At 42.1% G+C, this 144,179-nt stretch overlaps 3 protein-coding genes across 5 annotated transcripts in view; 2 read left to right on the top strand and 1 right to left on the bottom strand.

Moving 5' to 3' along the window:
• The window catches only part of ALG14 (ALG14 UDP-N-acetylglucosaminyltransferase subunit), a 23,714-nt gene extending 13,346 nt beyond the window's left edge, over positions 1–10,368 (top strand). For both annotated transcript variants that reach the window (XM_076337786.1, XM_076337787.1), the window contains exon 4: positions 9,988–10,368. In XM_076337786.1, the coding sequence (XP_076193901.1) occupies positions 9,988–10,218 (231 nt within the window). In that variant the 3' untranslated portion in view covers positions 10,219–10,368. The remainder of the gene's footprint in view (positions 1–9,987) is intronic.
• A 16,810-nt stretch (positions 10,369–27,178) lies between these two features.
• On the top strand, positions 27,179–53,279 carry CNN3 (calponin 3). The gene is made up of 7 exons (XM_076337785.1): positions 27,179–27,354; positions 47,914–48,035; positions 48,486–48,552; positions 49,955–50,092; positions 50,605–50,721; positions 51,472–51,618; positions 52,176–53,279. Exons 1-7 carry the CDS (start codon positions 27,298–27,300, stop codon positions 52,521–52,523), a joined length of 996 nt encoding a protein of 331 aa, XP_076193900.1. The 5' UTR covers positions 27,179–27,297; the 3' UTR covers positions 52,524–53,279.
• Positions 53,280–57,139: 3,860 nt separating this feature from the next.
• Positions 57,140–100,702, bottom strand: SLC44A3 (solute carrier family 44 member 3). Of its 2 annotated transcripts, XM_076337783.1 has the most exons (17): positions 100,643–100,702; positions 100,187–100,294; positions 97,538–97,680; positions 96,815–96,951; positions 95,304–95,397; positions 93,622–93,791; positions 92,985–93,074; positions 92,182–92,306; positions 90,405–90,591; positions 89,218–89,313; positions 82,114–82,279; positions 75,682–75,838; positions 72,470–72,553; positions 62,295–62,432; positions 60,475–60,711; positions 58,544–58,642; positions 57,140–57,403 (listed from the first exon to the last, which is right to left on the bottom strand). In XM_076337783.1, the coding sequence occupies exons 1-17, from the start codon at positions 100,667–100,669 to the stop codon at positions 57,398–57,400; spliced, it is 2,064 nt and encodes a 687-aa protein (XP_076193898.1). In that variant the 5' UTR covers positions 100,670–100,702; the 3' UTR covers positions 57,140–57,397. The 2 variants fall into 2 exon arrangements, with proteins under 2 accessions (XP_076193898.1, XP_076193899.1); XM_076337784.1 differs by lacking the exon at positions 89,218–89,313.
• Between the last annotated feature and the right edge of the window lie 43,477 nt (positions 100,703–144,179).

Genomic DNA, 144,179 nt, shown 5'->3' with positions numbered 1-144,179 from the left:
TGTATGATTATATTTAACAGTCTTTGGATTTAATTTCTCCTTTCCTTTTGAGTAGAGGCAGGCTACTATAATAAGCAGTACTTTTTGATATCAGGAGATGAGATAAGCCCTTATTTTTAAATAGGCTCTAAACGGTTAGATGGTATTTCTCATGGTGCTCTGACCAAGAGACTTTAGTCAGGTTCAGGCTCAACCAAGATGCCACTTAGAACAACAGCAGCTTGCTGAAAGACAGCTAGTACCTAGTGTTTGTAGCTTCAGATGTAGTTCGTTAACTACCATTTCATTTACTTGGCAAAAGCCTTTTACTGAATTGTTTTACGACCAACTTACTCATCCACATGAAGTCAAATTTCCTTTACTTCCTACTAATTTATCAGCAGCAATAAACCACAGACCCACTCCATGGTAATGTAGGTAGGGAGTTAGTTTATTCTCCAGCCTGCATCTGTCTTGGTAATCTTGTTCTTTTTTAACCAACCTTCTATCCATCTCCCACAGTTTCTCACAAGACTCACTGGTGCCACTATTTCTTGACACAAACTTCTGGCAGAGATCACAATGCTTGGTTGGTCCCACTGACAGTCTGGGTGTTAATTTAATGTTTTCATAACCAACACTAACATTCCAACAGACTTGAGTATTAGTACCACTTTCACACCTGCCATTTATTATTATTTTCAATTGATTGGTTCTATGTTTCTCATCTTACACTTGTCAGCTAGGCTGGGGAGTATGCTGAGCTCACATGTCCCATTCTGCTTCCACATACCTGCAGAAGCATCATATGTATGGATGCATCCCAATGACAGACCTGCCACCTTTCACCTGAAATACAGGGGCAGTTAAGTAGGGTGCCTAAGGTTAGCTTCATCAAAAAAAGAAAAGTCAAGCTTGTATGTTTCTTCATGCGTCCAAATTTAGATTCTCACACTTCCCTCACTAAGCTGTTGCCTAACTTCTGGGGCTCTTAATAGTTATCTTTCTTTTCATCAGTAAATCCCCCAGGCATACCCAGAAACAGACGTGAGCTGTTTAAGTCTTTACAGTGTCCAATAGCCATATGCGTAGCCAAACTCCTGAGCTCTGCTGAGATCCAGAAACTAGGAGCTTCCCTCACTACTTTGCATGTGGATGCTGATCCAAATCACATCAGCTGGGCCCCTTCCCTTTTGTCTCTTGCCCCTGAGGACACTGGCCCGGTAACTCTGGGTCAGGCCACTAAGTGCCTAGAAGGCAGAAGTGACAATGCCTAGTGCTGTTAAAATTAAATCCTGTTGTTAAATCTAGTTCCTAGTGTTTTTGTGGAACCTCTCCTTTTCTCCCATAGAAAAATGCACTAGGTAGGATTTTTGCCTCCCTCTCCCCAGGCTTTTATAAAGTGAGAGCTGGGGAAACGAGGGAGTTAGTGATACTTCCCAATATATTTCATTCTGTGATGAAAATAATACTCAGAAAAAGAGTAGTGCACATTAGAAACCCAACTGCACAGTGTGCTAATTTAAGCCCTTGCTCTTCCACTTCCCTCTTCCCCATTCTGGCATTCACTGGTCTTCTTTATCCTAGTTAGGTAACCTGCCTGTAGGACCACACATGTCTCTGCTTGTTTTGAAGAGCACCTCACCTACTGTGTGTGTTGTATGGTAACAACAACAGGAACCATACCAACAAGATGCGCAGAAGCGGACTAGAAAGGTTTTCACGGCAATGCTACAAGCCGTAGGTGCTGACCAGCCTGGGCACAAGCTGTTGCTGTAGAACACTATAACTATCTTTTTGCACCCCTGATGATTCAAGTGATTTAGAGAACAGAAGATGAAAGTGTACCCAGGTATAATTCAATTCTACCTTAATTACCTGATTTACATCAGACTACACATCTAGATTTTTTTGTCCTAGCCCGCATTCCGCAGGTATGTTCAAACAGCAGGTAGGGTGTGCAATTTTAGCTGGTTTTGTTTTCAGGTTGTGGAGGCAGTGAACTGGATAAAATCTTCACTGTTCAAAAAGAATAAGCCAGTACGTAGTTTAATGACCCTTACATTGTTCAAACAGAACCTGAAATTCTTCTTTCTCCCCACCAATAGCAATAATGAGGAGTTGTTGGAAAAGGTTTCCGCTCTTTTTAAACCTTAAAAAAATATTAAAAATTCTAAGCTAGTTTTCCTCGAGGTTCAAAACTTGAATTTTCAGACATGCTAAAGAGCTAGACTAGCAGAAGCTTTAACAAGGACACTCCCTCCCACATGCTTAAGTATTTGAGCTAAGGAGAAATGCCTTTCTCTCTTAAATTCTCAGATTTCTCTTGTTTTTCTGATTACCAAATAGATTTATATTCCCTAGAAGAGATCTTATTTCTATCATAACTGCATTACCTCCATGTAGACGAACAATGTATCTCTTGAAAGCTTTTAGAGTTACTCATTTATGAAAAAAGTAACAATTTTTCTCGGTTTGCCATCCAGGGTTAAGTTGCCATCAAAGTTACTAGCAGAAATTCATTCTCAATGGATATAGCCTGGATATATTAAAAAAATAATTCTATTCAAAAGAAAATAGCACGTACATTTTATCTTATTCTCAGAGTATGCTACTGAATCAAAATGCATGCTAATAAAACCAATCCTCTCCATACCTGGAGATCTTCACTGAGAAGGATATACAGGAATCTTGATGCATCCTCTGTGAGGACTAAATTATTGTTTTCCTGGTGTTACAGTAGAAAATACTGGTGTGAGAGAAAGTAAGTACTGTGCCCCAAATCCTGTGGTGAGTCCACAGCGGGACTGTGAGTACAACCCTGGTTTCTTGACTCTCCAGGCTCGCATCTTGGTCATGAGCTTGTAAGGTAAATATATTTACAGTTAAAATTTGAGATATTTGTTCACTGATGCTTTTCGTAGAATCATAGAAACACAGAACAGTTGGGGTTGGAAGGGACCACTAAAGGTCATCTAGTCCAACCCAGAGCATCTCCAATATTAAGAGAGCAGGTCCCACAACTGCAGGGCTGTAATGCTTGCACTTGTGTTTCCCACAGACTTGGGGGCTGTTCAGGATGCACTGAGCAGCCAGCTGAACCGAGTCCTTGGGAATCACAGGGCAGGAAATGGGAACAGCCGAGACCGAGAAGCCAGATTACAGCTGCCTTTGTAGGTAGCACTCAGTTCTTCTGGAGGTGAAGGGAAAAAATGTTCAGCTGGATACTTCACCTTACAGGGCACTAGTGTGAAGTTTTCGAAACAGTAAGATAATACTAAAAACAAGCAAGGGCTGATGAGTTCATGAGATGTAATTTACATAGCAGAATACAGATGAATTCATTGCAGATTCTCTCTTCTTGTGCCACAAACAACCTCCCCCCAGCAAAACAAAACACACACAAAAACATTCGTTATTACATTGAAATCATAAAAGGCAATGAACTCCTGAAATGTCAAAAGCCGTAGCTACTACCTGATGAATGCAGGAGTCCAAAACTAGCCCTGACATAAAAATGAGTATGTTGTTATGGTTTTTCTTCTAGTTTTCCTTTCAGTGTCCACAGACCTCTACTCAGCTTTCACTAAATGTGACTGTTCAGGTTCCCTGCCACTGGAATCATTCTCTGCTCCATTTCCCTTGTTTCTGAAAGATCCTTCAGGTTATTCTACAGTTAGGTTTGTAGTTCTGTGAAGGAGACTTTCTTTATGTCGAGACAGTGTCTTCTGCACCCTGTTAGTTTTCTGTATTTGTATATCATTGAATTGTGTTTATTGTTACTTCTGCTACCTTTGTGAAAGGTTTATTATTTTTGTCTGCCATTGTTTCTGGAATTTCTTAAAGCTCATTTTTGTAAGGTTTCCATGTATTGTAACTTGCTATGGCACTTTTTTTTTCGTTATGTAAGTCCAGCTACCAACAACACAACATCTGGGCATCTGTCATCAGCTAAGAACATGCAATGAAAATAAAAATATATAATGCACAGATTAGAATCCCTTTAGCTGCTTTCTCTAATTGGTGCATTTCCTTGCTGACCTTTGAAAACTCATTCCAAAGCTGGAATTCGCTTTGCCTAGCAAGGTGGAAACTTGTCAAACTTGGTCCAAACCGAGGAACTTTCTGCTAAAAATACCTTTGGCTGAGGAGTTTTGTCAGATCTGTAGATGGTCTAAGTTGTTCATCAGAGCTGAGTGAGATCGGTTTATGCTCCTCCTTTTTCTTGATAGAGAAATGAAGGGATTTGTTTTGGGGTTTTTTGTTTTTTAAACAAAGCTTTATTTGCAAACAGGCAAGCTTTTTTTCTTAAGTCTCTTCTACGAGAGTATGGCAGTATGGTCATGTTTTAAAACTCCTTTTTCTTCTGTGCTAACTTCTTTTCCTCTCTTCCATGCTTTCTTTTTTTTTTTTATCCCCTTTCCCTTTCCTTTTCCCTTGCCTTCCTTAAAATATCAGGAACAGCTATTCAAATTTCCTTGGCTTTTCTGACAAACCTCAGAGATATCTTCTGGGCTTTCATATCTTAACAGGCTGAACAGTTAGTTTTTGTTCCCAAATGTTAAATAGCCATTGAAATGAAGTATTTATCAACAAAAGCTGAGTTTTAGCAGCCCAGCAAAAACACAAACAAAATACAGTTATTAATAAATTACTGCCTTTAGGCCCACACTTGTTCCTGAGAAGCAGGAAAGACCTGGTTGTTTCCTGCATTGTTAAAAAGTAGGTCTGTTTACTTGCATAGATATACAGAGATCACGCAATTAATCCAGTTTTGTATCATTCCACTTGCCTTTGCCTCTTTTAGTAGTTCTCTATCACCACCATCTATTCCCTTCTCCGTTTGTTTAGCACTGTGGGGAAGGGAGCATTACCAGGACTAAGGAGGCCTGAGCGATGGCCTAAACATACTCCAGGAGGTAGCTCCGTAGCTGGCGAGCAGCAGAGTCTTCAGTTCACATCTGCACATCACCCTGCAGCAGCAATCAGCATTCCCACACCACGAGCCTGCCCAACCCCAGAAAGCTGGGCAGTTTTTCTGCTCTTGTCCAGGTGGCAAAGGCCAATCTCTGTGGAAGTCATTAAGGAGAACAGCAGGTGTTGACAGTTTCTTACACAAAGCAAATCTCACATTAGTTTTCCACTTTCTACTAAGTTTTTGTTGCCCTCCCTTTGATTGTTGTGATTTGGGAACATAAGCAGTACTCAAATACTTGTTCATTAAAGATACACAGTAAATGTATGTTTACATATTTATGAGAAAAACTGCAAGTTTTCTGCTTCATTCATTTTTGTTCTAACTAGCGGCCTGACATTTAATCCCAGTGAAGCTGTGAGCTACGCTTTCAGTGTTTTAGCTGGTAAATGTCACTCTGCTACAGTGCTGCATTCACCAACTCTAAAGCAGCTTTTATCAGCAGTGGTGCCATGTGCCAGTGTTCCCAGAGTGCCAGACTGCTGGCTTAGCTTGTTTTCTTTCAACTGCTATAGAAAATATCTGAAACAGAAAGGCAAGAACTGTTCCATTTTTATATGAAAGTGATTAATATGAAATTAGCTTTATAGAGAGAGTTGCTATGTATAAATGTTGTATTCTGATCCTTTACTTTTGAACCTCCATTAATATACAGATTGATTAGTTTATTGTACTGTTTAAAAGTCTGGTTACATTGAATTGGTAGAGGATTTTAGTATGTAGGATTTAGTTTATAGGCCTAGCTGTGAAGCCAGGCAGCCAGAGAGCCATTAACAGTTAGCTGGTCATTTCTTTGCATTAGAGGCAAAGGTAAATGATATAAAGAGACCTGCAGCACTGGCTTCTGGAACGATCCCTTACAGCTTGTTGGCAGCAAAGTCGGATAGCCCAGTGACCAAGAAAGTCCTTGGGCAGTTGCAGCTCAAGAGGTCACAAAGGTGACACAAAAATTGTCTTTTGCCCCTTCTTTCCCCCTTTCTGCTGCCTCACCAAGGAAGGCTGAACCAAATAAACTAGAGATCTTCAGAGGCATATCTCGTGCAACACAAATATTCTACAGGCAGCCTTGTAGCTAAAGTAAATAGATATTGGGGAACACTTACCCTGAATAGCTGGTTGACCTTGTAGAGGCCCTGGTCCCTTCTTGCCCAACAGATGCCTGCTTCTTCTCCACAGCATGCTAATGACTGCCCCTGGATTCCCTGAGAGATACTTGTATTCTGCTGGAGGGGAAGAACAAAAGCTTTGGTCTTTTCAAGGTGGAAGACATCGGTCATTCTCCAAAATTTACTTTTGAACAGTGTTTTGAAATTCACTGGTAGGACAGCTTATCTTCTCTTACATGTTTAAGGAAGGCTGCAGATGATTCAGTTCCTTTTCACCATCAACAAGTTCGTATGCTGGCAGGAGCTGAACAGCAGCATTTCTAGCTTATAGATTCCACACGGTTCCTCTTCTTTATAATGTGCACACTTGTTTTCTCAGAAGTTTCCCCTGTATCCCTTGATGAGTGTATGATGTTGGATTCCAGGCAGTGGGGATGCTGGTCTCCCTTCCTGCTGAGGGTGTGAGAGGGAGTAAGTAGGACTGGTCAGACCAGATTTTTGGAGGAGAATTGCCATTCCAACACGTGAGCAACTGCACCAGTTCTAGGTATGACATGTCTCTAGACACACACTGAAGGTTAACTGAAGGTTAATTTTTAACGATCAGAAAGATTGATTAATAGTTCTGACTTACAGATCACGACCTCAAATTCAGATAGGGATCTATTTGTCTGTTGGCTTCAGCAGGTTTATACTAGAGTCTCTTTCAGGGGACAATTGCTAAACCCAAGCATTTTAGAATAGGAACACCTTAGTTCCTATTCTGACATCAATAGTCAGAGTATTTTATGGGCATTTTGCATACAGAGATCCTATAGAGCCGCATCTGCTTTGTCTTGTTTGAACTGGTATGGGTGGAAGGGGAAAGAGCCGAGGACATGAGTTATGATCAGGTCATGTTTTTTCAGAGATGCCTAGTCCGTAATTTCCCTGATCCTTTTTCCCGCATGCAAGTACTTTTCCATGAATCAAAGGGCATCTGAGAAGCAGCTTACAAATTATAAACAGTCGGTAGAAGGTATAAATTGAGGAAATCATATCAAAACCTGGATATAGTAAAGGTATTTTATTATGATTTTAGTTCTGATGATTGCTTTTCTGTTTTGCACCTCAGCAAAGTAATAACAGCAACTCAGTGTGGCCTTTAGCTACATATAGATTCACAAATAGACCCATTTACTATGATTTCATTATGTGATCTTTTGTGAGTACACTTAGTTTGGTATTCATTCTAGCATTTACCTTTGTATGTGCGACTAGACACAAGAATACCAAATACCACAACGACTGGAGCTGCTAGCCAAGTTTAATAAAGGGGGGAAGTAGGATGAAGCCTATGGCACAGTGGCTTGATAAAGACCATGATTGTAATAATTCAGCTTTTTATAAAACCTGTTCTACAAATCTCAACTTCTGGGCTGAGGAGAATGTTAGGATGTCTACCTGACCTAAATCATACCTGCGACTGGTATTTTTTGTGTCGGACTGTGGAAAGTAAGGGACCGATGTGAAACTCCCTCCTTGCTTTAGACAACTGGGCTGAGCTTTCGTAACAGACGGAGGCTAAAAGAGTGCAGAGCCGGTACGAGTCCGGAAGGCAGGCAGGTGGGAGGGCGCCTGGGAATAGGGATGCAGAGGGAGACGAATACCAGAGATCACAAAGAAAACCAGGGAAGAAGGATGGGTGGGAGACGTCTCAGAGGGCTGGGTAGAGTACAGAGAAACATCGAAATGGAAGACACTGAGGAAAGGACAGGGGAGAGGACTGTAATGCAACAGAAAAAGGGCTTGGGGAGCAACGAAGATGAGACAGTACTTGTATTCCAGGTAGCTCTACTAAAGGAAAGCCAAAGTGGAGTTTCTGTTGAGCAGTGGTGCACATTTTTATCTGTTCGCTTACAGCTGAATTTTGAATCTGAAATTAGTAGTCAGACTGAATATTCAACTCACAAAAAAAAGTAGTGAATCACTTCTTTGGACTGTTTTGGTGCTTCTTAGGCACTTGTCTGAAACAGACCAGATTCTGCAGCAGGGACCCTGGTGGGTTTTGCCTGCAAACACAGGAGAACAGTCCAAGTTGTTTCCTATGCCTGTTTACACTACAGTAACAAATGTTATTATGAACAGAGATACCTAAAAATGCCTTAATTTTGATATTAGTAGCCATGTACCAAGTAGCACAGTCAACACCAGTGCAAATTAATCAAACTTGTCAAGAAAGAGGGCAAAATGCCTGGTTTAGTTCACAGGTATGGGAAAGTTTCTTTGAAGTGCTAAAAGGCAGCATGTGTGGTTGGTTTATGTCCTTGCTTGCCAAGCCAAATGTGTAAAAAACAGATCATCATTCTCAGCAGACTGTAGAGTAGGTTTTAAAGTCCCAACACGGATTCACCTGAAATCAGGTTCAGCAGGAGGTTTGAAACCATAGTATCTTACCCTGATTTCCAAAATCTAGTATGCAAATTCAATGCGTTCAGCCTCTTTGCTTCTTAGCTCTATAACTGCAAATATAAAAGAATTACACTGTTGCAGTTTTCTTGTACAAGTATTTGTGGCTGTTGATACCCTAAAATTTCAAGATTAAAACAGTATACAGCATGTTGCTTGTAAGGGTCTTCCAGAAAATGTCAGCAAGTCTTGCATGAATAAATAGTTCAGTTAAGATCAACCATAAAATTGGAGTAATTTTGCATACCGTATTACATTCTGTTGATTCTGATGAGAAAACACTGCATTACAGTCGTTGCATCCCCAAGCTAGATTTCTGGGGCCATCTTAAAGGCAAAGGAAAGTATAGGTGAGAGAGTTTGGAACTCAGTAGTACCAAAGCTGCTGCTGCTTTTAACTGAGGCAAGGTGCTGTTAGCCAGTTCATCAGTGGGATCTTGTCACGAAGCAGGGAAGGAAACATTCTGAAATGTTTGCTACAGCCCTGAAACAGAAACTCTTGATATTTTTCCCCCCCCCCAACAATATAGTATCTTTCACAAGCTGGTGAACTTGGAACAAAAAAATGTGAGTTTATAGCAGATAGGGCCATGATTTTATGAAAGAACTCTTTATTTCCACGTAAACCCCAGCTGTGCAGAAAAGTGCTGATTACATGGTAGTAGTTAAATTTAGTAAGAAATGCCTTGCCTGAAATCAATTTTGATACCCAAGTAGAGTGCGTAATATACCCTGGTTTAAACCTTTTACTTTTAAGCAATCTGTTTTTCAGTTTAGCAATGTCTAAAATTGAAAGACCACTTTCTTTTACTGTTAACATTTATAAGTGAATTTGAGATCCTCTGCTACAAGGACATGACATGTATTTACCAAAACGTCTTCCTTCTGTATGGTTGTTTCTATGTACTAGTGTTTATTAAAAGAAAAAAAAAATCCAGTCGTGCATATCAGCTAGTAGATTCTGATGAAGGTCCTAATTCATCAGCACATTTTTGCTGAACTCTTAAGTGTTTTGCTGACTTAAGCCAAAGTTCAGGAGGTTTATAACTGGATCCCAGGTTTAGTAATCCTAATTAAACTTCTTTGGCTTTATTATGCCTTAATCTGTGCACAAATCTCATGATTGATACAACACAAAGCTGTGACTGAGATTGGAAGCTCTTTTAGTTATATACCCATGAGTCAAGGAATTCTGCTTCCTTCACAGAAATTAACTATGCCGTCTCAGAGCTCTTGTCCTCCTCCTTGACGTGTAAAGAAAGATGATCTTTTTTGGCAGCTACTTTGAAATAATGTCTTTTGTTTGCCCCATCCCCCCCCCTTTTATTTTTTCATATTCACTTGCCTCTTCTGTTTTTTAAAATACCTTTGGAAATAATTTTTTTTAAACTGTAATGTTATACGAATATACAGACTTTTAATTCTTTACCATATGAAAAAACTCATGTTTTACTTTTGTAAAATGTTTCATCTCTTTTAGATACTGTGCAATGGACCAGGAACATGTGTCCCTGTCTGTATATCTGCTCTTCTTCTTGGGCTTCTAGGAATAAAGAGAGCAATCATTGTGTATGTAGAGAGCATCTGCCGCGTGGAAACTTTATCCTTGTCTGGAAAGATTCTTTACCACTTTTCAGATTACTTCATTGTTCAGTGGCCTGATCTAAAGAAAAAATATCCCAAGTCAGTATATCTTGGTCGAATAGTGTAACAACAGAAGACAGGCTTTACCTAAAATAAACTCTGCAAGCTCCTCACTGAAGAAATGCATTCATGTAGCAATTTATTTTCAAGGATTCCTGTTAAGAATTTAGGCTGGTACTGGAAAAGGAGACACCAATAAAGATGTCTCTACATTTAAGTACATTTTTATGTAGTTGTATTTATTGCCATCATGTAGGTCTGTTCACCAATACCCCATAATGGCCTTAAGTCTATGCTGTCTCTGTTTTCATCTAGTTTTCCTGCTGTGTGAATGGCAATTTTTGTCTACAAATAAATATGGGAATGTGTATGAATTGTAACATTTCCTGTAAGGAAACTTTGTGTAGTTTTCTAAATTGTAAGAAACAAAGTCTTGTTCTAGCACAACAGACTTTATTTCCTGTATGCTAGCAGTGAAGTCCCTTGTGATTCCTTAGAGTATGAAGGAAACAGTTATATTAAGTTGGCTTCATGACAGTTTGTACGCTACGGTCTTCCAAAACCCCCAAAGCATTACACCAGTATCATTTTTCCTCTGGGCTTGTCAAAGCTGTCCTTATAATCGTAGTGCACCTTTTGAAAATTGTTGCTCACTTCTAAAGATAAATAAAAAGGTGACAAGTGTCATGCTACAGGCACAGTACTTAGAGATTTAAGAAGTACTTTCTTCAAAGCTTACGTGCAAAAAATCCTTAGCAGGCTTACATCATGGAGAGCAAACTGTCACTTGGGAAAATTGAACTGGTTCAGGCTCTAAAATACAGAAAAGAAAAAAAAAGTGTTACTATCGGTAATAGGGGAAGGAACAGAGTTTCCCTCTCTTTTCCTGGTACAGTGAATTTGACTTTCAGTATATCCTGTTTTCTCATTTTAAGTACCTTACTTTCAGCAGTACAATATGCACTTAAGATTTTGACATGGAAAATGGTATTCTGTACATTGGAACAACTTTTAAAAGGTGTTTTGTTGGAGCTAAGTGTGTGAAAGTCTACTTTAGCATTTCACATTCATCTGGCAAAATGTAATTCTACACACTGTTCCACCTCTAAAGCAACACAAACACATCTGTCATCTGTACACACAGAGCTATGTGTCTGGCTACAGAAACATATACGAAGAAAAAAGCTCAAAGAAAAGTAGAAACGCTCTGCAGACTGCACAGCCTGACCCTGGTGAAGCCAACAGCAGCTCCTCGCGCTGCCCCGGGAGCAGACTCAACTCTCCGAAGCCTTTTCCTCAGTGTCGGATGTCAAAACCTTGCAGCAGTTATTCTGGTAGGGAATGGGGGTTGGAATTTGGCTGAAATAAGTTTAAATAAATTTGGCTGAACCACCACGGAAACGGTGGTTCCTGCTGTTAGCAAACAAGGATCTAGAGGAATAGTCTGCTTTATGCAGAAAATCATTAGAAATCATCAGGCAACATTATGCAGAAAATCGCTGTCATGATGTTGCGAGGCCCTGTGGGGAAGCCAGCCGTTATAACCTGTCCAACAGGCTTAATAATCCTCAGCATAAGTAGAGTCCCTTGATGTGGTCACATGTGAGTTCAGAACAGAGAGTTTTTGTGGTTTTTAACCTAGATTATGTCTGACATTAAAGAGCAGTTAATAGGTTAAGACTATGTGGGAAGGACTCTCTGTGCAGTACATACTCAGGTCCTTGAACGTGACCTGGCTGAAGTAGATCTGATGTGTGCAAGGGCTTTTTTTCCCTGGACTGGAGCAAGGACTATTTTATCAGGACTTTCTGCATAGTTGCAGATAGTTTGGTGAATTGGAGATGCACTGGACTTTATTATGGCTAATGGTAGTTTATTTTAGATTAGTGCTCTCTGCGCTGAATCTTGCGCTGAATCTTGCTTTCTGTTTTGCAAGGGAACTAGAGCAGAGGGGAATGAGGACAGAGGCAGCCTCGTCCTCTGCTCCGGGTAAGGGGCAACAGCACAGGATCAACGCCCCGAGGGTTAGAGAAGCATGAGAAGAGAAAGGCAATGAATGCTTCCATTCATGCACCACATCCCGTGCCTGAATAGCCCGCTGGCCTGGCAGGGAGGCAGACTCCTAGACCGCCTCGCCCGTAAACGCAGCCAAGGCTCAAACGGTGCCGAGTTCACATGCTGCTTCTGTGTAGAGCAAAGCAGAATGTAGCCCATCCTCGTCCTGCTCTAGATTTATACCTCGGTGAAGGCATCTCTGGCTGCTTGGTTCCTCCCTTAGAGCCCTGACCAGGGCGGGATTTTGGCTTTTGGTGCGCTTTCAAACTGTGGGTTCATAAACTTCGTGAGTCTGCCTTTGAACGCCGGGGAGTTCCAGGAATTTTCTTCCACCTGTCACCTGCATGGCAACGACTACTGCTGAAGGAAATCACTTGCCTGCTCAGACTTGTAACCTCCCATGTAAGCGCTCTGAAGGTAACAGTAGATTTCTTCACAAGAGGCTGTTCTGAAAAACTGAACTGCTTCAGGCCATCTGATGTGGAGGAATCGCATTTTCAAGGACTTGGGAAGACTTTTCCCCCTTTACTTCACTGCCGGCCTTTTGGGGGAGCAAAGCCAAGAGAATCTGCCTGTGTTCCCCCAGCTGCATGTTCTTTACTCTGTTTGGTCAACCTGGGAAACACAGGTTAAAATAGCGCATATAAAGTGGGTTTTAGTCCGGATAATCGACTATGAGAGTGTGGGACGGTACCCATTTCCTTATATTTGTTGCTATTTTCCTTACTGATCACTGGCTGAAATGCCAACTTGAGTTAAGGACACTTACTTTTCGGCAGTTTATAATTAGTCGTAGTAAGTGAAAACTTGGATTAGAAATGACCCAGAAGTCTGTAAAGTTGGAGCAGGTAGAACTACTCAGGAGAGCTCAGAAACGGAAAGATCACAGCCTAACTCTGACCGAAGCCTTCAACAAAACGCTGCATCGCAACCACGGGGGACGGAACACGGAAAAGAGTTCCTGGCTTGAATTCTCTTAAAGGAAGTTTTGTTATCAGCTAGATTGACTTTTCCTTGAAAAGATTATCTCAAGTAACTGCTGGTTCTCTCCAAAAGCACGGTGGAGGCGAAGTAAACTAGCATTTTGTTATGGAGTAGCTCTTATCTTTTGTTTGTAGTAGGTGGGTACAACCAAACTGTCGTTGTTCTAGGGGAAAACTGCATTCTCCCAGCATGGAACAGAAAACAGCGCTCCCAGGGTCTATCCAAAGACTTCAAGGTCGCTGACTGGATTCGTTATATTTAGATTCTTGGGTTTACTGTGTGTCATTCTTTCCCTTAAATATTAACATTGAGGCAAACACGTTTGCGTTATGTATGTGAGGCACGTTTGGAGCGAAATACATTATCTCTTTTTTCTCCATTTCCAAAAGAGGAAAACATAATACCTTATGGATTTAAAGGAAAATAGGGAAGAAATATATTCTTAAAGAAATCAAATATGACTTTATGGAAATATCATCATCAAAATTGGCAAAGATTCGAAAGAGAACAGAAGGCATCCAAAAATTCCTTCCCCAAGTCCTAGCCTGGAAGCCAAATTTTAAATGAGTTTTAGTTACCAGATTGTTTTATCTAGATATGCATTAGTTGACAAATACTAAGTATTCAGAGTTGCTTCTCTTTTGACCTGGTTGTCTTCTGATAGAGAGTATATATTGCATGTACATTAAAAAACAGGTTAATTTTATTTTAGAAAAGGAGGAAAGGAAGATAAAAGAGGCGCGCCAGTTGGACTGTAATAAAATAACGATATGAGAAGAAGGTTGACTCTTGATAAAAACAGCTTAGAAGATTATTTCCAAGTTATGCCAGAAGAAAGCTAAACAGTCTGATCTGAAAGCTAAACAGACTGATCTACTTTCAGCCAACGAACCAAATTTCTTCCAACCCTGCAGTGACCATTCCAATAAAGTTACGCTGTTCTGTAACATTTTGCACGCCGTTAAGGGTTTCTGGGGACAGCAGTCGAAGTCTCAAAAGTAACTTCTGAAGTTGTACTCGCACAATTCTTCAGACACCTGCTTTTCATGCAAAAACACCCTGTCATAACAGATGACAGTTAATGCCTTGAAGCAAAAGATTGCTGTATACAAATAGCACATAGACCATTTTAGAGAGACAAACGCAAATCATGTTTGCAAAGCAAAAAGATCCTCTTTTATCTGTGCAAGGGGCCACAGGGTCATAAACAGACCCGGTGAGACCATCTTTTCCATCCTTTTTTCACCCCCAAATGACCTTATCGGCGTGCCTTAGCCAATGTGCTATCACAAATTGCACCCAAGCAGCAGCCCGGTGTCCTGGGACGGGAGAGAAAGCTGGCTGCCTACGTGGGAGAGTATCTCAGAGACAGTTAGGTAGCGGCACTTGCACAAAAACCTTTGCTCGGTTCAGTGCCAAGCGGCACAATCCAATTGAACACATTTTTTGCCCCACGCTTCAGTCCTTGGCAAACAGCACAAAAGGCTTGCTGTCGCCATTTCTCTCTAAGGACTGTGTCTCCTGCGTCTGCATGATGGAAAGGAAGGGTTTTAACAGACCCTTGCTAGGCGTCTTCACGGTGGCTCAAACACGTCGCGTACACAGTGCTTGTATTTCCCTTCAAATCACGTTTGTGTTGCCTTTCCCTCTACTGATCACACTTGAAACCAAGTCAGCGTGGCGGGCTATGGAGCTACAGTACCGCAGCAGATACAAGCTGCTGATCTTGCGCTGCTTTTATTTCTTCTTTAAAGGAACCTGTGCTCTCCCAGCTGGAGGCGCTGGGAATGAGCGCAAGCGTGCAAGGACTGTAGCCGTGGCCATCCCACTTCACTTCTGGTAGTTTGCAGTGGTGCGCTTGGGAAAAGCTTAGTGACAAGCTAGTGCTCGTCATAAATGTTGGCGCTTTAAAAAGTCACTTTTTTTCTTTGATTTAAAACTCACTGTGCAAATCAGAAACATACACTTTTATCTAACATTGGCTATTTTAAGACAGTACAGCAGGGATAAGCAAAAAAATAGTCTTTGTAAACATTTTCTACAGCAGATTGCAATACCCCTTCTCAGCCTTGCATAGGCCGGAGCGGACTGCGCTCATATTGTCCCTGTAATGCATTCACTGTAGCGTCTTCCCTTCTGGTCGAGCAAGGGACGTCAACAACCACGGCGTACGTAAGAGCTTTGATCATTGAGCTATGTGTCAGAGACTTACCAGTGCTAGGAATCGATCACACAACCCTTAATCTACATTTTCAGACTGACTTCAGGAAACTAGTTCATGAAAGTAATTACGAGCTGGTTGTTGAATGTAGTCTTTAAGACAACCGTTCCCTAGGACGTTAGTTTTTAATTATCATTTCAGAAAAGTAGTCTTCCATTCATTAAGTAACGCTGTGTGAACGAAGGACAGCTTACACGTGACGAACGCACGAAGATCATTTAACTGAAGCTTATTTAATTGTCAGCAGAGTAATGCACTGGGAGGGTGGTGGCTGTATCGCGGGACAGGAAAACACAGTTCGGAAATTTTACAACAGAAAATGAGAGCTTTCAAAAAGATGCAGATTTGAAGAAAACCAAGTTGTGCTCTTGTACTAGATCTGACAGTCGCAGAAGTTAGAAAACTGCTAGTGCTGGTCACCGTAAGGCAGAGCACAAGCAAGCACCGTGTAAGGTGTTTGAAGCAGCTCCCCGGCTCTCAGTCAGTACTTTGATATTCCTCCCCTTTTGCTGGCCCGTGCTGAGACCACACACTGTACCAATAAACACCTGGTTGGGTTTGTCGGTATATTTATTTTTGTTTTTTAGGAGGCGGGTGAGGATCTAGAGAAGTAAGCGGCGAGCCCTTCTGGTTGTTTGCAGCACAATTTGAACCTAGGCCTTTCTGAAACTTGGATTTGACTTTTTTTAATCGCCATACTTCCTTATAGCATAATGATAGTCTCATGACCAGTACCGCTGAAATCAATACGAAGTACTTTGAGGCAGAGGTCATCTGGCAGAAAACAGCTTCATAAGGGACAGGATTTTGCACGAGAATTTAAGAAAACCAGTAGCTTTCCCTGCAATAGCTTTGGACAGCAGTTTTCATCTGTATTGCCGTTTCATGCTGCGGTGGTAATGGAGAAGGAAGAGAAAGTGATGTGTGATGCAGGAAGATTGACCTGTGTTGACATGCTTATTTAAACTCAGGTGACTATTCTGCAGAGCGTAAAATTTCACATTTAATATTTCTTATACCTTTTTTACCTCCTCGCCCCCCAAAAATTTTAATGTGTTCTGTAATCCAGTTAATGGGTCAGACAAAACTAAGCATGCGACAGAAATAAGCAATTTCACATTCAGCTGTGCCAGTGATAGGCTTTAACCACACATGTATCAATAAAAAGATGTATTTGTTGATTGATAACATCAGTTTTACACATACCTTCTGTTATCTTGGCTCATACCCGCAGAACAAAGCTAAACAAGATGTTGGACATGTTTGTTATTCTCTAATCAGGGAGAGACTGGGGGCAATAATAATATTTAACAGACAAAAATGGGGGAAGTGAGTGGTCTCAGCAAGGAGCGTTTCGTGTTTCCAACAAGTTAGAGCACTTTATCAATTCTGATATTACGCATGTCAGACAAGTCTATTGTGAATGGATGCTTCATGAATGGTAGCACAGATGCTAGTCCGGTATGACCAGATCTTTAGCACTGTTCCACACAGAATGTTTCATTTGGGTTTTTGGTTTGGGTTTGGGGTTTTTTTGGGGGGTGGGGGGGTGGGTGGTGTTGGGTGTTTGGTTTTTTAGTACAGAAATCAGGTATTCATGACTACGCAGTGAGATGACCTTCTGGAACAGTACTGGATTTAGACAGGTGCTCAAAGAGATTCTGTATAAACTTCAGAAAGAGAGAGAGAGAAAGAGAATATTCATAGATAGATGAAGTTGTCCTTGCACTATGCAGCAGATAATTTTTAAAGGAATCCATAACACAAAGTTACAGTGGTTTGGTTTTTTTTAATATCGAGATTGAAGAGGTACTTTAAACCGTGCAGTGATGTTTTTATGCATAATCCTGCCCCTTCTATGCACTGATGCACAGAAAGTTCTTAAAATCAAAAAACCCTCTACGTGGTTTAAGAGTGGATATTTGTAATGTTATATCAACAGTCAGATCTGCTCAGTTAGCATTACTGTAAATTCTACTTTCAGCTGCCAGTAGTTTGGCAATTAGTGTTTCCTGCTTTATTGTTATACAGTGCAATTGAACTCCGCTGCTTTTCATTTATGATCCAGCTTGGGATGTCAGCTGACACCGAAATGAATGTCCTAACCTCCAATTCAGTGGCTTAAAGGATATCTCCCCAGCGTTCACTGCCAAGATGAAGCCTAGAAATTATTATTCAGCAGCAGTAAACAGGGCCTGTCTTTGCAGGCAACCACTCGTAAAAAAGCAACCGTGACAGCTGGGAATCACAGTTAATGTTCTTTTTACATACGCACTGAAAAGCAAAATGTTAGAAGTAATGCTGCAGTATTTGTAAAGAAGCACTTAAGTGATATCTTAACAGCTCTACATTAGTATTTGTAATAATTCTTTTAAAAAGTAACCTGGGTACACTAAGTCAGATTTTGCAGTGTAGTTAGATACAAAATAGATTCAAAAATTATTGGTGTAGGGATCTCCGCTCTTCTGTCACTTACAGACAGAAGTTGGCCACTGACAGGCAAAGGTGATTATCTCAGAACGCAACCGCAATTCTAAGCCTATTTTTAATTTAACTCCAGACTAGAGATAATTCCCGAACATCTTCCTCTAACTTCTTCCTTGAATAACAACAATGGGGGTAGAATAGGAAGGCAGAGGAAATACAGAAAGCGCTGCTTCCATGTGAAGGACTACTTTAGGAAAGATTGAACAGATAATTCTGAGAGGAAAGAAATTATTACTGCTGCCTTGCCCTCCTACCCCCCCCCCCCCCCCCCAAGTTTTTTCAGGTTTATTGAAGGTTCAGAATACATAACACACAGCAATTAAGGTTTTATACTGCGTAAGCTCTATTTACTACTGGCCTGTAACGCTGAACTGTGCTGGCTGTGCTCTACGGAATATTTCTAGAATATCATGCTCATTTGCCAAGCTTTTCCTCTGAAGAAAGTTTGTTATACAATGCAGATACAAAATGAAGTTGTCTCTGTTCACTTACAGTTTTTAAACCTCCGTAAGTAGAATCTTCCTTTGCGTTTGCAAGTAAACGTTACCAGTACTTTCTGCCTGCACGCGGCTCTCCCTCCGCCCCACGCACCCCCCTTTTGGAGATACGTCAACAGACAAAACACATGCGAGAACTGCAGGTACAGAACACTACCGTCCCCAACGCTGCGTTTACTACTGAGTAAGCACACCTAGCACATACGAAGTACGTCACATTAATGTCACTGAGTCTTAAACAATAGGTATTACTTGCAGTAAAACTTAAGCAAATAATTACTTTAGACAGTAAATCTTTGTTCCAGTTTGGGAGAAAAAAAAGGGGGGGGGGGAGGGGGAAGAGACTTCTCCACAGCACCAAAACCAAAAAAACCCACCCCCCCAAAAAAAAAACCCACACTCAACATCTTTTGGAAATTCTGAAGTTTTGTGGGATGCAATACAAGCATAAAATGGACAAGATTGATGATCCGGGATAAAGTGGCTAAAAACCTCAGGATTCTGTATTCTGGTACAGTCTTAGTTATCTGAGCATCAGCCATCCCTAATTCCCTCCTCTCCCCCCCAAGCCTGAATCACATCCTCTGACATCTACTGAAGGACATTAACAGTGACACGGATTATTCGAACCCCCTCTCACCCAAACAGATCTGGGATCCTTACTATTGTAACAACTGAGCCCCCACACCCGGGGGCGGCCAGCCTCTGGCTAAATGTCGCCGTATCTCAGCTAGTCACCCATCACGTGCGACGCTCAGCAGTCTTTTCTCCTGTGCACCGTTTCAGACCCAAATAACCCTGTAAAGCACCCTGACTGTATCAGAAATAGTGAGGCCAGCAGGAGTAGGGAAGTGATCGTGCCCCTGTACTCGGCACTGGTGAGGCCGCACCTCGAATACTGTGTTCAGTTTTGGGCCCCTCACGACAAGAAGGACGTCGAGGTGCTGGAGCGTGTCCAGAGAAGGGCAACGAGGCTGGTGAGGGGTCTGGAGAACAAGTCTGATGAGGAGCGGCTGAGGGAACTGGGGTTGTTTAGCCTGGAGAAAAGGAGGCTGAGGGGAGACCTCATCGCTCTCTACAACTACTTGCAAGGAGGTTGTAGCGAGGTGGGGGTCGGTCTCTTCTCCCAAGTAACAAGCGATAGGACAAGAGGAAATGGCCTCAAGTTGCGCCAGGGGAGGTTTAGATTGGACATGAGGAAAAATGTCTTTACTGAAAGAGTGGTTAAACATTGGAACAGGCTGCCCAGGGAAGTGGTGGAGTCCCCATCCCTGGAGGTATTTAGAAGATGAGTAGATGAGGCACTTAGGGACATGGTTTAGTGGACATGGTGGTGTTGGGTCGATGGTTGGACTCGATGATCTTAGAGGTCTTTTCCAACCTCAATGATTCTATGATTCTATGATTCTATTCTATGATTCTGTGACTGTCACTTGCCATGTATTGTTTTGCTCTTGAAATTACCTAAGCAAATTACCTAACTTCTAAGCAAAGCTTTACCGTGGAAGTTCAAAGAGGGATAATGAACTAAAGTTAACACAAAGGCAAAAACCACCACATTTTCTCAAGCTTGTAAGAATACCACATCAGCGGTGGGAAATGTTTCTGATGAGGAATTAGTCTCATTTAGAAAATACTACCTAGATAATTAAAAATGGAAGAAGTCACAGAATTAGGCAGCGAGGAGAGGGTTTCTGTTCCTTTTTTCTATATTCAGATCTCGACTATTAAGACAAGAGTGTTACTGGATAATTAACCAGCCTTTTAAAATATCAGCACTGCTCGAGCGTAGCCTTGTTTCAATAAGCGAGCATGAAGATTTTAACCATCAGAAAACTGACCTATTCATAGGCCAATATGTTTTAATTATTTTGTGTTTGGTATCCAAATAAATAAGTTTGAATAATGCAACATGAAGTTGCATAAAAAGTTACCACATACTATTTTAAATTAATTCTGTTCTGAAGTCATTATTGGGGAACACAGTGGAGGATGAAGAGAATAATTGAACACACCATTCCTTGAACGACGTGAATTTGTCCAGACCCTGTTAAGAGTTGTACTCAAACAGAAGCAAGGAGAACATGCTCAAGTGGCATAAAAATCAAGTTTTGGGATTCGGGGAGGGAGGTAAAGTGTTCAAATCAATCTCAGATCACACTGAGCGAGCACCAGCCAAATGGTAAATGTAATAGCCTCGGTCCACATCCTGGAGAGCCAGAAATTGCCTCTTCAAAAATATATAGGTGGAAAGCCATATTTTATATGTATATATGGAAAATTAAAGTGGTAGCTAAAAGCCAAGAATTATGGAAGCACAAAATACCACAAAGTTATTGTTGTCTCCCTTCCTCTAATTCCCTAGTAGGGTGATCCCCTCCGAAATAGAGCAGAAAACTGACTCGTGAAGCTTAACAGAAAAAATAAGGGAAGTTTCAGGCTGCAAAGTCATTCTGCATCAACATTAACTGGTTATATCATTCATTTTTGCATCTGCTCAGAGCTTAAGAAGAGTGGGACGCTTACTTAATATCAACTCTTGATAATTTTAAGGTGTTCAGCCAGCGGCCCCTTCCCATCGGGCCCGAGCGCTCCCTTGGCTCCCGGAGCAGCATGCTCCCAGGCTAACATCACCGGCTAGCGTGAAGGCCACTTGATATTTCTCGCTGTCGCTACAGTATTAGAGTTCAAATACAGCTCCTCTGTTGGCAACAGGTGTGTGTACGCACGTCCTCCGCTCCCTGCCACTGGGAGGAAAAATTCTGGCGTATGCTGGTCGGTCGGTCCGGGCCCCGGCTCTCTGATGTCCAGGGCTGCCAAGGAAGCAGCCTGGTGAACTTCAGGAGCAACAGCGTGACTGATGGGAAGTTTTAAGAAGAGCTATCAGAAGCAAAATAATTAAGAAGGAAAAAGCCACCATTTTTTAAGGGGGTCTAGCGTTTTCTTTAACAGGAGCACGAAGTTATGTGCCTACCAAAGTCTGCCTTAAGTAGAGATATGAAAGCTGAGTTATGTTTTCTTTCATGCTTGTGAAGGGAAAAAAAAAAAAAGAAGGAAGACACACAAGTCTCCTCTCCTCCACAAGGAGCGGTTCTGGTAACGCACGCTGTCCCTGCACGCGTTTCCTTTGTGTGTTTTGCTATATTGTGTTCTTGTAGGTAAACGCCACCGTGAAATGAAACTGATGGCTGTTAATATTTAGCTTGTTGACAAACGGAATCAAACACTCCGGACACTTCGGTGCACGTACGCTGGTGACACAGACTGTCTGCAAGTGTTTTAGGTCCTGCTGACGGAGAAGTGAAGCCCACCGAACAGGAGGGAGAAATGACTCTGACCTACCTGCTGCAAGCCAACGAACTTACTTGCTGTTACGATGCTCAAGGAAGAAAACCGTGAAATATGTCAGGCATTTTGATTGCACAGCAAGCAAGCCAAAGTCCTTTGTTGCCTTCTGCTTATGTACTGGTTTTAGCAAGTTAAAAACCAATACCAGCAGCAAGCCTTTCACTCAGATTCAGGGGGACGGGGTGGGGGGCAGACAGGGGGGGGACACGCGGTGACACAGGACCCCCAACACTAATCAGGTTGCAGGTAAGTTGTATTTTTAGTCGTCTTCTATTAGCTCTATCCAGGAACATACTTTGGCATTCAACTATTCTCTAGCTGTACCCCCGCTGATAAGAATGCAACTATCACATTTTAAGGGAAGGTCGTGGATCTCAAGTAAAAATAAAAAAGCACGAGAGTCTGCCTTAAGCTTATTTATCCACAGCTAGCACTACCATGTAACAAAAAACACCCTCTATTTTCGTAAGAGGATGGAGGACAGGAGAAGACATCAGCGTTAGAATCAATGAAAAAGCGGTGGATTAAGAAGCAAGCATTTAGATATTCTAATAATCTGAATGTATTCCGTTTTAAATAGAGCTTAATCTCTACAAATACAAACATTTAGATAAGTCTCTCACTACAGCAAGTTATTTTATCATGAATGTGAGTAACATTTATGTCCTTAAAAATTAGGCACAAAGGGGAGTCTTTCCCAAAAATAAGACTTGGGCTCCCAGCCTTACAACTGCCAGAACCGATGCTTAAAAACCCTTCCCAGATCAGGGATTTCCACCACTACCCCCTTTCGAGAAAAGTCTGGGTTTATATATATTTTTATTTTTTTTTTATCCCCCCCCCCCCCCCCCCCCAGTATTTCAGGTTCGGTCCTATGCAATTCTCTGAGCATTTTGGCATCATGTGCATCTCTGAAGACATCTCCATATAAGGGAATTTACTCAAGCAATATAGGGAAAACACAGAACACAGCTATCAGATAATAATTCCATCAAGGCTGAATTTGGCCCCATGATTCAGTTTGTGGTATTTGTAAGAAGTCCGTGTACTTAGTTTTTCCAGATGTTGATTTTAAGACACTTGTAAGCTGGCCTTTTAGGTAGAATTAATGACTGCCAAGAAAATGTTGTCTTCTGTAGTCTGGTAGAGAGGAAAGAGGAGTGGGCTACAAACACCTCATAGCACCCGTAATTGTTCTACAAGGCAAGAGGATCTCATATGGGATGAGAATCGAGTCTGTTAAAGTAGTCGAGAGGCAATACAGCACACACACAGCATGGCATGTTTAATGAAAGTACCGAGGGCAGTACTGCATACCCCCAAAGTCTTCCAAAATAATCAGCAGTATGAGCAGAGCAGTGTTTTAAGTAAGCGTTTGAGGTAGCATATCAAAAGATGTTACACAAGCTCACCCAGGACACTGATTATTTTCAAAAGGAATCCTAATAAATGAAAGATCAAGGACAGTTTTGGGTACTGCTAAGGCTCACCGTTGGCTCTTCCGTAGAGTTCCTATTTTGCAGTTTCTTCAATGCTACTGCGTGCTGTACTAATGTTTAGTCTTAACAGGCATCAGCCAGCAGGAAGATGCGAGTCTTAGTAGAGTCACAAGTTGTATTTATCCTACAGCTGTTTTAATAACTTTAACCACGTAAGTTAATTAGGCTAAAACATGACTGTTAGTGTCACCGGCACCCTGGGACAGGCCATTTCACACCACCAGGGCCAGTTAACACACTGACGTGGGACAGGACAGCCTGGGAGAGACTCCCCCAAGTTCAAGGGAATTGCACAAGGGCTTAGTTAGCTCCTTGCTTCTTAGCTGAAGCGCATCAAAGGGGAAGCGAGCAGTGCAGCCTTCTCCTTTCCTCACCAGGTTAGTACTCACTCACTAGTATTTTTTCCCCCTCGATCCTTAGAAGAGGACATAGGCGTAACTCAGAAAGCTTAGAGTATCCTTCCCTTAAAGCACCAGGTTATTGGAAAGCACCTTCTTTAGCCAGCTCCCCCATCGGTTACCTGCAGGCCGGTGAGCTCCATCGATGGCCGTGCAGCGCAGGACCCGCTCCTCACCGGAGTCACCCCCTGCCCGTACCCAGCTAGCACAACTCCCTGCTCCAATTTCCTGCACTCCGGTACTTTCGAGCACCGTAGCTCCCACCTCCCACCCAGGAACCTACTCCTCTGCTCCGGGCAAAAATCGCACCCACCCTCCATGACCACACACACCCAGTGGTGTATTTTCTTCAAGTTCTCCCACCCGGCCCCGTGGCTGGTACCACCGTCCTCCCCAATTCAGAGCCCTACTCCCCTCCCTCAGACCGGCCGCGCCACTCGGCAAAACCTTCCTCCTTACATCTCGCCCTTGGGAGCTACTCCGGGCAAATAAATTAACTTCCTCTACCCGGCCGAGCTCTCCCAAACAAACTCCTTCTATCCTCCGGGGAAATCATCCCGCTCCTCCTCCTCAGCTGAGCCAGATGATTAAACCAAGGCCCTTTATCAGGATCAGATGGGTAGGAACGAGACGATGATGCGTCTCAGACACGGCTAGGCCCGACTCCACGTGTAGGACTCGCCAGTCACCCCCTTACACGTCTTCAATCATCGACGCTCAGTACGGCTCCGACACGGAGCGGAACACAGAAATCACAATGCATATTTGATAGTTTTCCATTGAGCCACATTAATTCTATAGATTACGGTGGAATTACACAGGGGATAATTTAGGCTCAGGGAGTTTAATAGGACTACACATATGCTTACAATAATTCATGTGCAAGAATGTTTGTGAGATTATGGTCCCTGTTTCCAAGAAAACAGACTTTGTCTCCTCAGACCTTTTTTTCCTTAGTTTCCAACTGAAGTCATCAGCGCATGTTTATGATATTACATGCGGTTGCTGAAGAAGTTATTACAATGTCACAAAGAGGATTATGATTTCAGGTGGGGAATAATTCTCGTACAAATCCTCTTTCCGTACAAACAGCCTTAGTAATAAGGAATGCAGAAAAATAGGGCAAAGATAAGAGATTTACACATAACGAGCCAGATTGCCCAGTACGCTCCAGCTGCTTTGTACCGCAGGATGGGTTTAAATTTGCTTTGTGTTGTCAGAGCGATGCAGAACAGAATGTGTTTTTAACTACGCTCAAATATTTCTTGTACAACCTTTTCCCGCGGGGCGTGAGCGTATTACTGATCACAGAATAAGTGGCAGCACTCACCCCAAAAGACTGGTAGCTTTCTTATCAGATGTTCAGTATCAGCATAAAAACACCGAACGGCATTTCTGTCCTGCTGGGATGAGGTAAAAAATAAAAACGCTAAATGATTTATCCGAGGATAATTTAAACCTGATTGTCCAGCAAGAAAATATTATGCCATATTTTTGTCTGCTACTAATCAGGACCATTTTATTTCAAAATTCATGAAACATACAATTTATGGAGCTGAGAAAAGCGTACCGATTGTAAACGTCTCAGGCTTCCCAAGCCACTGTGTATTGTAGCAAAAATGATTGAGAGCATTAACAAATAAGGTCCTGATCCAACTTTACTTAAGTCAATGGAAACATTTCCAAGGGCTTCGGAGCATATTGAATCTAGCCCTAAATCATATGTTCTCTGAGGTCGTGAAAGACGAGTTTATCCCAACATGAATGTCTGAAAACTAATGAACTTTCATTATGTTTACGTGAACCGCCATTTCCCTCACCCCATTCTTCAGTTTCCTGCTTCTCTTGCAGAGTTTCCTTTTCCCAATGGGTAGTTCAGGCAGTTCTGCTTCCTTTAATTAGGAACAGCCCTGGCTGTTTTCGTTAGAGGCTGTGCAGCGGTGGAGCGGTTTAAGCTGAGCTGATCCACAGCACCACGGTATAAAACAACCTCCCGGCCGCCCCGCGATTCCCTCAGGACGATTACAGCCCGACGGGGCTCCCACCGCAAGCCTTCTGAAAGAGCCCCGTCGGTTTCAACCGGAGTTAGACCAGACGCTTAGCCCCGAATTTTTGCTATGAAATGGGAGCGCAGACCGGTTACTTCTGGGGGATACCAAGTAGGTGGCTAGGTGGGCCACAGCTCCGGCAGCCAGTCTTACAGACCGCTGTTCCTTACCCAACTAGTCCTATCAGCGCATCACCTTCTGATTATTATTTTGGTTTTTCCAACTCGTTAAAATTTAACTGTATTTGAAAGGTCACTTTGTACGCCCAGGGTTAGAGTAGCACCGAAGGGAGGCACAGTTCTGTCTTTTCGGGTCGGTACTTCACTCCATGAACCAAGTGTTGAATCTGTACTCTCTTTCAAGAGCGGCTTCAGCGCCGAAGCCAGCCGTGGCCCAACGCTCCCCGGGCTGGATCCGGTGTAATCCCACTGGCATGCCCAGCACGCAAACCTTACGTACGCCCTGCGCTTTCCCAAAGAGGGACGGGGCTCTCGCTGCAGAGCAGGCCGGCCGCCTGCCCCGGCGGTAGCCGGCACAGCCCTGCGTTGGTTCGTTAGTGCCTTAACGCAGCGGGGGAAAAGGAGCGACCCCGCACCGAAACGCAGAGGCGCTGGCTCTCGCAGGGATTCACGCCCGTGGCAGACGGTGCAGAGGAACGATGAGCTCCAGACGAGCCCCACCGTCCTCCTCCACCTTCATCTCACTGCGACGGCTTGTGCGCCTTTTTCCTCCCCCCTTTGCGCTCTCTCCCAGCGTTTTTCGAAGTTTCCCGTGATTCTGTAACCTTTCAAAGGGATTTCAACAGTAGTTCAAGCCATCGCGCAGTGCAAGAGAGCCGTCTGCCTGAGCGGCTACGGCCTCTGCCAGCGGTCAGCCCTTCCCGCGGCCGGTCAGCCCTTCCCGCGGCCGGTCACCCCTCGGGCCGGGCTCTCCGAGCCCTCCTCTCCGGCGGCGGGTGGGAGCCCCCGGTCTCGCACCCTCCGGGAAGGGCCTGAGGCAAGGCATCACCCCGCGACGGAGAGCCGCCACCGCCGCCCTCCCCCCGGCTCCCCGGCTGCTTTGCCAGTGCTGTCACATCCCGGCCCGGCGGCGGCTTCCCACCGCCTACCGGCAGTTCGCCAGCCGGGGGCGGGGGTCCGTCGTCAGCGGCAGGGCAGCGCCGGGCCGGGGCCGCCGGTCCCTCACCGAGACACACACCCCCCCACACCCCCCCCCCCCGCCCGCGGTAGGAACCCGCGGCGGCGGCGGCGCATTCCGCGGCAGCTCCCGGCGGCGCTTCCCCGCGGCGGCCCGCGGTGGCGGCGGATTCTTTCCCGCTGACGTTCCCCCCGGCCCGGCCCGGCCCGCCCCGGGCGGCACCCGGCGGGAGGGGCGGGGCCAGGCGGGGCGGGCGCCCCTCCCCCGCTGCCGCGCGCCCCCTCCCCAGGCGGGCCGGGAGGGGCCGCCGCGGCCCCGCGCCCCGATTGGCGCGCGGGCGGCTCCAACGGCCGCGGGGCCGGGCCGCGAGGGAGGGACTAGAACTTTCCGCGGCCGCGGGCGGACTCTCGCCTCAGCCCGGAGCCGCCAGCGCCTGCGACCAGCGCCCCCAGGCAGCGGGGAGACCGCCGACATGACCCACTTCAACAAGGGGCCCTCCTATGGGCTCTCCGCCGAGGTCAAGAACAAGGTACGGGCGGCGGCGGCGGGGGGCTTTGTCTGCGCCGGGCCGGCGGAGGCGGGGCGGGACGGGGCGCGACGCGGGGCTTCGCTGCCTCCGGGGGTCCCCGCCCGCCCCGCGCGGTGGCGGCAGGGGAAGGATGCTCCCGCCGCCGGCCCCGGGACGGCGCTGTCCTTCGCGGCGCCGCTCGGGAAACTTGCTGCCGCGGCGGGGACCGGAGAGTTGTCAGCGCCGGGCGGACCCGCGTGCGGCGCCGCGGTGTCGCGCCGCCGCCCGGGCTGCACCTGCCCGCGCCGGCGGCCCTGGCACGGGACGTCCCGCTCGCCGCCGCGGGCGCTGTCCCGTCCCCTCTCCTCTCGGCGGCACCGGGCGGGGAGCGGCGCTCGGACCCGCAGCCGTCCCAAACCCGTGCCGCGGCCGGCGGAGCGGAGCGGGTCGGGTCGGGTCGGCGGGCAGTGCCGGCCCCGCCGGGGCAGGGCGCAGCCGGCCCGGGCCGAGCGGAGCGGAGCGGCGCGGCGCAGATGAGACGCGCGGCGCGTCCCGGCCCCCCGCGCGGCGCATTCCAGCCGCATGACATCATGGGCACGGGCGGCGCGCGGCCAATCGGCGCGGGCCCCCGCACAGACCGCGCATTGTCTGCCCGGCCCCGCCCCGCCCCGCCCCGCCCGGCGGGGGCACACACAAAGGCGCGCGGGGGCGCCCGGCCCCGCGCCTCGGGGGGGGGGGGGAGCGGGAGCGGGAGCTCGGGGGGGGTCCCCGGCCGGGCCTTCCCGGAACTCTCCTCCCCGCTGGTGAGCGCCTCGAGCGGGGAGGGAGGAGGGGAGAGCACCGAGGGGGTTGAAGCCGTGACGGGGGCTTGTCACAGCGCCCGGTGCTCCGGTTTAAAACGGCAAAAGAGTCACCGCGGCCGGGCCTCTGCTGCCGGAGAGGCGTGCGCCTTTTGTGCATTGTTTTTCTGAGTTGCTCTGACTTGTCTTTGATTTTTCTCACGTTCTGTGGAACAAAAGGTGCGTATGTTAGTGTCCTGTTACACAGACTGTTACCTGGCAGCGAACCATTACCCGGTAAGAGGAAAAGCCTTTGCAATAAAAACTGCACCGGTAAACACCTAGGGATAAGTTGGTGCTCCGTGTCTTTATTCGCAGGCTTAAATTCTAAACGTGGTATTTAATAACTGGTTATCTCGCACACGTGTCTGGTTTCAGGCTTCAGCAAATCCCCAAATCCTGTTTTACTTCTGGCTGAGTAGGAAGGGGAGGAGGGAGAAAAGTAGTTCGCTTTAAACGTTGTAATTTATGCAGAAAGTCTAAGTTAATATGTTGGAAACTCTACAAAATACACCTTCCCCCCCCCCGCATTGGCTTTCTCAGGATGGTTGTGGGGTTCTGCAGCAAAGTTTGATGACATCATGTAACCAAATGTCTTCCAGAGTGATTGCGTCCAACATCTGAACTTGGTGATTTACCTACACCGTTACAGTCTAAAAAGAAAAAGACAATAAAACATATGTTGTGTATTATTGCATGTGAATTAGGAAGAAAATAAATGCTCTTCTGCTTTAAAAAAAAATTGACAGAATCATATAGGCTTAACAGTGATCCCTTTATGGGGACAAGATGGGAAGAAGGTCTTTGTTCTTTCTTTCGGTTTCTTATTGTCATCAGCTTCCTTAGGGCCTCCGGAGAGGAACCGTTCCAAGCCTGTGCGTTAACAGAGGGTTTGAAACTGGTGTATTTCACGCCTTTATGCAAACGGCCTTCTACTTTATCTTGCTGAGCGTCTGTCATTTCACTGACTTTCTCCGCTTTCTTCAGTGCAAATATTGCAGAGGGATGGATGTTCTGTGGCAGCTTCGGTTTACTTGTGTGCGGGCTTCTGCTGCAGTCCTTGGAAATGTCAGTGCAGCAGCGCCATAAAAAATTATCCAGATGCGCCAAAGACAAATGAACTCATGTCCCTTAAAAAAAACCAAGCGAACAAAAAAAACAACAACAAAAACTCCAGCAAAAGATACAGCTTTGAACTTTGAGACTGTTGCTTTTACTGTAAGAGATCAAATTTCAAAGCAATTATGTTACAGACAGATATATTGCATACCTCCTATCTAGTATCTTGCATAGGTCTGTGCATTAGATATGTGTCCTCTGTATAATTCTAGAGGTTCAGAGAATAATGTCTCTGTAAAGATCAGAGATTTCTTTTTCCAGATCCTTCTGTCTCATAAAGATTTGAAGAACAACATCCAGTTTCCAACTCTTGGACCATTTTTTGGTACTGGTATTAGTCATGCTTTCTAAAACACTGACCTTCGTGCAAACTACTGTGTTATGTTGCTTTTTTTTTTTTAATGTGGCGTTGGTGTAATGTTTGTAAGTAGCTGTGGTACCTCCCTGTTGAATGACGGTGAATGTTAGATGCCCTCGCTTGAAATTTTCAGCGCTAATCCCCAAGCAGTGTTTTTCTGCAGAAAACAGATGTGTTGATAGCTATGCTGCCTGAGGGCCCAGCTGTGCTGGGCAGAAAAGTCTCTTATTTTCCCATTTGGCATTCTCATTTGGCATTGTATTAGTGTTCAGAGAGACCTTTTGTTTGCTGTGGTATTTGAAGAGATGAATATAACACGTCTTGATGCTTTATAAGAATTCCGTTTAATTGATGTTCAAGATTCCGTCTTAAAATCTGTTTAGTTTGGTGTTTAGGGCTTTTTCTTTCTTTTTTTTTTTTGTCCTTTTGAGGCTCCACCCTTCGCTTGTTTTGCTCCTTACCTTAGTTCACACTGATAAGGTGTCTGGTCTCTGTTACGGATCTCTTTTCCTCGTTCCTACAAAGAAAGGATGGAATTTGTGTACTGGTTCCCAGCTGTAAGGAAACTTGTCTGCATGAGAAACGTGTAGGTAGTCAAACTAGTGTAATCCCTTTGAAGCTGATTCCCTGTTTACTTGAGATCACAGAAGATACTTGATCCAAAACAACTATTCCGTGAGGAGCCCTTTAAGCTGATTGAAATGGATAGTTTCTTCTGCAGGCAATAAATAATTTTCTTCTTAAGCAATGGGAGAGTTTCTGCGGTACATGAGGTTCGCGTAGCTTGAGATGATGATGCAATAAGATAAAGCTACAAACTAATGTTATATTTGTCTCTGATTTACAACTGAGGTAGGTAAGAAATTAGCAGAAGCTTTTGCTCCACTGTCTCGCTGCATAAGGTGCGGAGCAAACAGGAACGCCAGGCGGGAGGAGAGGTTCCAGTTCATTCAGCTGCTTCCTAGTGACTCCACCCTTCCCATGGAAATGGTATTTGTATCGGGCAGGCATTTATCTTCTCCCCCCTCTTGCATTTGATACGCTGCCAGTTTCATCTCCATGTGAAAGGAAGATGGGCAGAAATACAGTCTGTGTGGGGAGTCAAACTCTGCATAGCATTTGGTTATCCTGTGTCTTGACTCTAGGCTCTGCCCTTTCTTCCAAGCCATCCCTCCCGCAGGAAGCCAGCACTGGTCAGTACCATTTTCCAAACTTTTTAAAGACGGCAGAGTCACTGAGGTGAGTTAGTCTGTCCCCGCAGCTGCCACCCTGAAAGGTCAAGCACTGGTGATACGGACAGGGAAGGGAAGCCAACTTTTTAAACTGGAGGCTGGTAGACAAATGAAGCCTGTAAACAAAATATCTCCTGTTTTGCAAGTGTGCAGGAGGGCAGTAGTACTTCCTGCTTTCCTTCTCGAGGACAAATATGAGTTAATGAAGAAGAAATGAAGTCTGTGGGGAATAATACTAACAAGTCCTAGGTGTGATTATTGTGTTCCTTCTGAAACTGCTGAGGAGAAAATTCTTGTACTGTATTTCAATAGCTACGGGCCAAATAAACAGATTTAATTTCTTTGTCCAGAAATGACCCTTTTATGAATGTTTTTAACTGGGAACCAGATTCGAATCATTAACTTTCAGATTTTTTAATTAGTGATTTAATAGCTAGATGAAGTTTTAGCTGCCTGTAGTTGGACTGTTAGGCCCTCTCCTTCCTCTTTCTCACCCCTCCTTTCAAAACAGTAATAACACCCTTTTCCTTTTTAAAGCGTAACTGTTCCTACTATATACTTGTTTTACCCTTCCACACTTCCTGTAGGCTATTTTCCTTTAGCAAACCTCACCGAATTTTATGACCCTTATGTAAGAATGTTTGCTGGTGAGAAAGTATTTCTATTAATGTTGTCTAAAAGGATGTAATAAAAATGAAAACTGTACTGGATAAAGGCAACGAGAACTTATGCTTTGAGAGTACAGGTGGCTATCTTCTGTGATGATAACTGACAGCGTAGGATTTCTGCATTCCCAATTGCCTTGTACGTAGAAGTCTACATAGCTTTTGAACAAGTAGCATCTTTAATTTACAAGTTTTAAATTAAATTCAGGTGTTTAGTTTAAAATAAACTCAGCTTGTGTGACCTTTTCCATGATACCAATCGTAAGTTTGTTGCATGGAGAATAAATTAAAAAATCCATTATTTTGATTCTAACTGTCAGAAATATTATAATAGAAATGTATACACTGAGATTTTACAAAGGAGATTTCAGAGGAAGTAGCAGAAGGGTTTTTACAAGATCAAGCATTGAACTTCAGTTTGCTCCAATTAATTCATGGTTTCTGATAGTTGATCATAGCTCTTGAAGTTAACATTTACTAGCTAAATACCAGTTTCAACATGCATAGCATTGAAACTTTTCTCTTTGTGTCCAATTTCTGTATTTTTTCCAAAGAACTGGAATTTTTTCCAGCTGGATCTGGGCTTTAGTAACAGCTCTGCAGTCCAAATGAACGACTTCATAACTTTGTCTTTTTTATTTATTGTCTTCCAGAAATCTGTGTGTTAATCTTCAAGCATCCTATTTTTTTTTTTAATAGCTGTTCCCAAACCTCCTTTATAATTGTAATACACAGAGATGAATGAAATGCTGAGTGAAAACTTCTGCTACAGCTTTAGTCAAGAAATCTGTCAACTAGATGCACAGAATGCATTCAACGTAAGAGAACGGTACTTAATGGTACAGTTTTGATAACTGAGTCAACAGCAAAACTGCCCACAAAACATAAATATGACAGTGGAATAATTCCATAGCTAAATTTGCAGTCAATCAATGCTTGGCACAATAACTACATGTATCACTTAAAACACATTAGTGATACAAACAATGAAAACTTGTATTTTGTCACTCTGTCTTAAACTGCTTTTTTTTTTTATGTATCAGCAACCAAATGATGAGAATTCTCCAACTTATTTACAGTATCCTGGCTGGTTACTGCTTTCTGATGCTTAGTTTTACCTTGACGGACATTATTGACTTTCAGTAACTCGGGTTCAACAACACTTCCTAGAAGATGGTCCTGCTGCATGCTTCCCTCCACTTCCAAATCATGCGGTGTTTCTTTTCTGGGCAGAAACCTCTTACGCTACTGAGAAAGTGTTTGCCACCTCAATTGCTGAAACATGAGTTCAGCCTTTTGCTGGAAATTTTGCAGAGGATTTTTTTTTTTTTTAAAGAAACCCAGTGAAACACTATCTTTATTAAGCTGTAGTAACCTATTAATTTGTATTCTCCTAGTGTAAGATCCCATGTGTGAAGACTTCTCATATTGATTGAGAAGTGGTATTAATGCAGTAGCTCCAATCAATAGCTCCGTGTTTTGGTTAATTTTTTTTTTTTTAGAGGAGGAAGGTATTCCAGCAGTGGAGAATCTTAACTGCAGTGTCTCCATTCATCTTCATCCTTTACTGTCTACCTCAGTGCGTCTGGTCTGTCTGTCTTGACGTGTCTAATCCATTTTCCTCTTCTACTGTTACTATTTCAGGACAGGTCTGCTCTCCTGAGCACCTATCGGGTATAGGTTTCCAATTTTGTGGCTACTTCAATAGAAGTTTTAATACTACAGAAGTAATAAGTAGACCTACTAACAGGTACAAACTAATGGTGGTGCAACCTGTGTAGCATTGAGTTGACAGTTCATACCTATGATCCATCTCTTTTTATGATAAGCAGAAGCAAGTAATTTGCCACGGCAATGCTTCCCTTGCCAGCAACTTGGATGTTAGCGTCCCTGCCATCTGCTTAAAGCCTCCTGCATTTGTCAGCCAAGCGTTGCCTGTTCCGTGCGCTTGCCCAAGCCCACGAACAAGGGGACTTGCCTTCGGGAGCCCTGGCACAACCCCCACTAGGCAGGTATACCCTGTATCCAGTTTCATTGTTCGGTAGCCCCCAAGTAGGTGAAATGAAACAAGCCTGTGCAAGCAGCTACCCTACTGACTTCTGGCAGTTGTTGCTGTGAACCACTGACACAGGAGTTAATTTCTTTTTCTCAATGGTTTAAATCCCCAGTAAACCTTGACATGTCATTGCCAAGTTGACAGTTGTCTTTTGGCATCCTCATGTGTCTCAAAACTGTCACTTGGAACAGCGCACAGCCATTCTTGAACTGTGAGACATGTATCGTGGCCCCATGTTAAGCCCTGTGGAGGGATGTAATTTCCAGTTCTGTCTCTTGGCTCACACCATTCTTTTCTAGGAGGAAGCTGATTAATGGCATGGTGTAGCCGGGATTAGCTACCGCTGCCTCGTGAACATCAAAGCAGAGGTGGAGCACTAGACCAGTCTGCTCCTGTGCGTGCATAAGGACAGCACAGATAGAAACCAACAGTGCAGCCCCCAGCAAAGCATGGTGCCTAAGTAAACTTGTGGCAAACTTTTGTTATGTTTTACCCTAGGAACAACACTGTCTGCACTTTCAAATTGAAAGCACTTTCTGTGGATTTATAAAATGTATTATAGTGACCTCATTTCTGGTGGATTAATAAACTTTTACTGGTGATAGAAAAACATAAAACTTGTTGAGGTTAATGCTTAAGGGTGTGGGATAGGCATCAAGTCTCACATCCTTTACGTGCAAGCTCACAGTGTACCTCCTAGGGCCAGAACACCTCTGAAGAAAGCAAATAGAGTTTGACAGAGTCATGATAATTAAATGGGATTAGTAGTCTCAGAAAATAAGAAGTTTAATTTGCATTGCAGTATTGCTTGCTTGTTTAAAATGTACAGATGAATGTGCTTTTTGTGTGGTTTCAGAGTTAGACTTAGTTTAAAATTTAGAGAAAAATACCTATTACATTCCTGTTGCTGAGTCAATACCCTTAAAAAGATAGATGGATGGATGCATGCATTGTTTTGGGATAATGGCATGTCAGTGGGGTTTTTTCTTCCCTTGCCTCAGCTTTTTTTTGTAAGAACGTTAATTTGGAGGCTTTTTCTTACCTCCAAATAATTTATAATTTGCCTTGGAGAATAAAGGATAGAAACTTCTCTGTACCCAGAATTTTGTTAGCTTCTGTAGCTACGTAACACCATATACACTGTGCATCTGACACATCCTTTTAAGGCAAACTTTGTAGAGATTCCCATCCCCTATGGAACTGTACAGGAAAGGCCTTCAGTAAAAACGGGCTTGAGGCCAGGACACGTAGGGCAATTTGAAACAGATTTTTTCTAAGTGAGATCATGTGAAAATCCTTCTTTTTTTCTTTAAGAGGGACTCTTTTACTTAAAAATGCTTTTTTTAAGTATCTGATTCTAAACAACTGTTAACTTGTATAGCTATATTCAGCAGCAAATGCTCTCTCTTGGGTAAAATATTTTTGGTTTTGCAGTAATGCCTCAGAGTAACTTATGCTGTTGTTTCTGTTTAGCAGGATTGAATTACAGTGTTTTTCTCAAAGACAGTTTTGACTTTCTTCAGGTGGTAGTTCTATGTTTGGGGTTTCTTTTCCTTTAAAAAAAAAAGGACCAAACAAAAAAAAAAATCCCTCAAACTCCCCCCCCCCCCGCTCCTTAAACCAGTGCAGAGTTTAGTAGATATTAGGACGGGAGACAGAATTAAACTTCTTGTTGCTTATATAAAACCATCTCTTACCTGAAGCAGATACGATTCTGGATGTATAGATTACAAAGACTTGAAGGCGTTAGTCACACTGGAGGAGCCGGCAGTAAGAGAAGACCATTACAGCGAGGCATGAGGTGCTGCTGTCACAGCTACGGTCTAGTGCCCTGCTTGGACTCTCACCAAACTGCCTTACCCAGCCCCAGCAGCTGGGCCAAGCATGCTTTAAGCCTTGGGAGTCTGAACTGCCTCTGGTCACTGATCCTGGCTCCCTCCTGGAGACCGGACTTTAACCTTTTGATGCCTTTGCTGCTTCCCTTCCAAGTCTTGACCTGGTCTTCTGGGGTCTAAACAGGATTTTTCTCGAGGACTTTATTTAGGCAGACATCCTTTTAGTTAGAGTAATCCTTAAGAGGTATAGTAAAGTGAAACTGTACGTGCCTTGTGCATACACCCTGCAGGACTCCAACACCAAGTCTTTTCCCAGATTTGGGCAAAAACTAAGTATTTCTGCATTTCCTTGCTGTTCTGAAATGCTTTCATGAAGCTGGGATCTGATCTACCACATCAAGTCCTAGCTGGCTGAATTATAGATGGATTCTAAACAAGTCTTCCTACCCTGCTTTGCATGTTTGGACCATGGCTGTTCCCAGAGTAAAACCGGGCATTACTACTATAAAAACCTTACTTTGCTTTCCTGCTAAGAAACCTCTCCTGTCATACTGCTTTCTTGTTGATATTTCCACTACTACAGCCTCTTATTTATAGACAGAGAGCATTATCTTGGTATTCCTGGTTTTGCTTGAGTAAGAGTAACTTAATTGAAAAGTATTTTTCTGTTGTCCCTAACCAATTGACTAAACACTAGAAGCCTTGCTAGCAAAAGGTAAGGCATGACAGACACCTGCATTTGGGAAGGGATTTGGTAATATTCAAATGTTCATGGTGAAAGCCAGCTCTTGCCTTGCTGCTAACGGGGGCCCCACCAGAACATTTCCCTTCTGTGCTGAGCACAGATGGAGCTCAGAGCTCAGGCCAGCACACACCAAGCAGAAGGATGTGCCGGAGCAGGACCTGTACTGTGGCTCCTGTTGAGATTCCCACCGCCCGACCAGGCTGAGCTGCTACTGCTTTCGTTAACTTTATAACACTGCGTGGGATCAATTTGAAGCCGTGTTATATGTCGTATCTGAAAGTCAATACAGTGTTAAATCAATGAAGCATATGTAGTTCAGACACATACCTAGTGTTCCAAGACTAAATGTTCTTTGCTTATTTTTGCAAGAAGCTGTCCCCTTACCTTGCTGACATCATTGTATTAATCATGCCCTAATAAAAGTACAAGTAACTTTCTAAGAAAATAAAGACTACTGCCTTTTTCCTATGGTCTGTCTTGATAGCATCCTTTATCATTAATAAAGGATGGTATGAAAGTGTTTGTGATATGGAAGGGTACTTCTATTTGAAAGAATCTAGCAGGTTTTAATAAAAAGAATTAAAAAAAAAGCTGTGAGATTAAACATCAGAAATAAAGAACCGGTCTTTGAATGGATGGAAAATAACTGGAACAAAACATAACTAACAAGGTTAGAGTTCAGTCAGGGCACCCGAGCGTTTTGTTCTACAGAAGAATAATGGAACCTTAAATAATTGAGGATTGAGACCTCTCTCACACTTCATTTGCAATACAGCATTGCCCACGCATAGTGCTGCTTGTGTATGTCAAGCCTACAGTGAATTCAGGTGTGCTGCGTAGTGAGACTACAACTTACCTTGTGGTATCCAGAGTTTTGGATGCGGTGTGTATGTGCATCCCCTACCCACCCCTGGCAGTGCTAACTGTTCTTCCTCCACTTGCTTAACTGCTGAAGAATGTTGGTTTCGAAGTTCCTGCAGGGCGTTTAACCAGAACCTCTTACTTAGGGGTTTGACTTGTCTTTCCTACTTTAACAGTAGTACTTACCTTTGTACTCATTATAAACTTCAGTATAGCAGGCTTATGGCTCGATTCGTACATAACTTAAACTACATTTTCATTAAATAAAAAGTTGAGCTAAAAGTTCATCTAATCGTAAGCTTTTTTAAAAAAAATGTCCAGCTGTCTGCTATACAGATTTTATGATTTATATAGAGCTGCCTGTAGGAACTATGTAAATTTCCAATACTCTGTCTTACTTTTCTTAGACTTTCTGCAGTAATCTTCTAAATTTCAATTGTAGGCCTTTAAAGATGGATATTACTACAAAATTAAGTAAACGTTTTCTAATGTGTTTATGGTCATCACTTAAAATATCACATTAATTGTCAGAAATGGTTATAAGCAGCATATCATTATGTGGTTAAAGCACAACTTGCCTGGGTGGCCATATGCAAAATATTTTTGGATGTTTCCTGGAATATAGTTCACATTGTTTATCACCTACTGACCTTTAACCTGTCAGAGATAGACCCAGGAAGGGGGTGAGGTGGTAGAGGGCAAGGAGCAGCAGAAGCAGATTATTATGTTTCATTCTTTGTGCTGAATTCATTCTTCCAATTTTTTTGGTGGCAGTAAAGCAAAACAATAGCATGAAGCAGCTGATAGGCAAGATCTTCTAAAGCTTAGGATGCAAAACCTGCATTTCTTGTACTTCTGCTAAGGAAACTGGATATGGGGAAAACTACCTCAACGAGAAAAAAATGTGCTGTGTGTGAATTCAGAGATTTTGATCTACTACCTGTATGAAAGATGACTCTAGGCAGACTTTGCTATCTAGTAGAAGCTAAGGAACTTCAAGAAATCTCCTTTTTCACCTGAATTACAAAAAATACAGATTGAATCATTTTGTGCAAGGATGAAGTGGTGGTAAGAATGAGAGAAATCTATATTTTCCTTAGGAATACTTATCACAGGCACCTCAGTTAGCCTGTTCAGCTAACGTGAGTTCACGGAATGAAACGGGAGCAGGCTGACAGGCGACCAAATACAGTCAGAGCAGTTGGTGGGAAACACTGAGCACTGTTAACCGGGAAATGCCCGTTACCTCAGGGCCTGCCATGTCATCTGGATCATTTTTCAGGCAAGCCTTTGCCTGGCTCGGCAGTGGCAGTGAACAGTCAAGTGTCTGAGCTTACTGGGTGGGGGCAAAAGAGGTGTGAAAGCAGCAGAGTCTTGAGGTTTACCTTTGAAAAAGGTATGAGAAAATGCAGCACGGACTGTGCCTTCGCTGGAGAGGCAGAGGGAATGTGCATTTTGAGTAACATTTAGCAAAGCTTGCATCGACAGACTGCAGTTTTCTTCAGCTAACTTTTTTGAGGGGTATGTTTGAGTTACTAATTAGCCACTTGCTGCTGCAAAACACAATCCCTCTGTTGTTGGTAAGCAAGGAGGGTTTGAAAAGAAGAAAAAATGTCTGGAGAGAGACTCAGACTGAAATAATCAGATTTTGTGTCCTGTTTGGAAGGTGAAGTTGGAAGACTTGTCAACACAGTTGGGCCTTGGGGAAGGGCTACAGAATCACAATACAGTTTGCTTGTAACATGATGTATTTTAAAAGCTGCTCTGTTGGAGGAGAAAAATAAGTAAACTTGAAAGAATATATAATTTCCTGGATTGCTGTAGCAGCAATAGGTTAGACAAGTACTCTCAGAAAGATATAGTGGTCACTGATGTTACTATTTCTGTTTGCAGGCTCAGTCTAGCCTTTGAGAACTACCGTTCCACCAGAGTCACAGTAGAAGTTGTCTCAGGAGATGCTTCCTGGGTTACTACTAGGAAAACTAGGTTTTCAGATTTTTGGGGGTTTTTGCTGTTTGTGCACCAGATTGTTCTATTATATTTCTCCCCCCCCCCCCCCCCCCAAACAAGAGCAACTAGATATCACTGAAGTCTGTCGGTACAGCAGGTTACCAATATTTTCAGTGCAGCACTCAGCACGTTGTTTCAGAAGACATCACTGCTGGTGATTTTGGAGCCTGCCCAGATTTGCTGGGTCATACCAGAGCTCAAGCCAGTCATACTGGGGGCGGGTTTCAAAGCACAGAGAATCTGTTCGTCTCAGGGAGTAACAGGCTTTTGTGCACCGGGTTGGATCGACACTGTCTTAGCTGAGAAAAAACTTTATATCCCAGTGTTTTTTTTTTTAAATGAAAACAGCAATGATTTCAAATAATAGGTAGGGAATATTACTGAAACGATGTTCTGCAAAGAAATTTAAACTATTCAGCAATACAGACTAAAGATACAGTGCAAAGGGACTCGATACCAAGAAGTATAATGTATGGTGGCAGGCCCAGAAGGCGCTGCAGTTGAAAGTGGAAGCTGATGACTAAGCAGAATTGGAGTTACAAGCCAGAAAACCGTGACTCTGACAAGAAATGATAAGAACAAGAAATGTGAGAAAAACTCTGCGAACAGATGTGAATGGGAGAGAGTGTTGCAGTAGTACAGCTGCAGAGAATGAGAGGGAACCAGTATTCGGTCCAAGGGCAGGCATACATCCGAGTCGTTAGCGCACTCTGAGGGAAGAGATGGTGGTGTTTGCTTCTTGAATAGTTTGCAAGCTCTCACAAAATCATACTGGACAGCCAGGGAGTAGGACACTTAGTTCTTCCAGCCTGCTGATCTGGCAGCAAACGCCATGCGTGACTACAGGTATCTTACTTGTAAGATGACTTGGAAACTTTGAGGCATGACTTGTCCTTACTTCACAGAGTTTAAACTGGTGCCTATGGGAAGAGCGCCAGGAATTTTGGATTAATGCTCATCCATCCCTCCTTTAAAGATTGTAGCCTAAATTTTGATTTACAGAGAAAACAGTGAGATGTTGGCAAGTTATCAATTATGCTACACATAACAAAAAACCCACTGTTGAATATTAAGCAAAATGCATACAGCTGTAAAATTTTTGTGCTAAGTAGCATAGTGGGATATAGTGAGATCTTTCAATATTAGCATCAACACAGTGTGTTCTCTGCCTTTCTGTGCAACAGTCCATAATGACAGGAAAAAAACCCCACACGTTCAAATACCAGAGCATACTTAATGGTGGCTTTCAGTTTTTAAGTACTTTAGTCTTTGGTTTTCATCTGGATTTTTACATTCTCTTTGCCTTTGGGTTTCTCCTGCACAAATATGCCTCCTTTGACATTTGCTTTTGCATCCTGTACTGGTCAACATATATGAAATTAACAGGGAATTTTAATTTGTCCTTATGATGAAAGGTCATTGGGTTGGTAGCTCAAATGGCAAGAAGCTCCACTTGACAATAGCCTTGGTACCCTGTCACTCCCTCCTCTCACCCACTTCCAGTAAAAAATCAAAACCTTGTATTTTCCCCACTGTCTTAGGTTCTCTGTCTCAACTTCAAGGGTACGCTATTTATTTATTCTACGACTAAGTAACTATTCTGTTGGTAGACAACTAGAACTGTTCTGCAGAAAAATATTGATGTATGTCCTTGTCACTCTCCCTCACCTCTGAAGCTGAAGATTAGATGTGTACAGTAATCTATTTACACCATAGAATTTTAACCAGAAAGTTTTAACTCAGTTGTGTAATTAAAAAAAAAAATCTAGAAAACCTTTCTTCCTGCTTACGAGAAGAACGCTTACTGTTCTGTGCCTTTTTCTTGGTCGTTTGCATAACCAGTAAGCTCTTAACACTTTTTTGTCCCAGACATTTTGCTGTATAAATTTTAGATGTGAGATTCAGAACTCTGTTCTGGAAGAGCAGGCGATGAACAGAACGGGGCAGCTCAGGTGCCAGTAGCTGGAGTTCTGGAGAATAATTTGGGACTGGCTGTGTAGTCTGTCTCACTCCCACTTCTGAGGAATAAGGGCTTCCGAGAGCCTCTGCCTTGACCAGGAGATAAATTATGCTTTCATCTTTCCCCATACCATCATAAAGCCTTAAAAAGGGGAGGAGAAAGATCTCATCACAAACTAGTGCCAAGCAAATGATAAAGAAGTGTCAGCATTGGTGTCTTTGGTCTCTGCAAGACAAATCGCTCCTGAGGGTAGTATTTACTTCAATGCAAAGGATATTTGTAGGCACCACCGAAACCATAAGAATTCAGTTTCACTCCGTTCCAAATTGATAAAAATTGAAAAGTTGATATAGGAACAAATTGCTGCTTGAAACTTAAACTGTACAATTTTAGGTCTTAAAAGCTGGAGTTTTCATTTAGTTATCTTTATTTGCTTTCAGTAGTTTATGACCTAAATGTGTAAAATTAATATTAAAAACCCCTGGCTAGACCTGGATTAAATTCAGTATGAGATGAATATGCTCCCACGCTTATTAGAAATCCAGTAAGCTTTCTCTACTTGATCTTTTTTTGACTGAAAAATTAGTAATTTTGTGTCACTTTAAGCAAGGATATGGGCCACACCAAATTTCTCCCTATGAAGAATATTAACATCTAAAACTTACGGCTTGCTTTATTTTTCTATTCACTTTGGTGAAAAAGTATGCAGTTAACCTCTTCATATACTATCTTGGAGTGAAGTCCTGGCTATTTTGCTGTCTGTACATGGCCCTGTGCTTTATTTACCTTGGAAAACAGCAACATACAACCTATATACATATCAAAGTGCAGCAAAGTAAGTCTTAGGTTTTGTTGACAAACACAGTTCCTGTGATAGAGTTGTTCACTCACTTTGACAAGCACATGCTTTTATTGTTAAAACTTTTGACCAGAGAGCAGTTTCTTCAAATGCTTACTAGTACTTTAAATTTAGCATGCTGCACATTAAACATTTGACCCCTGCTGTGGGGGCATAAAGCCCAATGCTTTAGCCAAAAGTTTCATCAGAACTAAGAATTGCGAGCTGTTGTGTCATGATGGATAACTTCGAAAGTTATGTCTCTTATACCTGCTTTTTACCTTACTAATTTTCCTGTTTGTTAGTCCCAGCGACTTGTAAAAAGCTATGCAGTGTGCTTAAACTCTTTCTTGAGATACCGTTACGGTATTTTTCCAGAATAGCAGCAATATAGACAGCTGAACTCTTAAACTGGAGATTTGGCATACATGTAGCCCTTAGTGTACAGTGTGTACTGTGTAATTTGGAAAAGATTAGTGTAAAAGGACAACTGAAAGTCCGTATGATATCATTTATGGTGTGAAATACTGGTTAACATCATCACTCAAACTTAGCATGCTGCAGGCACACTGAGTAACTTTCATGATCTGTCTATGTCCCTTGAAGTTGGCCAACATAACTTCATTTGTTTCCAAGAATCCATACACTTGATAAAAACAGTGATGACTGCTGTTCTTGTACTACAGATGGAGGGAGGGTTTTTACGCTGTAAGAGTAAAGTCCAAACAGTACGCCCAAACAGTAAAGTCCTACCTGAACAGAACAAGATGTGAGAATTGGGTGTGAAGTTGCCAGAGGAATCAAGTTTAACCCAATGATTCTAGCCTTAGGCATACATTGGCATAAATGTATGTGTATCACACCACCTGCTAGTCATTATCTGCATCTGACATTCAAAGATGAAACTTGGCATTTAGAACAGGAATTGCCTAGCAAGAGGAAGAACTGACTTCTTGGTGCCTCAAGTTCTACCCCCTCCCTCCTTCCACTCAACGACAACACAACACGATGCCAGCCCTACAATTGAAGTGCATCAGTTTTAGGTAATAGAGAAGAAGCGTTTACTTTAATTTTCCTGTAGTAGAAGTTTACTATACTGAAAAAAAAGATTTTTAGCTGAAATCCTGGTATTAGTATAACTGGGTTTTGCTGCTTCTTCTGCATCATTAATGAGGCAGTCTTTTATCCTGGCTGTACAGGACAGACACTGTTTAGCAGCATAAGCATCTGAGACATTTTAGTTCCTGATAAACTTAAATTTGTGTCCTTACAAAACGTAAGGACACAAAATGTGTCCATACGTTAAAATTGCATGAATGTGTGTGAAGCTCAGGAAAAAGTCAAGTTTAATGTGATATTAACTGGTATTAAAGAGTTTCAAGCTCAAAATGTTCTCTTATAGCATGGAGTTTTCCAGATTTCTGCCTCCTTCCTTACAAATTCAGATACAACTAGAGTATTTTGCAGAGTTGTAACTAACTCAAGTTGGTATTTTATACAGCTGTAGTTGAAAATGAGTAGGTGAATTTTTTTTATCAAATTTGAAGCCAGTCCAAAAGGACAGTAATATATGAACCTAATTTTTCTGCAGCCTCCTCTTACTTGTGACTTACAGTAGCAAGGCGATATGTACTGTCAGTCTTCAGAAGACTACTTGTAGTAGAACTATTAAATTTGTACTTACAATTATTCAAAAGATTGCCTTTCAGTTAATCATCAAATTTCGTGTAGCTTTTTCTATACTGAATACAAAGACAACTCTTTCATATTACGAACTTTACTAGCAGTCAAGAGCTTGTAATAGGCAAGTAACACCTACTCTTTTCCTCCCACAACCCTAGATCACCTATAATTTTGACCACTTGTATAAACTTTAGTTTCCTTTCAAAGATATTTCTAACTATTAAACCTTTGTTGACGCTTCAGAGATACAAAGAGTAGCATTTACAACTTTATGTACCTTTCAAGATTTGTCAGAACAAAGTAAAGAAATTAGCAGTTGGCTTCCCGCTATCTGGTTTTAAGCTTCCATAAAATCTTTATATCCATTGCTACAATTGAATCTTTTCTACAGTGTTCTGAAACTGTAGCTTTTTTCATGGCACCTATGACAAATACTTTGAATGAAGCTGCTTAGCTACCACTTTAAATCTTCAGTAGATGATGTTTTCTTTTGCTGTGGACTGGTAAGATTTAAGTATCTTACATGAAAGCTCAGTACTTAAAAAGGATCAAATGTTGGCATGTTGATTAGTAGTAATGGAAAAAGCCATAGAATTTTTTAATTTATATCAAAGCTTCCAACTTCCCCTGGTAGATAGCAATCAAAGGAAAACTGGAACAACTCTGGTAGATGTGGAAAATATGAAGTATTCACTAGCTTAGTGTTACATAACTTTTGGTTGTGCCATCGGGAATAAAAGAGCTAAGAATTTGAAGTAAGCGTAATCCCTTGCTTCTGGTGGTACCTGACCTGTCACCCTCCCTGTTTAACCCCTTCTTGTCACATGTTTAAAACCAGATTCTTAAGTTTATGTCTTTAGCTTTTCAGATAATTGAGTATAATTTTCAAAGAAACTATCGCCACACTTCACTTTTTATAACCTAGTTTCCCACCATTTCAAAAATCAAAACAAAAACTTTACCATATTTAAGTCAAACTGTACAGTAGCAAAGACAATTCAGAACATCAGCAGATTTAGTAATGCTTTTAGTGGCAATAAGACAAGTTTCCTCATGTGTATAAGCATATTTTATTTCCTATCTCTAGATAAGCACTGTACTGATACCCCAAGACACTTCAAAACCTCTTGAAAAACTGAAGATTTGAACACATGTGAAAGTACTCCAACATAAAGTAAATATTTTTCAGGAGAAGTGATAAAATTCCATCCATTACTTCTAAGTTCCCCAAGCAACGGGGGTAGCAATTTAATATTCAGCTCAGTTGTAATCTCAAATATGGAATGCACTTAGTATTAAATAAGGAAAATTTTTGCCATTTTTTTCCTTTTTATGCTTGCCAAGAAAGATTAAAATAGCCACACTTGCAGAATTCTTTAGGGTTCTCACTCTTACTGGCTCCCATATTTACTCTTTTTTTTTTAATGTGGGGAGGGAGGAGAAAGAGTCTGATCTTCAAAATGTGTCTCTTGATAGCATGATCACAGACTTAATTTCCTCTTAAAAAAAGAAAAAAAGTGGTTACCAGTACTTAAAAATAAATTAAGTTGTAGAAAAATAAGTCTTAGAAAGACAATTTCAGTTGCATTCCAGACAATTCCAACTGCAGGATGGCTAAACTATGACTTAGCATTTTCTTTAAGCTACACTGAAACAGAAACTGCCAGAATTTTCAGAAAGCATAACATTCGTTACATTTCTAACTAACTAAAGAATTGTGGAAGAGATTAGCTTAAACCCCTCTCTGTACCCACACGCATGTTAGAACAGTGATTTTAATGTAGTATGAACTGTCAACATACAACCAACCAGCCCAAGTTGTCTGCTGTCTTCTGACTGGAATATCAGAACATAGCAAGTTCTGGCCTTTCTACAAATCCTGTTTTTTCTTTTGAACTGGTATACAGAAATATATTATCTATTGTATGTCTCGTTTGTACACATAACTTAAGGTTTTGTGGGTAAGATCACTTTTGGACGATCTCTGTATGTTCTGCAATGTGTAATAAGAGTACAATGCTATGTTTCATTCTTCTGGGGGTGTTTTGGGATCTTTCTCCTCTGCACAAATACATACTTTCACATGAAATAACTGACTCAGTCACGTCCAAGACCACTGCTCTTCTGTAAGTTTGAACAAGCTGGTTGAGTTCTGCCAAATGTTCCGGGGGAGACAAATTAAGGCTGCAATCACATAAGCCTTGTTTCCATAGGACATAAAAATAGCCATGAAGAGTAGTTCGCAAGCTAATCACCAGGTTAGGAAGGAGAAAGATGATAACCAACTTCCTCATAGACCATTTTGAAAATGTTAACCTTTCTGGTAGCCCCTCAGAAAAGGGGCTACCCACCCTTTACTATTACTGCCATCACTATAAATTAAGGCTGTGGCTGCGCTGCCTCACAGCAGCTTCCTCTATGGAGCTGTGAACTTCAGGTAGCTTTTCTAGTCTGCTTCTCATCTTAGCTATCTACTATCCAAAAGGTGTGATTAAAAAAACAAAAACAAACAACAAAACCAAAAAAGTAGTCATGACATTTTCCTCACACTAGGCAGTATTACCTGAACTTAACCCTTTTTTCATTGAAGAAAAAAGGAAGAATCTTGATTATTTGAGACCAGCACTGGTCTAAGCACGGAGGTACTTGTCATCTTGTGCAGAATATCGCACAAAATTTTACACCTTAACCAAGATCTGAATAAGAGAATGGGTTAGTCCGTTATCCTGATCTGTAACTAAGGCACCATAGCACCACTATTACAAATAGTCTAAGGAAAATAAGTATTACTCAGGCAAGTATTTGAAGTAAAGCTAGAGATACAGGAATTTTCCATTCCCCTTAGAAGAAAAATAGAGAACAGGATACTGTAATTTTTAGTTTGGAGTTGGGGATTACTAACGCTAGCTGAAATGTAGCAATTGCCTCTATCCAAGTAATTCAGATAGGTTGGAATTATAATCTCATGCAGTATAAATAGCTGCTAATAGACTTCAGCCCAGTAAGGCCAGATAAGACTGTACGTAAAAAGTCTGAAATTTACATTTTGATCTGAATGTGAATGGCTTTACATGAGTTTCTTGTTAGGAATTTGTAAGTAACTGGTAGGAGCTGAGCTGATTTTCCATTAGTTAAGAAACACTGCGAGTGCATTCCGTGCTTGCCTGTCAGGTTTCTCACGGTAGCTCCCTCATTCCCCATCTTGCTCGCTGACCCATGCGGGACAACTTCTAACAAAGGTGGGAAAGTGTTGCCAACCTCCGCATTAGTGCAGTGTATTTACGCCATAAAATCTTGTGCTCAGATAACTTGTTTTGTTTGCGGAAAAAGGAGCAATGCTTTCAATGATATAATCCCTTTTCTCCAACTCGCCAACATTGAGGAGTATTGCAAAAGTAACAGGTTTAGGCTGAAGGAAGTTTGACCTGCTTTTCACTCTCTTCAGGGGAGGGGAACAAAGGGCAGAGAGTGGAGCGTGGGCCCCGCTAGCTGCCAACATCGTTGAAGTTTACCGGTTTTAAGCATTCCATTCACATGGATTGATTTCTAGTGACTGCAGCATAAACTGACACACCGAGTAGCGAAGTCCGAACGTCTGGAAAAGGAATTTTAAGTCACCTTGCTAACAACTCTGGGCCTGTTTGATGCCTTTAACTTCAAAGACCGTTGCAGGTTTTCCCTCTCTAAAGTAACACTGCAGTAACTTTGCAATTAAGACATGAGATCACAGTTTATTCCATCAGAGTCTTCCAGCAGGGCCAAAGAAAAGAGAAATAGCAGGCATACTAAAGCTTAAGTTTACAAGAGCCACACACACAACCCCCAGAATGCCCAGCAAGATAACTCTTAGTGTTGTAGCGACAAGGGGAAAACTTACTAGGTCATCTCCATTAATCGTAACCTAGCTAAAAAAGCAAACCCAACATAATCTTCGGCTGAAAAACTTCAAATCTATTATATAAAAGTTCCCATGTAGAAATCTACATCTGAGCAGTAGCACTGATGGCATGGCAACGCAGAATTCTTGTGTTCATGACACACTATTTCACTTTTGTACTTCCTGCTAAAGTACAACTTGGGTAGAATTCCCCCCCCCAAAAAAGTCATCATTCCTCCGCAGCTGTCAAAAGACTGTTCACAAGCTCCAGCGATTCTTACAGTAGGAAGAACTGTTAAGTGCTTCAAAGCGCTGTTTGCAAATAAACATTTAGTAAAGCCATAAACATTATAGTAAAAGTGATAAAGACTTACATCTGTACGCTGATATTTAAAATACAGTACTGGATAAATGCTATAGCATATTCTTTGAAACAGATTTGGGGGGGGAAAGAGTTGCCGTTTTCTCTCGTGAAGTAACTTTCTAACTGCTTGTGTTACAGATTGCCCTGAAATATGACCCCCAGATAGAAGAAGATCTGCGTAACTGGATAGAAGAGGTTACAGGGCTGAGCATCGGTGCAAACTTTCAACTGGGATTAAAAGATGGCATAATCTTATGCGAGTAAGCATTTATTAAGTAACCTTATTTTTAGCAGTTTTCCACTTTTGAGGAACTAAGGAGGGACTTTCTGAAGACTCCCCTTCAAACACATCAACAATAATAGTCAAAGACAGCTGACAGTAGGGTGGGAGACAGCTTCTTTGAAATTGTGGAGAAGAATGAAAACTTAAATCTCCTTTATATTTTAGCAAAGATTTCTAAGTATTTCTAAATTTAACTGTGAAGCTCTTTTCTATAGTAATCAAATGGCACACAAAAATTCTTATGGTCTGTTAGACTTGTTAGACCTGAGATCTGAGCTAGGCACTCTGTATAAACCAAAAAATTAACCATTTTGATGAAACTAATGCAACTAATAAAGCATGAGTGAAAATATTATATAATGCCTGCACAGATGGTATAAGGATGAGATTTATTGTTTAAGCATTTCCCTTTTTTTCACCTCCCTAGGCTTATAAATAAGCTGCAGCCAGGATCAGTGAAGAAAATTAATCAATCAAAACTAAATTGGCACCAGGTAAAACAAAAAACCCCCCAAAACTACACCTCTAACCCCTCCAACCCCCAAACAGTTCTTTTGTTCTGTATTAACAAATTTGCTGTGAATATGGTACACCTTAAATCTTAATAGCACCAAGTTTTGTATATGATACGTACACAACAGTTGAGGATACTGCATACATGAACAGCATTTAACAGAAAGCAACTATAGCTGAGATGGCTCATAAATGGCAGTTGAGCATACGTATTTAATAGTAGCGCTTTAGCTGTTAGGTGAAACTTCAGGTGGAAGAAGAACAGAGAGCCACATAGCAAGGCCTTTTTCCAAGTTAAAAAAAAAAAGCTGTTAACTTTTTTTATTAAATCACAACTGTGGTTTTCCATCCAGGCAGTGCTGCAAGGTGTTAGGTCAACAGCTTGCCTGTACCTGGACATTCGAGGTCACTGTATGAAGTGGCCTCCTGAGAAAGCAGCTGGAGAGGATGGGGAGGGAAAGGACCCGAACGGTCTCAGAAGAAATGGTTGTGTAACAGAACTCAGAAAACAATATGGTGCAAACTACAGTACGTATTTTCTTTCAGTATATCCAGATTTGATTTCTCACGAGTGCTCTATCTAGCACTCCCCCCCGCCACGGGACTATCAACGGCAACATGCCTTTAGAACAAGCATTGGAAGGGTTGCTGGTTAGAGTTGACTGCCTTTACTGTTGATGAGTCTAGCTTAACACTGCTGTGTCAGCCTCTTGTTTTTACTGGCATTGAACACTTCTAAAGACAGTGGAGGATTTTTATTTTTAAAAAAAGTTTTACTACCTAAGACTTGAGAAGGAAAGGTGAGATTCAGTCCTTACTCCTCGTGCTCCATATCGCTTTCCATTTTCTACAGCACACAGTGCTAAAAAGTGCTAATAAACCCCAGAAGCTTGGTTGAATTTGTCCCAGGAGGTGAGCAAGATAATACCTTCAAACTAAGTTAGATGTTCTTACTGTCCACGTAGCTCTGTTCTTATTTGACTCAAAATTATCAATTGCTGAAGTCAAATAGCATGGACACTATGTCAAATTTTCCAATTTGAAGCAGGTTTTAGATTAGGATTTCTCTTGGAAGGGACAGAGTTGAGACAGTGTTGTCATCAAAGCCCCCTCTAACAAAGTACATGATACTCACTGATGGAGAGATGCCAGGCTAGATAAACCCTTAGATTGATTTCTGAAGTCAATATTAAAACTAATGAAAAAATAATGTCAAACTTCCTACCGGTCCCTCTTAACCACACCAGCTGTTTTGTCCAGTTAGCACAAGGCACAGAACTTGCCTAAAACAAGCAAAACAAACCAACACCAGAAAGCTTGAAAATTACTTAGTTTCTGAATTGAAACACTGAGTAGAAAACTGGCTTTTTTGTTTCTGTTTAGCTGGAGAACATTGGGAATTTTATCAAAGCCATCCAAGTCTACGGCATGAAGCCACATGATATTTTTGAAGCAAATGATCTTTTTGAAAATGGAAATATGACTCAAGTACAGACTACTCTAGTGGCACTAGCAGGTCTGGTAAGTATTTGTACCCCTGGAATTGGCACAAATCCACATGCCGGTCCAGATGCACCCTTACCACTCATGTAAATACAGAAAACAACAACATCTCTCCCCTGTCGGGAGGGGAGAGATACTGCTGCGAGTCTGAGATACTGCAGAGGTTGCGCTTCCGAGGGCTGTGTCCTACGGCATGCCTCCAGGGAAGGCTCGGGGTTCGGATTCTTGACTGCAGATGGCCTTGCTCTGGAGCCGCGTGTGCATACACAGAACTGGGGAGGCTCACAGGAGAACGCGAGTCCCTGCAGGATACCCTTCTGATAAGATACTTGGGTAGCTCTGGAGTGCCACCTTCAAGTGGCACGGGGGAACTGTTACCTCCTCTCACCCCGACACAGAGTTTCTCATAAGAGATAAACCTGCCTGTGGCATCACTTGAGAGCCCAGAGTCAGGGCCATAAAGCCAGTGTTCCAGTAGCAGAAAATATACGTTAAACACTGAATACTCTATTTTCCCTCTCCCTAAATAGGCAAAAACCAAAGGTTTTCATACTACAATTGATATTGGTGTCAAATATGCAGAGAAACAAGCACGAAGTTTTGATGCAGGAAAACTAAAAGCTGGTCAAAGTGTAATCGGCCTGCAGGTAAGTATGAAATTCAAGTTTGCACTTAATCTGTTATATTTGAGAACAACTTTCTTGTTTTGATTAACTGATACATTGTTTATGCAAAAACAGCTGCAGAATTACAATATATTCTTATCACGGAAGGAGCTATGAGGTTTTAATTCTTGTGAGCAGTTGATTGGCTTTATAAGCTCAAGTGACTGCCTGGAAGGTTTTTCTGTTTGTTTTAAGTCTGCAATAAGAATGATAAGGAGGAAAGGAACAGCCAATATTAGCAGTATCATCTCTGTCCTCTAAAGTGGTTTTAAAGTAGGAGTCTTTGGATAGCTAAAGCTCCTTATATGGTAGAAGCTTTTTTTCCTCTCCACTTTCCTTACTAGTCACAAAACCCAAAATACCTGGCATAAAATCTTAAAATTCCTGTGGTAGAGAAGTTGCGGCAGTGTAATTGAATCATTACTGTCCAGGGTAAAAGTTATTTATTACATTTTGATGCATACATCCATTCTAATTGCAGCGCAGTTGGGCAAATGCCAGTCACTGAAGTGCCTTCGGATGACCGTTGCCTTTATTTTTCCTTTTGAAGCTCAATATGGAGAAAGGGTAATTTATTACAGGTAGCGGTCAAGCTACATGAGGAAAGCGTGCACCATAATTGCTTTTTCCGTCAGCCACCACAGTTACCAACCGTATTTGTTTCCTTCGACTGTGCTTGCTGTACAAATAAAAATCACTTTTTCTGTCCACTTCTTCCTTCCCCCAATAAAGATGGGCACCAACAAGTGTGCCAGTCAGGCAGGCATGACTGCTTATGGAACTAGAAGACACCTCTACGATCCAAAAATGCAAACTGATAAGCCATTTGACCAGACGACGATTAGCCTACAGATGGGCACTAACAAAGGAGCCAGTCAGGTAAGCAGGACTGCGTGTGACACTCGCAGAGCAGATACAACTCTCAACCTGGGAGAGCCCGGTGGGATAGCCGAGTCGGAGAGTTGCGTGCAGTAGCAGAGTCTAACTGGCAGCAGTGAGAGGGTACAGTTCAGCTGTGCTTTTATGCAGTAATTGAAGAACTTAAATGCCTTGTCACTAACCAGTGTGTTCTGTGCTGAGTATCTTAAGGCATAAAAATGACCTGGCGCTTCTAGAATTTCCGGCTGGCTGTGTCATACCAGAAGAAAACAGTAACTTCATTTCAAGTACTAACTAGACAGAGGCAAAAAAGAAGTTGCTTCCTGGGCACTACCTCAGTCCAAACACTTGGTATATTCTCTCAAAGAGGGAAGTAAACTGCCAGGACTTTCTTCTGTGACTTAGCTACTAGTGAACACATGCCGCTGTGCTATATTTTGTTATACTTTAATTTCTACTTTCTAGCACTACAGCTAGCACACCTTACTGGAAATCATAAATCTAGTAATCACAGCTCTTGACCTTCTTACTGAACCTCTACAATCCTGTTTTATTAGGCTGGTATGCTGGCACCAGGTACCAGGAGAGACATCTACGATCAGAAGCACATATTACAACCTGTGGATAACTCAACTATTTCGTTACAAATGGGTACCAACAAAGTAGCTTCACAGAAGGGAATGAGTGTGTATGGGCTTGGACGACAAGTGTATGACCCCAAGTACTGTGCTGCACCAACAGAACCTGTCATTCATAACGGCAGCCAAGGAACAGGAACTAACGGGTCAGAAATCAGCGATAGCGATTATCAGGCAGAATACCCAGATGACTATCACGGAGAGTACCAAGATGACTATCAAAGAGATTACCATGGTCAGTACAGTGACCAGGGCATTGATTATTAGCTTTGCATCAAAAGTTCAGTATTAGTCCATTATTTTATTCAGTAAGAACGAAACTAGCCTTGTGGAATTGTTACCTGTCTTTCCTACACACTATGCTTAATGTACCTAAAGAAATACTGCCTTACATACATTCCTTTTTCCTTTCTCTGCCCTTTCCCTGTCTAGTTGCCTTTAGTGCTGTAACAGTTGTAGTCTACAGCATAAACAATAACTGCATATGAAGTAAAAGGAATACTGTGAAAGGGGGAGTGCTCTTGTACAGCCAGGTCGTCTAATAAGGAGCTATGCATTTTCACAATCTCTACTTAAGTAGGTATCTACATACCACATTAAGCCTTCATTTTACATATTTACAGCTTTTCTGTTTTCCAGATAAAAGAATTTCATGCTTAAAGTTAAATGTGGTCTTTGCCAATTAAATCTAAGACATCACATTAGTGATTTAAATATCATTACTATGTTTCTAAGGTATTGTTTGCTAATGGTAAGTCCTGCATTAGACATAAGCATGCATTTGCGATTATGTATTCATTCCATTATCAACACTGACCAAACTCTTAGCTGTCTTACTAAAAAGGGAGCTTGTACAAAGTCTTGAGCCGACAGAAGTCCCACGATTGATGGTGCATTTACCTTTTATTGTGCCATAATATATCCATGTAGAAATGCTTTTTCTTCCTTCAACTGTATTTATTGCCACACTTCTCAAACTGATCCCAGTGTATTTTTATAAATAAATATTTTTTCTTAAAGGTATGTAGAAGATCCTGTCTCATTTGTTACGCTACCATTCTTAAAGATTAGATGCCACAGAAATTATTCCCAAATCAGCATCACCTTTGCCTGTGTTAAGGGTAATGTAGAACTTCTGTCCGTTGCAGTTCATGTTTTCTTTTCCATGGGATTTAATCTAACAACCTTGTAAAAATCTCCTGGGAGCGAGTGACAGTGACCTCACGGGAAAGGAATGTAGCTCCTTTACAGCAGAGTTCGCTTCCCGTCTACATGACTCTGAGGTCGTGACCAGAGATCCTTAGCTGTTCACTAAGTCCCTGCTCTTTTCTCAAGGCAAACGAAGAACTGCACATATTTAACGCTGCCTCTGCTTCAGCCTATAACCTTCACACCACCACTCTGAGAACTCAAAACACCCTTGCTTTAGAGCATGTAAAGAGATATCCCAATCTTTGTGCCTGCTGGTCTGCAACTTGAGTTCTTTAGTTACCGACAGCAGAGCTTTATTCCTAAATGGAAAGTGCTTTCTTCCTCACCGTGGAGTGCGGACAGGCTGTACTAATTTACCTGGGCTGTTTTTAACAGGAGAAAAGAGAGCGTGCTATCAATGGGGGCCACTGTTGCTGATCCTAACTTTTGTAAAAAAATTAAAGGTATTTTAAAAGTATTGACTGCATATTAAACTTATTTACATTAACATATAAAATGTTTTATACTTGCACGTTCTGGACTGGTAAAGGATTCTTCCCTCAAGACTAGAAATTGTTTGTGTTTTGCTCCGTTAGTTTCTATCATCTTTGGGTGTGATGTGGCGATCTGACTTTCAGCTGACCTCTTTGTTGAGTAAGTCTTAAGCTTATTTATTTCACAGAATTTAAATTTGAAAGGACCTCTGGAGGTCACTGGCCCAAGCCCTGCCTCTGAAGCAAGAGAATGATTACCACACTGTCTGTTAAGACCTGCTCTTCCTGAACTATACTGTTTCCCCCCCCGCTTCAGACTAACAGCATTTAACAATTTAGAACTATTACATTGAATGCTGAAAAGCAGTGCTATGATCAACAACAACAACTTTGTTGCTTTCATACTTCGGGTGAAAGCAGGGTGTCTTTTTGAAAGCCTGAGCCATGCCCTCCTGCTCTTTCTGAATCCAAAACTTACGCTCCAAACTGCTTGCACACATTTATTATGTACATACTTGAACGGAGGAAACGACACACAAACTGTTCTCAGTATGCCTGTTTTCTTTCATCCACAGAGGTATCCAGTGGAATCATAACTGAATTAAGTGAGAGTTTGAAGTAGACACCAAGCAAGACCAAATGCAAACTGCCTTGCTTAAAACAATCAGCTGTAATACTTAGCCATTTCCTGGTATGCAGGCACCAGTAGTCCCCACCTCCTGTTTTTAAGGAATATAGCCACACGAGTACCTTTCATTCCTCTGAATCCAGCCTTCCATAGCTGCAGGAAAGAAGAGTCCACACAGTATCGGGCTGCTTTGCAGGGCAGGCGTTGAAATACCAGAAGCAGCTTGGACAAGTATCAGTACCCAAACTAGTACTAACCACGTATTCACGTGAGCTGCACCTACATCTAACCCCACCACCTACTTCCAGCCTGCTTTATAGCTGCCTGACTTCAATATTCTGCAGGGGAAGAGAGCAGTGAGGAACGAGCGCTAAATAGCATCAGCTTCTGCAGGGGTGCTTTATCCCTCTAACCGGGGTGAGGACTCCTGCCTCACGGGAATGCTACAGCTGGAGGCTGTTGTCACAATTGCTAGTGGAACCTATGTGGGATTGGGAGGTCCTGTGTTGCACCTGCAAGCTATAAAGCTATGCTTTGTGTACAAAATTTAATTAAAAGGTGTATGTTCGGAACTCTCCTGTAAAAATATACGTGACTCTCAGAACATACTGTCACAGCTGTAATTTCTGGACTACGGGCAGTACAGCATTGCTTAAATGAAACACGCTCAAATACAGCTTAATTGGGATTTTTCAGTACCTTCCTTCTTTAAAAAGCAAACCAAACTTTGTAGTAAGTGTCTGAAAGTCCTTTCTCCACCCAGGAACTGCAGTGAAGGCAATGACGCTGCATCATAATTGCAATGAGCAGAACCGTTGCGATTGGAAGGGACCTCTGGAGGTCGTCTAGGGATCGTCTGAAAACGAGGACAGACATATATAAAAATTTCCCTCCCTTCCACCAGGGAGTTCCTGAGTCAAGGGCCAAAACATGCAGCGTGAGTACCAAATACAAACAGGAAAAAAACCCCAACGTGTAATAAGAACGGATTTTTTTTTAACTTCCAAGCGAACCTACTACGCTTTGTGAACTGGTAAACATCATTTTTACATTGCGGAGACACTACTACTTGGAAGCAATCTTACTGGGCCCTGCGGCAGGGGAAAGGTTTTGCCCCTCTCTAAGTACCGTACCTGCACGCTCTCTCACGGCTGGGGAGCTACTGCTTATTCAGCATGATGTTCGCTTCCCACAGCATCCGCAAGCCAAGCACCAGAAGTACCCAAGTGTACAGTTTTAAATAATGAGAGGTAGCAAGTCACAGCCAGTAGATGACCGGCTTCACCTGCCAGGCAGAAAGTAATTTATCTATTTCTTTCCCCTTTTCATCATCTATCCCCTTTTCATCATCTATTCAACTTTTATGAAGTGGCTCATATTGAAGCAGGCAAAAGTTAATTAAATGAAGACTAAAAAGCCAGTATTTCTTAGCATTCCCTAGCAGATAACTAGTCTCCTTTCAACAGCAGATCAGATAGGGTATTTAGCTGAAACAGATTTGTCGTTCAGGCCGTCAATGTATGGCTTTCCTGTACGTCCCTTCCAAGCTGTGACTAATCAAAGGTTTATCAATCTGTTCATTATGGCAGCTTATGAGTCACTTACCTGCAGTAAGGTCTCACTTCCTATACTGATGTGTACTTTACTGAAATCCCTGGTTGGAGTCATCTTCCCACCTCAAACCTCTCCTCGAACGAAATGTTAAAGGAGCTTTTGAACCAAGAGAACAAAATCGTGTTCCGCCGAGTAAAATCTAGAAGCACCCCATACTCGGAACGAGGTGGAGCCCTGAAAGCGCATTATAACCAGGGCCCAGGTACAAAGTTTAAACAACCCTCAGAATTGCTCCCAAGAAAATGCTGACAGACTGTTACCAAGTTATTTGTTTAAAAAGCGTCTACACTTACCATGTCCCTCTTCTGACTAAAGCCCCGACAGTCTCTTCTCTACGTTCCTCCACGACATTTTATATTTCACATCCGCGTTACAACTAGCATTTCTATAAAGTATTCTTTATAACATCCTTTTATCTCGTTTCTGTCCAGCCACTGCTCATCTGCCACTTCTTTGCCAAGCTTTAAATCCAGACACGAATTTTTCTGCTTCCTTTGTCTTTTCAGTTGCAAAGGGAAGGCAGTCGTTTATTTTTATTTACCAAAAAAGGACTAATCCTCATCTGCCCTGTGGAGAGGAGCCAATGGGTAATTTATGATACTAACTTGTAAAAACCGTTCCCAAAAGAGTATAATGAAAAGAAGGACACCTACCTCATAACCATTAATTATCTTGACTACAGAGAATTTCTATCAACGGTAATTTCCATCAGTGAGCTCAGTGCTGTTCCTTAATTGGTTGCAGGGGCTGTTCAGATAGACAGAATAAATCGGGAAACAAGTCATCTCAGAGTGCCCCCTCTACAAATGTTTCTACGCTTACTGATCCAGGGATGACTGGCCCAGCATTCCCAGAGAAGCAGGGGAAAAAAAAACCCGTGATAGCTGACACACCAAAAAGCTAAAAAGGACAGCTCGATGACCTTGTCGACGTAGTGTTTTTAGTCTGACAACATAGACATTTACAAGGAGTTCTTTTATTAACAACTTCCAGACCACCATAACAAGTACATTAATAAAAATCAGATGTGCTGATACACAAAATACATTATTCATACAAACAGATTGTGTGTCATTTTACCGGTGCAGAAGATACAACAGAGATTTAGAGAACTAATACTTTGTCGTGGGGTATCGGTAACCTGTACTTTTTTTTCCTGTGACTTGTTTTTGCTGTTGCTGGTCTGCCTTCATACTTCCCGGTGCACTTCACGTTCAAGTCTACAAAGAGAGGAAACAAGGAGTCAAACGATGTGCAGCACTAGTCCTGTTACTGCATTTAAATGTCGTAAGAGTAAACTGGGAAAATAATTAAGGTTCTTTTGTGTCTCAAATCCACAATCCTCTCGCAGGGAATAATTCCTCACCCCCCTCCCAGGTTTCTGTGCTCGGCAAAAAATTACTGAAGAATGCAATAACAGACCCAAACAATGAAAAAAACCCAAGTACAACTATCCCTCACTGTAGCGATAAACTGAAGCAGTGCTCGACAGCCCAACTGCCAGTAGCAGAACGCCCGCAAGATCGCGTGAGAGTTTGCTAGAGCCTGGTACCTCTTGGAAGCAGATCAAGAAAAATCACCCACATCTGCTACGCTCGTGTACGAAGTAGCTAGGGGGGACGCAGGACACTAGTAGTAGTGTCCAGCAGGCGTAGGTGCCCGAGTAGCTGTTGCTGCGGAATCTTTCTCCGGCAGCCCTGGCTTGGCCCCCCCCCCCCGGCCCCTGACGCTGGGGGAAAACCAGCCCGGATTCTGAACTTGCTGGGTGAGCTGCTCAGGTTGGGCAATTTGCAGTATTTTTTCAGATGTCAGTTAGCGAGCGTTTACTCTCAAGACTTTCCCAAGCCTGGGCGTGGGGGAACACTCCCTTCTGGCACCTCAGCTTTTTTACACAGAGTAAATAAATATACACTGACAAAAAAGAAAGACAGAAAAAGGGTGGGGGTGGAGGGGGAAGGCCTCTAAGCCCTGATCTTACAGCTCTGGAACTTCAGCAGTTCCGGCATAAAATCAAGCAGCCTGCCACTCTTCTGACTTTCCTACAGCAGACATGTGAAGGACTATCTGAACAGGATTTATCTCCCACCCCCTTGCCATTGTCCGATCTTTCTCTTCCTCTGCTGGGCACACGGGGGAATGGGAAGAAGGACGAGAACAAATATTTGATCCATCCATTTTGCACCAGCAGAGGGTTTCCTGAGGAGGGAAAGCAATCGAAGGAAAAACAGGATACTGGGTACAGCCTGTTGGTTGCTGTGAGACATCAGGAGATACATGACAGCCTACATCCATTCTTCTTGGGACATGAAGGCAAACACATTAGCTGGCAGATAAATACATATCCCACAGTCCTGTCTCACCATAGGTTGGAGCTCTGTCCCGTCTTCATTGTCCTGGAAAGGTCTCGCGCTTCTGTGTTTTTGCCCTTCTGTTAACTTGTTACTCTGACTCACAAAGGTCTACAAGCAAAAACCAGGGTGAGATAATTTGGGAATGCAAACCATTATGTAAATAAAAATACCTAGTAAAGGAAGATAATTAGCCCGGGGCTAAGAAACTGGAGCTGGTTCCTAGCTGGATGACACCGAGTGATACCGGGAGGGACTCTGCAGGGGCAGCAGGGGCCATGAATGCAACTGCGAGGGATGACTCAAGAATCCCTGTTACATCTCCTGCTACAGGAACGAGGACTCTGGCTGTCCGAAATCCCTCACCCAGCTCTCCGCCCACTGCCGCCTATTGCCCTGAGGGCCACAGAGCCTCCCTTCCACCCCCAGACGTTTGTAACCCGACTGTAACACAGGCGTCCCAAGTCAAATGCCTTCATGTGTTGGGAAACTCCAAGTTCTTGGCTACGTGAGCAAACTTACTCTTGATCATGCAATGAGGAGGAGTTTGGATGTGCTGCCCCCGGTTTTTCCACACAAGGTTACGCAGCCTGCCCTGCTTGGAAGACTCCTTACCCCTGTGGGAAGTCCTCTCTTCCCCCGAGGCCCTAGGGCACGGCTAATTACAAGGAATTAAGACCAGAGTTAAAGAGAAACTACCACGAAGTTTGGAAGTGGAGAAAGGAAAGCCTCCGTTTGTTTCGTGAAGGAGAATTGGCTTAAGAAGTATTTCAGCATTCGGCAAAACAGAGGGAGAGAAACAGAGGTCAAGGCTTCAGAGTTTTCCATTCAGTAACATATTCCTGTTCGGGACATGTGCTTAAGTACTGTTCTGAATCAAGGCCAAAGAATATCTACCTGCTTTCTTCTGTACAAAGGGTTAAGCCTATCTTTAGGCTGTCTTTTTGTTGTTTTTTGTTTTCAACAAAATTCTATGAATGTTACAGCTAATCTAGCAGCAGCATTAAAAAAAAAAAAACCCAAAACAGCTCTTCTGACACTGTCCTGAAGAAATCCATCCAGAAGATTCGTATCATATGAGCTATTCTGGCTGCTGAGTTTGTTTTTCATTAATCACTAAGATTTTCTTTGTCACATGGCTTATGAAGGAAAAGACAGAACTGGCAAAAATAGCATGAAAAGAAAAAACATCTGCATCTTCAAATATTCTCTTAATATGAAAGGGATGGCATATATACATCCAAATGCTTCAGATACAGCTATTAACTAAAGCTCTCCATCACTATGAGCTACGTAATGGTTCTCCATGGAAATGCTTGTAATGCAATATAGTAATTATGAGGGTAAAGACACAGAACAACCAGTCCAGAGGCAGAAGAATTTTATCAGGAGACAGAAGACAGTATTCTGGCAGAAGAACCTGTATAGGTATGAAGCAGAGCAACTCGAGTTTGCATGAAATTTGTTCAGAACGACGGCATCCATAGGATGTCGATGGATACCTGACCTGCTGCTGGCAACAAGAAGCTCCGCGTTTACTTTTGCTCATCGCTGTACAGTAAGTCACAACAAATACAAACAGCTGATCTTAGGGCACCCCTTGGATCGGTCTCTGCAGCTAGCTCATTTCTTTATTTATATTTTTTAATCACCAATAATACATGGAACATCTATCTAATATGGCCTAAAAAGTCAGCCATTACTTACGGGGTACGATCTAAAAGAAGGCAGCAGATCATAGCTAGCACACAGGAGCCAGAAGGAGCCGTTTACTTCAGTTTATAAATTCACATATGATTTGTATCCCCGAGCCCGTCCTGTTCTAAGGTGTTGGGAAGGAAATAGCATGGGTTGTGGGTTCAAACTACTAGGTCTCAGGGAAAGAAAAAGCCCCAAAAGCTTAGAATGGCTCAAATATCTTTGCTGTTATCGCTGAGGTTTACCAGCAGTTCCTGATCCACGAAGTATGGCTTCTCTGCAGATCCATCGTTTGTTTCCATATCAATAGCAAAGCAAAGGAACATGGCATCTGCTGTCACTTCAAACACAGACAGAAAGCTGTGGGACATCAGGTAGGCAAAAAATCCAACCAGCAACAGAGGAACTACCCAAGCTTGCAATTCCCGATGGTAGTTAAATGCCATCAATCCTCCAAAAACAGTAAAACATACAACAAACACCTGCAAAGGGCAGCGAGAGGGAAATGCAGCCTCATTAATCACGTAGAAATGTTTCTTAAAAAACCCCAACCCCCCCACACACCCTAAGGCAAATACATTGCAGCCAATATTTTAATAACACATCTCCTCCGGGAGATAGCTACGCAGTTTCTGGCATCACGTAGTTGTCACGCTTTGTGTTCAATTCAGTGTGTAAATTCTGTAGGGCAGAGGCAGTATTTTACTATACTTACCGAAGACTCGTTGCAATGGGAACTGTAAGAGTGGCACCAAGGACACTACTGTATTGTACATACAGGTACAATATACATGTAGTATTATATGCATACTACACTAAATAACTCTGTAAAGACTATGAAAAGGATTAAATTCCTCAAACATTACCTTCTCTCCCAAACTCATTTTACAGCGTTAACAACACTGAGTTTAACAAAGATAAACCTTATTTACTTTAGAATCATAGAATCATAGGACCATAGAATCATTGAGGTTGTAAAAGACCTCTAAGATCATCGAGTCCAACCGTCGACCCAACACCACCATGTCCACTAAACCATGTCCCTAAGCGCCTCATCTACACGTCTTCTAAATACCTCCAGGGATGGGGACTCCACCACTTCCCTGGGCAGCCTGGTCCAATGTTTAACCACTCTTTCAGTAAAGACATTTTTCCTCATGTCCAATCTAAACCTCCCCTGGCGCAACTTGAGGCCATTTCCTCTCGTCCTATCGCTTGTTACTTGGGAGAAGAGACCGACCCCCACCTCGCTACAACCTCCTTTCAGGTCGTTGTAGAGAGCGATGAGGTCTCCCCTCAGCCTCCTTTTCTCCAGGCTAAACAACCCCAGTTCCCTCAGCTGCTCCTCAGAAGACTTGTTCTCCAGACCCCTCACCAGCCTCGTTGCCCTTCTCTGGACACGCTCCAGCACCTCGACGTCCTTCTTGTAGTGAGGGGCCCAAAACTGAACACAGTATTCGAGGTGCGGCCTCACCAGTGCCGAGTACAGGGGCACGATCACTTCCCTACTCCTGCTGGCCACACTAGTTCTGATACAGGCCAGGATGCCATTGGCCTTCTTGGCCGCCTGGGCACACTGCCGGCTCATGGTCAGCCGGCTGTCGACCAACACCCCCAGGTCCTTTTCTGCCAGGCAGCTTTCCAGCCACTCTTCCCCAAGCCTGTAGCGCTGCATGGGGTTGTTGTGGCCGAAGTGCAGGACCCGGCACTTGGCCTTGTTGAACCTCATACAGTTGGTCTGGGCCCATCGATCCAGCCTGTCCAGGTCCCTCTGCAGAGCCTTCCTACCCTCGAGCAGATCAACGCTCCCACCCAACTTGGTGTCGTCTGCAAACTTACTGAGGGTGCACTCGATCCCCTCATCCAGATCATCGATAAAGATATTGAACAAGACCGGCCCCAAAACTGAGCCCTGGGGAACACCGCTCGTGACCGGCCGCCAACTGGATTTAACTCCATTCACCATTAACTCCATTCACCATTATTTACTTTAGGCATAAGAAAAGAGAATCACACCCTGATTTTCCACTTCATTCTTACAGAACAGTACTTTCCTTACTCTTACCTTTCCTAGAAACAGGATAAAATCTCCAAAACAGCTAATGGATGCAAGTTTAGCAGAATTCTTCGCCAAAATAAAGACAGCATCCTTTGCTGACGTACAAAAATTTGTCCCATTTATGGCTGTAGTTGTGTATGCATGCTGAAATGAGAGAAGATAATAATGCAGTGAGAAGGGAAAGACTCTTATAATCTAGATTTTACTTCAGCAAAATACGAAGCCTTGAACCCTATTTGGATATACTGACTTTATTAATATAAAGAGTTATTTTGCATAATACGGCAATTTTATTTTAAATGACTACAATAACTATGCTTCTAACTTCAAACAGTTTTTTCTACATAACTTCCACCATTAGCAAATGCTAGAATAGTGACTAAATAAATTTCTGAACCCACCTTTATCCAACATATTTTAAAACACCAAAGTTCTCTACCCTAATTTTTGTTAATGAATATGACACAATTACTACAAAACACTTACTTACCTGGAGTCACGCTATCCAAACTTACTTATTTTCTATGAATCTATCTCCAAGACTGCTGGCAAACTATGTAAGCGGAACAATCGAGTTACGTAGTTATCAAGTCATCTAAAAGTTGAGGATTAAAAAGCTTTTATCCACGGCCCTTTCAAACTATTCATATGCTGCTGAAATTCAAGCTTACGGCTATAGCCATAAAATAAACCTTTTCATGAGAGACGAAACCAATTGTGGAAATGACTGGAAAAGAACAGCTAAAGGGTCCAGGACTAGACCAGTGAGGGTCATGCCACAAAACCCCCCCCCCCCAGAATTTCAACAGACAGGAGGGGCGCTCACACTTTTTTGAGGTATTGCGAATTTTACAAGATTTCTCTTGGTGGAAACTTGCCAAGACAGGTGGGGAGGACGGAATATTTGCCTTCACGGATTGGATTATTTCAGCGCTTGTTGGGCATAACTTGACATATATGTCCCATTTATGGAACTTCTCAACACGGTTTTGAAACTGTGCCCAAAATACCAGCTAAGAAAAACAGCGCTCGAGATACCTGAAACGTGTGCTGAACTTCACCAGCACGTCTCATGAGTAGTTTCCCTTTACTCAAATATTAGAAGGTGGATTATGCCACAAAACATTAGTTACATCTGGTACAGTCGGTAAGAACCGCCGTGTGCAAGGGATTACTGTTCTGAAGGAATTTATACACCCCAACATGGACTTGGTGCTTAGACTACTTTCTGGAAGTAGTTCCAGGCTTCACCTGGAAGTGAAAAAAAAAACAACCTGGTTTGCTGAAAGTGAACTATACTGGCCTACTGCAAAACTCTTCCTGGTCAAAAATCTGTTTTTTTCTCACTTATATAAAATATATTAAAATATGTAATACATATATTTTTATATATATAAAAATATCTATAAAATATAAAATAGCTTCAGATGTCTGAAGGCAGAGAAAATTTATTTCTGCAGAGTCCAGTTTTACTCCATAGCAATTTCTGTAACATACTGTAGTGTAGCAAAGCTCTATTGACGTTACCTTAAAATATGACAGAGAAAGACAGACATCAAATGCAGTCAAAGATCCTTTGTCTCTTTATCGTGGATATTATTTATTTTATATATGACAAAGGAATTTTCTCTGATAGTAAGCAAAAAAAGAGTAGAAGTAAACAGTGACATCCTGTAAATATTGTACTACTTCTTCTTCTCCCAAGTAACAAGCGATAGGACGAGAGGAAACGGCCTCAAGTTGCGCCAGGGGAGGTTTAGATTGGACGTGAGGAAAAATTTCTTTACTGAAAGAGTGGTTAAACATTGGACCAGGCTGCCCAGGGAAGTGGTGGAGTCCCCATCCCTGGAGGTATTTAAAAGACGAGTAGATGAGGCACTTAGGGACATGGTTTAGTGGACATGGTGGTGTTGGGTCGATGGTTGGACTCGATGATCTTAGAGGTCTTTTCCAACCTCAATGATTCTATGATTCTACTTACATAGTAGCAGATACATCCATAGACAGAAAAAGTATAAACAAAGACCATGGATTTATTGCCTGCTCTAAGAAAAATCAAAGACTCCACTGAACTCTACAGAAACACATAGAGTGTCTGCACAAAAACCTGTTTAAACAGGCAAGTTCGCTTCGTTCCTAAATAGGAGAAAATGCTTTCTGTGCTAACTTCCACCCCCAGCGACGCTGTTCCTTTCCCCGGGGAGTGCCGTAACAGGACCGGCAGAGAGGTGCACCCCTTGCCTCGGTGGTCAGGTGCCGGCTACAATAACCTTTGCCTTCTCGGTTGCATCCTCATCCCACCCGCCTCACTCAACCCGGCGGGTTTGTAAGCGGCCTGCTGCCGTCCCGCGTTAGGAAACCCGACGGCCTGCGAGCTCGCCCGCGGCGGCGGCAGCGGCCCGGGATGGATGCGGCAGCGGGAGGGCTGGCAGTTGGGTAAGGCCTGCGCCAGCCTCGCTGGGCTACCGTCTCCCCAGGACCCAGGCGCAGGGTAGATGGCCTCGAGTCAAGCTCCCTCTCTGTCTCCCGTCCGTAGCTGTCACCGCATACTTCAAACGTGGACAGACCTGTCTTTATAACGCGCCGTGAGTTAAGTCTGTTTCATCATTCCCTTCAACATGAAAGGGGAAATTGAGACGCAAAGTGGGAAAGGGTTTTCTAAGTTTGCTTCTGTCCCTTAAGAACTACATTCACGGAGCAGATCCTGATCTGGTGAGGTCAGTATACATGTTGCCAATAAATTAAGCAGAGATTCTGTATTCATTATAAATAGTGAAAAAAAGGTCCTGTTTTAAAAATTAAAAAGAATGTTGAAAACGCATGTGCGCTTGGACAAACATTGTTTCCAAACTTAAAATAAATAACCATTTGTTTGCACTCTTGAATTAGCCACTTTGGTATCCGAGGAATGCGCAACAAAAAGAATTTCTGATATTTATTAACTAGAACAGTTACCTTGGAAAGACTGAAAATAATGCTGGAGACTGAATACTACCTGCATAGGGATTTGTCATGTTACAAACCAGCTGATAAAGCATGGCATTTGTAACAATTACAACTTCAACAAATCATGCGAGTATCAACTAGTCATAACATCCAAGCGAGAAAGGCAGCCAGGTAATAATCCAACATTACAGAAGGAATAAGAGAGACACAAAAATGAATGAACTGTTGAAGGCTACAAAACTCATCATTGACATAGGTGCAGCAAGAATGTTATTAGTCCAAGGTGAAGACTTAGCCAAGTGGTCTCTACCTTTCGGCAAGAAATACGTTTCTGAGGAAAAAAAATAAGTATTTGGAGGGTTTCTTGTTCAGCCTAGGCTGTGGCTCCGTACGCTCTCCTCACAACTCTCAAGTTTCCCATACGGACCCCGTACCCTGATCCCATCCAGCCACGCAGAAATCTACGCGTTCTCACTAACAAAATACATGTCTAACATTTAAGCAAATGTATGTTTCCATGAAACTCAAGAGTTGCACCGAAATGAGCTCAAATGACTTCTCAGCCTTACCCACCAACGAACACCTAACACACGCAAGCTATTACCAATATTTGCAAATCATTTTGGACTTTGGACTCAGAAGCTTAGATAACCCATTAATTTTCCAGTTGCGGGGTATGTGCGACAAGCCAATCCCTTTCCAAGAAAAGACAGATGCGAAGGCTAAGATGGCAGACCACGGTCAGTTAAGAACCTGCTCTCATTTAGAAACAGGTTATTTAAATGTGTTTTTCTACAGAGTGTATTCTCTTTTCCATGCACAAAAGCTTTAGCGGACTTGGAAATGTTTGAGAGGAGGGCAGCAGGAATGATCCAAAAGGTATGGAATGTCTTCTGTCTGGGGAACAACTGAGTACACCAGGCTGTTCTGTCTGGAAAAGAGATGACTGAAGGAGGATGCAGTAAGAGGGCTACGGAATCATGAGAAACGCGGAGAGGGTAGGTAGGGTTAGATGCCTCGCTGTTTCTTCCAGAACAAAGACTGGGCAGGGGGAGGGCCATACGAAGTAGTAGGAGCCAAATTTGAAAACAGATGGTATTTCTTCTCACTGCAAGTCTGTAAGCTGTGAACTGCCGGACAAAGGATGCTTTAGCTGCTAAAAGTTCACGTGAGCTCAAGGGAGACTGGGAAAGTTCAGGGAAAAGGAATCCACTGAGAGTTATTAAACACAGAGAAAACAGACTCAGCTCAGGAAGTCCCGAGGCTGAAAACAGATTCAGAAACAGCACGGGGACAGGGAAATACACGCTCCTTCTACCTCAGCATTCACTCCCAGACACTGTTGGCGACGGGATACTGAGCGAGGTGGAGACTCAGTCTGGGCCAATACAGCTATTACGGTATTTATCTTTGCTTAACGAATTGATGTTTTACAGTGGTAGCCTCTGCTGTGGTGACAAGCAAGTAATAACGGCACGGATAGCATACCATTGACCAGAAAGCGTGGGGGATAGCGGGTCAGGAACAGTCTTTATCCTTGCACCAGCAACTTGGTACTGTATCACCACCTTTGTGAAGACCACAAGCCTCCTCCGGCTCGGAGCCTGGGAACGAGACACTAGCTTCTCAGTGTCAGGATGAATAAATAAGGAATGTGAAAGTTTACATATTTCCAAATACCACAGTATGCAAAAAAACCTATTTAAAGAATACATCCTTCTGTGCCTCACAACACAGAATGTCAAGGGTCTTGGAAAAATTGACCTGCTAGTTTCATGAGAAAGGCGCTGTGGCTCAGATCCAGGCCATAAGTTCCCCAATTGTTGAGAATAATTGCGACTTTGTGTAACAGCTGAATTCAGTCCTCCATTCTAGGACTTGCTTTAATAAAACGAGCTTGGGGAAGGGAGGATTGCCATAGCAACAGAATCTTCTCAAAAAAGAAGCAGGAGACATGCTGGTCTCACATCCCGCTTCAGCTTTTTCTGCTCTGCTGGTATTTTCAGCCTGATCTGATCTTGTTGCTGCCAACTCTCTTGGGGGCTGCCCTGCTCAGCTACACCCAGCGCAACGCTGCGCAGCGCGGGCTGGACTTTGAAGTGTCTTAGCTTGCGAGTGTCACAGCTGCTGGTGGAATCCCCTCAGAAAACAAAATCCAGCGGTAGCAAGAGGCAACGGCATTTCTGCGGCTGCTGTACAGCAGGTAGTGACCCGGTGAGAAAGCTGCATCATGCCTCTCAGATAGCGGTGGGAAATTAGAGCGACGTGGGCCTGTGAGGCCCCTCTGAAGAGATGAGGACATGTAAGACTGGAAGGGACTTTCAGCCGCGCCAGTCCCTGGCTATTCCAGATTAGCACATTATACGATTTCTTCTCTTAAGTGGAAAGCTCCCTTTTTAAACTACTTAGGGCTTTTCCCTCTCCCAGCCCTTACATTTGGAGCTATTCCAGGCAGTTGTCCCTCTGGTCCTTAGGAGCCTTCTTCCAACTTCCAGCCAACATTTACTCATGAACAGTTTACATCCACTCATTCTTCTCCTGATCTTGTCTTGGCTCTTATCCCTCCCTGCTGTTTCTCTTCTTGATATACTCATGGACGGCTAACGGGCTTGCTCTTACTCTTCATTTGTCAAAGCAGACACACCAGGATACCCCAGTCCCCCCCCCGTGAGATAAGCCTGATCACCTAACCAGCAACTTGTACAATGGCATTTATCCCCCTCTTTCTGGTGCAAGCATTTCACCTCATACCTTCCAGGACCGAATCTGCCCTTTCTGCAGCCTTGTTAACTAAAAGCTGTTGTCCTGTGGCTGACAAACACACGGAGAATATTCTCCGCCCCTACTTCCAACTGATAAGCACACAGCTAATACAGAAACGGTTATTTTTGATTCTTAGGCTAATTATCATCTGCAAGAAGCCCTTCAGTAGTCTCCCGAATTTTCCCAAGCAGTCCAAGCAGCACAACTTCCCTTTATTTCCATCCCACCGTATATCGGCAGTCTGGACTTCCTGGAGAAAAATCTTGTCCTTCAGCTTTCCTTGCTTCCTACTCTGTGTGTCATCTACTCCCTCCATGGCTGTCATCCAGCGGGTGGGACCCACACAACTTTCTCCTCGGAGGGTAGTTGGGTGTCCTTTCCTGCAGCATCGCACTGCTACACCTGGGCTCCATTTCAACCACAGGGGCTGGACCACAGGGATCCTGCTTTAAGTGCCCATTGCATCATGATTACGTCATTACTGGAGCTGCTTACAGTGGCTTCTGCAGTTAGTGCGACAATGTTCTCATCTGGGATTTCTGAAATAAAATCAAACTGAACATTTCCAGACAGTTGTTCATAAATTGCTCTGCTTGAAAGCAGGGAATTATCAGTCACTTGCTTCATTGCCTTTTATTTTCTTTCCCTCTCTCTCTCTTTTGTTTTTTTTTTTTAATGGGATAGGGGAGGGGAGAAAGGTCTCAAAGCACGAATTAGTCAGCCTTGTTCATCTCTATCCCCTACATGGTTCACCCTACAGAGCAAGCAAAGACCTAAGGAATTTTATTTCCTCTTATTGCATACATAAGGCCTCTAGAGGGAAAACACACATTTAAAATACGATTTCACTGAAGGTGAATATTTTAGCCAACTGTATTTTCAAGACGATTGAAAATTTAGCTTAACGTCTAGAAGCAATTTTGCCAGTAACATTAAAATGCAGTATTTTTGGGGGGAGGAAAAAGAAATACTTGATGGGATGAGGCACAATGTGTTTGGCAGCGCAGAGGAGAACCGTACTTACATTAGCATGCATGAATTTTGGTTTTATCTAGGTCACTCCTCCACAAGGCATTTAACCGTAACCTCCTGACAGGCTTCCATCCAAAGTTTAAGAGACAACCAACGGCCATGGATATACGACCATTAGACAGACTTGCTTCTGGGTTTTTTTTTTTTTACGCTAGGTAGTCGCTGGCTTTCAGCGTCAGTGAAGGGTCTCCGTACCAGCAAATGCAGGCTAACGCACTGCCGACTTCAGTAACGGCTACCACAGGGCCCGGAAGGCTACGCTGCAAGTAGCTGCGCTGATGAAAATAAGAGAAACCACATACTGCTCGGCAGCTCCTTCAGAAATCCGTGTGCTGCGCTTTGGAGCAGTTGCTTGCCAACTGGCTGCAGATGAACCCAAAGCAGACACAGAAAAGCAAAACTATCCTGAAATAGATATATTGTTTAAAAAAAAAAAAGTCACTGCAACAAGGCTGTAAAGGAAAAGAAAAAAAAAAAAAAGCCAGTGCTTTGATGTATCAAAAGTTAAGACTGCCACTACAATTTAAGAAAGCAGGAGACAGACGGACCTTGTAGCTCCCAAACCACAATAAAAACCCCCAGTATATTCTTTTTACGGAAGAGAAATTTCAATCTCCCGGATTTTACTTGAGATGATTGGATATGTTTATCTGGAACATACTGAAACCATCAGAGCCAGAAGATGAAAAATCTGTGGTAATTCTGACAAGTGTTGGCAAACAGAACTGTCAAGTAGGGATAATGACTTTATATTCACAAAGCGCTTTTCATCCAGATAGAACCCAGAGTGCTTTACAATTGTTACTAATGGATTATACACACACATGAATCACTTTGCCCATGACCGAAATGGAACAGCTTAAGGAGTGAACTGTTTAACAGCACATAGCAACGCTACACCACAGTTTAGCACAGGATCCAGTTGCAAATCCAAAGAGAAATTTAGGAAGGCAGAACGCAATTATCCACATCGCAATCTGCACAGGATGCTGGGTTTACGTTACCCCTCCTCCAACACCCGCCACTGGAAATATGGCAACCGTCAGCATCTAGCGCCGCACTCTGTCGCCGTGGGAAGGTGACAGGGTACCTTTCTGGCCCTCTTTCCGTTAAGTTCCAGGAGAGCCGGAGAAAACTTAGCTGAGCCTGCAGAGAACAAGTCGCTTCAGGGATGCACGCAGCTACCAAAGCCGGTGTTAAACCCCACCTGAAAGACGGCACCTCGGCCCGAAAACTGCATGGGAAGAAAGAAGCTGGCACTCCATCGCCAGTGTTACTTCCTCCAGCACCTGTTTCTCATCTGCAAGTTCCCCAGAGGGAAAACAAGGGGCTCAGTTTAATCCTGATTAAACTTGTGAATGAAGGAGCAGAAAGAATTTACATCATCTAGGCAATATAACAACAGGTTGAAGAAAATAGTGCAGAAGTGATGGGGAAAGCTTTTTGGGGTTTTTTTTTTAGAGTTTCAGGTAATTATATGCTTATTACTACAGTGAACGTAATACTAGAATAAAAGGCAAAAATACAGTAAGGAAATGAGCTTTGGACCAACTTTCGTAACAGCTGTTCCACATTTCAGTAATTTCAACTCACACAAAAATCAAAATCTGAACTAAGAAATACTTTCGAAATGTCAGAAACATAGGTACAAGCAATTTTTTAGCCCCTCCCAAGTCCTATTCTCAAGTCCACGTTCAACACCTATGTGCAATTTCAAGGCTGTACCCAGCAGCTTTCACTGATCTCAGGAAGAGCTCTTAAGAGTTCAGTACTTCTGTTAATCAAGCCATATATTAAGCTGCTTAAAACTGCAGACTTGTCTTTTCCCCCCCCCCTTTTTTTTTTCTTTTTTACATTTGGCCGCAGATTTTACAAAATTGAAGAAATAGGCTTGAATACATTCTTTATAGGAAAGAAAGAAAAAACTAATTAGATACATTAATTACTCCATGAAATGCAATAATCTGAGACCAATGTTACCCCTTCATACAGATAAAATCTCTATTAAAATCTTACAGCGTGTTCTTGCTTTTCTTCTCCTCTAACCCTCGCCCAAATTGCCCTGGATTTGGAGCACGTGGAACACCATCATCTTTGCCAAAAAGATGTTCAAACAAGCAGTTATCTAACGGCAAACACGGAATTATGATCATTAGGTTAAAACCCACAACCCTCATAGAAACAGAAATTTGCCTACAATAGATTAAGAAACAGGAAATCTTTTAAGGGAACAAGAGCTACAATACAGCCTTCTGAAACAAAAGGAAGAACATTACAGTAATTAATTCTTCTTTTAACAAACACATAGCATACAACAGCTGGAGAAAGTAAACGCTAGGATGCTGGAGATATCTCTGAAAGGCAGGACGCCAAGGGGAAAGGGTGACTACAAACGGAAAGCCTGGAGTCAAAACGAGCTCTGAGATTCCTCACCAAGTCACTGACCAGAAGATCTACCTAAAAAATGTAAGTCTGGAAAATTCATCGTCTAGAACCAGAGATTTCACTGCACAAGTATTTCATCTAGGCTGAGCTAAGTGAAAAACTTTCTCTTCGGAGTTGTCCAAGATTAAGCTTAAATTTATGCACCTACTTCAGAGGAGAAGTCAGACCCTTTATCAGAATTGCCTTGTTTACTTCAGTACTGCCCTCAGCAATGAGAACAAAGAACCCAACAGTCAGAGAGTTAGGAATCAGCAGGAACATCTGATTCCCTTTCACATTAAGAATACCGCAGTCACCAGAGATAACAAAAGGGGACTGACAAAGAGAAAAATCAACTATTTACAATGATGTATATAGAGCTGGAAACACTTGGAGAAAAGGCTCAGGATGGAAAAAGTAGGAGTCAAGTATCTGAAAAACTGCTGTATGTCAGAAATCATCCATTTCCAATAAAAACACTTTTGAAACAAAACCGCTAACAAAACAAAGATGTCTTTCAAAGAAAGAGGATATTATATCATCTGGCTTTTTTGTCATGGATCATATTCCTAGATATATTGATAATGGAAATCAGCCAGGAGTTCAAGTTTCTTTAGTCAGGACTCTCAGACAGAAAATACTGTATCTAGTTTAACGATTCTTACTTCTGCATCGCTTCCTTCCACCCGGACCTTCTGTATTTCAGTCGTCTGCCTGGCACCACTCAACCTGTCTTCTTACCTTCAGAAATAGCAAAAGGGCTATCTCAAGCTGTACTAACAAGTTTTCTAAAATCTTGCACCTTGCGTGTTCCGTCAATTCCCTGTTTCTTTGCAACAAGTTCCATCTACACTTGAAGACTTCTTTGGTTGCTTAGTTTAGGCGGCCGGCAGGAAAATTTGGCTTGCGTGCGCTGGATGATGCTTTAGTCGCGCTAAATGGAGCTAGCACACACACACACGGTTTCTAGACTAGGTATGCAGACGGTTGAGTGACCGAGAGATGGTAGCGTGTACCTGGTTGAAGTATCTTAAGCAACTTTCCTGGCACCAAAACCAGCAGAAACAGCACTTGAACAGGCACTTTGCACATGCACTCTCCTGCAATAAAATGAAACGTTTGGTTACTGGACACGGAATTAGACTCAAACAAAGCGGCCATTTTAGAAAAACTTGCTTTACAGGTGACTGACTCTTCTAATAAAGCATCCACTTAGGCAGCAGATATTTCCTTTTGGATTACAGGAACTGTTTTTAATTCAGACCCTTCAGTATTAATGACTGATGAGCTGAGCGTATTTTTTTTTTCTTCCTGTGGATGGAAGATTCTTCTCTGGGAAAAGAAAATAAGTGCTGCAAGCAGTTTTGTGAGCTAACAGCTGCTTGGAGAACAAAACAGGCAGGCAAGTCAGTAACCCTTACAGTACTTTGCAGTGATCAGGGAGTACACTGACAGATTTTTAACTTTCTTGTTTATCAAAAAACTTTCACAGTTCTGAAATATCTGGTACCATAATGAAAAAGAATAAAAGAATGGGCAGAAGGACTTATATGCATGTGTGTGTGTGCAGAGCATACATTAATTTTTCAGGACAGGAGGAAAAAGCACGTATTAGAACAGACCATTCATAGACCACTGATCTATATTAATTTCATACTAAAAACAGAGCAGAAAAGCTCAGTGTTTGTTCCACACACACCCCTCGCATCACGAGCTCAGAACTGTTCATCATATAAAGGTTTTACCAAGCAAGACAAGTAAAAGACATCTTGGTAGCCACGGTAGCCTTCCAAATTTAACTGGCTGTTTTTCTCAGCAAAAGGAAATTCAGTTCAGTGATACTTGAGTGTCGTGGTTTAACCTCAGTCGGCAACTGAGCACCACACAGCCGCTCGCTCACTCCCCACCCCCCCTGCCCCGTGGGATGGGGGAGAGAATTGGAGGAATAGAAGTGAGAAATCTCATGGGTTGAGATAAAAACAATTTAATAATTGAAATAAAATACAATAAAATAAATAATAATAATAATAATAATAATAATAATAATAATAATAATAAAAAAAAAACAAAACAAGTGATGCACAGTGCAATTGCTCACCACCCGCTGACCGATGCCCAGCCAGTCCCCGAGCAGCGCCCCCCCCGCCAGCTTTCCCCAGTTTATGTACTGAGCATGACGTCCCATGGTATGGAAGGTCCCTCTGGCCAGTTGGGGTCAGCTGTCCTGGCTGTGCCCCCTCCCAGCTTCTTGTGCACCTCCAGCCCTCTCAGCCGGTAGAGCATGGGGAGCTGAAATGTCCTTGACTAGTGTCAGCACTGCTCAGCAACAACTAAACCATTGGTGTGTTATCAACATTGTTCTCACCCTAAATCCAAAACACAGCACTGTACCAGCTACTAGGAAGGAAATTAACTCTATCCCTGCCAAAACCAGGACATTGAGTCTTTTAACCTTCTTTTTCCAGAGGTCAGAATGTTTTTGTTTCGTCTTGGAAAGCAGACATCTTCCAGTCACTATATGAAAACCTCAGGTCCCCAGAACTACCATTGTTCGTGCAGAAACCACGAACCTCCCAACTTTTTTCCAAAGAAGTTCTTGGAAATATTCCAGGAATAATTCCTTTAAAACGGTGACTGTACATGCAAACTCCTGACAGCAGAGAAGTACTTTAATCTTGCCGTGTATTGCTGGAGAGATGATTTTACTGAAACGGTATTAATCTCAGTAAGTACTGTTTATTAAAAACCTAGAGCAAGAGACTTCAGCTGCAATCTCCTCTCTGATTCTGCTTGAAGGCTGCTGTGCAGAAAACATCTGTGAATTTACCTGCAAGCTTGCAGACCCCTGACTTTTCCTCCTGTTCACAGAAAACAGCAGCATGTTTTGCAGGGGTGGCAAAGCCTGGGTGAGCTCTACAAGAATGCAGCATCACTTCTCCATCCTTTGGTACCACTATTCTGGACCTCGATGGAAAGAGCCTCAATGGAAAGGGGTCGTAGCCTGTCCTTTCTCCCATGGGAAGGAGCAAGGTTACTTTGCGGGGGAATCCTTCTGCGGACTGGGCTGAGCACTTTATAGCCTCTTTAGGAGCAGTTACAGCTATGGGTCACGTCACGTCCTCAGCTGAACGCTTGACAACTGGACCAAAAGGAGCTTGTAGCACACCGCCATAGACACGAGTAATCTTTCTTTGCTAGTTAAATCTTCTACAGCTGTTCTGATCACAAAAGCACATAACCAACAAGTCCACTTATTCAGCTTCCTCTAGAGGCAGAAAATACTCTATCTTCTTTTCAGCACAACTCATCCCACCTATCATCTTTAAACAAAGTTCTTAGCTGACCCAACTGATCAAGTTTTATAACCAAGGCTTTCATATGGAAGCGACATAAACCCAGACACTTACACATCGTTCAAGTATCTTATTAGAAGGGGCCTTTATTTAAGCATTGGCAAACTATACCCCACACACGCCTCATAGGTACCAGGGATGGTCAATGTAAATACCCTGTCGTAACTATACATAACCTGATTCAAGGCCAAGCTAAACTCTAGAGGAAAAGACCTACGTTTAAAAATGTTGCCTAAATCTTCCTCTAAAATCAGAGCTGTGCAGTCATGACAGCTCTCTCTCCTTGCCAAAGCGCCAGAACTAACTGCAGTGGTACGTTTGCGGCAGAAGATAAGAGATGCGGAGATGCATGAAAGATAGAAAGAAGGCAAGCAACGATCAAAACAGCCCAGCCATATTTTTTATAGATCTTAAAAGATGTGGTTTGGATCCTACACAAATCTCTGGAATAGTTCTTATTTCATACGTTCTTTCTATAAACTCATATTATAAGGCAGATGAAATATTTTCTATAGGATATTTTATATGCGACAATAATGTTCTTACTTACCTTGGCTTTTTTAAAATTTATGATGCGAAAATTTTAAATAGCGCATTCTGCCAATTTTTTCCTTTATCCTTCATAAAAACCTTTATATATAAACACTAAATAAAGGTGGGTTTTAATGTTGGTTTTTTCTGCTTTTAAAAATATCTGAGCTGAGAGAAAAAAAGGAAGCACATGGAAAAAGCTTTCTTAATGAAGAAAATGGGACAAAATATAAAATCCACATCATAGCATCCATTTTTAAGCAAGAAGCATATTCTTCACATTTTTTTCATGAATCTCACCTTTCAACTACTATTTTTATAGTGTTACAGAAGGATATACCTACCTTTTGTTTTAGGGTATTATAAAGGTACAAGAGAACAATCCTTGGTATTCTCAGTATTGTGATTAGAAACGAGCCTTTTACAGCAGTTCCTAGATGATAGCAAAAAAGAACTGATATGGAAGACAGGACTGGGTGAGGTGGTGGGCTATTCTTATTTCTAGAAAGAAAAACAAACAATTTTAAAATGTTTTAGAAACTTATTTAAGAAGATACACAGTGTATCTTTTCAGTATTTGGACATTTAAAGAATTAAGCTGGTATCTCCTTTCCCACTTGAACACTCCAGTTTTCCTACTGGCTTCATCCGAATGTTCACCTTAGTCCAAAGGAAAGCAGCCAAGTTTATAACTTTTATTGGATTAGTTTAATTCTTAAGCAATGACTGTTTTGGTGTATTCAGTAATGGAAAAATATCTAGGAAAAACCTACAATGGAAAATACCAGAAGTGAACAACAGCTGAGAGTAGTTCCTTGAACACCTCTCTCCAGTTTCTGTCACTTCTCTTATTCTCCGCAATCTTTTATTTGACCGTTGTTTCTGCAAGATTTTAGTCTGAAGGGATGAATCCGCTATTTCTGCTTTAGTGGTAAAATTAAAACTAGAAAAAATATCACAAGCTCTCACGTGTAAAATCGAGATCTACTCTCTACTTTTATTGCTGCAATTTGGTCAAATTTTGGTTTAAATTTTGTTCAGATAATTAATACTTTTTTTTTTCCCACTGAACAGGATTTGTTTTAAAATGGAATACACAAAAAAGGAATCTCATACTCTATGTTTAGAATTACAGTCTGGCCTAAAAAACTTGTAATTCTACTGCACCCTAACCTGTATTGTTTTGGAGAAATAATGTGTTTCCCAAAATTGAAAAGCAAAGACAAAAAATTGGCCTAAATACAAGTTTCATTTTCTTGGTTCCTTTATAAAGGTCGGTTTAATGTCAATCAGTTACAGAGAGTAGTATGACACAGCTCTCAAGACCTTTTATTTGAAAACCAGGAAATGAACTTAAAGCCACCCCCCCCCTTCAAATGCTGTAAAAAAAAAAAAAATCGATTAGATTAACACTATAAATACCTCAGGAAAAAAGTTTCAGAGGATTAAAAAACGCCACTGCTCAATAGTCATAAATAGCCCTTCTATAAAGCAGCTCTTAAGCAATTGGCCCAACCCTGAAAAATTTACGTAGGCAGCAGAACCGGCAGCAGTTTGACTAAGTAGTTAAGTAAAGATCAGACCCTATATCACAAACAAGATGTCCTATTTTCCTAACCGATTCCTTCAAAACCTCTGTTATCTTGAAAAATTAATAGTTTGCACAAGAAACTAAAAGATAAAAAGGCAGCGATAAGAGAGCGACTGGCTGGGGCTAAAAAGCTCTACAAATATATTTTTATTAAACCCTCACTTCAGCAAGGATTTAAATCATACACACTACACCAAGACAGGTATCACAGTTCTGCAAGAACCCTGAAGGTATCACTGCAGTTCGTTCAAAACACTAAATACTTTGCAGCTGAGAAGTTGTATTTAAATATGTGGATATACCACATTATTTTAAATAGGAAATTCCAGCAAAGCAGTTGCTGTATTTATTATTTTTGGTCTTACAACTAGGGGAACAGCTTGGGGGATAGTGGAATTTTATACTGAATAAGGCAGGTGGGGGTTTTTTAAGTCATCAGGTTTCTGCGTTAGAAACACATACGTCGCAGTAGAGATGAGTTACTCTATCCATATAGTACCATTGTTTCCTTTTCCCTCGTACGCTACCTTACATATGACAGTCTCAGTCACAGCTCAGAATAGAAAAGAGTAAGTTTCTGCAAGTTAAATGTTAATCAAGGGTGAGAAATACGGAAAGGACAAAGTTTACTCTCGTGTTAATAATTTACTTGCTACTGAAGAGAAAAATGAAGAAGGGTTTTGGTATTTTTAACAGGACTGATTAACGAGCAGGAATGTCAAAATTTGAAGTTTAGTTCAGATAAATTTCTACGCATTTGGATGCTTTTCCACACCTTCTTTTCCTACCGAAGGAATTCTCACAAGAACAGCGTCAGACAAGGTTTCTTGCTTTGCTTCCGAACAGATTAGAAAAAGAACAGATTTCTCCTTGTGATTCTGGCTCAGGGTAGGAAGCACAGGAAAACGGTTAGCTAAACACAACAACCGGCGACGCCTGTGACTCTAAACAAGCTCAAGACTGGCTCAATCACCCACCTCCACCCCATTACCCTGAAGGATGAGCTTTCACCCAGCTTTGTACATTATACGGCTGCGATCCCGACATGACTTTAGCTCAAGCAGACAGCCAGCCATACGCGTAAGGTTTTGTGGGCAGTTCGTATTGTGCAGTGAATTCCGGGCAGGCAGGCTCCCCCGCAGGCACACGAGGTATCGGGGAAAAACAGGAATCTGCCCGATAGAACTGATTGCAAGACTGAGCAGGGCCACGGCTTGCTTCTCCTCTTTGGTATTCCTATTTTACGTTACTACGGGATTGTTTGATTTACATAGAACACCGCTATCCCAAAATCCTGTGAACCTGTACTCAATACCACATCGTCTTTTAATAATTTTCTTTCTTCAGTGCTGCCAATTGTCTTTATTTTCTGGTGAGCTCTGTGACGCTCGGTATCTTTCTTAACACTGAGTTCCTTGAATCAAATGATCACACATGCATCTCAGCTTTCATTTTAAAACCACTTTTTATGTGTGAAGAAAAAATGCAATCTTGACACACCCAAAAGACGTAGACATTTGAAAGGGGGAAAAAAAAAAAAGCATTTCTTTAAAAGCCTGTCCTTTTCAGACCTGTGCTTATAGCTTTCTTCAACCCTGCCTCATCTGTTTCAAAGACTGCCTAAAAAGAGATTTAGCGTAATATACTTCAGAAGTGTTAAGGAACGAATCGTATATGTAAATATGAATCTCAGTTTTTAAACAAATACAATAAATTACAAGATTTGTAATAAAAGAGACATTGTCAGACTAACAGAGAACACACAGACTGTACTTCCAACTGCCCTTTTACCTGCTCTCAAAACCACGGGGGACAGGTCTGACAACATACGTGCTGATGGCTCTTTTACACGGGTTAGGTCAAGTGTGCAAGTAGGGCAAAGGATGCTCATAAATATTGCAGATGTATTTGAAAAGCGAAGAGGACTCCTTTAAAAATTTGGTCCTAGTTCATCTCTCAATGACTTTAGTGCACATCCATAAACCTGGATGTTTGCCTTACCGGGAGATGTATGTATTTCACCTCTCACTGAATCTAAACAGAAGTTGCGGTGCTGAACGCCTTAGAGTCGGGTGGAAAACCCCAATCCTGCAAATGCCCATATACTTCCTTAATTTCAACCCTGTGCAGTGACGTACGCGCACTGGAGTTACTGAATAAGCTCAAAACATGGCCAGGACAGTGATGCCTGTGACACGGGCCAAGTTCCCATACCACCTGCCTTTAATCCCAGGGAGGGGAAAAGCCTCACCTCACTGAAAAGGTAAAACATGCACAATACACCTAAGCGCACTAAGATGAAAATAAACCCTCGTGTAAAACAGCAATAGTAACAAAGGTGGTTTTTTAAAAGACTGAGCCCTTTTCACAAGTCATAAAAAGTAATCATTAAGCAAAAAAGTTCTATTTATTTTATTAAATTAATAAAATCTTTCATGTATTCATGTTTCATCTGAAATAAAAGGCGGCAAAACCCATTTTCAGTGGCAGTACTACAGGTCGAATGTATGCCACCTGTAAAGCTAATCCAGCTAAAATGACGCCCTGCCCTCCCCGTTTGCAACTCCGCTGCGGCTGTTGGCCGCGCAGCACGCTGCCGCATGTGCTGTGGAAGGAGATTTCCGCAGGGAAAGGCCGTGCCATTTCCTCGGAGCACTTACAAGCCAAGAAGAAAGCCTCTCTGTGAGGTATCAAAAACAAACTCTTGTGACATGCCTTTACGACGCTGCCCCAGGGAATACATTAAAAACACAGAGCAGACAAGCTCAGAATTGCTGGAACAGCTTGAGATAACCCTTGCCCTTGATGGTGCGACTGCTCTTGCAGCTAACCATCCTCTCCCCATTCCTGCACTGCTCTGCGTCTCTGCAGATCTGTGCTGACGGCCTAAAGGCCAGGAAGAGGGATCACCGCCGCGGAAAAATTGCATTTCCCCTTCCAAGCGCAACTCTCTCAACACAGTACGTGTCACCTGGCAAGCAAGAGGAGGGCTCGACAGTAGATGTACAAAACGATTTCCATACAATTGGGCGCTGGGACCTTCTGTACTCTATGGCCAGTTCCTGCAGCAGTAAAAAATAGCTGGAAAGCGGAAGGCCCTAACAGAGCAGTAAACATCACCGCAGCGGTTTCTACAGGTGCTTCCCTGCTCTGTGTGAAGAAGATATGGACAGCGTCTTTGCCTTGGGGATTTAGACGGGGTATCGTACCAAAATGCACCGCGGCGCACTACCCAGTAAGTCAGCAAAACTCCTTTTCTTTCCTGTGCTTTCTCAAGCAAGCCAATTTAAATGAACCCTTAGTGCCTCAGCATTCAGCTGCTAAAGCTGAATCAATTGCTAACGCTTGAGGTACGTAAGTTTGCTTAGAAGACAAGAGCAGCCCGTTACGCACAGAACCAAAGTCATGCTAGTTACTTGTGTTTAGAGGTTCAATAGGAAAAAGATGACATAAGAAATGTGAGCTCCTCCCTTTTCAGGTCTTATCATGGCATGTAGAATCATAGAATCATAGAATCATTGAGGTTGGAAAAGACCTCTAAGATCATGGAGTCCAACCATCAACCCAACACCACCATGCCCACTAAACCATGTCCCTAAGCGCCTCATCTACACGTCTTTTAAATACCTCCAGGGATGGAGACTCAACCACTTCCCTGGGCAGCCTGTTCCAATGTTTAACCACTCAAAAAAAAACAAAAGTAAAATAGCAGTGCGAAACTGTGTCACTCTGCAGATCTCAACCTTTTAAAAAGCAGCATTTTAGGTTTTGTCTGCTCTTTTACTAGCACCAGTTAGTTCAGTGGCATGGCTGTCGGCCGCGTAGAGAATCCTAGCAGAGACAGGCTCCTGATACACGTGTTAGCCACTGCCCTGCCTTGGCTTTTTGGATGGGATGACAAAACATCGCTTAAAACAATGGTGGGCACTGGCTGTTACCAGGTCTTCCAGCTTCGCTGCTTTGGCTGGAGCGGGGAAATCCAAGCGGAGCCTGTGCTGCTGTCTCTGCTGGGCGGAGGGGAACAGCCCATTTGGAAACCTTTCAGCAGGAGGCCTTTCTATCAGCAACTGAAACATCCAGGGATACGTTCTAGAGACCATCGACAGAAACCTGCTACCTAGGTTTTGGAGAAGCCCAAAGCCTCCCTTCCCAGCCGCCCGAGCCCGACGGTCCCAGGCGGCTGTGGCCAGTGCTCCACGGTCCCTCTCCTGCCAGGCTCCCCGACTCGCTCTCAGGCCGCCTTCCTCAAGGGCTAATTTTCCAACAAATTGAGATTGTCACCATATTCCTCTAATACAAAATGAAGAAATGCCTTAAAATGCCAGAGTTTTTCAGAGACTGGAAAATCTCATCACTGGGCGCAGAGGAACAGAACAATGAGGGTGAGAGAGCTCATAAAATACTTACGAGGAAAAAGGTTTTCAGGATATTACTCTCTTCATTGTCAAAAAACTCAACAATGTATTGTGAGATTTAAATCTTCCCTCACAATGACAGGATAACACCACCCCAGTGCGTGAAACCAATTTAATTTCATTTTACAATGCTGCAAGTCTAAAAAAACCAGTATAAATCACGAAAAGTAGAGATTTTTCCTCATTTCCTCCACATTTACATTTCAGGGTAGTATAAAATTCAAGAAAGTTTGTTTACACATCTCTAAATTCTTAACAGTGCTGTTAAAGCATTTACAGTTAACTGAAAATATCTGCACAGAACGAAAAAAAAGAGTAGCAGGCGAGGCATTTATGCAGTCAGAACAAACGGAAACCCAGAGCGGGGATGGACGCTTAGGAAGAGGTCAAACTGCCTATGAATACATGAAATTACCCAGGAGCTACGTGTTGCATCCCCATTTGGAGCTAACGCAGTCTCCTGGAAAAGGGTCAAATGCAGCCTGCGCCTTCCGAATGGCAATTTCACCGGAGTCAGTTGAGCTCTGTCGGCTTGTATCAAGGCTCAGTTTAGCCCGGTAACTCCAGCGGGAGCGGTGAGTCACATTAATATCATACACATTGCAAAATCTTACTCGGGATCTTGCAACAAGCAACGTTATTTTATATCCAATGGGATTCCACGATATTGCCATAAATTGCAGTCTACCCAAGACTATTTTGCCTAGAAAAAGATGGAAAGTAAATGCTGGAAAATCCCCAAAACTATATGGGGGCAATTCTGCACTCACCTGTTGAAGTAACAAGTAACCACTGCCCCAGCAATCGTCATCTGCTGACAGGCAAGAATGAATTCACTAGTCCAGATAAGGCCAACGAAATGATACCATGCCATGTAGCAAATTCCAGACAGAGCTCTGTATTCTACTTGTCCTCCTGAAGTAGTCTGTGCAGTACCTGGAGTTGGGATTACACCGCTGTATTATTATAACACACCAGACAAGAAAAAAAAAACCCCAACAAAGTACATATAAGTGCTTCTGTACCCTTTTGCTTAACTTTTCTTCAATAAAATGATAAAAAAATAAATTCAGGTGCTATTTAATTCTATCCCTTCTAACAAAGTCAGAGAGCCAAAACTTTGTAATTCAAATAGAATTTTGAAAAACAAAATCTTACAAAAAGGAAAAGCTTGGGTTTAAATTGGGATTGAGACACAGCTGCCAATAAAGTCAAGAGGACAGCTAGGAATTAGTAAAGATTTCTGAGAAAACATTACTCAAGATTTGAGTAATCAAATGCTTCAGAAGTAAATGAAATCTTAATTTTCTTAATTCAAACTTGAAATAAACTCATAGTTATGAAATGCTTTAGATTTTTTTCTATCAGAAGCGAAAGACTGCAGAAAAATATTAAGGACGCATAACGTGCCACTGCAACAGAATAAAATTATTATTTTCATTACTATTACTAATTAGAACCATGGCAACTAGTTTTCTGTTCTCTACACTTTGCAATCTTTGTGCAAAATACAGGCACATAAAGGCGGCCTCTCCAAGGCGGGGGCGGGGGGGAAGCAGACATCCGTATGGTAGTATATGCTCCAATGTTACTACTGCATTCAGGAACACTGACAAATTCACTTATTCAAGCTAAAAAAAAAAACGGCCTCCACTTCTGTTAATAACAAAGAACTCATTCCGTGTTCAACAGATGGCTTTTCACAACAGGTGGGGGTAACCCAGATAACTTAGCAATCAGACCTCTCTCTATGCAATCCTATTTATGCCACTTGACTCCAAAGTCTAGTCAGGGGGTAACGGCATCGGGACATTTGTTCCTAGTGAAAAGTCTCTAGGTCCGTAACCTGCTATTTTTTCAGTTTACCAAGCCTTAAGTCTATTAACCTTAAAGATAAACATGTTCACAGAATAAAACGATCTCTGGAGGTGAGCAGTTTCTTATTCTAACTCGATGAAAGAAATAAAGTGAGACATAGAATTGTCTATTACTGCTAGAACAGCATTATAACTTAAGCTTTAATATTTCACGTACTCCTTCAGTGGACTTGGCAGTGTTAGGTTTACGGTTGGACTCGACGATCTTAAAGGTCTTTTCCAACCTGAACGATTCTATGTTCTCCCACAGGACAGCGCACCACCTTCAAGTTCAAAACTGCCGCAGATACAAAGCTATCTGTGAAACGGTTCACCCAATTTCTGTCCTAATTTTCTATAGCCGCAGAGTTCATACTCAAGAATACCTAAAAGCAGAAACAATAAGGATTTGCTTTCAGCAGCACCATCGGGTTTAGACAAGCTTTATAAGTCTTCAGAACCAAGGTCTGTTTGTCTGTAAATTATGAAAAATATTCACCTACCCCATAGTAGCACTGCAAAATTATTCTGAAGTGCTTTGAAAGGCTCAAAAAGTGCTACACGGGTGCATAAACACAGACGTATGTTCTAGATATTTTATTTTCTGAAAGGTTATCAATTTTAGTTAAGCAGGCAACTCTTTGCAGTGCTGCACGGTTGGTCATTCGCAGAAATACTGTTGCTGCCATTCTATTCAAATGTATTTTAAGCCTGTGGAACGCAAGATACTTGATGGTGTGAAAAAGCTACTACTCAGATCTCTTCTCACAAACTCTCAGCTATTCCTCCCCATCCCCTGCCTCCCTGGTTTTAAGTTTGGATGCAAAAGCTTTTCTTTTTTTTTTTTTTTTTTAAGGGGAATTTTTGAGGATAGCTTCATTTACTTTGGTACGTTAAAATAAGCTATGCGCTATACCGTTCCTTCTTGTTCTGAATCCCAGGGATTTTTCATCTCCCTTACTTCTTCCAGAGGCTCTCGACTGCCGTTTTCCTGCAGCACACGCAACTAGCCAAATATGCTCATTAACCACAGCCCACAGCCCCTGCTGAGGGAACTTACGCAAATGACAGGTCAAGGAGGTCTCCTACCTCCCCATTTTTATGCAGACATTATACCGTTCGGTAGCAGAATTAGGCACGTTTTCCACCATACAATCCGCCTGAACATTTCTTTTCCAGAAAAGGCACATTTCAGGCATCGCTCCTGTAGTTTTGTCATGAAGACTGACAAATGTAACTAATTCTGTTTGCTTTTTACCCGCCTACTGAAATAACCACCTGCAGTAACAACAGTAATGGCTTTGTCTTTCCTGGCCAACCTTACGCGTGTGCATGTGCACAGCGCCGTGCTCTGCTGCACAGAAATCCGGCACAGCCACCTGTGCGCTCACCGTCGATCATTTTGCTGTCTCGATACGGGAAACTGTTTTTGTTACTTCACAGAACTCTGTTTACCGATGTAAACATCTGTGTCTGACTGGTTCCCTGTCTTCGGGGCCTACCGTGCATGCATAATTTTGTCAACAGAATTACATGCAATGCTATTTTTCATATGTCAGTAGCACAGATAAACTTTAAAGCTATCCTAGATACCCTGTTGAGAAAAGTATATGCCATTTTCCTCATCACTCCACTGCGATCTATCTGTTCACGCAAGCTAAACTTTCTCAACAAAGCCTTGACATACGGTTTAATTTGTCAACAGAGTATTTTTCTCCAGCTACATAATCACGAATCTTTCTGGTGTACTATACGCTCTTAGCGATAACATTAAGAAGTCAGTGAAGAACCGAAGTCCCCACAGCTGAATCACCCAATCTGAGAACCTCTGATCGGTACCAACGTTGATCTGCTGCAAATACTCCAAGAAGCGTGGTTAACAACGCAAACAGGCACAAGTGCCTGCAGCAGAATTCAGAAGAGTTTTCTCCGTCCGACTCTGCGGCTCAGCGCCGTGCCGTTGTGTCAGGCAGCACAGCAACGCAACGATACAAAAGTCAGTGTGCACACGCAGTATCATTAGCTACGTTTTGGTACGTTCAGGCTTAGGTCAGGCGCCCTTACTCGGCAACTGCTGCTGCGAGGTTTTGCTGACGCCTGGAGCAGTAGGCTGCTGTAAGGGAGGAAAATCCCTGGGAAGTCTAGTTCAGCAATTTCTTTATCAGAAACAAAGAACCGCTGACCAGAAAACACGGAGAGCCTGTTTATCAGTTCCTGTTAACATGAAAATATGACGGGCCCTTCCCACTGCTAAGTGAGGAAAGGTTCTGGCATCATACACTGAATCTTCATGCTTCCTGCAACAGAATTTATTGTGTTATTTCATTTAGCTTTTTCCCACGTAGTGGTATTTACAGCTAAGCTAGCTGACTGTAATCGGAATGTCAAGGACCCTGCAGGAAATACATTTTTATTGCTGGCTTTGCTACTGCGCAGCTTTATGTGGCAGTTTTATTGCTCGCTTGCCTGTAGGATGCACCTTCATTACACAGAACTCTCACACCGCCTTCTCATCCTGCGTTACACGCATAGGATTTATGCCACGCGGACTTCACAGCTTCCGCACGCTGGAACGTTGAAAGACGTGCTTTGCTGTGCCACACGGCCACTTCAGTTCTGCAGTGAAATGCCGCACAAATTAGCAAACAATAAGATTCAATGACCCTAAGACATATCAGCTTTTCCAAAGCACAGCTGAATTCCATTCCCAGCCAGCTAACGGTTCTAGCTGGTGCCACTGTTTGTGCTGTCTCAAGTCTCGTGGAGGCTGGCATTTCTCCTAGCCTTCTAGGTCTGGAATTCACTCAGTCTCTGCTGCTGGTACAGATTCTGAATTACCAAGGTACTTAAGCAGGTGCCCACCTTAAAATGCATAAGTGGTCCCTCTGGTTTTAATAGGATTATCCATGTGTTTCAAGTCAGTCGTGCATAAGTACCTTTCCAAGTGCTGGCTATAGTTTCCTACAGCTCCCAAGAAGTTAGTCTTTTCTCAGAGTAACGCTAACTTTCGGAGGGGATGTAAATAGGGTGTCTGTGTGGTTGTGTAACGATCAGGTGCGCCACAGCTGAAGCGAGGATCGAGTGCTCCAGGGCTGTAAGATGCGGAGACGCTATAAATGTTATACAATGAGTAAAGATTCAAGGAAAATGTTAAGAACAGGTGCAGCACAGCAGCAAGCCAATTCCACTTGCCCACCTCTCTCTATGAGAGGAAAGGCTGGTGTCTTTGTAAACATTTCATTTCTTTGGCTTTCTTGGCATATTTGCATTTAAAATATAGTCTGCGTAGCCCCAGAAAATATATTTGTGAGAATAAAAAGTCAAAGTGTCAAAAAGAAGAAAACCACCACCTGTATTTTACAAACTGAATCCTGGATAGGCAATTATTTGTCAACGGAGAAAACAAATTGCTCAAAGAGAGCTCATCTTGGGAGCTCTTCGGAGAAGTACTCTCAGCTGTTGCAAAAAGTCCCCAAAACTCAAAAAGCAAAAAAAAAAAAAAAAGTCTTCCATTTACAGAGCGATTGTAGAAAACTAGCAGAAAATACAAAGCTGTTCTGCCAATGCGTTATCAACAATACAGTAGTATGTTTGTTTATTTTTACAGGATGTGTAAGTGCTAGTCATCCTAAAACAGCAAAACAACCCCCAACGAGCTACCTTACTGTGAGCTGCTTTAACAGGCAGCAATTCAGGGGACTCATATTTGGGTTGAAAATTTGAAAGAAATCTAAAGGAATATTCTCAATACCAAATCTAGCCTACTGTTCATTCGTCCAAGTTTTGCACTACGAAACAAATCCCAGGTAGGGTGCGGGACTGGAAATCCAAACAACCATCACACTTCACGCTGACACCGACCTCCTGCGTCACCTCGATGAATCTCCTCAACCTGAGAGCTGGATAAAACAATCCTTCGCTACCTCCCCAGATGATTAAAAGGCTAAAATTGCCTTCCTTGTCTTTGAACTCCTCTCAGGAGGGGTTACTCTGCAGTCAGAGCAGCTGTAAACCACTGAGCAGGTTCAGCAGAAACTTTCTCGCACTGCTTTATCGGCACCTAGCGGGCACTGACGCTGCTGCACGTCATTTACATGTCATTTACATAAATACCTCAGCCCCTGGACTTTGCTAAGGCCTCCGTTGACACCTGTTGGGTAACAACAGCCACCAATTACCACAGACAGCTTAACAAAAAGAATAATTACGAATACAAATGATAAAATTAACAGAACCGAGTTTTAACCAGAAAAATAATCGAATGCGTAGAGTGGCATTTTTCTATCTGCGTTCACGCTTGGGCTGTAACTTAGAATTGGTTTGGATTATTTATCAAATGCACATTCTCTTGTAAACATTAACACGCTAACTGCTAACAGAAGAGTCTTACAAGGATTGTCATCTACACTAAAAATATCCTGGCAGAAGATCTCTGTCAAAACTTATGTTTTACTAGATTCCTCATATGAGAGAGAGAGAGAGAGAGAGAGAGATACAGTTAAGTGCCTGGAAATGACCTTCCCTTCTTACGCTAAATCTGCAAAAAGTCAATTCTTCCAAAACTGAGAGCGTCCCAGAAACTTTAACATTGCTCTACTGTGCAGCAAGATTATGCTGCCTTCCGTACTGTACTGTTTGTATCACTCGCCGGAAACATCAGCATTCCTATTACGCTAGGGGGAAGACAAAAAATAAAATACCTTCGGGCCAGGAGACGTGTGCTGCACTACGAATGTAACAGCAGGTCACAAACTGCTTGAATCCTACTCTCCAAGCAGTCGGGGGGGGAAAAAAAGTTGAATGGAAATGTCTAGCAGGAAACAGAATATAACCATGAAGGAAAATGGCACAACGTGGAAAAAGCATAAAAAGCCTCTCGAAGGCAGTTGTCATTGGGTGTTATTTCCCTGTGAATATGTGTGGAATTTGCTTTCGGATATAATGTGCAAGTCATGACTTTCCTGCAACGTCTGTAAAAGCATCCAGGAAATACCTGACTGGTTCCCCATCCTGCACTTATCATCAAGCTGTTTCTGCCACATGAGCTAAAATACGTCTACTCTTCTAACGGTTGCTGCGTTTCCAAAAGCTTTTGAATACAACGGACTCAGCTGGCATTTTCTAAATTTAGATTTAACATGGGCAAGCTTCCCGTCCTATGTGTGCATGTTAAGAGTACCAGTGAATTTTCCTGTGGGAAATGGGCCAGCTCAGCTTAACATCAAGGATGTAATATTTCCTCTAGTAGTTATTGTTAATTATATATTATATCTAGCAAATCTGTGTGTTATCGTTCATTTTATTTACCTGCTACTAGATTTACTATAGTTAATGTTTATCTTAAATTGCATCTGATCCAAGCAGGTGCATGAAATGAACAGTTGGTTGATAGCTCAGGAGACGCTCCTTTCTACAAAGGACTGGTGTGAACCAGTGACAAGGTACCCCGCAAGGCCAGCTTGGAAATTACTGCTGCCTGGCTGATACGGGCATAAACGGGATGAAGATTCTGCAGAAAAGCTAACAACCACACAAAGCTGCGTCTAGCACGTAACGCTGCCTCTCTAAAGGGAAAATTCAACTCAGAGGAGGTTGGAGGAGGAATATCCATGACACCTAAAGCGAAGTGAACCTGCTTGACTATTTAGTCAGCCAGGAGCAACTCACAAAGAGACAGCAAGGTTGGACATTCGGCCTTGCTAGGTCTGACCCTTTTGCAGGAGAAGCAGGTTATCGGCCAGACCAGTGCTTCAAGCGGCCATTTCTGACAGACGTGAGCTACTGGGGGAAAGGCAGCAGAAACAGAGAGACCCTTGCAAACCTGCATGACTCTCCAACGAAAGCTGGAGGGAAACGGATCCTAGTCTAGCCTAAGCAATGGGTGAGAGATTTGCAATGCCAGCACGGACTCAGACAGACGGACCGTCATGTTACAAGTGAAGTGGGTCTTGTACAGAGCCAGAATTAACAGGGTGAGACCGAGATGGAAGCAGTTGTGATGGAAGAGGAGTGAGGTACCTGACCCATGGAGGTGGGGAATACTGCCAGTTTTGCCAAATGGGCTCAGCGTCAGAAAGGTTGGAGGCTCTTCTGGCCTAGCAGGGACCTGTAAGCCTGTACAGAGGAGTTACTGCAGCCACTGTCTCAAGGGGTGGTGGAAACACAAGATAAAATGGTAACACATAAGCATCTGAAGAGCGAGGCTGCGTTTCGTTTTCCACACAGAAACAACTGCCAGAATTCAGAAAATAGAAAACCCATGAATAAATACGGGAATGAAAAACAACTGTCTCCATCTGCATCAATTCTGCATCAGCTCCAACCCAACGGACAACAACTGACTCCTAGCAGTGGCCCTAGAAATTTAAAATGAAAAAAACCCCAAACCTCAAATCGTAATGCTTCCTATGTACAAAGGCTGATGTCTGCATCAGGAGTTATCCCCAGAGCTATGCAGAGTTTAGCTTGCCTTCTTTGGGTGATGTTGCATGGAAGAACAACCTCCCCCTCCCTTGGATGGCGTGACGCTGGGCCAAGGGACAGCATCCAAATCACCCCCGGTTCAATCACTGACAGATCTTATAGTGGTATGTCCCTCAGTAATACCACTTCCATCCTCAAAATCTGTTCTTGTAGATCATTCCTAGTGATTGACTATTTCTACAGAGCACCTCCCCTACAACTGCAAGAACCTCTGGATTAATCCAAATACTGTTGTACCGGTCTAAATAATGATAGCAGTTGTCACGGAACTACCGCTCAGAGACAACGTTCTGCCTCCATGACAACTGGACGTTGTTTCTAGTCAGAGGAGATTAACATTCTCATTTCATAACAACTGCACTAAAAGCCGCCTCCTCCCCTCGTTATTTTCTGCATTTAAATACATCAAAGATACACTGTATCTACCACAATCTAATCATACATTAAATAATTGAGAAAGAACAAAACTGAAGTCCACATATAGGAGCAAAAATCTCTCTTCTGTAGTGCTATGACTCACAGAACTATGGCAATGTTAAAGACTCCAACAAGTGGGGAAGAAAAAAAACAAAAAAAAACCCCCAAAAAAAGGAAAGAGTAACCCAGCTGTGTAACAATGCTAGCCCGCATTTTGTGCACTAACACCAGGAGATCCCATATTTAAGAAGTGAACTTAGGAAACAGATAGCATTCATCCAAAAACATGGAAAGCATACACTTACCTGCAGTTCCTAGGCTAAGTAGTACAGCAACCCAAAATACCCAGAACGCAATGAGAATCAGAAAGGTCCAGAGTGGTTGGAACAGGAGGAAAGGAATCCTGCCAATGATTTTACCAACAATTCGAAAGAGCTGTACAGTGAACTGAAGCCTCTTTCTTAGTACAAGCATAAGGGAAAGCAGAACAACCTGTTACAGGAAAGAAAAAGACAAATTGTTGGGTTTTTTTCCTTAAGAAAAGTAGCAGAGTTGTCAAATGTGGGATCGGGGGCACAGATTTCATAAAGACATGACAGCAAGGCATTTTACACAAACTTACTGCGCACTGGAAAAGCTTTCTGAGACACTGCCTATATTCTCAAAGAGCCTGTGGATCAAAGTCTGATTTTCTGAAACCATTACCACTGTTTCTTTAAAACAAAAGAGGATTCATAAAACTGTAATTCACCCAATGGAAACAGTCTGTTTTGCTTTACAGCAAACACAAACGTACGTTACATGCTACACATCCCTTCTGCATACCCTGTATGTCATGAACGTTTAAACTTTCTTGCTGCTCAGATCAGCTTGCCACCGTTCGCAACGGTAGGAGCACCAGTCCTTTTCTGCAGAAAGGACAGTAACACAACCAAACTAATTTGAGAGCTGTGTATGTATGGAAGCAAAGCAGACATAAAATAAAACCTCGGTTAAAGAAATTATTTTTTTCCCCCAAAGTAAAAAAAACCAAACCAAAACCCACCAACAAAACCCCGCATCAAAAACCCCACAATGTCCCCAGTTCTTTGTATACGACAAGGAACAATGAACAGCGATTAAAAGAGAGGCTGGAATCTATAAAATAACAAATGCAAGCAGTGGCAGTTGCTTCACCAGTTTTCTTGCCTGCTCTAGAAAGAAGCCAAGCGTAACCTGCAGCAGCGGACGTTCCCACAGTTCTGCAAACGACAGTCGGTGGCACTGGGACACGCATGCATACAAAGGAACCTTTTCTTACCCCTTCAGTATCAACAGAAGTAAAAAGGTCATAACTTACAGAGGACCTGAAAAAAATCTGATCTGTGACACATTTATATCTGTCACTGTAAACTGTCAGACTGTTCATATCTGGTGAATTCCCGTCTATGGATCCTACTCTGCTTTAAGAAAACAGAAGAACGGTCATTTTGACAAATGTCTCATGAAGTACAAATTGTCCGTACGCTCATATTGAGCAATGACTCCTTTAACATTGCAACATCAGAGTGAAAAGATCACTTTAAAAGTTGCAAGCCACACTCAGATTTTCTGTTGGAAAACAAGGTCAGTGAGAGAAAAGTAGAATTTAACCCCATAACTTGAGGCCTAGACAGTGCTGCCTGTGCTTCACTACCCCTTTCATTGTCTAAAAGAGCTGCCACCCCTTTCTCCTACTGACAGGGTAGGCTGAACCCACAGCTCTCACGTTCATACCGAGCCAGTGCCCCTCTGTTCACTCAACACGATTCTCCAGTTAGCTGATGCAGAGAAGAATGGGGATGGGATGCAGTTCTTGCATCTCCGCACCACCAGTGCTAACACTGTTTGTACAGGGTTGAAGTGTGGCAGAGCCCTGTGCTGGCAAACAAATTTCACAACGAAGATACAAAACTATTTAAATGAGTGTAAGCAGATCTTATAATTGATTCTCATTTTCAAATCTGGAAGGAACGAGGAATTATTTTTATTGTTGCAGAACCACTGTAGTTCAAGTTTTCAAGTTACAGCCTCTGCCATTGCTTAGGGTAAAATGCTACTTACGGTAACTATTGTGGAGAAGATGGCATACCCGAGCAGAAATTTTACATTTTCCTTTTGCGTTTCCAATTCAGTGCTGGGATCGTTCCTGTAGTCATAATAGAGCCACCAGAGAACACCTGAGACAACTGAGCAAACGAGAGCGGCGTGAAGGCGGGCAGCACGCCCCGGGCTTGCAGCACACCGCTGTCGGCAGGCTGACGTCTGCCCGGCCTCCCTTGCGAGTCTCTTGCCCCGCCGCCTAACCCAAGCTCAGCTCGGGAATACTGCCGCGTAGCAAAGAGGCACAGTATCAGTGACCCCAGAGAAAATTCACATAATGGTCTGTTAGCCTGGAGTAAAACCGCAGCAGAACGTTTGGTTTTCCTGCAGTTACTCTAAAGCTCAGGCATGTAATTTCGTTGAGGAGATACAAAGCTAACTTTCATGGAATGACAAGCTGTAGCTGGACACCTTCCTGTAGTTCTCCCTTTCTAAAGCAGGCAAGGTAAAACTTCACTGAACTTTCTTTGAAACAGTAGCGTTTTCATAAGGGCATTCATCTGCCAAAAAAAAATGTTGTTTCCAGGCATCCATAAAAAAAGAGAAGAATCATCACCCTCCCAACCCTCAGCAGCTGAAACAGCACAGCCAGACCTCGGCACCAAAAGGCAAGCGGGGCCCAGCGTGGAAATGGCGGCAGTAAGCTCACGGTTGCCGAGGATGGCCACGGGGAAAAAGGATAGCTGTTTGTTCAGCTGCCTCCCCTTCAGTCGAGGGAGGTGATCCATTTCACTAAGCGTACGCTAAAAGGTAAATGTACTTACGTAACAACCCGAATACAACCAGTGCAATCAAAGTATGGACCAGAAGTGTCCGAATGAATCTGAAGGCTAAGACCAGTATAAAAGAGAAGGCTGAAAAATAGACAACAGTTAGTTTATTGTGAGTGTTACAGCCCATTTAACTTCACTCTTACTTACTTGAAAGATAAATTCAAGATTCTTGCAGAATTTGGGCTTTTATTTTTAAACAGTGGTCTCAAAAGCAACAGCATTCAGTAAAGCTGGCAACCTTTTTAACATTTAAAACACACAGTTACCTATAACTTACTAATAATTTTTCACCTTGGGAATTATTAGCTTTTCAATAATATTTTGTGTAAGATTTAAGCCAAAATGTTCATGCTGATGCCATTTTTTTCCATCAACAATTTCTTACGGTCCCCTGAAATGACGTATATGATCGTATCAAGGAACACAGAATCTGGTATTTCATAGAGCTGTATTTCATCAGTCTATTAAATGCCTCCTGATAAAACACAATCACTCTTTCTTAAAAACAACTCTGCCCAGAAAATATGAAAAAGATCACTTTTAAATTAAAAATATAAAGTTAATAGAAACATTTGAAACCTCACATTTTAATTGAATGTTATTATTCACATTTTATTTATAACCTTACCTAGTGCAAGGACACTCAGTCCTATCACAGTATCTCTTCCCGCCAATATTCCACTCAGAATTCGGTGAAAAACATCCATTTCGTTAACCATACTTATTAAGACAGATGCATATTTGGAATAGCATTCAGGATTTTGCGGAACACACCGATTAAATAACGGAAAAGATTTACTGGAAGGTTAAAAACAGAGATGGTAAAAAAAAGTATTAGTTCCTGGACAGACAGTTTCAAATCCACAGAGATCCACTCCACCATCCTCTTCCAAGCCCTCTGCAGCACCCTGCCGGCACCCTCAACAGAGTCTGGCCGCCACAGCCGGCCAGTCCGACCTGTAAGCTGGCAGGCATCCTCCCCGTCCAGGAGGAGACCTTGCGCGCGGAGCCTGACGCAAGAGGGCCCTGGGCGCGGGAGTGGTGCCTTACAAATGGTAGGTTTACGTTTCATCTGCAAAATGGACTCCTAGCAGCGTCATGCCTGCATCACCGTACCAGAACATCCAATTCGAGATCAACCTGGGAGGAAAAAACGAGCCACCATCTCAAGCACCATCAGCATGTAGCTCCTGTTCCCATTCTAGTCTGGCTTCACCTGCTTTGATCCCGTGTGTTTATGTAAAACCTAAACTCACGCTAACATAGCTGTAACCCACGTTGTTGTAGGTAATTCCAGACCACAAACACTTTGCATTGGTTTTTATGATATTTGAGCATTCCAAAAGACACATCAAAACAATGTTTGCAAGGTATAATTAACACCACCAAATATTTGCATATGAAATTATTTGGCACTCCCAGCCAAGCTTCTTGAATATATTTATTGTCCCACTTTGGCAATGCTGCGCTACAACAGCCAAAGACATACTCATACCTAAAAAGGAGAGGTTTGTTCCTCAATAGTTAAAAACGTCTCTGACTAGCTTTGCTTCTGCTATGAAATATTACTGTGCAAGATGAGTAACTTTGCCGAGCTCCTTGCCAAACAGAAAAAAGCCTAAGAAGTTGAAGAAGTAAGTAAAACATGCCGTATTTTTTCATCTATTCACATGCTCTCCTTTGATCCACTGTACGTAATGTTTTAATGTGTCTCCCGCTCTCTTCTGTGTGCTTTTTTCCTCTATTTTCTCTTGTTCAGAGCAGATGACTTAGCTCTGCAAACGTGGTGATTCCAGTTCTTTGCTGTATTTTCATGACACAGTGGAATTTAAAATCATGGGTTTAAGGATTTTGACTCACAAATGCCAAATGCTAAAGACGCTGCCATCCACAGACCTGTGCTTCAAGCCAGCTGGCTATGAAATTATTCTAGCGGAAATTTCTGGGTTCAGGATAATAAGCAAGGCCCAAGACCACAGCTCCCCTTCCCTGGCATTGAGGGAGAGAGCAAAAGTCTGTGCAGGAGATAAGTCGCTCCTCGTACGGAGTGCTCTTCCCCCGATTTGGAGAGGAAAAATCTCTAAGGGGTAGAGGAACGGAGGGAATGCAGTCCTTGTTCATTCTGTGGGAAAGGACACTGGCGTGTTCACAGGCGCACATGAGAACTCGTAAGGATACATGTACAAAAATAAACAAAGCAAAACCATTCTGACTGTAACGCACCAAGTCAAATACAAAACGTGAGGAAGTAACAATCCTTAAGAAGCTGTTTGGGCTCAAGGGTGTGGTAAAGTACCCAGTAATTCTTACCTTGGTGGAACTGGCAGTGTGGGACACAGCTCAGCTGCCTCTGGATTTAGGGTATAACTGGAAATGTTCAGGTTGTAAACGCAAAGACAAGAACCTAAGAAGGAGGGGGAACAAAAAAAAGAAAAAAAAAAAGAAAAAAGTAACTTAATATTAGTTAAAGTTTTAGAGAAAAACACATTATCAATTAAGTTTTGTTTACACTTCTGCTTTGTCCTCTTAGCAGGCCATATACATCCCTGATATTCCAGTGGGAATGTAAATAACAAACTAGTTAACGGTTAAATCTAAAGCAACCTCTGCGGAATCTTTTGCCTTCTAGACTTAACTATAATTACCATTCACTGAGGCCATTCACGGAGGGCAGGCACACTATTTGTTCCACAGTGCGATACTTCAGCTCTAAACTCTTACTCATTAAGATAACAGAAAAGCCTAAAATGACAGAAGCTACAATAGAACCAGGCCCCTCATGATTTAGAGCAGAATATATACGTATCCAGAAACGTCACATTTTCTGGGCTCTAGGCTAAGTATTACCAGGGACTGACTCTGCTAATAATACTCTGCTCCGTTATATTATGCTTCTGGGAAAGAAAGGCTGGATACCTTCGAGCCATCCAAAATGCAATACTGCCCTCTCCCTTGAGATAAACATGCAAGCAGTTTTGGCGTGTAGACGGAATTTCATGCACTTCTATTCAGTTGCACTGAAAATACTTACGTACCATCACAGGTGTTTACAGCTCCCTGTGCATACCAAATGATGGTAGAATACCCCAAAACGAAATTAAAACCAGTGTTGTCAATTTAAATGGCAATCCTTGCCAAACAAAACAACAAACCAAAAAAGAATGGAATTCTGACCTCCAATAAAAATAGCCACTAATATTCATACGGTCTGCAGTTTACGCATACCCTATGGAATAAGGGTTAGGCTACAGGTTATTTTATTTACATGTTGGACATGAATGAACTGGAGCCGCCTCTTCCGCACAACAGCTACTTCTGATATCATACCCATCTTGAACACCAGAATAAAATAAAACAATTTATCGGTGGAATAGCAAACTTTGGGATCTGATGTCTAAAGGCATAAAAACACTTGTGTATCTCTGGAATTAATACTTCCACCATAGCTCTAATTAAATTTAAAAGAACCAGTCGGACAAGTTTCTCAAATAGCATATGAGCTCTGTTCACCTACTTGACCCCACCACCACACTACACTAGTTTCATTCTCAGCGGCCAGTTTTCGGCTGGATAATCTCAGCATTGTGCAGGAATTAACCAACAACTTTTGAATTTGCGTAAGAGAGAGCCGTAACATTTCTAGAAACTATGGCTTTGAAATAAAGCAGAAACAAGACGTTTTATTTTCCGTTGCCATGGACTGCTCAGGAAATTAATGGTAAGAAACAACTCCCTAGCGTAGCAAACGTAAGAATAACAAAGTGAAAGCTGCTCAGCTGTTCTACAGATACACTAAGACATTCGTATTCCCTGTTGCACACCATTATTCCTTGCAAAACTCTGGAGGTCTTCCAAAGAGTTGAGTTGCTCTTGTGGACAACTAGACACGCACAAGGAAACTGAACTGAGTTTGAGGCTTTGCAATTCCAGGCTGCATGAATTCAGAAAGAACACATACCTAGAAAGAAAAAAAGATCCTCTTTTCAAAAAATGATTTCTGGGTTTTACAGGTTCAAATTCTGAGCCTTCTTTCCATCTTTTTAAAGCACTTCAAAGCAAATGAAACTCTTTATCCACATATAATGGAAAAAAATGGAGTTTGAAGTCAGAAGTTAAGAAGCAATTTGAGAATATGCTACATTTTTACACTTCATTTTACGTTCTTAAATGGGATCAGAAGCTGCCAAGGTGGGTGCCGTTCTACAGGGACTCGTTCATGGGACTCGACAGAATGACTGGGAACTTCAACACGCAGCTTCCTTAAGTACAAAGATTTGCCATACAGAATGACTGCTGGTTTGGCCACAGTCCTATTTAAGATCTTATTTTAGAAGCAGCCAGCATAAAGCATAACGATGTAGCACATTCTCAAATTCTATCTTAACTTTTTAGTTTCACTCATCATTTTGCACCGTTCTCACCCCTTCTTTTTGCCTTTCAATATGTAATATAGACACATATGTATACGATTGACAACTAGAAGATGTGTATCTTATTAAGTTCTCAAATACTTAATTTATGTAGACATTATCTGATGTACTTACTTTTTATTAGACATGTCCTGTCCAGAAAGGGGTGCCCCTTTTACGGGAGTGTTCTTCCTACCACATATGTTCCCGAAGCTGTCATATCCAAGCACAAGCCTTTCCGCGGCACCAGCCATCACAGCGTAGCCAGTTATAAACATCTGTTAAAATATTTTTCAATGTGAAATCACGCTACAATAGCTTTTCCTTCCCGTTCAATAAATACTCCTTTTAACCCATGCATTTTTGTCTTGTGGATGCAAACAGTTAAATCTAAAATCCACCCCTCTGCACAAGGCCGGAGCAAGTCACATGGACAAGTTTAGCCCTATTGCCTCCTTAGAGCTTTCCCTCATCTATTGCTGAAAGTATATAACTTCAGCAGAGTATCACCGGAGGAGAAAGACGGGGGTCCTGATTAAACTAATAGGAAGGCAGTAGTAAGGTGCTAAACTCTGCCTCTACGGAAGTTTGTGTGTGTCACCAGGCAAGGTCACTCAAATGGCCATTTTTCACATGCGCTCACCCCTTCTCCTTTTTCAGGGCGCCCTTCAAGACGCACCTAGGCAATACATCTGCTGAAATGTTGAGCCCTTGCAGCTGCTAGTGAATTTAATCAGAGGTATATTTTAAGCGCATGAAGTACAATTAAAATGCAGGTTACCTGAAATTTCAGGAAGATGCATTCTTTTAACACATGTGAAAAACCTGGAGAGAGCCACACTGTGAACCTAGGTGACACTGCACCGACCTTTTAGATGCTCCGCTGCCGGATCAAAGCCCCAGCAGATCAGCTCCCTGTAAACCCCAGGGGCAGCTAAGCACTTCTTTTGGCTGAGCAGCAGCAACCCTTAGTCAATATAAGACGCCTTGCCTAGGAATACAGCTTAAACCCTGCTCATGCACCCCATGAGGGCCAAAACGCCCCTTGAAAAGAACCTTTCCCAGTGCCAAGAAGCAGTAATTCTTCTTCTGGGAAGTCAGTGAAGTCCTGGGCACGACTTTACCCAAAGGCTTATTTACAGCACTCCAGCTATTGAAGAACTCAGTGATTCAATCGTCTCCTCTGTCCCATGGGGTGTAAACCACATTTCACACACACGCCAAGGACAATACACCAAGCTCTACGCCAACTGCTGGCAGCAGCAAGTCCTCTCGGTCCCACGTTAACCACTACTACTTTGCCGAGTATCAGCTGTGCTGGAGACAGATTGCACACATCAGATCCAGCACAACTGCTTTCTTGAAGGGTTTAGAGCCTTTATTTGTTATTCTACTTTTAACACTTGTGACCAAAGATGGGATCTGGGCAAAAACCGAGTCTCTCACACAAACATGTAAGTACATGCTTCCTTATTCCCCAGCGTAGTCTCATTTTTGCTTATATGTTTGCAGTCTAACTAGTTAAATAATATCTTTTTTTTAAATTATGACTGCACGTTAATGCCATCTCAATAAGGAGATCTTTGTAAAGACTCCACAATTAAAGCTGACATACTACTTGTGTATGTGATATTTGGTACAATAACAAAATATTTTCAGATTCAGTTTATTTACACAGCAAGTATTTGTTAATAATTAAATTGTTCTCAGAAGAAAAAGGAGACATGAGCCGGCATTGTAACTCCACCTGAAATACGCTTTCAGAAAAATTTTGGCATTTCTTCTAAAGATGGCTGTTACAGGTCCATTGCCATCAGTATGGCGAACACTGTGTACGTGTGAATTGTGTTTGGTTTTTTTTTTAAGTGCAGAATACAAGTGCTGGATACAAGCCATAAATACTGTTAAGTAACAGATGGCCGTACGACTGCTGGAGGGGTGTGTCTATACGTGCCAGTGATATGCATTTCCACAGAGTTACTAATGTGGCTGCAATTTTTTTCACTATGTGACACCAAAAATCTTTTAATCTAAAAATGAGATCAAACAGAAGAAAACAAATACACGTATGCAACAAGCTATTTCACAGGAACTGAGCAATAAAACCAGTGAGAGGAAACAAACAAAAATCCTAAATCCTCACCATTTGATAGGTTTAAGTTTTGGCATTCCCTCCACTGATCAAAGCACTAAGCATAAGACAGCATGTAAAAAAAACCCCTATCCTGTTCAGAAAGTTCAGCTTCAGCTTATGCAGCGTTCAAAATGTCTATGTATTCTTCTGCACTAGCTTCCATTAAAAGAGTTATTAGGAATTGAATTGAAAACTGATCAACTGTGTATTCGCGAGAATCCTGAGTAGCCTCAGACATATCACGAAAAAAACATTCACACTTAAGAAAGACAAAGCCTGCTCCCAAAAGCTTGCATGCTGTTCTAAGCGCAGGACAGACAGAACATCAGACGGACATGTTGCAAGATAACGAGACTACAAGGAATGAGATAAGTAGAAATAAAGAGCTCAGTCAGAGCCTGGGCTAATTTACAACAAAGCAAATTCGAAATAACCCAGCCCTGCGCATACATGGCATCCAAAGCATATGGTCTGAACTTAAAAGTCTGCGCAACAGACACTGCAATAAAGCACGGCACCGCCACAAAGGTCAGTTCTGTCCCCGCGCAATCCTGTGCCCGTGATAATCTCGGTTTAGGTTTAGTACACCACTGTGCAGAACCCCATTAACTTTGGACCCGATTTTTCTTTCAGAAAAGAGGCGTGCTTACCAAACCAGCCCAGAAAAGAAAGAAGAGGAGCAACCAGAGAGTGTCTGTGCACTTTCTGTAAATGACCGGTCTCCATTCCCTCAGTTCAGAAACACCATCTCCGGAATCCTAAAACGAAACAAAGAAAGAAAAGGAAAAAAAAAAACCCAAAAAACCCCAAACTTCCTGTGAAATTAAAATCAAGTTTCAAGCGTCGGAGGTTTCTGATAGAGCAGAACCTTGCGCTTAAAACGCCAAACGCCCGGTACCCCTCTGCCCGCCACCGCCGCGCAGCCCGTCCGCGGCGAGGTGCGCTGCCGCCGCACCCCACCCCGCCCCGCCGCCCGCCGCCAGCCCCGCACCGCCCGGGGCGGGCCCGGCCCCCGCCGCCCCCAGCCCGCTGCACCGCCGCGGGCCCGACTTTCTCTCCCCCGCCTCCTCCCGCTGCCCCGGGCACCGCTCCGGCCCGGCGCTCACCTGCTGCCGGTCTCCGCGCCGCTCCATGCTCCCGCCCTCCGGGCAGGGCCGGGCCGGGCCGGGCCGGGCCGGGCCGCGCCGCCGGGCTGCGCGGGGGCGGCTCGGCGGCCGTGGCGGGGCGACGTTCGCTAGGGGACGGCACCGGCGCCCGCCGTGCGCGCCGCGGGGCCGGGCCCGGGCGCGGGCCCGCCCGGGAGGAGCGGCCCGGCCCGGCCGGCGGCCCCTTCGGCGGCTCCTCCTGCCGTTGCGGCCGGGCGCTGCCAGCCCCGTCCCGACCGCTCCTCCCGGAGCCGCGCTGCGGGCGGGCCGCGGTCCCGCTGGGCGGCCGCGTTTGCGGGAGGAAACGGCATTTCTCTCCGCGAAGCTCAAGCGCCGGCGGCCGGGCGGGCCGCAGTCGGTTTCCCGGGATAGTCGTCGGATGGGTCGCTTTGGCTGGGGCGAGCGGCGCTCGGGGAGCGGCAGCGCGGCCGACGGGACGGCACCCCCGGGCGGCCGGCGGCCCCTCCGCTCCCGGGGCAACGGGGGGACGCCGAGGGGCTGCCCGGGCTGGGGGCCCCCCTCCCCGCGGGGCGGGGGACGGGGGCAGCGCCCAGAGAGAGGGCCGGGGTAAGCCCGCAGTTCATAGAACCATAGAATCATTGAGGTTGGAAAAGACCTCTAAGATCATCGAGTCCAACCATCGACCCAACACCACCATGTCCACTAAACCATGTCCCTCAGCGCCTCATCTACACGTCTTCTAAATACCTCCAGGGATGGGGACTCCACCACTTCCCTGGGCAGCCTGGTCCAATATTTAACCACTCTTTCAGTAAAGAAATTTTTCCTCACGTCCAATCTAAACCTCCCCTGGCACAACTTGAGGCCGTTTCCTCTCGTCCTATCGCTGATAGTTCGTCCAGAGCCGCAGGCTTACAGCTGGCCGCTGAGCGGGAGGTTTATTGTTCACCGTTCCTTAGCCTGTTTACGGGGGGGAGCTGTCGGTTCGTTATTGCCCCCGCAAAACGCGGGCTGTTCCGTTGCGTAAAGCCGACCGACACCCGTTCGGCCGTTCTTGGCTGCCCTGCCAGCGCACCGGCAGCCACAGGCCCCTCTCAGCTTTGCCCGTTGGCTCTTTGCACCGTTACACGGCACTGGCGCGTTGTGCGAGACCGTCGTTACCGCTCATCCATGTCCGTCCGAACTCCCCGTGCGCGGGCATAACCACGCTGAAGTAACTCGAATGACCAATGAATGCAGAAATTAGCAGCCGCTCTTAATAACCTGCTTTCTCAGTGCTGTCCCTGTTGTCTTTTTACTCATAGGTTCACGAAGTTCAGCTCAATAACCTAGAGAAAATTAATATTACAAATTGAAAGATATTAAAAGTACGTTTTCGTTCCCCTCCTGACAGTTAGTGGAGAAAATGTCCTCTTTAAGAAGTGATCCAACATCTGCAACTGCAATAAAATTGAGTTAAATGGAAGGTATTTTGGAAAGCTGAAGTTGAAGAATTGGCCCATCTTGTACAGGAGACAGAGCGTGAGGCTGGTTTTGCTGAGAAAAAAGAATTTATTCCAGTTCTCAAGTGAAAATGCAGAATGAAGCCTTGGTGACAAACTGGCATAGATGGAAGTAAACTGGTAATATCAGAAACTGGGATTTAAAAAAAAAAAAAAGAATTAATCTCTGCCCCAGAGCATTTCAGAGTCCTTCTAAGCTAACTGGAAATAAACACATTTTTCAAAAAATTAGCTTGTGCAGCGTTTCTGAAATTGACTTTTTAACTGATTTAACAGAGCTCGGTACAATTCTGATTTAAATTTACACCGCCCGCCCCCCCCCCCCCAGTGGTTCTGAGAAAACATGACAGGAAAGATTTCTAAAACCTCTTTGTCTTACAAGGGATTTATTAAACCATTTAGTTTCCAGCCAACTCACAGTTCTTGTCTTTATCAGCATTCTGCCTTTTAATGCTCGTTACTCATCAATTTGTAGAGTTTTCATAATTTGTGTGAAAATTAGAATAAAATTCTAAAACTGAATACATGTTGCAAAAGTAATTTTGGGTCTATAGAACCTAAATAGAGAAAATAACGTTTCCTTCACTTTGCGCTATTGCACTTTAAAAATATGTGAAAAAAGTGATTCTCCCTTGAAATACAAATGTGAAATTTCAGTGAAATGTAACTTTTTTCCACAAGAGAAGTTCAGTATTTTGACTGTGTCAAGAAAAATAACCAAAATTATTAATAACTTTTAACCTAGACACAAAGAGTAACCTCATGATGTCATGAAGAAAAATCATTCTAAAAGAACAATGCCGATGATGAAGGCTGATACTAGAATTTGATAGCTTGCTGTCATCGCATGCTAATACTAGCTCTCATTGTTGATCTGGCCCTTTTTGAATGATTCTCCTTAAGCTTTGTGTTACATTCTTATTGTTAATAAAGGAAAACAGCAAGTGGAACAAATATTTTTAATGAAATCCAGATTCCAAGCAACTGAAGTTCACGGAAAAACACCGGAATCGGCAGTAAGGCCTGCTTTTACCGAGCAATATCAATCATAATTCTTGTATTCCCTCAATTAGCCTAGGAAAAATTATCTTACAGTTGATAGCAAATAACTCAGGATTAAAACAAGATTTTTTAAAACTTGTAAATTAAATATTTGAATTGTAGCAGTTTTTTTCCCTGAATTTCCAACCTGACCAATAAAACATCTCTTCTATTTAGTAACAGGTGAGTGTTTTTCTCGTGTGTCACTAGGTGGTGCTCTGCTCCTGGTTTGGAGCTACTACACAGCATTTCGGATGGGTGAGAAGAGGCTTGCGCTAGGGTTAGCCAGTATTCCCAAATGAGGATTTCCATGTTACCGTCGAAGAAAAGAGCGGGAAGCAAGGCTCAGATCGGATAAGGGACTTAAACACCCGCATCCAAAACGTAATACCGAAAGCTCTTGCTTGTTATTTGTCCAATCGTGCAAGTGCCCAAATTGCCAAGATCGATTTTAAACTTTGTCTTACGGCTTTCACAGGGAGGAGCCTGGCTCTGCAGCGGACTCGTTCAGGCACTCAGTGGGGAGCCGGGAGTTTTGGAATCGACATTTTGTAGGGTTGATCCGGTTTAACCTACAATAGAAATGAGATAAAAAAAAGAGTTCTGGAAAAAGGGTCTTGGATTACAGAACTGTTCCTTTTCTGAGAGCACTAATGACTGGGCCAGAGAGGCGTACGCTGGCTTGTGCGCTCTCTCTCTCTGGTGAGAAGCCCAGGTTGGAGCCTTTGGCCTCAATCCCTTGGTCTACACGCACAAGATGCTGGCATTATAAGATGCTTCATCTAAGCCTTGTATCCAACTACAGCCACTTTCCTGGGAGATTAGTACGATGCGGGTCCACGTTCACGTATGAGTCTTCACTGCTCTCTCGAGTATGTAATGTTTCTTGTAAAGGCAAAAAAAAAAATGTTTTAAATCGTGGAGCACCCAGGAACTCACAGTGATTTAATTGTGAATTAAGACAGTAACCATTCAACCTGCTTGGTGTGTTGTGGCGGGGCAACCATGGGAAGGGAGACCAACATTTGCATTTTCAAGACTACTTGTAGTTTTTAAGAACTTTTTTTACATGTTACCCATCTTCAGACACGTTTATCAGCATCAGCAACAGAAATACTGCAGCAGTGAAAACTCATGGGCATTTTTCTCTGGTTTCTCTTCTTTGTTTTTCACAAAGTCACCCAGAATATACAGAAGAAAACCAGACATAAACTCAAGCTTCCTGACTCCAAGCCTCTGCTTTAATCACAAGGTTCTTACTATTTCTTATGAATGTGGTGTTTATTCACAGGGAATGAATCTTGGTGCTGCCTGCCCTTAAGGCTTGACTTTCTCACCAAGAAACTTACCTGGTTAAAACTGGGGCAGGAATGTGGGTTGGGAGAGGAAGGTCTTAAATGAAAGCGTGACAGCTCCTTGCTAGACTGGTTAAGTGGGATGACTACCCCTACCTGCCTCCCCTTCTGGGTCAGACAAGGAACAGAGACCAATTACTCTAATAGCAGGACACAGCAACTGAGAAAGTCAATCTAAAAGCAAACATTTTTCTGCCTAATTAGAGAAGGTGCAGTGGAGCACAATTGCCATTACTCTCAAATGGTCTTGCTTATGTACAGTAGCTTAGCAAGTAGGCACGGTTCTCCATACGTAGCTATGTTACTTGGAATATCCTGAACTGAAACACCCAGAGACTGAACATAATGAACATAATGCCACCTATTATGTTCAAGCTGCTAGTCAGGTTTTCTGACAAGTTCCACTCTAAGACCTGGTGTTTATGACCTTGCCTCACTTGAACCATTCAGTCTGAAATTTCTCATGGCAGGTGCTGAAGATTTTGGGGCAACTTCAGCACAAATTATTCAGTCATTTCTAAGAATGAAATCAGAGAAGCAGACATATAGTATCCCCTTTTTGGGTAGCAGTAAAGCGATTCTTGTACGTGACTTGGATCAGAGGTTTTTAATGGACAAGGAGACAGAAGTGCTTTCTCCTTTTTCTCATCTCTGAGAAACTTCATCCACATTTGCCCAAATCGCTTCGATAAATCGCAGTGTACGCTCAGTCAACTGGCTGAGCTTCATAGCTAAGGAATCTGAAGACTCTGTCTGCCTGGTGTACTCCTGAGCCTGCCTGAGACGGTTTGGACTACCCTGAAACGTGCTTCTGACCTGCCACATGCTTTTCACTGTTTTGCCTGTGCCTCAGTGGTTGCCCTGATGGTGGCCAGGCACAATGGACAAAGCAGGATCCCCAGATGAATGTGAAGAAAAACAAAAGGGGAAACGGCTGTTGCTGTTAAACAGCTTCTTGAAGTTGGTAAGTGTCGTGGTTTAACCTCAGTCGGCAACTAAGCACCACGCAGCCGCTCGCTCACTCCCCCCCACCCGGTGGGATGGGGGAGAGAATTGGAAGAGCACAAGTTAGAAAAAACTCATGGGTTGAGATAAAAACAGTTTAATAATTGAAATAAAATGATAATAATAAGATGATAATAATAATAATAATACACAAAGCAAGTGATGCACAGTACAATTGCTCACCACCCGCCGACCGATGCCCAGCCAGTCCCCGAGCAGCGGCCCCCCCGGCCAGCTTTCCCCAGTTTCTGTACTGAGCATGACGTCCCATGGTATGGAATGTCCCTTTGGCCAGTTTGGCTGTGCCCCCTCCCAGCTTCTTGTGCACCTCCAGCCTTCTCAGTCGGCAGAGCATGGAAAACTAAAAAGTCCTTGGCTAGTGTAAGCATTACCTAGCAACAACTAAAACATCGGTGCGTTATCAACTTTCTTCTCATCCTAAATCCAAAACACTGTACCAGCTACTAGAAAGGAAATTAACTCTATCCCTGCCGAAACCAGGACAGTAAGGAATACCTTGGTTAATAAGGTAAGCAGGGCCTAGGAGCTCTCCAAGAAGGATAAGGGGATTCATAAAGGTCAGTATCAAGAAGGACCGTTAAAGCATTTAACTTAATGCTGTACACAGTGGGCCATTATGCCTCTGTTGAGCCACAGTAACTGTGACCGACCGAAAGGCAGGACTGGCTCAGCAAAGACACTAGAAACAGAAACCTTAAAGGAAAATGGAAGACTATGACAGTAGGGGAATGGCAGCCAGAGAGAGGAGGTGGACAGAGGACTGGCTGGCGAGGGACAGCATGCAGGATTGGAGGGAAGGGTAGGACTGGATGTGAATGAGGCTGAGAGTCAGGAGGAGGTGGCTGGAGAAGGGAGGTGAAGATTGAACAAAGAAGGAACCTGAGAGCTAAGGGAGGTTAGGGTTGGTATAGGGAGGTATACGACCGGCCAGGGAAGAAGAAGGTAGATCAGAGGAGCATTGAAAGCTATGTGGGGATTAAACAAGCAATAGCGCAAGTCGTGAAGGTACATAAAAGATTAAGACTGTGGGGAATGAGCAAAGGAATCTGGGCCTGCTACCGCTGCCTTTCACAGCTGGGGTATCACCTTTCCTCTGCTGTCAGCAAACATCCACGATGCTGACTTGAAAGTGCCCTGTCACACTCCGGCCTGACTAACGACTCAAATCACCCTACCAGGCTTCTGATCAGCCTGCTAGCACTGTCAGTTACTCCACTGGATCAGCTGGCAGAGGTCTGCCCTAGGTATCTAGGGAATCCAATCCTTTGGATGACTTGAGTTACTGTCTTTATGATGTTCCATGTTAGCTTTTCTGTTCGCTCATCTAGAAAATCCCACCTGATAATATGTTTACAGCTGGAAAGTTAGCTACTCTGTTATCCATATAATCATGAAAATGCACAAAAGGTAAAATAAACAATATTTTTTCTAGTAATTTGATTATTTTTGAGATGCTCCACTTCTCAGCCTTAAAAGTCACTTGAATTTAAGAAGCTAATACCGATTAATAAGCCACTTATTTCCAGCTTCCAATGAACATCAATCCCACCTTCTTCGGGGTATCTCCAATGCATTGAGGAGCTCTATTTTTATTTCAGAATGTTGACTATTGAGTAGATTATCCAGGGATCTAGAAGAATAGAGTGTGCACATCTTATAGCCCAGCTATATAGCTTTAGCTTACTACTGCTAACGACCACCCCTCCTGTGATTTACCAACCACATGAATCATAAAAGGAAGGAGTATAATGCCACAAAGTTAATTTGTTCCACTTTCCACATGAGCAAGCAGAGATCTGCACAAAGAGCCCTTTCATGCCTGTCAATACACAAGCTAGGGTACAGTCTGACCCTAGGAAAGTGTTTTGAGTGTGTTTGCTGAGCTGAATCCGATCATAAACTTCTGAACTGACTCATTTCAAGGTTTTAGAACAGAGCAAGGGGATCAGTGTTTCAGGATTACATTCATATACCATCATATACTACATGGTACTTCGTACACCAACCCAGCTACAGCGCTAGAGCCGTAGCTTTGTGGGATGTCAGAATTACAATGTACTTGCTCAGTGTTCTGACTGGCAAATGGCACGGGTAGCACAAGATGAAAGAGCTTGAACTGGAACGGCTTCTGTTGTTCAGGACTGTTAATGTCCCTCTCCAGTCCAAAGAGTAGACATGCCAGTACATCCGAGTGCATCAATACGGAGAACAGAGAAGTCATTGTATTCCTCTTCACAACGCCCCCAAAAAAAGCCAGGGAACGGAATTGCTTGAGTTTCAGAGAAATTGAAAAGTGAAAGATGTGGATTTGTAAGGTTGGAGAAGGGTGGCTTGTTCTGTAAAGTATGTAAATGGAAGGAAGGATGGAAAGCATTCTTGAGAGCAGCAAAGAATAGCCTAGGATAAACCCCAATCAAACAGGCGGCTAGCAAAAGGCGTCAAGCTGGACCACATGGAGTCTGTAGAAATATCTGTGACCTACGCAGGCAGGTCTAGTTCTGAATGAAAAGGAGGAGAGGTTTTCATTAATTGGGTCGAGACCAGGGCAGCGTGGTTTTTACCGACACTGAGATAAGCAACAGATTCATTACAAGGACTAGAGGGAAGTCGTTTGTGCCAGCACAAGATCCTTCGTCGATAGTTTAGTTCTCCTAAGGACAATTTATATTAATGGATTCAGGTACTGAATGTTTGCCAACGAAAAATAATCGTGTCGAACCCAGACAGCCAGCTTGGGCTGTGGCCTTGACATTAGGCCCTTTTAGAAGCGGTGCGGCTGCACAAGCAGCTGCTGCTGCCGCCGCAGATTCCCCCACATGATGTCACTCTCGGGCAGTTTCGTCAGCCCTGGTCTTTGCCTACAGCAGAAGGGTTATGAACTCCAGACGGCAAGCCCGTACATAGAGCATCACTTTGTTTACAGTATCTTCTAAGTGGCTTAAGTGCAATTTTGTTGTTGCTTTTAGTTTCGGACTTTCTGGGCACTGTTTTTTGCTGGTTCCTCTAGTGACTACTTAAGACTAATTTCATGGATTTATTGCGTCTAGACGCTTATTGCATGCAGGTTTAAAAGCATGTACAATTCTGTCTGTATTTTACAGTTGTCTTTTTAAAACAAAACCTGTTACTGTATAGTGAGGCTTGGACAGCAGCATATATTTTCCTGGTTTCTCCTCTTAGAAATAACGCAGTTTTTATATAGAGAAGGCATTAGACCATCTAGTCTATTCAAACCTAATGCCCCCAACCCCACCACAGGCAGCCAGCGGAGAATCTACTCAAGTTATTTAGGCTATTTGTCGACTTCGTTGTAGTCACTGCACAGTGTGGCCTATTACTGCAATTACTATACATAAGAATAATCATTACTTTAGTCAGGAGTTCCAGGGTAAGGCCCTCCATGTGTAACAACGTGTTTCTGCGTAATTCCATAAAACTGGACGAGAGCCAAAGTTCCACTGCAATGCACATTAAAAAGACTCAAAGACATGGCTTCTTCACTGCGTGAAAAGAGAATACTGAACATCCTGCTTTGGGCAGCCTGTTAAGAGCGGGAGGAAAGGTGACTATCTATTTGCTTAGTGCCAATAGGTTCCCCTGCCAAAGTATCGACAATCATCTGCTCTATAAACACTGATATTCGAACAGCAAGTTTAAAGAAATCTGTATGTGGCTAGTCATGTTGAGTCAGATAATGGCCCACAAGATGTCTGTTGTTTATCTGACCTATTCTTTATATACTACCTTTGCTTTATCTTCATGTCTTTACAAGACTTCTCATAAGTTACCTGCTCAATTAAAGTTTCACCTCAATTACGCATGAGAAGAAAGTCACCAGTGAGCGGAATGCAGCCATGGAACCAGCAGTCTGTGGCAGCGTTACAGAATATGCGATGGCATGAGTTTTGTAAACAGTTTATTCATCTTCATTAAAGTTATACTGAATCAGCACCAAGGCCGCATATGAGAACCTCTCTCAGATGAGTAGCTCTAACACATAGGACTTCTGTAGTCATCCTTATAGGCACAGCTATTTACAGGATAAGAGTCCAATGGCTGAAATATTTGCTAAGAACAGTGGTCCAGTTCTGCAAACCCTGATTAAACATTGAATAGCTAGAGAAATAATTCCAACTCTGTTAAGAATTCCTGGGATCCAACATTATATGCTACTGTTTCAGAGAGAGGAACCCTGACATCTAAAGTCTTTTCCATGACATTTTAATTTTCCCCGTTATCCCAAAAGATATAGAATGTTGTTAGATGTTATATATCAGACTCTCTCGTAAGATCTTATCCTGCACATACGCATGAAGTTCAGCTAGTTAGAGCAGCTGGGTTCTAAAAACAGAAGCGTCGCAGCTCCATGTCATTGGCCAGCCCTACTCCGTTTCAGGGCTCCATCCATTTGCCTCCCGGTACTTCAGGTACCAATATATACTTTCATACAATTTTTAATCACTTTGCGTCAATGTTTCCATTGATCGTTTAAAGTGAAAGAAGAAACAGTTTTCCTATGATAGCAGTAAGATCAATATTCGCTAATTTTGTAGTGGTGTCACTAAAGTTAATTTTGTTCCATTTCTAAGATTGAAGAACTGCATTCTTCTGAGACGTCTTTTCAAGCAACCACACTGCTTCTGTAATAACAACTCATCACTCTGGTCTTAATGCTTATTACAGAATCCTAATGCAGCTCATAAGCAATGTTATTTTGTAAAACGTTTTTGTGGTGTTAGGTAAAATGAGATACAGTATTTCTTTTGTAGTAGACATTGAGACCTATGTAAAGAAAAATGTACATAAATGTCTAGATATTGTTGCAGTATTGATTTATTTTAATCTTTGCACATAAACCAAGGAGTGTTACTCATCTGTTCTGATTAAATAACAGAACAACAGTATTCCTAGTCCGTCACATCATCGGTAAAGTTATGGGGTAGCTACTGTACTTTGATAATATTCATGCAACAGAAAAGAGTTGTCATTCTACTAGCCCTTCCTACAAGAGCGACATTTTTCCTAGGAACTGTGTATCATTACAGTGGAGTAAACTATTAGGTAATGTATGATACAAAACCACTTGATGGAGGGTAAAAATATCTTCTTTGAGCAGCTATTTGAGGAAACAACATTTTGCAGCAATCACTGCCGGTATAATAATGGAAAGATATTTTGAAAAGAGGATGTTGACCCTCTTTCTAGTGACTAAAATTTGAAGTAGTCTGAGCAATGGCAGTATAATAGTTTCCTGTTCACGTAACACGTTTGCACAACATAATGTTGCTGATAACACTAACTAGCAAAGCGTATAAAACGCAAAGGATGTGCATGTGTCTGGGAATTCCCATGGTTCTTCCCGTCTACCGGTAAAGGGTATTTGTAGGAATAAGACAAAACTAACAGCTATGGCCTAATCATGCAAACTCTTATTCATACAGTTTACCACTCTTCACCCTGTTGACCTGTGAACTTTGCACTTCAAGTTTCCGTACATAAATAGTCAATTATGTAGCTAGTAGTAATCCAGCTTTCTGTCAACACTTGGCTCAGAAAATAACTAACACGCCATAACAAAAACGGTTTTAAATTTGATTCTGCTTTGTGCACGTGACCGTTCCAGGAGAGTTAGAGGCAAAAGGTGATTCTGCTCTGTTCCTGGCTTTTCTTCGGACCCACAGAAACCCGTAGGTCAGGTAGTGGTCTAGCTGCTGTTCCTGAAAGCGGAGCATTTTGAAGCACACCAGGACATACCAGCAACTTGCACTCACAGTGTGCCCCCCTCCGATTATTTAGAATCATAGAATCATAGAATCATTGAGGTTGGAAAAGACCTCTAAGATCATCGAGTCCAACCGTCGACCCAACACCACCACCCACTAAACCATGTCCCTAAGTGCCCCATCTACACGTCTTCTAAATACCTCCAGGGATGGGGACTCCACCACTTCCCTGGGCAGCCTGGTCCAATGTTTAACCACTCTTTCAGTAAAGACATTTTTCCTCACGTCCAATCTAAACCTCCCCTGGCGCAACTTGAGGCCATTTCCTCTCGTCCTATCGCTTGTTACTTGGGAGAAGAGACCGACACCCACCATTTGTAGTAATTTGCTTGCTCATTCTTGCAGGAAAAATGTGCATATGATTGGGGTTATACGTAGGGATCTGGCCTTCAGGTAGTTTCTCCCTTCTTCTGCTCTCAAGCAAGTATCTTCACCTCTCCACGCCTCAGTCTTGCCTCTTGCTTGGTAAACTGGGAGCAGCTGTGTTCATCTGCTGTCATAAAGCACTCTCAGATCTATGTATCAAAAGCAAGCTACCTTTGCCACAAACGGCTTTGTTCATTATTTTAATCTGCTTATGGTCTGCTATGGACCATACTCAATGTAAGGAGAAAAATACATATATTGCATATAAGTTATAAGTTTGATACGACTCACGTAACAAGATTGTTGAAGTTCTAAAAATAGTGGCCAGTGTACATCAGTTTTCCTATTTCCAGCTGATTTATCAAAAAAATTTCAAATATTCAGTTTTGCACTAGGAAAATAAGCATCCGAACCAAATATATTTATTTTAGATAATGTTATCTGAATAAAAACATTCAACTGTGATATGTTTCCCCCAGGAATCAGCTATCTGCAAAGAAGTTTCAACATTTGCATCACTGGGAGTCACAGCTGGAGCAAAATTTCCTTGAATTTTTTTGAAAATCGTTAATAAAACCGATAGTTGTGTATGCCATCTCTCCACAGAACAATGCAATTTCCATTCTCACTAAGACACAGTCCCAGAGAAGTATCTATTTTATGCCTATCTGATGCTTTGAAAAGGCCAATGGCTATAACCCAAAGAATTTTAGCGTGTGTGGTCTACGTTACTTATCACTCTTCTTCTAAGAGGGTTATGAAACAAATGCTGGGTCCAAAGTAAATAGTGTTTCAGCCATTGTTTAACAACGGACGTCATGGATGCAGCCAGTTAAATGGCACCCGATCGGATCTGTGAGAAGTAGCTGCGAGGGTTTTTTATGCATATTAACAAGCTGTACTCCATGTTTCAGTTCTTGCTACTGTGGAATGCCCTAAAGCCTTTGTTTAAAACCAAAAGATGAAGATACTTATTTTCCAAACATGATAAGCTGCCCGTGCGGACAAGGCGGTGTGTTTCTTTGTACCTTATTTTTAAAGCTCTTCTGTTAATATGTTTGTAAATCAAGCCACTAGTCATATCTTTCATGTTGCAGCTTGCTTTTCAGGTTTTTCCATGAGAACACAATGCTTCAGATTTTTGGAAGTATCCGTAACTGTGTTAACTAGAAGGAAGTTCCTTATTGCTCATACTTATGTTTGTTGCAAGTTTTTATAACTTAGAAATCCTTATGTGCAAATCTCACTTCCTTCCCTCTAGTGATCAGTGAAGTAGCTTTTTAATACTGGCTGAAGAGTTTTCTTTTTCATGCAGTTGTCCGCTCTTCTTTAGATTCAGTTAATATATATCATCTGGCAAACAGTGCTAGGTGGAATACAGAAAATTTGGTGGGATCTAGAAAACAAAACAACTGATGTCTCAAAAGCTCCGAGGTCAGAAGGAAAAGCTTCTGCAACAGAAAAGTTGAGGAGAGGGAGAGAGAGAGGAGAGATGTGCCTCAGGACAATGTTCTCAAGCGCTTGGGTCATCAGGGAGGAAAAAGGCATTGTGTGTGTAGACAGCAGACTTTCTCAGACAATCTCTTGCTGTTTTTTTCTTTGTTCTTACTTATAATACAGGCGGAATGAATTTAGAAATCTCATGAGTCTCACTTCTAGTCATTATTTCAATGGCAAATTATGGAAACAGACTAAATCCTGTCTTCCTATTCAGAAACATTCAGAAAGATTGTAAAATATTACACAAAAGAACAGTAAGGTTTGGGGACAAACCCAAAAGCAGGCATTCAATATTATTCTCATCTGCCATTGCCCATTGTTGTAAAGGGGAAAGTAAGACGTAGAAGAAGATACGCTGGTTGCTAATATTTGCTGCCCTTCCTGATGTCTCAACAAATTCATTCTGCAGCTGTCACATCTCGTGCCTGAACCTCTCCAGGGATGGAGACACCTTTGTCAGACTGTCCCAGTTTTCTGGGGTTTGTGCATATCGATTCAGGGACTTTGAATTAGGCGCACTGTTATTTACCAATGCCATGCAGTCTTTGATGGCCTCAGAGTACAGACCATATAATAATAGCTTCTGAGATACTCACCATCTGTAACAGTAGTTACTGTGTAGAAATTTTCCTCCGAAAATGAAGCTGGTTGAATAATGATTTCTTTGACTGATTCAGCCTTTTCTTCTGCTTATGAAATAACCTTTTTTTTTTTTATGTTGACTTATTCAACCAATACATTTTTTGTATGTATTCTAATACATAGCATATTCTAAACCCAAGTTGTCTGTTCAATTGTGACTGGCTGAACAAAAGTATGTGTTACTGTTCGTTTCTGATGATAAGGGCCTGAAAACTTTTATGGAACAAATACTGAGCAGACAGTTTCATAATACACATTCTGCACTGGTAAATTGAAATGCTCAAGTGTTCTTGCATGTAAAATGGATGCAAACACAAACAAGGTAAATTGATTAATTTATATACTCAGCTTGCTGATAATAAAAAGCACATGCATTATTTGCCCTGTGCTTTTTTAAATCTGATTGGTATATGGGTAGCAGCACAAATTGGTATGTAATTGTCAATATACTGCATATAGTTAGTAACGCTGTGGAGGTAATTGCCTGAATTATCTGTGTTTCAACAGCGATGACAAAATAATATCAGAGCCTGTTAAATAAAACTATATTAATAGTTGAAAAACTATAGTTAAATAACTAATAGTTAAAACTACATTAAAACTAATCATTGATGCCTAACATACTTTGACTCAGGCCTGCCCACTCACCAGCATCTTTTCCAGGGATATATACGCCTGTTTACTACTATGCCGTGACCGTACATTTAACCTGAAAGTAATGGTGCTGTGAGGATACAGGTGGCCAGATACTTACAGTTTCAGGGCATTCCTGAAACCCAACGTAGCAAACCAGTTGGTAACCACAGGTACACACTACATGGCCACGTTCACCTTGCATTAGTCTCTAAACCGAAAAGCAAATTGTTAGGTCACAATATTGCGAACCTTCAGTATGAATACGAGCAGCTGAAACAGCAGTAACTAGGGGTGGATATAGGAGCAGACCATGGACAGATGAGCAGACCATGCAAAACTATCCATCTGTGCTTTGATTCATAGAAATGAGTGGGCCAGGCACAATGAGAGGTGGGCAGATTCATTACTTTGCTTCATTCTTCTGAAAGGAAGCAATGTAAGGAGGACAGAAAATAGAATATACAACACTTTTTTTGGTTTGTTTCTAATATACTCCCTTTGTGTTTTACTTAATCTTTTTTAGCCTGTTACAGCAAATTTGGGAAAGAGAAAACAAATGAAAAGTGGATAAAGGAAGAAGGGGTGATAGAGAACTGACTCATCCCTATTCACCGCCCCATCAGATGGGGCTTGCACGATTCAGGTGGTCTAAATTGGGGCAGCCCTGTTGTTACAGCCGGTTGGACAGACAGAAAATGTCTCTGAAACTGCCAGGGTGGAATTTTTACAAGAATTACAATTGACTGAAACCAGCTGCAATAAGAGATGAAGTGGACAAATATACTCAGTAAAGTCTAATAAAAATAAACCTTGTGTGTATGCTTGTACTTCAAGTTGAGCTCTAGGCTGGCAGTAATCAGCCTGTTGCTCAGGGACACTGCAGGTCGGCAAGACATCGGGAGGTAATATGCACAATGACTGCGAAAAGATTATTCCTCTGTCCACCTCATGCATGCACAGCAGCGCACACAGTTGGCAGAGTTGTGCCAGTGCTTCCTAGCAAACATAGACTGTCCACAGCTCCCGCAGGCCCAAAAGTCACATTATGTCTATGTCCTCTGTATTTTTCATTAATATGTGTAGAACAGCTAAGCCGTAATACTGTAAAGCAGTAACACCGTGCTTGGCCAAACAGTAAGTACTTTACTTATTTATCTTCCCTTGAAACACCAAATCAAGGTGGGTTACGTAATGGCTTTTCCTCAATGCAGTCAAGCAGCCACCTTACCAGAAAAGGCTGCAAACACCAATCCAGACTAAATTCCATGCTCATCCATGCAATGATGGGGCACAGTACAAAGACGAGTGTTTTCCCTGCTGCGAGGGTCCCTCTGAGACAGAGAAGGGACCCCAGAATACATTCCAGGGCTTGACCTTGCCTCTCTGGAAGGGAGCAGATAACCATTCCTCATGCTCCATCTCCCCCAAGCCATAGTGCTTTGAAAACGTAGGGTCTGGTCCGAAGTCTGGTGACCTTGGACGCTCTAACTGAACATACATGTCACGAACTGTATAAAGTGAATTTGCCATGCTACTTGTTCTGCTCTAAGGCTTTAAGAGGATGCCAAAATGAATAGGCAGGAGCAAACCCTGTATCTTGAAGACAGACACACAATATGGTCCACGTCTGGTATCAATGATGTCACAGAAATCACGGAAGCAAAAACTTTAATAGGTGAAATGCTCCCTTCCTTCTTCACCAGAAAGCCAGCGCTTTCTCTGAGGTTGAGTCTGGACCAGTTTTGACCAAGGTGATCAGGTTTTCGGCGCTTACCCAGGGTATCTGTATGACAGCCAAAATATCGTTCCGTCATTGTCCTGCAGGCTATTCTTGGTCCCTAGGATCACCCCAGTAATCCTTTTCTTTCCCATTCTACTATTTACTGTTATGATGCTATTCCATTCCCAGAATTGTCAATAATCATCTTACTCCCTCTGTCAGTTAGTTGTTGACTGATTTAGGAAACAGTGTAAAAATGTCTAAAGTGAATTGGGCTGAAAGACTGTAAAGAATGCAGTAAGGAGCTATGCAGCACCTTCCAGGCTTTTAAACACAACAAAAATATTTACTGAACAATCATCTCTACAGTATATTCTTTAGGAAACAGCTGCTCCAAACAGTCTTCCCTGTTCGTGGCTTAAAATTAAACCAAAACAAAGTAAAACCATAAATCGGGAAACGAGATGTCATTAAGTCTCCTTCATTTTACAGAGTCCAGCCTTGTTCAATTTAATGCAAGTGTTTATTCCTCTGGAAAAATCATGACTGCCAAAAATAACAACTTGATGAATGATGATTAGCAGTAAATACAAAATGTTGATATTATGTTATGTACGTAGCCCTTAAAAAGTCATAACAAAACTGAGTCATTGCCTTGACTAACTTAATCAGTCATAGACGATGTCTCAGATAGAGGAGGTGGCGCAGTAGAAAAGATGGGATAACAAAGGTAAGATGTGGCCCCTTTTCAGACGTACACCAAGGATGATCACAATCGTTATCTGCTTTGCCTTTAGCAGGACACTGTTATCTGAACACACTATGAGAAGCGAGGCTTGAGCAACCGTATGTTAAGTAATGCTGGCTTCTGAAAAGTTGTATTTCTCCAGCAAGGATAAAAATGTCTTTCCAAACTAACAAGACATTTTTCTAAGTCAGTCCCTGTGGTACTTGGTTCACTGCAGACACTGCAGAAGACGCAACGCCAAATTCATCCCCGGCACCAGAGCCAGTGCTATTATCTGCAGGATGCAACTGATGAAACTTGCAGAGGGTGATCCCCTTTGACATACTTGCGTGATGCATTTTAAGAAATAGAGTTTTACTGGATACTGCAGAGAATGGGGACATGAGACTCCCCAAATGCCATCTCCCCGAAGACACCGAAGGGAATACTGTTTCATTCTGAATCGGCTTGAAATGTAAGCAAATGGATATTAAATGTCTTGATTCATGAATATTTCAATGTGTTTTTTTCTGACTGAAGATGACAAAATATGGTATTTTGTTATTCTGGCACTTATTTTTTTCAGAACTCTGTGAAAATGTCAATATTTCACTTGTGATGAAAATATAATATATGTTTTAATGATGGCATTCCCCATTCTGATTTTTGCATTACTGGGTGAGTTGACGTGGATCTACTTTGTTTTAATAAGACTGCAGCCAAAGTATTTTAAGAGTTAAACATTCATTAAATACTTCTGTTAATACGAAGATGTTCTCAATGCACTAATGTAACACTACAGGTAAAATCGAAATTTTCACTCTAGACATGTTTCTGTAAAATAAAAATATATTATTTACTTTCTCTCAAAGTCTGTGCAGTCTGAAACTTAACTGAAACTCCTCTCTGCCAAATGAGTCTCAGAGTTTGAAGGAACTGTGGATTTGCATTTGAGATTTAAGACTCTAACTGTAGCTATTTATTAGGAAGGATCCAGACACCACTGGAACTGCATTTCAGACCCTAATAATGGATTTGACAATCCTCAATAGTGATTTAAAGTAACATAGGGACATGTCACAACAAGATGAGAAGACAGAGTGTTTGTTTTTTGGGTATACGTCAAGGTCAAGGACCCTATTACCAGAAATAAAGCTGTTTCTGTTTTCTTCTGATGATCCAAAATGTATGTGCTTAGATAGTATTTGAGAACTCTCTTGGTTATGATGTCAAATCTGAAACTAGAAAGGACTTCACACTTTCATTTTCTTAAGCAGACAGAAAAAAAAAGAAAGAAAATAAGGTAGAAATATGTAAAATTTACTTAATGCCATAATGACGAGAAGAAATTCAGAGAGACAAATCTCTTGTAGTTTAAGAGTAGTTTAGGAATAATGATACCCACAGTTATCAGTGGACTCAGTCTAGGGCTAAGAAGGTCAGGCCATAAAGAATACAATATAGAAAATACTTAATGATGTGCTTCTGTAATTCTCGCTTGGTTTTAGCTGTTAGTAGTGTGTCAGGAAAGCAAAAGCTCTTCTTCATACCCTCAGCTCTATTTTCCACTGCTCTTTCCTGACTCTTTTTCTCCATTACTTTTTGCAGCCTTCTTTGACATGTCGAACAGCTGTGACAGCTCACGGCCTTGCTCTTCTTTCCCAACCCTGTTGGAAGAAGTTTATCTTAAAAAGAATATATTTAAATCAAGAGAACTCCTACCTGTACAGATTGTACCAAACTGGGGTACAAAGAAGTCGTGGTGGTAGAGGGAGAAGGACAACAGGTCCAACTAGACCTGATCCAACTAGGGCCTTGCTGAAGGCCACATAGTGCTTCCTGCAGCCCGCCGCTGACTCCACCTTGGCCTCTCCTGTGGTGGCAGGGCACAGGTCGAGCATTTTGGGGGGGGGGAGCGCACTGAACGCTTCCTGAAGGAGTTGGCTGTGCGTAGTTTGGGACTGCAGGTACTGTCATGCAGCGAAGGGATGAGTAACTGTGCATTTATGACAATCTATCCGTAATATACTTCACTTCTGCACGTCTTTCTCAATGTTCCCGTTGTCTTTTTCCCACTCCCACACTTTTGTCACTGTCAGTTACCTTTCCTCTTGGCTGTGGGATGTAACTGTGACCCTGGCAGTGTAACCCTGTGCCAGACTTGGCCGAAGGCAAAGGTGCCAACACACCTTAAGCAGGAAAATGAAGGTATTCGTAGTTCCTGCCCATCTGAACAGACTGTAACCCTTCCTTAAGGCTGTAAAGGGCTTATTCACCAGATCCTCAGCCCCGTGGAAGCATTTCTTCTCCCAGGTCAGTGGCAGCGTGCCCTGCCACTGCTGTAGCATGTGGTATTCCAGAAGTCAGTTACAGAAGCTAAAGAGCGAGCCACAACGGGTCAGTGCGGAGACCCGCCATGCTGGGAACCATCTGAGAGTCGTGATGCTTGAAACCTTGTCCTGTAGTTCATTCCATGCCTATCTGGCAGACCAACATTTAGGTTATTTCACCTAGTAAAGCATAGAGCCAGTGTTCACCTGAAGAGAATAAACCACAAATCAGTGAGGTCTGGGCAGTGTCTGTGTTCAATTTTATATATGCCACCAAGCAGTCACGACATAGGACAGTGGGATTGAGCTCAAAGTTTGTGGAGAGGGAGAAGACAGGAGACACAGAGTCTGGAGTGCTGGGATGAGGTGTGGTGTCAGTGGGGGTGCAGCACAGAGCTTCAGGGCCCCGGGCCGAGGGAGGTGGCAGGACAGGCAGGGCAGCACTGAGGAGCTGTGGCCCCAGCGCTGTTTTGGAGGCAGAGCAGACATGGTGGAGTGAAGCTTAGGGGCTGGGAGGATGATGGGAACCAGGCGTGGTGAGAAGGCAGATAGCAGGGCAGGGTTCCAGGGGCAAGGTAGGCACAAAGGCGTGAGACCTGAGGCAAGGGAGGACCATGAGAATGAACCTTGAGCATAATGAGGAGGTGCAGCTCATGGCACCACTTCAGATGTGGGGCAGGCACAGAGGTGTGGGGCTTGGGGCTGAGGAGGGCCACCAGGACGGACCAGAAATATAGCGAGTCCCTGGCACGGCTACAGAGAAGACAGTCCCCGGCAGCGCTTCTGAAGCACGGGCACATGCTGAGGCTCAGGGTCTCGGGGGAGGGCTGCCAGGCCCAGCAGATGCTTACGAGCTGGGCCAGGACAGGCACAGGTGTGGGGACCAGGGTGCGGTGAGAATAAGGAGCAGCGCAGCTGGGAGGCTATGACATGTCGAAATGCCCAGACCTTGGCTCTCCGCCCAGGCGAAGATAAAGAAGAAGGAGAGGGAAAGAAATCACACAGAGCAAGTGGCAACATGCTCTGTCCCATGATCCTCCCTGGAAACACTTGGCAAAAAAATGGGTTGCTGTCTTAAGTGATTTGTGTCAAGTGGCAACAACATTTCCGAGGGGCCAAAAAGTGTCTTGAGTTCGCCATTGTACAAGGCAAGAGACCGTAGCCCGATGCTCTATTTTTCTTTGCGGCAAAGTTGATTGAACAGCTTGCCATTCTCCTTTTCCCCTTCTCCAGCTACTTAGCAGAAGGGTTACCTTTAATATCTGCTCTGCCATGGGACAAATCACATTTCTAAATTATTTTAAACTTCAGAAGTGAAATAGTTCATGGTATCATTATTGTTGATGTTATGATTATTTTGCTTTTTTTTTCCCCTCCAAAATGTGTCCTTTCCACAGTTCAAAAAAGAAACATGAACGATATACTCTCTGCAGCCGGCTAAAACCGAACATCTAAAATCCCCAAAGAAATGAGAGAGTTGACTCCTATGTATGAAACTTGCTGAGTAATGCTACCCCTTAAAAAAGTTCTGCTCTAACTCTTGCGAACTGTTTGCTATTCTTTCAGACCACATCCTCTAGAAACAAGATCTTACTGCTCCATGTTGCATAATGTCTGTGGCAGTCATGCTTTTTATCAGCTTTATTGGCACTTAATAAGTATATAAATATTTTCCAGTTCTTTTTGCTTGTTATGTCTCTGTATGGTTACACTAAATGCTGTGTCACAAATTGCTATGAATAGGAAGGACACTGTTACATTCCTTAGCACTGAGCAGTAACTCTTTCTTTAGAAAGAAGAGGTATAATTTGAAATTGAGCTTTTTTTCCTGCAGTGCTAACTATGCATGTACATATATATTTACATATATGTATATGCATGTGACATGCATATGCATACATATGTATATAGCAATACATATATGTACTCCTATATACATGACAGACTACTGTATTTCTGAATGTTACTGTTCATATGTCCTATATTTTAAACATATCTTAAACATAAAAGATTGTACAACCAACCTGCATTACAGACACATTTTAGAGTTTAATGCTTATTGCTAAAAAGACAGAAATAAATACCAAAATATTTAATTTTGTGTCATAGAAAAGAAAACCCAATACAGAAACATAACAGTGAAATCGAAAGGAAGGAACTGCTTTCTACCTACCTTCCATGTCTTAATTCTGCATTCCTTGAGAACCCTAAATTCCCATCAAAGTTGGTAAGGTGCAGTAAAGTGAAAGCTGGGGTTTTAAAAATCTATTCACACAGGTTTGTGAATGAGTATTAACATGCCTACAACAGTTGTCTTTAGGACACTAGAATGGAGAGATGAAAGTTTGTTTACCTGGGAAACTGATCTTAGTGTAACAAAAAGAATCTGTACACTCAGGTGATCTTCCACGTCTTATTTCTTTTGCTGGTTAAACATTTCCATGATTAAAAGTGTCCAGAAACACACAGTGAGAGGTGGAAGCTATGATAATATGCTATTGAGTACATAATCTCTAAACACTCTGGAGGTGGGTATATAAAAATATGAAATTAATTAACATTTATCAGAAACTGCAGTGAAATCTGCATTACTAGAATATTAAACAGCAGCTAAAGCTGAGATATGTTCAGCTGTGACAATAAAAGAATACACTTTTCCATTTTAATAGAGAGCCTTTTGAAGTCACATAACCTTTAGCCACTGTCTCCTACACAAATGGAATATATTTGAGAGAAACTTTGTCTAATCTCTACATCGACCTATATTTGTTGATTCCAATCCTTTTGCCAAAGGCTTTTCTCCACTGACCCAGAAGCTTTGCTTATTATGCACATTACTTTACGCCACTTCCTTTGATGTGTCTCTGCAGTCAATCAAATACTATTATTATTTCGTGGGACATTCATTTTACAAAACTGTGAGAAAAGATCACGGCTCTCCCAACCACATTTGAGCAGAGCAAATATGCAAAAGATATGCCCTATCCTCACAGCAAATCTAAAGACATACATGTTTATCAATATAAACAAATGCACCATAGCTGTCAGCAGAACTGACAGACAAAGTTTGCAGGTAGCTTTGGCCAAGGCATTTAACTCTCGGTGACCCAGTTTCCTTATCTGAGAATGAAAGACAGGATCACCTAGACCTCCACCTTCCTTTTGTAGTGTTTCTCAGATGGAAAAAAGGTATTGCTGTTAGTATAATTACTTTGGTTTGCTTTCTCCAAAATACCTTGAAATGTAAGAACAAATATAAACACGTTCCTCGTTAGTGAGTCTGGTAGTAGGGAAAGAATACTAAATACCCTTATGTCTCATAGTTTCCTACTATACGCTATCACAACAAAGAAGTACTTTATGGACGATGATCAGTAATCATTACAGTGCTGAACTACTTGAAGATAATTAGCTTGGGCTCAGAGGCAGGGAAAGCTCAAAAAGTTAAAATTTGGGTTTGATTTTAAAGGCACAATAGGCATTTAACGATATCTTTGAACTCTCTGAACCTACCAAGATTTCAAAATTGTGATGGTGACATCGTGAAAAGTGATGATTCTCCCCAAAGCATTTCTGACTGTCATATTTGCTTATACTTGCGACGGAAGTAACATAAGCACAGTATTTCTCAAGGAATTTCAATGCTTTTGGTTTCGATGCCGGTCAGAAGTCATAAATCTCTGGTTTAGGAGGCCGTTCAATTCCTTTTTGTAGCATACGCAAATTTGGTGTGAGATGGTACAACTAAAACAATATTGTGATGAACAAGCTTTTCACCCTTGGGAACTTGATTAAAATCTGGCTTGGATCACGTACACGAGCAGTTTTAGGTTTAACACAGGAAGCACATTTGTGATGAGCAAATAATATAATACATAACTATTCAGTGCCCCGAATATGCAAAGATACTAAATGAGAGAGCAACTACCGTGCACTGTTTGGCCAACAACACTACAGATACAGACAGACATTTTGCACAGTCATGGTCTCTTAATATTGGGACTGTAATTTTTCATGTATTCTTCCTCTAAGCTACTAAAAAAATTTTAAGCTATGTGGTTTAGTAATGATAGCGTAAGATGCGTGTCTGTTTGCCTGATGATACAAACCATAAAGAATGCCTGGCATTTATTCTTCTTGTTCATTTCTGAGCATTATTTCAGGTAGTGTTTGAGGCTGTCTACATGCTAGACATTCTGGAGCCTGACTGCTTATAGGATGTCTGTCTTTATGCAGTATTGTGACATTTGGCACGTTTTTGCTAACACAAACGTTATAGATCCAGAGAACTCTCAACTTGGAGATTCATTCTGAGAAAGCCTCATCTTGTTGACTTTGAAGGCAAGAATCTGTTCTCGTGGGCTTTTTGCATAGGGTTTCTTGGTGGGAATTATACTGACTTCTCCTGAAGTGGCATCTATTAGGTATAAACATTTATCTACCTGTTCAGTCTACACTTTGATAGCTCTGCTTATGTAGTGTTTTAAACACAAGCGTGTGTTTGTAATTAAACTGCGTATCCAGACTCTCTGAACACGAGTCTGTGCTCACGCATGGGCCCTGGGTGAATTCGCTAGCGTTGGGAAGAGGCCGCTCGTGCGCCTTCTACCCTGTCGCCCAGGCCTATTAGTAGTGTGGGTAAGCGAAACGTGGACATAGCTATGCCTGCTCAGCCCAAGGCTGCCACCGTACATCTCGTAACACCTTGCAGCAGTATCAGATGACAGCCAGGTTGCTATACTGTTCCACGACTTAATGTTGTGTAGAAGTTTCTTATCAGAAATACAGGTCACCAAGCCTATCTTAAGCAATGGGGCTATCTGGAACACATCAGGCTCTTAGCTTGCTTGGTCTTGGGACTCATATTTCATTTAGCAGCATAAAGGTAGACTACACATGAAAAGAGTGTTAGAGGGTTGCTTCATACATGTTTCCAAACAAATAAATAAAAAGAAGAGATCTTTCTGTATAAAAACTTTGCAACATTTTCAATAGATTTTGTTTTCAAATTTATTATTTCCAAGTACTCTGGAAGAAACAGAAATTCAGTATTTGATGTCTTCCTGTAAGGCCTTGGAACAGACTGCTGGAGTGGGAGGCCTCTGGCATAGTTTTGGGTACACAGGAATCAGACATTAAGAGCAAAGTTCCTCTGAGTTTGGAAAGATTTCAGCCATACATTCGACTTTAAAAAAAAAGTCTGTCTTTGTTCATCTCCGGCATATTTATTTATTTTGAGACAGATGACTGTCATTAGCCTGTCGGTGGGGCTTGGCTTCCTGAGGCGGTGTCATGCTCTCCACCGCTAGCTATTGCTTTCTCAGTTTCTGAATGAAGAGCTTGAGGAGTTCCTCCACCACCATACAAATGCTATTTCTTACTTCACCTCTTCACATGATCATATGACCCCACTACTCTGCAGCCATGAAACTGCAGTCTTGATTAATTTTCATTCATTTAATTTACATGTGTAAAACCTTTGGTATTTTTCAAAAAGCGGGGAAAAAAGTTTCAAAAAAGTAACAAATCAAGTAACAAAAATCAAGAAATATCAAGACTCAGTAGCTTATAAAGACATCAGAAGCTGTGCAGACTTCTTCATCCAGTATACAAGACTGCCTGTCTTCCCGTGTTCTTATTACAGTATGGTTTCAACACACTCCGAGAAACCAAGTTTTGGTTGTTTTTTCTCAGCAGTAATCAGTGTGGTAGGTCAGAAGCAGACAGGACAAGAGAAAGAAAGAAATTGTGCTGATGCAAAACTCAGATGCTAAGAAAAAAAAAACTTGTTGTAGACTACAGTGATGGAAAAATGTTGGTAAAAGTCAATGAAAGCTCATCAGAACAGACACAAGCGTTAACAGGTCAGAAGCCAGCCCATTTTTTTTCTGCAGTAGAGTTTATCAGTCCACCTACCTATTTCCAAGTCTGTATTTGGGTGGCATATTTTAAGAAGTTGAAAAAAATATCACTGGATGCCAAACCCCTCATTTTGTAAAATATTTTCTACTGGTGCACTACCTCCTTGTTACTTATCTGGTTTCTATTTGCAATAAAGCTGCAATAAATCAGCACAATCCTGGTATTGACTGGGTCTACCTACTCACGATTGTGGTTGAGCTAGCAGTCATTAAGAAAGCTCAGTGAAGGGGAGTTTCTAAGAAAATAACAAGCTGAAGTGTTGGCCCTATAGCTAGTAGAAGAAGGAATCAAATTGCTTTGTTCAGCTATCTTTTAACCAGACACTTACTGTACATATTAGTGCAAATACATTCTACCATAATGATTTGTCATTAAGTTTTTCCTTTTACCAGTGTGGGAAAAGAAACTTATATTCAGCTGGCTTCACTGCTGGCCCCTCAAGTCTGTCTATTCGATGCAAGGGAGTCATTAGAGCTACTTTTTTTTTTTTTTAGACTGGAATTTTGTGTGCTAGGGAATAGAAAAAAATAATTAAACGTCTCATCTGTGGCTTAAAATCTATGCCAAGAAGATGACTGGAAAGTTCCTTAAATTAAAAGTCATATTCTACAGAAAGAAAATCCCTTGGTATCAAAAAAATACCTGGTGTTTGCTTTTTGGTAGTTGTACACTTTCAGTTCACAGACTAGCCAGTTCGTTTTCAGAGGTTAAAATATTACTAGTTTTTAAATTTAGCATCTTTCATCACATCGCTCAGTTCTCAAGTGCGTTATATTTCTCTGCTCCATGAATCTGGAAAAGATTGATATAAAAGTGGGAGGCTGTGGAAAAGGAAGAACATCTGACTCATGCAATTACAAATCGTGGCCAAACCACTCTGCAAGGAGGAGGTAGAACGTCCTGGGAAAACTGAAAACTAGCTGTTGGAAACGAGAAATGCCAACTGTGTTCAATAGGTCTATGTGACTCCGTGTATTCGGTGTATCACTCCAAACATGTACTCAGCTACAAACATTTAAAACTGATGTGACAGAAATTGACACAAGTAATGACTAAATTAATGAAACCAATTAAAATAACTGCAAACTTACTAGGGCCTCTCTGTGTTTGAAAGAACAGTGTGGATATTTTCTATATTATTTCTATATTATTTCTATATTATTTCTATATTAAAATTATGTGGGCATCTGTAAATATTAATAAGACTGATCATTATATAAATAAGTCAGAAGTTTTCTTTTGACTAAAAATCCATTTTTATGCTCAAAAGTGATGCAATCACAGTTGTTCAATTAACAGTTTGTACTCAAAGCCAACTCTATTTTGGAAAAGAAGAAACCCCTTTTTGATTCTTGGAACGGTTATCCATGTGACTTCAGTCAGCTATCATCTTTTTCTTATTACTAGATAGCTGATTTTTATTGCTTATTTGCCTTTATTGTACATATGGGAGCTCAGTTTTTAACAAGCAGAAGTTTATACAGTGATGTCCTCTACTAAACGTATCAACTGAGATTTCAAAATACTTCTTCTGCACATGAAAAATGAAGTAATTGGGGCACCGGAACTGTGAGGATTGCAGCAGGGCATACGGGACCTCTCCAAACGCGGTAAAGCGGAGAGGCCTGATGGGACGGACAGGAGCAGCGCACAGACACTGCCAAGCGCTGGCTAAGGTCCCAGCCCTCGGGGATGGCCATCTTCACCTGTAGTAGGAGCAGTGCAAGAGGAGCTGGATATAGGGGCAGGCACTGAGACTTGTTCCCTCCTTATTAGACCCCAGACTGGCTAAAGGGCATAGATGCCTGAAAAGATTTTTTTTTCCCCCAAGCAGTGGGCTAAATCACTCCATTCTTTTTGATTTTTTTTTTCCCCCCAAGCAGTGGGCTAAATCACTCCATTCTTTTTGATTTTTTTTTCCCCCCAAGCAGTGGGCTAAATCACTCCATTCTTTTTGATTTTTTTTCCCCCCAAGCAGTGGGCTAAATCGGTCCATTCTTTTTGATTTGACTAGCAATAAAGACAGAAGGGTTTTCTGTTGGAGCCGTGACAAACATTGCTTGGGCTGTGCTACCTGTATGTAATGGCAAACATGAACAATACAGCCATGGGAAAACATGGATCCAGAAGATGCGGTAAAGGGGAAGGAGCAGCAAAAACAACTCTAGCAGATTCTGGTGAAGCAACAACTGCAACCATTAATAACAAATCCTATGAATAATTATTAAGACCCGCTAATAACTAGCAGCAAGTCCAAAAGAAACTACAGGAAAACCAGTCCTGTTAGCAATTATAGCAACGCCTTACAAAACATCAAGGGAGAGAACTAACAGCAATTTCTGCTCCGCCTGTGAACCCATGAGAGCCGAAGTCCCTGCTGTGGCACTAGGAGACACTACAGGAAATACGGAAGACCTCTTAAAAATGGAGTACAGTTAACTCAGAAGCCACTGCAAAAACTTTTGAGATCAATAACTTACAAAGGGATGAAAGAGCCACACAGAGAGATTACTGTCTCACTGGGAAATGCCACACAGTAAGCATGAGGTGCAGGGCGGTGAAGCACTACAGATCTCTCCGTGCAGCCAATCTAGATAACGTTGGCCCAAGTAAGAAAACTTAGTGGTGGTGAATTTGGCAGAAAACACCCCAGAAATCCAGCCCTGAGAAGTAGCCTGATAGTTCAGAGGTTTGTATGTATGTGGAGACTGAAAACTGAGGCATATTGCAAAGGCGATATGGAGCAAGGCAAACCAAAACAACTTTGCTCTATCTTTGAGACAGACCTTGGTCCCACTAGCGGTTTGTATTTCAGCTACAAGAGGCAATATACCTGATGAAAAATTACTTGAAAATGGAACTGGGGTACCAGCTGAGGGTTGGGAGAGGGATGCGTCTTGTAAGGGGCAAACCCAGATGTTGAGCCCTTTTTGGCACAGTTGGGCTTAGGTTATCCTATGTGTCGTCGAGCAACGTGAAGACTTAGCAGCTGCAAGAGGCACACGGATGAAGAAAAAGAGATCTTTTCTTGTTTTCTCTTGTGATCGGGAAGTGGCAAGAGCAGAGGCAGCCCCTTTGTGTGGCATCTCATTCTGTACTTCAGATACTAGGGAAGATCCACCAGATAATGCTGTTTGTCATGTCCATGTACGTATGCGGGCTGCCTCCGTGACGATGTACATTTCTAGCCTACGCACAGGAAGACAAGTAAGATGTTAACCATTACTAAGCAACTGTGGTACCTAGTAATATAGGCCTAAGACTGGGATGCATGGGCCTGGCTCCTGAAAACAACCTTGGAACATTTAATGGAAAAATATTGTCCTTCTTCTGACCCTCGCTTGTTGATCATTAGCCAGTATCCTGCTGAAAATGGTGCTGAGACAGCAGGAAGATGTCTGTAGCCCAAAGGAACTGGAGAAGAAAAAAGCCTTGGAGTGCGATGTAGTACAGAAGCTCCGGAGAAATATCTTGGGAAGCAGACTGCTCCCACAAACCCTCTGCAGCTGGCTGACATTCTCCGGTATCAAGACAGATTTTGTCCAAGGTCAGAGAACCTTGCGTTTCGTACATGTTGTTCAGCAGATGGTTGATCAGCTTCCTTTATTGTGAGATTTCCTGGTGATGATAATCCCCAACACAGTGGCAGGACACGGGATTGAAAGCACTCAAAAAGAGACAATATGTTCTTTGGGCTTTTCACCACTTGAATGGTTATATGGAAGGCAGCCCAACAAAATACTGGAGTTCTTCCGGGAATATGATCAGAGGGTCTATTTGTTCTTTTGTCTTTGGTAGTAAATGCAGCATCCAAATCTAATGTTTATTCAATGTCTTGGTTTAATGAAACATTAGAAGGCTCCAGGAATGCATGATATTATAGAACCACACTAGATATGATGCTGGCAAACAGAATTCAGGGCGCCCTGCTGCATGTTCTGGGCCCTGACACGTCCAGAGTCGCCTGTTTATGCTACAGAGTCCAAACAATATTTTAGAAACTGCTCAGATTTCCAGGCAGGTGATACACCTTGGTGATCTCTACCAACCGCTTCATGGGCAGAGCTCTTGCAGAATGTGCAAACTGCCCGAGTCTCCGCGTCAACTTGGCTAAATGTCAGGTCAGGCATGAATAGACGTAACACATGAGGTAAAGCCTGAATAATTAAACTGCCTTTCATCAAGACTTAAGATAAGCGCTCTTTAGGTAAAGTAAGATTTTGACTGGAATATCTTGTTCTATTAAGCAACAGAGGAAATTTTTGGGATGGTTTCAATGATCACAAAACCATTAGCTGATTTACTAGGAACAGGGAAGTAGCGAGTACACGACAGTGTAGAGAAGACCTGTGTAGATGCACTTAGCAAGATACAAAGCCAAATATATGGCATCCTAGATTTTACTCTGTAGATGGGTGCTTCTGAATGGTGTTACCACTCCTGCGGGATTTCGGTTGCTACTCAGTGGCTGACATAATTAGTTACTACTTTACTATGTGTGTGTAATGCGGTCAGTAGAAACTCACCGATAAAAAACTTGTACATAGCTCTTTCAAGAGATGCATGTAATTTCTTTGCTATTTCTTTGCTAAAAGTTACTTAATTTCTTGTATTTTTCTTAGCATTCTATTGCTTTTCAATTTATTTGTTGAAGTTGTTGAATAGGCTGTGGAGTTCAGTGCTACGCTGTGAACTTACTCCTTATTCTAACGAACACGTAATAGAATTGGGTTCTCTGATTGTATTTTGCTCAGAATAGTGCTCACAGGCCAGAAACAGCATCAGTATGAAACCCTGGCATACTTTTGCTTAGGGTTGTGCATTTTTGTTCAGTATATTGCTTGCAAACTGCTAGATGATGATGATTAGAGTCATAAAAACTTCTCCACCATTTCATGTGATAAGAAGGAAAGAAATACAGGTTTGTATAAAATATCCGTGGTATAGAAATCCACATACGGAGGATTTTAACTTCATTTTAAGATTGTTGTCTATCTAATAGAGCTGCTTAAAGATTCCAGAGGGCTTAGAGCAAAAGATTGTGGCCTTTCCATTGCAAAATGGATTACATGAAGTGGAGGTCCTTTTCAACCCCTCAAAGGAAGAAACAGAAAGCAAACTCTCATTTCTGCCCTTTTCTGCCTCCCCCTTCGAGACACAGAATTACACCCATGCTAAAATACAAACTCCATCCTGTTGTTCTGATGTGTTTCACGATACAGAAATACAGGACTTTTGCTCTAATACCTGCCTACACCTCATAGATAACATTCGACCAGTGGCCCTTTAAGTAATATGCCATGTAACTGAACTTGAATTACATAAGGAATTTCGCACATGCTCCGAGTGTGGCAATTTCTGGAATTTCCATATGTGCTCAGAGCCACTCATCATGTAATGCATGATGGTATGGGAAAAAAGCAGAGCTTGGAAGAAGATATTTTGAAATCAAGTATAGTCACCACATTTGCGGCTATGAATTCATATCAACAGCAGCTCTATCATGAGGCACAAGAATCCTTCATTAGCTCTTCTCTCTCATTATTGTGTTTGGAATGGAGAGTTAAATATTCAAAACAGAAACTCACTACTAAATCTCTTAAGTCCAACAGTCATTAAGCTATTTCACTGCAAAAGAAGTGAAATACTTGTTAAAAAGAACTGCTAGCACAACTCCATACCAAGTCCAACTGTTCTTACAAGAAGGTTTTTTTTCTGAAATAGGCTGAATTTGCATAAGATAGAAATTTTACAGGAAACAACCCCTAGCTTTCTTACATCTGTTTTTTTAAACTAATCTTTCTCTATTACAGTTGTTCCGTTAAATCCTCTCCATGCTCCATTCAATTATTTTCTCTTTCTATTTTACTAACTTTTAATAGCCTTGCATAAATACAAGGAAAAGAATCATACAGATGGAACAAAGAGAACCAGGATCAGGCAAAAAAGCAAGTAAAGACTTACCTAGAATTGGATTGATATTAACTGCTAAATGAACATGGATTACACAAGGTGAACACATGATACAGGACAAAACCCCGCCAGCAATCAGCTCGTTATTTCAAACGAGGATGCTGTCATTTTGGCAAAGTTTCTTAAGTGTATAAATACTTATGGAAGTAAATCCAGTGACATGAATCCTGGAAATAAATGAAATAAACGCTGAGCTTTTACTGAACATAGGATTCTAACAGCGCTCTAATACCAGAAGGTATAGAGTCCCAGCTGACGCTGCATCTCTGGATACGGTTATAGTTCTGGTTTTCAAAACTATGCAAAACCTCCATCACTGCTCATTGAAGCTGAGTAAAACTGACAGCTGAAGGAACTGCTCTGTTTTGTCAGTTTTAGGCAACAATTTAGTACTGTCTCAAATTAAAGAAAATAAATTAAATGTGAAATTAGCACAAGGATAAGATGCGGTCAAAAGACTGAAGGGCTGTTACTCGCAATTCAGCTCAGTTAGCGCAATAATCATCCTGCTGCTGGGGTCTAACATCTAGGCTATATCTAGTATTGGCTGAGATGGGTAGTTGGAGAAAACATACCTTGTATTTTTTATAATAAGACTGGAGATTTAGTGTGACATTGAGGTATCTGGGAATTTCTCTCACTGTAGTTCTAAAAACCTGAACAGACAAGGCACGCTCCAAATTAATTTGTAGCTGCTTGGAAAAGGACAGTCATATCTGGCATGACATGTTAACCAGAGTAAATAAAGAAAAGCATTGAAAACAGGGAAACGCGGTCGTAGTAAAAATAAACCCAATTTCAAGTAACTAAGAAGCCAATGGGAAAAAAACCTATTAAAAACTAGGAAAACATAAAGAAGGCAACACTACAGTAAATTGAATAGAGCAATAATTTGTTTTTTAAAACTAGAAAAATGTAATTTCTGCTCAGACTAACTTTGATCCATTTTGAGCTACCACATATAACCCTGAGGAATTCAACATGTTTATTTAATCAAATGAAAGTGTAGAAGAATTTCACTTAACAGTGGATTTTCACTTAATAGTGACATTTTGATGACTACCAGTGATTTGTGTGTGTGTTTTTCTCATACCAAAAGCAAAGAACAAAAAAGTATGGAATGTTATATCTTTAGGAAGTAACTTTTATGTTTTGCCCTGTTTAAGGTTCTTAATCCTTCAGAATAACAGAATTCTCATCTCCAACTAACGTAGAGGCAAGATATGGGAAAACTGCCCAGATATGATCGATGTGTACATATAAATAAATACACATATACATATATGTATATATACATATATGCACCACAGACTGTTTAAATGGAACTATTTAAAAGGGGTAGAATAAAAGCACATCTTCTTTTGCCCACAAGTATTACTCGTATGATGCGTTTTTTGTCTGACCGTAAGCAGGATTTGAACTCCATCTACACTATCTAGAATTAAAAAATTAGAAAAAGAAATGAAGTGGGAAGAGAACTATCTTTCCCTCCTAATTTTGAGAGGGCCGAGCACTGCCACTTGATGGACATTTCTGCCACTTCCATTACATAACTAAAAGAACCAAAGAAAAACAGAATACCCAGAAGAAATACTGGGGAGTGCATGCTGCTTTTAAGACGGAGCAAACTGGAGTGCAGGGTTAGCTGTGGTCTTTCCCTCCTATGAAAGCGTGACAAACTGAGAAGTTTTGAGTCCCAGGGACCAGGACATCCTCAGAACCACACCTGAAGGAGGAAGTTCATGCTTGGGAACTAAAACCATTAAGACCTTTCTTGGCAGTTTAGCAACCTCCAACCCTGAAACAGATCATGTTGCAGATGTTCCCCAGATGTGAAGCCCTGAAACCAAGGATGCATAGCAGCAAATCAAATGAGTTAGAAAGGAAGCAGACAAGTCTCTGTAACAAGGTACTGCATGGTATCAGAAGCTCTTTAAAATATATATGTTCTTTGCCAATTATTCATTTAAACAAATCACATTTTTCTAGTGAAAACCTGTTTAATAGAAAATTGGTGACCATTCCTTAAGACCCCCATTCACAAATGGAAGAAACAATCTATTTCTTACATAATTTGTTCCACTGGGCTATTCAAAATAAGATCTAGGAGATCCAACTAAAACTAAAAAGCTAAACCAATAAAAACCTAGTCAGATGAAGGGGAAGGAATGGGAATCTCACATTCCATGTCCTCCTCCAATTTTATTAAACCAAACTCATCCATTTTTTAGACTCTGTTAATCTTTAATAGGTCATCTTTAACAGACACATTAAGAGCTGTGACATCTATTGACTTTAAAGAAATTATGCAAGGAATAAACCTCTAACATTGGCTTGTGCTCTATTTTAAGAACATATGCAAATTCTCTCAGTTCTAAATCTTTTTTCAAAGTACTAAGTCCCATCCTTAAACTCTCTGCTGCCGGATAGACAAAACATCCTATGTGGATAGCATTCTAATAACATAACGTTCATTTCTGAAAAGCAGCAGCATGTGATTATTGTAAAAGCAGCTCTTCTTTCTGGAAAGGATATACATGATCTGATGGCCTACAGATGTGCGCTGAAAACTGCCTTTGGTCTCCTTCCTAGAGTACCAGATGGTCTCACATCATGAGGTTCCTCTCACGTATGAGTATTGCAGTCTATATGCTTAGTCACTAGAGCTATAAATAGTAGTCTAATTCCTACTTTTTTTTTAATTTTATTTTTACAGACAGCATTCATCAGCCCTTTTCACAGGACAATCTTTCTCAAGGGAATAGCAACAGCTTGAACATGTGGCTGGTTGAAATGGTATTTGTTAAAATTTACAAAAATCTAAGTATATAAGGTAGTTTCCTAAAAAAAAAAAAAAAAAAGAAAAAGAAAAAAAATACTTGGAATTGCTGCCCTGAGCTCCCACAAAGAAGTTTAGCTTTTAGTGGTTGGTGTGGGAGGAGATGGTAGGAAGGAGCTGGTAACAATTACTAGTCAAAGTTTCAGCCCTTTGTGTAGTCTATCTTCTTCTGGGACTTGCCACATGTATTCCTCATTGCAAAAATCTGTTAGCAATGATTACTCAAGTTCTGCAGAGGGCACCCTGGTAGTGATGTCAGCTTCCCAAGGTTTCTGCCGCGAATGGTTCTTAAAACAGCAGAAAGGAGCCTCTTTTAACCCTGTGCTTACTTCATTATTCTCAGCATGTCACCAATGATATCATGCTTCTGTTGTATTGTGGTTTTACCAGAAAGCCATAAAGAAACTCAAAAGACAATGAACTGGCCTGGTCTAAAACTCATTGAAGAAATAATTGGAAAAAGACTAATGTTAACTTCAGAGGATTTCAAAGACTCTTTTCACCCTGAAGTGCATGACTCCTTCCTCTCTTTTCTGAAGAATGGTGACTTTGAAAGGGACCCAAACCTAAATTCCAGTCCCAAATTCTCCACGTGTTTTGAGGAAGTACTCACTGAGGTCTGAATTCGGCAGCTGACCCCACACTAATGGCTGAATCAAGCTTTCAGTTACAAGCACCTTAAGGGCGTACATTGTTTGTACCTTGTTTAAAAATTAACCTATTTGATTCCCATGTAGGTAATTGTCTCCCCCCCCCCCCCGCCCCATGCACCATGGGGGGCAGGTAGAGTTCACCTGTAAACTATTAAGTTTAACCAGTGGTTTGCCTGCAATTAAAAGCAGAAAATCCAAGTCAGTCACGTTGCAGTTTTGGTTACATAAACCAAAAGTTTTCATTACAGAACTAAACATTATTGGGGTTTCAATTTGTTTAACTGAAACCCTTGGTTTCAGGCAAATTCAGACATCTCTTCTTTCCTTCTTTTTTAAATAAGAAAAAATATTTTCCTGAGCAGGTAACATAACAGAATAGCTGAATACATTTTGCTAATGTTTAAACATCAGTTTGAATTTTCTGTGTTTTGCTAGTTTTTGCTACAAATGAAATAATACATGAGATACCAGTTACATGATCTTCACAGTGACAGAGAAATAATTCAGTTTTCAGAAGACAGTTTCTCTCAAACCCATTTTAATTCCATACGCATGTCAAGAAGTAACTCTTCTCCCTGGGCATCGCAGACTTGACTCACGTACTATGATGATCAGCGGAAAGCACTCTGTGTGCTCACAGATGTTTTCTGTGACACATGTTGGAACTAGTATGAAATGCCTTATAAGGTATTGCCCTGGTTTGGCTTTCAGCATGTTGCTCTGAGATTTTTTTGCATGATTTGTAAGAAATAAAAAGTTAAGTAATCCAAAACCTGCAGATGTACAATGAGGAAAAGCCTTGCAGGGATTAAGAGATGTGGGGTTTTAAATGGATATACTACACAATAATAGCTAGCAGTAGTCTCCAGTGACACGGCTTAGTCTGCTTCATTATGAGAGAATCTTGAGTCTTTACCTTTTCAATTAATTAAAATAACAGAGATTTTCGAGAATAAACAGAGTGAGAACTCAGTCACAGGTTCCTAAGAAGGGTAAAGCTTCATTCCACTTCCCTCTTCATATTCTGGTCAAAGAGTAAAACTGCACAATGAGTAAAGATGGCCTTCAACCTGGGGGATCAACCCCTATTCAAAGAAGCACAGATACATAGCTTATAGCTCTTATCTGTGTGTATTAGTAACTATGGATACAACACAGAAGGTAGAATAACTACTTTCGCAGAGCCTGTACCTGCTAATGTACTCTGTACCAATCATACTGCTTTAGGATACTTTTGTTATACCCCTATATAAGTATATTTTTCAGTTCTTCCAAAGTGCTGCTTCATCCAGGGCTAAGGCGTGAAATATCTTGAAAGATCATGGTAATGTTTCATTGGAAATAACTGGTGGATAGCTAAAGACGTCTTTATCTATACTATCTACATACATAGGTTCATCTGTTCCTACACTATCCCTCTCTATATAATTTCTACATTATTATTTGCTTTACCATAATGCCTAGGTATCCCAGTGAACACTAAGACCTCAGCATGGTGCCTCCATACTAGTAGTAAGAAGACGCCTCAGTTGCAAAGAGCTGAATAGATGGGACAGTGTGGAGAAAGGAGATACCATTCCCACAGCAATATATAGGAAAATGAGATGCAAGAAGATGGTGGCCTCTGTTTTGGGACTTGGGTATAGCTTATGTGGAGCACAGAAATGTGTCAGAGTCCACAAATCCCCGTAATCACTTTTCACGGTTCATACTCTGAATATTCTTGCCCTTTTGCTGATTAGGGCTGTTCAGCTGAATTCCTGTTCGTCTAGTCTCTGTGTTCTAGGATCATTCCCTCTGCCCTCCAATCTCCCTTCTCTTTTCCATTCAGTGTTTCTTCTCCTCCCTTACTGTCTCCCCTTTTTGGTAGATTCCCCTCCTAGTAGAATTTCATCCTTGCTCCTAAGCATTCATGAGCTGCCTCGCTGTTCCCTCTCCTGTACGCTTTATTCATCCTCCCTGCCCAAGCTCTCCCTAGCTTGCCTGCTCAGGCAGGAAGTTCTTCTGGGCAGATACTATTTTATTTCCAGTTTGTATAGTAGCTATGGAACAATAAGATCCCTATATTAACTGTTCTACAAACACACACACAAGTAGTTACTTGAAGAGCTGAAATACAACTGCCGAGTTGAATAGGTGCAGGCATGACAGAGTCTTTGATTTCTCCCATGGTTGTTTTTTTTTAACCTGCTCAATTTCTCTCTTAATAGGAATGCTTTGTTCACAAAGCAGCTTCTAGAATGACATGATTATAGTGGAACTAAGTCTAAGTACTAGAAAAGCTTGTACTTCAAATACTTTCAAATTTAATACCGCAGTCCAAATACCTTGTGCCTGTTTTTCAGTTACCCACAACACTACTGGTTAAGAACATGCCTAGCCAACTTCCATCAAAGTATTTGGTTGTGTATAAATTCAATGGGAAGCGTTTATCATACTTTAAACTATATATTTAAGAAAAACCCCAATAAATTTTTCTACCCTAGTTCTGTTGTCAGCAGGACTTGCTACAGTTCCTATAATGTCCACTGACGTTTTTCAGGGATACTGACAGCCAGACAATGGGAAAAATGCGATGTCAGTGGGCCATGTGGTTTTCAGGATCAGTTTTGAATGTAGTTGCACATGACTATCATTTACGGAGAAAAAGTGGTTAAATCTCTACACGCTAGTAGACACTGGTACATAAGACAGGCCCTGACTGGGAATTTGAAGAGCGGGACATTACCCTTCATGGGACAGCACTTTAATGGGGGGGGCGGGGGGGGGAATACCTAAGACTTATAAACTAAATTAGAAATAAAAACTGTATCTTCATCAATAATTCCATTTCTTTGAGGAAACAAGATAAGGAGATTGTTATTACAGCATCTGAAAGTCGCTGAGGACAAGGATGCAAATGAGCCCAAAGGACCCAGTGGAGTCAGTCTTAACACCTCCTGACTTAATTTATTTCCTTGCTTGTGATCCGGACAAACTAAAAGCCCCTATACCAGTTCCGCTTCTGATCAGTGACTCCACACCAGCATCAGAGCTGAACTTTACAGAAGAGGCATGTAACTGAAAAGCCGCAGTTTGGCTCCCTGTGTTAGAGGATCCAACTGTGCATTCCTCTGTTGTTTCAGATGTGCTTTTCTTCTGAACTGCTCACTCATTTCCTCGGGTGCAGTGAAATACCTAGGTTGCCCAGTAGGTTCCTCTGATATAATGTTATTTTATGGAAGTTTGTGTAAGAAAAGCCAGTGGCTTCTAACCTTTCAGGCTGACTGATTTCCAGTCCCTTTCTTTATAGGCAGCAGCGTTAGTCATTGCTTCCCACTGTTCTGCTCGGGGGTGTTGCCTAGCTAGTCTGTTAGTAATGCCAGATTTTGGAAGTCCGCTGTATAGGCTCCAAAACCCTTTCCCATGCAGGAACCACGCTCATGAACTTCATCCACTGCCAAAAAGCTACCAGTGCTTCCAGGGCAGTAAAACCTGGGCGCCGTGAGTTCACCCCTCACCTGACAGGAAACCACGTGTGTTGTAGAACGATTTCCTTTCTTTAAGTTTCTCAGAAACCACATGGTCCGCAGACATTTCATTTTTTACAGTTGTCTAGTCCTCAAGTGTAATGCCCAGCGTCCCTGAAGAACATCAGTGTACCTTACAAGTTTTTATGTATTCTCTAAGAGAGGCGTATTGTACCTTCTGTTAAACAAGTCCTGTGGCTAGGTAAAGAAAGGCTGCCTCTTTGCCTGGGAAAAGGAGGGCACTTCGTCCTGAAAGCAGCTGAACATGTTCGGGCTGGAAAAGCTCCTAGGGTACAGCCTGGGGCAGCCAGGAGGGGGACACTAAGTGAGGAACTGCGTAGACTGGGAGACTCCTGTGAGGAGAAGGGGAGCCGCTCTAGTGTCAGCGTGACAGGTGATGGACAGAAGAAGACTTTGACTGCAATAACAAGTGAGGTAGGAGCGGACCTCTACAGTTGGTCCTGCAGACCAAATATCTACAGTGTGATTCAGTGGTTTTACTGCAGACAAGTTCTAGCCTCGTCCTGTGACCAGAAAGCCCAACAGTAGTTGGAAGACATGGAGTGTCCAGGGGCAAATCTTGCACTTCAGTTCCATCTGAAAGGAGTCCAGTTTGCGTGCTCTGAGATTGCTAGACAATATGAACCAAAGCATAACAAATGGGAACACTGGGGATTCACTTCAAAAGCACATTCCTGATAAATGTATTTAAAAAAAAATAAAAATGCTAAAGTAGATGCACCCAAAGGTTTTCTTAAGCATCCAGAGAGAACTGTTGGGAAATAATTTGAAAAGAGAAAGTCACCAGAAAAGGTTAGACATCGCTCCTGCAATGATACAGTAAGCAATAGCTTTGTTTACCAGTCTTCTTTTTAGTCTCCTATGCCCAGCAGAGCAGTGTTTTCTATTATTACAGACATGTTTTTCTGGTTTATTATTTATGTATTCTAATGATATACAATTCCAATGACATACAACCCATCTTTAAGGAAAAGGCCTATGTGGGAGGGAAGGGCTCCAGTTCCTCCTCACATCTCTGGCTGGCACAGCTCAATATTGTGTCTTGCTATTGCTGTAACCATGGGGATGTGCCATGATTTACTGAAAAGATAACACTACAGTCAGTAACAGTCAAAGTAAGTGGATTTGTCAGTCACCTGGAGAACAGTCATCTTGCCTTCCCCTTAATGAACCAGTACCCCAGTAATTCTGAGCTGCTGCATATGTAACTATATTCAAGATCTATTCCACTGCATTACTAAACTCACAAACATGAAGAAAGTGTTTTCAGTATTAATAATAAATTCCTGACCTTTTTTGTGCAGTTAGCCTGTCATCATTCATTCTGTGATGTGATAATACAAGGAGAAAATGAGAAATGGGAAATCTGGCACTGAAAGGCAAGCTCAGAGCAGAATTGAGAGAGAAGTTTCTTTACTTCCTTATCATCAAAGAGGTGTATTACAAGAGAGCAGTGTCAAAAATTTTCTCTGCGGATTCATATCTGAGGTTAAGAGAGTTTTCGGCTTATGTTCTTTTTAATAGTACAAGATGTGAACTAATTTGTTTAATTAAAAGAATGCAACTGCATTTTATAAGAATTTTGAAATCAGTATGTGTTTATCTGATTCCATATTTACAGTGAAGCAACTTTGACTGCTTTACTATGACTTTCATTTAGATCTTAATCACTTTTGAAGAAAAGAGAAGCAAACTGTATTGCAGTTTAAAAGCTTTTGTCATCAGTAACAGATACACCTAGAAACCCGTATGTAAACACCGTACATTTTTAAAACACAATTATTAATTCTGTTCAAGACCTGAGAGGTGCTGATGTGTTCCAGTTCTCCAAAACCAATCCTGCCCATGGCTATAGACAGACTAGTTCACTCTCAAATTCTAAAACAAATTCTAATACCCCCTAAATCCCCATATAAAAAAAAATTAGTTTGTTTACAGCTGGAGTGCTAACACCCACATTTTGGTCTCCTGTTAACGCTGTGTCAGCACTTGAGACTTGTTGCCCTTGCACAGCCAATTTGATCACAGGAATACAAAAGGTGGGTTCTGAGGAGACAAGGCTCCTAATCGCCTTGTATTTGCATAAACCAGCCTTAGATATCCTATTTAGGTAGCAGCTCCCTCCTCCTGCTCTGCCAGGTTTTATGAATGACCCAAACTCCTAACTCTACAGTTTTCCCAAGCAATGCTGCAGTTCACCTGCATATTTCTGGATATACAATCATGACAAGCTTTATCTTTTTGTAGGTCTGTTCAAAGCAGAGCTCAAAACCTCTCTCACAAGGTCTCTGATAACGAACAGCAGCTTGTCGTTAATGTGGACAAAGTGACATGGGAATATAACGAGAGGCGTTAGGAGAATTTGAAGCTAACTGCTCTTCTAAACTTTGCGGAAGCATCATTCTGTCTGGTACCTGTACGCTACCAGATGCCACCTGCCATTTCTTAAGAATGCAATATAGCAAGTACATTCACCCATGGCAAAGCATTTTAGGTCAAAGTAGATTTCTTAGGCACTTAAATCATTTAGGTATTATAACAGATATTTTTGCCTCTTTTGCAATTTCCTTTTGGCAAAGACTGTGTTGATGGGCTGGGCTGACATTAGGTTACCATATTAGCTAGTTACCAAAACATGAATTTCAAACAATCAAGTCCCTCGTGGTTTAACTGCACAGTAAACTGTATATTTTGGCATGAATTTAACATGTATAGAAATAGAATGGTGTCTCGGCAATTGTATGGCATGCCACACAAGATTCAGCAACACAACACAAAAATACTGAGAGGATACCAAAATAAATACATAAGCTAAAGTTCTTCAACTTTCCCAAAGCATACAAATACTTATTTCCCATTAAATTTTTATATATACATATATATATAGCTTTGACCTGTGAATATTTTTAAGAGTCCCTATAGGGATGGCTTGTGAGATCCCCTGCTCAGTGGTTTCTGCAATATATTTGCTTAATTTACTTGTTCTTGAGCAAAGAGTCAATAATCAAAAGTGCTACAGGCCAAATTAGATGATCAGCTACTTCTGTTAATCCTATTATTGGGATTATACTGCCACAGATGTCAGTAACTGGAATTAGTAAAGCATGTTTCTGGTAAAGCTCAAGACAGTAGTATCCAGCTCCTGCTTTTAGATGTTTGTGAAAAAAAACAGTAGGATGTACTTCTGACAGAGAGCAGAAAATCAAAAAGCCATGCCTATTAAAAATAAATATAAAAAAAAAAAATCAGGAAATGCACCAAGCTTCTATTTCATAAAAAGAATTACATTTTTTTTCATAGGACTATCCTTTAGCGGTTAAATATATCTTTCTTTAATGAAACCTTGTAACACAGACTTGACAAACACATAATGAGTTGTCTAGGAAAATTAATTTTCTGAAAATTTAAAGAAGGTCCATTTTATCTTTCTGACCAATTAACCCTTCTGTCATAATATTACGCTGCAGATGTGTAGCTTTGTGACCTTTCAGACTCCTGCGTTTAATTCTTACTTTGTGCTGCTATTTAAGAATCTCAACAGATACGGAAAAAGCCTGCTGATAATATATTGATAGGTTGGGGGGTTGGGGTTTTGGGTTTTTTTGGTTTTGGGTGTTACACACACACACACACACTTTTTCGTTGCATTGTGGCTACAAGAAGAATAAATTAATTAGATCTGCTTACTCTAATGAAGCACACTTCATCTTAGCAGAGGCATACTAGCACGAGTAACAGTTAAAGCCAGAATGAGTGATTTTGGCAGAAATTAAGCCATTGAAAGAGTTCATTGTGCACAAGGCATGTTATGATACATTCACTCTAGACATTTTCAAAAGCGGAGTTACACAAAGGATTAATTTGAATGAAACTTGACCATGCCAAGAAGAATGGCATTTACTGTGTCAATACATACATCAGTCATCAGGATAGGAACCTGATAGAGCAAAAAACTTCAAATGCAACTGGACTGTATAATCCCTTGAAAAATAAACGGGTATGAGTTCATCTGTACGGTAAACTAAACCTGTTAGAGGTCGAGGAGTGTTCAACAGAAGCAGTTACACGGAAGGAACAAACCGTACCCACCTATGAGTAGGCACGGAAGGACAGACTGTCTGGGGCATTTTCCAAAGCGTAGGGGAAAAGTGAGCAGAGGGAACGTGGCAAAGCATAACCAGGCTTTAACGGCTCTCTTTGGGTTGGGGGAAAGAAGACATTCCTAATAACTTGTCCTTCCTCTTTGGTTGGTTGGATGCAGGCTGCCCAAGACTGAACACATTACTGCCATTTAGGTAAGAGTGACAGTAAACTGTGAGGAAAAAGGGGTATTGATAAAGCCTAGACCGACACCACGTTTTCCACAGTAGACAGCTGGGATGCTGTAGGGCATTACAACTCCAATTCAGTAACTCGTTGAGCCTTATTAGCTCAGGACTAAGCCTTTCATTCTTAGTCTTGCTGAGTAAAATAGACTACTACTAAATTACATTTCCAGGATTCCAGTATTTATCATGAAGCTTTCAACAGCACAAGTTGTTTTTACAATCTGCCCTTCTACAACATTTTGACTGATTTGCTCATAAATTGTGAAGCCTTGTTATTTGTATATAACACCTTAGCCCAAATGACACAGGTTTCATTAGACGCATAGACAGGATGCAAAGATGCATGGTCAGAAATTTTTTCTTTCATCTGAGATTAACTTAAGAGGTGTCACTAAAGCTAGTCTAAGGAGTAGGGCAGAATTCCATCCATTTTACTCATTATGTTCTGCAGAGGAGACAGCCCAGACTAGTCCCAGAGGTTTTAAACTTGCAGCTTAAAGAAGTATCTGAGCAATAGTGTCTGCCTCATAAAGACATTTTGCCTTTGTGAATAATCTCAAGCATTATAAAACCTATCATGATATTTACATATAATGTTCTGCTTTGCAGTGACTGTTGAAAAATTGCATCTTACTACTGATCTTAAGGTTGTCTAGCTTCAATTTCCAAGCACTAGCTGGCATTATGAGTGCCTCTGTAGACTTAAGAGAACCACCTCTTCTGCAGGCAGTTTCTTTTAGGCTAGCAGGAGTTGTTTCTTGGTCTTCGCATCGACAAGTAAACAGGTCAAATTAATTTATTATTGAACTAACGAAAGCATGTTTTTCTATTCTAAAATTATTCTGTTATTACACTAAAAAGAAAGAGTTAAACTTTCCATTTATTGCATATTGTTTCTAAAACTGACACTGGATAGTGACTAAAAACAAATGGGATAGTTGCCTAATTAAAGAAAGTGAAACAATTGGAAAAGATCATCATTTTTCTGATTCTATGAGTCAAACCAGTTAATGTGTCTAGCCAGGAAAGAGACTGAAGGTATTATAGAACATATTGCTTTGTTGTTTTTCCTTTTGCTCTTCAGCTGGAAGGATGGACTACAATTACTTCTCTTGTAATCACTAGCATTAATTGTGCCTCTAGTGCAGTACACAACGCTTTAAACGTAAAGTTGGTGCTACCACGGTCTGATCTACGGTGAGTCAACTCTGGGAGCTAAGCTAGTAGAAAACTATGATTTTGTATGATGAGTTTTCTGGCAGTTTAGCTGTCAAAACTGTTCCCCTGAAGGATCAGACAAATGCCTATGCCAAAACATGTGGCATGGAAATGGGGCAGTGGCAACAACTAAATTATATTGGCTGAAGTCATTCTGGAGCTGCACCTTCACTGTAGGATTAGCATTGAGCTGGTTCTAACATCTGCAAATAAAAGCATCTCTTATGAATCGATTTACTCTGTGCAACAAGAATGCCTTCGCAGCTGACAATGATTTATGCTCAAACTTCCAGGTTCTTGCCAGCAAGACATAAAGCCAGGAAACAGCTGGAGATATGCGAGCTAACTCTAACCTAGCTTCTCAGTGTACTCATGGCAGTGATGAGATAGAAACTAAAAAACACTAGCATATTAGGAAAATTCAAAACTTCAGAAGAAATCTAGGC

This window comes from Aptenodytes patagonicus, chromosome 5, assembly GCF_965638725.1.
Source record: "Aptenodytes patagonicus chromosome 5, bAptPat1.pri.cur, whole genome shotgun sequence".
Lineage (NCBI taxonomy): Eukaryota > Metazoa > Chordata > Aves > Sphenisciformes > Spheniscidae > Aptenodytes > Aptenodytes patagonicus.
This window is presented reverse-complemented; position numbering and strand designations above follow the sequence as displayed.

Excerpts from the sequence above, each read along its gene's own strand:
- SLC44A3 (XM_076337783.1), bottom strand. The coding sequence starts at position 100,669 with ATGGAGCGGCGCGGAGACCGGCAGCAG. Across the intron at positions 96,952-97,537 it reads CAGGACATGTCTAATAAAAA|GTATGTGTTCTTTCTGAATT; the intron begins GTAAGTACATCA and ends TTTTCTTTCTAG. Across the intron at positions 60,712-62,294 it reads TTATCCTGTTTCTAGGAAAG|GTGTTTGTTGTATGTTTTAC; the intron begins GTAAGAGTAAGG and ends TGCCCTTTGCAG.
- CNN3 (XM_076337785.1), top strand. The coding sequence starts at position 27,298 with ATGACCCACTTCAACAAGGGGCCCTCCTATGGGCTCTCCGCCGAGGTC. Across the intron at positions 48,553-49,954 it reads CAAAACTAAATTGGCACCAG|CTGGAGAACATTGGGAATTT; the intron begins GTAAAACAAAAA and ends GTTTCTGTTTAG. Across the intron at positions 50,093-50,604 it reads TAGTGGCACTAGCAGGTCTG|GCAAAAACCAAAGGTTTTCA; the intron begins GTAAGTATTTGT and ends CTCCCTAAATAG.